Below are 144,179 nucleotides of genomic sequence, written 5' to 3' on the forward strand. Positions count from 1 at the left end.
AGTGCTTGCCAAATGCGCTCTATCTCAATCTTATTCTTCTTGTTATTTCCTTTTCATGGTCCATATCTGCGGTTACTACCTGTCCTAAGTAGACATATTCGCCTACTACTTCCAGTGCTTCGCTACCTAACGCGAGCTGCTGTTCCTTCCCGAGGTTATTGAACATTACTGTAGTCTTCTGCATATTAATGTTCAAGCCTACCTTTCTACTTTTCCTGTCTAGGTCATCAATCATTATTTGCAGTTTATCCCCCGAGTTGCTTAGCAAGGCAATGTCATCAGCAAATCGCAGATTACTGAGGTATTCTCCATCTACCCTTATCCCTAACTGCTCCCATCCCAAGTCTCTGAATACTTCCTCTAAACAAGCTGTGAATAGTACTGGGGAGATCGTGTCTCCTTGCCTAACACCTTTCTTTATGGGAATTTTGTTACTTTCTTTCTGCAGAACTATGGTTGCTGTGCAGCCACTATATATATCTTCCAGCACTTTCACGTACGGCTCGTCTACCTCCTGATTTCGCCATGGCTCCAGAACCGCCGAGGAGATATGGTTGTATACGTGTCTACACTAAGCTTTCTTCATAATACAGAATTTACACACACTGCACCTAAACAGCACAATTAACTGCTTCTCTCTCACTTACTCATGCGCACACGCACACACACACACACACACACACACACACACACACACACACACACACACACACACACACACACACACACACACACACACACACACACACACACACACACACACACACACACACACACACACACACACACACACACACACACACACACACACACACACACACACACACACACACACACACACACACACACACACACACACACACACACACACACACACACACACACACACACACACACACACACACACACACACACACACACACACACACACACAAATCTTACATAAAACAGAGACAGAATTTTTTTCAGGACAGGGCTCCAGGTGTTATTGCGAAGCATTAAAAGGAGGGGGGCTCAATATGGCACATGACAAATAAGACCAATGCCAATAAAATGAGGATGTAGAGGTGGGAGGCAAGGCTGATTTTTGGGGTGACTGGGTCCCTTCACTCAATAAAATATGTGCTTGGCACACTGCCATTATCCTCCTGACTTACAACTATCTTTGTTCACAGATTGTGAAACCATCTTGGCTACCATATGACCTAGTGCAGTCGATAATGGGGAAAACAATTTTATCGGTGCTGTTTGTGCACCTGATTAAACATTTATATTCACTTTCTCTAATATTTTGACATATGTGTGCCATGTCTGGAAGCCGCGCCCTTATATAGTTGGAAATTTCTGTTCACAATATTCCAGATCAAAAATTTTTCAGCTGGGTACGTGGAGCTGGAAATCATCTTAAATATTTTTGCTTCTAGCTGGAGAACCTCTACTTCATTCCAGCTAGCTCCAGCTGGGATATTGCAATTTCCAGCATGGAAATGAAAATCACGCAGACCACAGGTGGACATATTAAGGGAACAGGGTAGGTCCTATAGACCTTTTCACGATCCCGGGAGAAACCGGTTTGACTGGGCTGTGAAGCAGGCGTAGGGGGAGAATCCGCAGCTTTTTCCTGTGCTATGAGCACAGCCCAGTCCCCAGTATGGCAGCGCCCTTTGGCCAGTTTTGAAAAGGTCTATTCTTGCCATGCATTTTAGGCTATGTTCGTGACCCTTTATCTCATGATCTGCTGGGGTTAGAACATTAACATTGGTGGCATTGTAATCAGCAATGTTAGGTAGTGTTACTGAACTAGGATAATTTCTTTTTAAAGGTTACGTTTTTGTTATCTTTTTTTACTGGACCCACCAAATTTTAGAGCCATAATCTGCAGTAAATAGCCTGTAAATAAAAATCGTCTGCAATATTTATTACCCTAGTTCAGTACACCATCTGTAATGTTTGCTCAATGTCTGGAAAATTTTATCTCCCTAGCGCCTGTAGTTTCTTAAAAAAAGGGTCAAATGCAGCAAAATTTGGTATTTTGAGATAATTGGCTTTGAGTGGAAGAAAGAGCTTTATTGCAATATAGGACTATAGATTTCTCACGCATTTTTTCAATAGCCACCAGCCTGGTAGTCCCCTCCATCATAAACACTTCTTTTCTGCGCTAGCTGCCTTGTTTTCCGGGCCTCCTTAGTGACCAGTCGTGTAGCCCCGGCAGCTACACGTAGTCCCGGCAGCTGCTCCTTTTCCTATGCATCGCAATGCATAAACAATCCTCACATTGACTTCGTAAAGGCCCGATGTTGTCCGTCTCGATGTCTCGAACCGGTGCGCTGAGGAGCACTTTACACACTGCAGGGAAAGCGTGCAAGCAACTCCTTTTCGTGCAGCGTCTTCAACAAGCTGAATGTCGCCACCGCATGCTTTACACGCGCAGCTTTCGGCAACGGCACACGAGAGAAGGTCAATGTCAATCAGGCCATAACCGCGGTCACTGTCACTTGCCTTTAGGTTCTTCAAGCGTTCCGCCGAGTGCGAAAACTTCGATGCAGACGCGCACGTGGTGGCCGCGGCGCCCACTCCTGGGTTGTGTTGCGGAGAATTGGCGTCATTGGAGATCGACTTATGCCGGTTTCCGTAGAAGAGACGTTTTTTAAAGCACTTCTTTTGCTTTGTCATTGCATTACCGCTAAATAACCAGCACGAAGGTATAAACAAACTCGTATGTCCGCGAAAACACGCCGAAACACGAGCAAAATGCCGCGCGTTGCTAAAATGAGCTAGAATGGGGTAGTGGGCTCACGGGGGCTCCTTCCCTGACGCAGTCTGTGTCACATGCACTAGGTGGCGCCACCGCAGACTTCAATGTGCGTCGCCTAGCCGCCAGCAGGCAATAATCCTCGGCGACTTCAATGGCCACCTTAGCGAGCTGGACGGCCGCACAGACGTTAATGGGCAACTTCTCTTGCAGCTGGCTGAGGAGTTCGACCTGACGGTCGCCAACCTTCAGCCACGATGTGAGGGGCAGGCAACATGGTGCGCGCGTGGTAGTTCAACAACTATTGACTACGTGTTGGTTTCGTCCAGCCTTATGCTTGCACTGCGGGAGATAGCAGTCGACGAGGGGGGTCTTTTCAGCCTCGGAAGCGACCACAACCGGTTACGACTCGTCTTTGGCAGCTACCGCAAGAACGATGGAACCAGCTTGCGTACCCCCCATCGGGCTGGCGCGTACCTTCCATGCCAGGCGACTGAGCGAGTGGTCGACGAGTTCGAGGCGTCCCCGGGGAAAATGGAGGCGCGGACCTACGACCAGTACATGTCTGCGCTACATGCAACAATTCTGGACCACATGGTTCGTGAAAGCTCACGTCCTCGTAGGAGGAGGTATCCGTGGTGGGACCGCGAGGTGGAAGTGGCGTGGCGGGAGCGGCGTGCGGCAAATCGCAACCACCGGATGACCATTAAGGAAGATGTTCCGGATGTGATAGCGGCCGCTTGGGCAGACTACTTGCACCTAAAGCACAAGGTGCAAACACTGGTGCAGGCGAAACTCGCAGAGCACAACCTTCGGCTCATGAGGTCCCTGCGCGAGGAGGGCAAGACGGCAGCGCAGAAATTTTGGGGCTATGTGCGTTCAATGGACCTGCGGGATCCCCCGCTGCCCCCAATCACCGATGCGACGACAGGGCAGCTGAAAATCAGCAAGAGTACCTGACGGCATACTATGCCACCTTGTATGGACAGACGGTGGCATGTGAGGAGCCCGAAGAGGAGACCGTAACCTCGCCGATAGATGAGGGGACTCCGGAAGAAATGGAGCCGCGGTGGGAGATCTCCAGCAAGACCATGGAGCGCGCCCTCACTCGCATAAGTGCTCGTACAGCCCCGGGACCTGATGAGGTGCCGGCTCGTTTGGTGAAGAGCCTCGGCCCGGAGTCAAGAGAACAGCTCGCTGGCCTCTTGACAGCTGTTATCAAGGGAGCACCAATCCCGGATGAATGGCGGTGGGGGCGAGTCGTTCTCATTCCAAAGAATAGAGAAGTGACGGGAAACCTGCCGGACTTCCGCCCGATTACAGTCACCAGTGTCGTGTACCGACTCTTTGCCAGGGTTCTAAAGGAGTGGCTCAGTGGCTGGGTGGAGGCTCGCGGTGTGCTCACCGAGCTGCAGAATGGCTTCCGGCCAGGCCGCCGGTTAGATGACAATTTATTTGTCATCACGCAGTGCGCAGGCATCGCGCGGCATCTTGTACCTTGTGTATGTGTCAAGCGTGGAGCGGGCCCTGATTGCATCAAGCCCGGGATTTCGCCTGCGGCTCAGCACGAGCGGAGTCGACGAGGGCTGCCGACTGCCAGGACTTGCTTTCACCGACGACCTGGTCGTGATGGCAGAATCGGCGAGGGACCTTCAGCGGCTCGTCGATATCTGCCACGCTGAAATCTCCGTGCTGGGGCTGCGGTTCAGCACTAAGAAAACGGCGGTTGTCCGGCTGGCTGGTGAGCGCGCGGGCAAGGACGAGATCACGCTGGACGGGCACCATCTGACCCCCTGCACAGCGTATAAATACCTCGGAATACACCTCTCCGATGGGGCGCACATGTACTCTGTGCACGAAGCGGCGCTACGCCAGAGTGCTCTCCGGGCTCAGTGCATCCTCCGCCGCCGATGCCTGTGGGGCTGCAGCCGTTATTTGATAGTGCGCGACCTTTGGAAGTTGGTGCACGTGTCGGCACTGTCGTTCGCCAACTCTGTGGTTTGCTGTCGGCTGTTACGCGCGGATGGCTTGAGAGGCGACAACATGAGGTTGGGCGCATTGCCCTTGGCTGCCATGGCCAGGTTGCCATTGAGGCCATCCAGGGCGACGTAGGCTGGTCCACCTTCGAGGCACGGGAGGCGGCCAGCAAGTTGGCCTTTCGCGGCCGACTGCTCTTCCTGCCACGGGAGCGTTGGGCGAGGCGCGTGTTCGAGTATTTGGCTGCCACTTGCATCCGGACGGACTGGGCCAGGCGAGTATATCAACTTGAGAAGAAGCCTGGCTTTTTCACCCACCCTATGGCGGCTGACTCTCCATCCAAATGGGCTGCTGAAGTGCGGCTGCGAGTCGGGGAGGCTGAGGGTGTCAGGTGGGCCAGGGATATGGAAGCAAAGTCCACGTTCGCGCTGTACCTGGAGCACAAGCAGAGCATCGGCCCGGTGCGGTTCTACGACAACAGCATAGGCAGCGGCCTCCTTTTTGAGGCACGGGCTGGTGCCTTGCGGACTTTGCTCTACCGGCGCCGTGTCGATCCTGCTGTGTCGTGTACACTATGTAGGGTGTGCGGCACTGAGGACGAATCGGTGGAGCATTTAGGCTTGCGCTGCCCTCGTCTCTCCATGCCGTCCATAGAGGGCGCCACACTCCCACAGGCGCTCGGTTTCCCCTCAACCCCACCGGCAACAGTGGACGGCGCTGCCGGAGACAGCGCGACCGCTGACAAATCATTGCTTAAATCAACTGCGGCGACGACGAGAAGGCTCGCCGAATGGTGAAGTGCAGTTCGCCAACTGTGATGAAGTTTGGGCCGGGTGTGGGGGTGTGAGTGTGTGTTGAGGGTAGGCGCGGTTGTGGGGTGTGTCCATGCAGGTGAAGTGCTGCGTGTGACCTTCTTAGTTGATATCTCTTTAGACAATTGTGTGTTTGTGTGCGTGTGTGTGTGTGTGTGTGGTTTTTTTTTTATTAGCTGGGACACCAATCTGGTGTCCACCCGTTACAAAGGGACTAGCTAACACTATCATCATCATCATCATGTAGCGCTGTGCTGGTTGAGAGGTTGCGTTCGTGCGAACGCGGCCTTCTTGCTTTAGAAAAACGCACCGTCTTCGTCCACACTTTCTAGATTTGCATGTGGCAGCTATGCAGAGGTTGGATATATTAGCAAGTTGTGCTACTACTGGTGCTATAAGATGAACTAAGAGGTTTCTAACTGCAAACGCGTGTTCGATTTCTCTCCGGAGTCCTTGGCGAAAAGTGAATTAAGGCGCTTGTATGAAAATGACTGCGGCGCTCGATTGCCCAATTTTCTGAGGTTTGTGATTCACGGCCGCGATGACAGAGTACAGAGACACGTAGGTTTACGTGTGTAACGTGTAAAGCTGTATCCGTATTCTTAATAGGCCACAGCTGTGAGCACCTTTTTGTCGCCCCTGCCTTCTGGATCATGAATTTTAATTTACTGTCGACGCTGTTTATGGAAGAAAAGTGCATAAAAATTGCCACAAGTCATTATTGAACGCATCTTAAAAGCTTGCAATTGAGCATCCCCGTCCATTATCAGCAGTTTAATCTGAAAATTTTCAGATAACTGCACAATTGCGAATTAGCTATATTCGTGTAGACAGTGTTCTGATCGATAGGGAAGGACCTGACAGGAGCTCTAGGAGTGTGAAAACAAGGATTTAGTAGGCATCTCGGGCTGATGAGCGGCGGCTCCACTGCTAGCTTCCTTGACAAAAAGTACACCCGTGTTAATCATAAGTTATGAGAGAGGCGAGGCGCGTATATGTTGTAAGCATCCGATTTCTCGCGGGAGCGTGTCTTTTACTGTGTATCAATTAAATTGCTGCCCAAATGCAGTTTATGGCACGAAAAAAAAAAAACTCCGTGAACATATATTTTCGAGAACCACTGCATGTACTATACGGCGCAAATTTAAGAAGACAACACAAGAAAGAAAAGGACAGCACATGCTCACATGGCGTTCTTTTATTTCTTGTGTTGTCGTCTTTGCGCCGTGTACAGTGGTTTTCAAGTCATGAATGATAGCCCCACAGGCCGTCATTTTTCGAGCTTACTCAAGAAGCAAAAGCTGAACTTACAATAGCTGATTTCCCATTGTCGCGGAAGTTTGCGCCGAGTAAGCGGTTAGCAGGCTTTTAGAAGCTTCGCAATTCAATTTCATTAGACTCTATTTAGCAACATATACCCAGTAGTGTGAAATATTAGCCTATAATCACGCACTTCGGCTATAATATGCTGGCTGTGGTCAACAGATATACCAGCGTATTCTTGACGCTTAGTAATGCGTTAAATAAAGTTGTTTCCTAACTACTGGTCCTCCTTTTTGTTCACATTCGTGTCTAGCTTTGTGCTTCCTTGATGCAGCATGTCGACAATCCGGCTAGCTGGCCCTGCTTGCCCTTCCCCTGGCTTATTGTTTCCACAAGGCCATAGAATGAAATACAACTGAAAAACTAGGCTGGTGTACGTGTCATTGATGTGATCAGGTCATCGTGTATTTATATGATTTAGGGAGTATTTATATTCGCCCCCATTATTTTCCAAGTGCCACATATCTTTCGATTCGTGGCGCCTTTCCCGTAAACATGTCCGGCAGCCTAGCACAATGGTTTTGTCATCGGGGTGGCTTCTTCGTATCAGAAGTCACATCGCCCACCGCAAAACAAAACCTCCGCAATGACAAGAATACAGCAGCGAAGGGGAAGGCAAGCAAACGGCGAGCAGCGCGCGGTGCCGCGCGCTGCTACATTGAAGGCGGCGGTGGCGGCCCCCTGCGGAGGCGCGCAGAACTATAATCTGCTGACATAGGCGGCGTCATCGCAATGTATGGCGCCGGCTGAGGAGTGAGCCCACTACCCAATTCTAGCTCACTTTAGCATTGCGAGTAATCCAGCTGCGTCTTAGGATTCGTTTGGCTACAGTGCCTAGAATATACTGGCTAGTGTGCCGAGCGCCCGCGCTTCCCTATGGGCGAGGATGGCGTTGTTTGCAATGAAAGCCAATCGTTAGCGGCAGAGGGCACTGCTTGTCGGGAGGGTACGTCTAGATAGATTTGATCAAGAAAGGGGCAGTTTAGTGTCTCGTGTGGAGGATTTAGAAAATGAAGTACGTTTGCTAAGGACGGAAAATCAGAAACTGCTTGGACAGCTTACTCAGATTGAAAAGAAGGGGCCGACTTTGTCCTTGGAACCAACAAGGACGAACATTCCAATGCGGGCCACGTGGCTAGGGCCAGCACTGGCATGGAAGGCATAAGCAAAGTAGGTCAGGCGGATCCGAACCGTCAGAGTTATTTAGAAGCAGCTAAGACACCGGAAAAAAAGGAAGAAGTAAGGAAGAATGAAAATCCCAGAGATAAGGACAGAGATAACCGTAAGCAGGAGCCAACAGTTGGGAGAGGGAGAGAGAAGGCCCAGGTGCTTATCCCCGGAGATTCTAACATGAACAGGTGCAAGCGAGATATCTTAATTGGAACGTGTAAGGGGTGATAAGAGAGTGTTGGTTGGAGCCTTCCCAGGGAGAACAATGAGGGCTGTACTAAAAGAGAGTAAAAATAGGCTGTTGAAGGATTCCGCAGAGCGCAGTATGGTAATAGTAGCCGCGGGTCTAAACGATGTCCTAAATGGTGACGCTGCAGGAGTGGTGGCAAGTTTAGCTAAGGGAGTTGACGAGATCAGGGAGATAGCACAGCAGACGCAGATAGTTGTATGCACAGTACCAGAGGTGCTAGGATTGAACGGAAAGCTGGAAAAGGACGTGGTGACAGTTAATCAGGACATAAGAAAGTTAAGCCTGGAGAAGCGTTTCGAAGTGATTGAGGTAAACAGGGAGGTACATAAAGCAAGTTTTGGTAGGGCTTTTCAGCGATATGGCATTCATTTTAACAGAAGGGTCGGAGCAGAGATCGGCTGGCGCTTGGCAGGCAGGGCTGTAGCTTTTTTAGGGGGTCCGCGAGGACTTCGTGCACAGAGGTAGTTAGAAGTGAAGCAGAGGAAAGTGTAATAATGGAGGCTGAGCCCCCAAAAATGGCAAAGAGTAGGTCGAGAAAGAAAAGTACAAAAAAGAAATTTAACACTAGGATCAGCTACATAAACATGCAAGGAGATAGAAAAAGAGCGAAATGGCTAGAGATAGAACAGCAGTTGAAGGATGACAAAATAGGCGTGTATGCTCTTTGCGAGACTCATCTCAGGGATCTAGAAGATCCGCCGTTTATAGAAGGCTACGTCTGGGAAGGGTGCAACAGAACGAGAACGGAAAGAAAGGGTGGAGGGGTAGGTATGTTACACCAGGGAACAAATTGGCAAAGAATTAAATCATCCTGTAAAGAACATATCTGGGTTTCAGGAACCATTGCCGGCATAAGAACATGGCTAGGGGTAGTTTATTTAGGAACAGGACATCAATGCAGGCAAGAAAACAGGGATCTTGCTGAATGTCTCAGTGACGATATAAGCCAGTTTGGAAACGGGGCCAATATTATTCTGCTGGGGGACATGAACGGCCACATCGACGATCTGGATGGATACACGGATTGTAACGGGAAGCTAATGCTAGATTTCTGCGAGCGACACGATCTAGTTATAGTAAATAGAGAAACAAAATGTGAAGGTCAAATCACGAGGGAATTCCGCAACAGGCAGACGACCATTGACTATTGTCTAATGTCGCAGGAAATTTATAGCAAGTTCACAAAAATGGAAATAGACGAAGAAGGGGAGTTTAGTCTGGGAAGTGATCATAAACGTATTAGTCTGCAGATGGGGCCCTTGATGAAAAGAGAAGTGGAACTTAGACAAAACGTAAACGCAAAATTAAACGACGATCAAATAGCGCAGATAGCAGCAGACATAGAGGAAGCAATAGAGAAAAGCCCCATGGAAGAGTGGGATTATGAACAGGTAGAACTACTCATAAGGAGTAAAATTCAGGAGGTTAAAGTAGCAAACCGCTGGAATGGAAAGAGGAAGCCACGGAGCTGGTGGAATAAGGAAATCAGGGAAGCTATTGAACAACGACGGGCTGCTTCAAGGGAACACCGAACTGCAAAGAAAGCACAGGCTTCTCAGGAGGAAATCGACCAAAAATGGGAATCATATCGACAAAAGAAACTTCAAGTGCAGGCCCTCGTCCAAAGTAAAATAAGACAGTCCACCGATCGCTGGGTGGCTGATATACACGATGCCTCTAGAGGCGGAGCAAGAGAATTCTGGAACCATATAAGCTGGCTAGGGAAGAAGAATCAAAGAAAGCAAGATCGGATTCAAGATAACGAGGGAAATTGTTTAAAGGGAGACAACGCAGTGAACTATACATTACATCAGTTATAGCCGAGTAATTTAAGAACGACGATAGGGTAATCTCCGCAAATCAGGAAGCAACACTAGGTAGCAGAATACAAAGCACCTTAGAACTGACCAATCTAAACTGGAAAAAGGCAGAAAAAAATATTCCTAAAAACACATCTACAGGAATAGATGGAATTCCGATCAAGCTGATTAATGAACTCGGTCCAAAAAGTAAGGAAACGTTGTTAAAAGCTTTGGAAACAGTCATAGCGAATAAGCAAATTCCGGACAGCTGGCGGCAGAGTAAAATGAATTTGATTTATAAAGGGAAAGGAGAAAGGATGCACATAAAATCCTACAGGCCGATTACCATAACATCTGTAATGTACAGGTTAGCCATGCAGGCGGTGAAATTAAAGGTGCAAGCATGGGTTGAAAGTAACAAGATACTCGGAGAACTTCAGAACGGCTTTAGAAATGGTAGGCGCTTAGATGATTGCCTGTTCGTGCTTACGCCAATGCATCGAAATATCTAGAGTGGAAAATAGACCTTTGTATTTGGCCTTCCTGGACATAAACGGGGCGTACGACAACGTAAGCAGGGAACTCCTGTGGAACATATTAAAAGAAGAAGGTATCGGTTATGAGATAATAGAGTTCCTACAGGAAATATACCGGGATAACAAAGTAGAAATTACGTGGGAAGGGATAAGAAGTACGGAGGATGTCAAAGTATGCAAAGGATTAAGACAAGGCTGTCCTCTATCACCGGTGCTGTTCATGCTTTATATGATAAACCTGGAACGGAGGATACAAGACAGTAACCTAGGTTTTAACCTTTCATACAGATTAGGTGGAAAGGCGGTAGAGCAGCGCCTCCCCGGTTTGATGTATGCAGACGATATTGTGCTGCTAGCTGAGAGTCTGGAAGAATTGCAAACTCTAGTTAAGTATTGCGGAGACGAAGGGGACGCTCTAGGCTTCAGTTTCAGCGCAGTTAAGTCGGGTCTGATGATTTTCAACGGCTCAACTGATCAGGGTCTTAAAATTCAAGGCCTTGAAATACCTAGAGTAGCAGAATATAAATATTTGGGGGTATGGGTAAACGAAGGATTGGCATACATTGGAAAGCATGAGCAATCACTTAAGGCCAAAGGGCAAAGGAATGCCGGGATAATGAAGCATAAGGCATTGTGGGGATACAATAGGTATGAGGTATTGAGGGGTATTTGGAAAGGAATTATGGTGCCCGGACTTACTTTCGGAAATGCGGTTTTGTGCCTAAAATCAGAGGTACAGTCGACATTAGAAACAAATCAGAGATCCGTTGGGCGATTAGCACTAGGTGCCCATGGCAAAACTACAAATGAGGCGGTACAGGGAGATATGGGCTGGGCATCTTTCGATGTACGGGAGGCTCAGAGTAAAATATTATATGAGGAACGCCTGAGGAAACTGGACAGTAACAGATGGGCAGCTAAGGTATTTAAATACCTGTACCTAAAAAGCGTTGACTCACAATGGAGGAAAAGAACTAGGAAACTAACTAGTAAGTATGCTAGTAACAAGGACGGAGAAATAAAGAGCATTAAGCAACAGGTGAAAAACACAGAAGGTAAAAATTGGATAAATTCGATGAAAAAAAAAAACAGAGTGTGGAATTATACCGAAAGTGGAAAATGCAGATCAGGAAGGAAGATTTCTTTGATAACTCAAGAGGCAGTGCCCTACTTTTTGAAGCTAGATCAGGGTGCCTTAGAACACGCAGCTACAAAAAGAAGTTGTAACAATGGAGATGACACATGTGCTGTATGTGGAAACTCCAGTGAAACAATTGACCATATTATACTCGAATGTAATGGTATCCATCCGGAAGTTGATGCAGGCGCAGTTACTGTTCTTGAAGCTCTGGGGTTTAGAGATACCAGTGGCCGGGTGAATAAACCGGCGGTGGAAACTAGCAAAAAACGACTGGAAGATTGGTGGCTTAAAAGCAGAGAAGTGACATAATGTTAGTAATGTAGGAACAAAAATTTAATAAATAGAATGATGGTTTAGTTAACCAATATAAATCAATAATTAAGATATAGGGAGAAAAATGAGCATGATAGCTACTGCTACCACCCCGTTTCAAAGGGGACGCTCCTATATTCCATCCTTCCATCCATCGTACCACCTGAGCAGACGATGCAGTTTTCTCACTTCAGAATACAGCAATCTGTTGGTGTTGTGCGTGCGTGTTAAACCTGCTCTTGCGCGTCTTTTGCTTTCACGAAGGTGCAGCAGTTTGTTTACGGTGTAGGTGTTTGCTCATGCGAGTCGTTCCGCACTTCTACCTGCTCGGCGACGGTTGCATCGGTTTTGTTTTTTTCGCGTTTTGTGCGCGCGTTCTGTGCTCGCCTGTATCCCTTCTTTTTTTTTTTTTTTTTTTTTACTGTGTCGCCCGCCAGTGGTGAAGCACGGTTCCCGATTGTTGTTTCCCCAGTACCTCTCACTAAAGTGCACAGAAAAATGCCAAAGAGAAAGCGGTGGTGCACAGAGAAGACTTGCTTTTTTGGCAAACGGGCTACCGCTAGAACAAGGAGCGTACGTATTACTGCGCTATATCTGATGCGTAAGTACGCATTCTGTACAATGGGAACGAAGCATCGATAGAAATGACGGAAGGTAAACGGCAACTGCTTTTGTTGGCGAGAAACATTTTTTGAGCATGCAGTTATATTACAAGGATGGAAACTTGGGCGAGTCGGTAACGGTGCTCCATGAAAGTGTGTAGCACAAGGAGTGTACACAATCAGGCGCTACAGACAGCACCTGTGTTGTGTATCTTTTCTGTGTCCCTCGATAGTCCTTTTGCGCTGCAGATATGTCATATATATTTTTTTAGTCGATATTTATTGCCTCAGGGCATCAGTAGGTTATGAGATGATGTCATATGGATGGAGTTATATATTAGGCGCATGTTTCACCGTAAGCGCGGCATTACCATGCGAGCTTCCTCGCGATGAACCGGCCGCGTCTCGTGCGTATTGTGTATCTGAGAAAAAAAAAAAACTTCGTCAGCTTCTTCATTCAAAAGATGGTGACTTCGGCAAAACCCTGTGTGCAATCACAGGCCGCGATGTACCTTAGCCGCTGTAAGTAAAGGTCCCTCGTTTGTGCTCTGCTGTTCATGCAATTCTGCCACATGTGCCTGTGTTTGTTATTACATATACATAAGAGAGTGTTGCGTGAATTTGTTTCCTGTGTTGTTCGCGTATACAATATATAAATAAAACTGCGCGTACGTGTTTACTTGTCAGCAAGTGTACAGGGCACAGAAAGAACCATATATGCATGTCAATAAAAATGAAGCATTTCAATTTGTTCCAAAGATTACAAATATATTTTATATCAATAAATGCCTATGCTTTAATTCTTGTTAAAAGAGAAATTCTGGGTTTCCCTTTGTGAGCACGGGATGTCCGGGACTAAGATGCTCAAACTTCGCAGAAGCCTTCGCAAGCAAGAAGCGTTAAATACGTGCGCCGCTTCCAGTCCAAGACAAAACACACACCCTGAAACTTGTAGTCAGCGGCTTCAGTTATAGCTGAGGTCTGTTGCGACTTAATGAGAGCTGAAATGCAGTGCAAGCAGCCCTCTTGCCGAAGATGTGAGAGCGCGGTAGGCAGCAGACAGCGCGGCTGGTACCCACCCAGTTTGCAGCGCTCCTGGCGGCGGCCGCCGGCATTCATCGCTCATGGTGCCACGCGGGAGGCCTCGGTCGGCACACTAGCCAATATATTCTAGGCACTATAGTTTGGGAGGGTATTTTTGCCGGTCGTGAACGCGCAATCACGTGACAGAAAAGTGACGTAGAGCTACTACGTCACTTCTGCGTGCCCTGTCGACGTTTTTTTTTTTATTTTATTCTACTGGGGCAGCGAGAAAAGCGCTTGGCCGTCGGAGCGCGGCCAATCTCTTTCTCTATGACGCGGCTTCGAGTTGGCGGAGGGAGAGCATCTAGTCGTCCGCACGCTTTCTTCTGTATTTTTTTTTTTTCCTATTAGTAGGGAGATGTTGAAAGGAGGGGCTGGTAAAGCCCCTCAATAAAGGGGCTTAGGTGGTGTTGCTTTAGGGGTGGGCAGGCTAGACAACGTAGACAGCAGCGTGGTTTCAAACGAGTGACGGCTTGGAGCTGCCCTCGGTAAAGCAGTATGCACGCTTGCTTCCTTTTTTCTTTTTCGCTAGCTGTGAGGTATGGGCTGGTTTGGCTGGAGAGGCAGCGGAGGGACTGCTGAAGATTTGCTGTCGTTTACCTGGCTCAATCAGCCGCTTTTGCACCTTAAAAGTTACGCCTCAATTATGTACATACAACAACTATATATATATATATATATATATATATATATATATATATATATATATATATATATATATATATATATATATATATATATATATATATATATATATATATAATGTAGTGACGTATCCGTAAGCTAAGTAACATCTTGTATAATTTCACAGCTTAATTTCAAACATCAACGTTTACGCGCCGCAAGATGCTGTAAAAGTATTTGCTTTTTGCCACTAAAAAGCTGCATGTGTGTGGGGGCGCGTGTGTGCAAATAACTGATGCGCAGGTACTCAATATATTTGGGGCCCCACATAAGGTCAGTACTCTTGCACGTTTTAATTGTAGTGAGGAAGCAATCATAATCGTTGCAGCGCGCTGCGAAGAAGCAGACTCGCGACTCGGAAGTCCCTGCGTCGCTTCGAATACCAGCTCTAACCCCGCCAGACCACCGGAAGAAAGAGAACGAAAGCAAAAGACTGCGAACGCACAAAATCTGCGCTCACTCATTCCCCCGGGGGAGGAAAATTCTGTTTACTGCTTGAAGCCATGGGGGAGGGGAGAAGACTGTGTTGGAGGAGGAGCCATGGCGTGGACAAAACTAAAGCCCCTCAACAAAACTGCCGCGAGCGCTTCCTCTTGCAAGGAAAAAAAAAAGAAAAGAAAGACTCCGCGAGATACGCGTACGTGACGTGTAGGCTACGTCACCCATATGTCACGTGATTGCGCACCGTTGATCTGCAAAAACATTCTCCCCTATAGTTTGGCTGCAGTAGTTTGGCTAAGATAAGTGAAGTATTCTAGCTAGGTTTTCACTGTTGTCAGATGAGTGACTGCCATTCCGCTAAACGTGACAAAAAATAGGCGTTGAAATTTTTTTTTTTAGCTTAGAAAAGGCACACATCCCGAGCATGCGTCAAAGGGGGTGTGGCTTGATGCTGCCTAGGTTTCGAAAAATGTTGATTTTGAGGTAAATATTTCGCGTGCGCGCAAATGAAAGACTGGGCTATGTTAAGGAAAGAATAGAGATTTTAAATTACACAAAAGCAAAAAATCAATTTTTTTTTTTTTCGAAAATTTTGCCTACCCTGTTCCCTTAACTATTTTCCAGTTGCAGAATATCCTCAATTTTCAGGTGGAATATATATATACATTGCCAGGATAAAAAAAAAATACAAATACGTACTTTGACAAGTTCAATCAGGTAGGACGTTTTAGAATGCGTCCAGCAGCTGCGCTGGCTGCGCTCATTGTCTCCGCAGTCGCGGTCTACTTCCGGCGGTGTTACAACTCTGGACCCGACTCCTCCAGCATTAGTAGGTGTGGGTTGCGGCGCGGACAGCGGGAGCGCCGATTGAACAGTGCGCAGCCCGGCAGCTTCAGGGGTAACGAGGATCGGCACCCCAGCTGCAATGAATTGACGTACCGTCTGTTGCAGAAGTTTGCGGCCCAACGCGCCGGGCAGAGGAGCAGTATCGCTCCCGAGAGGCGGCGCTGCGCCCGCCGGCGCTGCCTGGTGACGTAGCTATAAAGAGTGAGGAGGCTTGTTCTCTTCCCCTCATCACGCGGTTGATATCGCACATCTTTGCTCTCAGCCGCGGTATGAGGGGAAGAGAACAAGCCTCCTCGCTCTTTATAGCTACGTCACCAGGCAGCGCCGGCGGGCGCAGCGCCGCCTCTCGGGAGCGATACTGCTCCTCTGCCCGGCGCATTGGGCCGCAAACTTCTGCAACAGACGGTACATTACTGCGTGCACCAAAGCGAGCATAAACATGCACAGAATGAATGGCCGCACATATATAACCGATATTCGGAAATGACCGCCCCAAACACTGCACATCGTGCGCAAAAATGCCCTTTCTCCAGCAACAGATACGTACTGTCAGTGACATAGGCAATCTTATCATCGAAAAAGACAAGATTCCCGTTTTACCTGTCCACGGGTGCGCCGCCACTTTGCTGCCGTCCTCGAGTCGGAAACGAATTTCTAGACTCCCAAGGATAATGCCTTCCATGGCACACCAGAAAAATAAAGGGCCTTCAAAATTGCTTAAAAATAACGAACACAGCGGCAGCGGTTCCGCGCCGCTTTGTTGCCGCGCTTGCAAACGGCCGTTAGAAGCGAGCGTTTGGAACTGCCGCCGAAATATTTGTCGTCTGCTTCTCTCGCTTCTCTACACCGGCTACACCCCCAAGGAAAGCGGTGTAGAGAGTGTAGTTCTCCATGCTACACCACAAGAAAAAGAAATGAAATTGTGTAAGTTTGTGTAGATGGGCGGAGCTACACTTTTTCTACACAAAAAAAAAAAATGATGTTGTGCTACACTACCACTACCTACTCTGGTGTAGCTGGTGTAGGTTAAAACATTATCCCTGTAGTGTAGCGAGCGGAGCGACCGGGTGTTGTGAGTTCCACCGTAACTTTAAGAACATGGTTTTAAGATAACAATCAACGTTACTAATAACGTTGATAACAACTGCAGGTTTATATATTTTGTATAATACTTTTATTTACAACATTTTGCCTATCTTTCAGCAATATTATATTTAAGTATTCTTTGTGCCAGAGTAACGTCGCATAGCAACGAAGGACGCCACTCAGATCCGCACAGAACTTAAAGGAGCCGCGAAGCGCGTCGTAATGTGATGTCGGTTACGCCTCAGGTCAATGCTTTATGTCACAGGGATGCTAGCTCAAGAAGAATTACAAGAATCGGTGCACAGGAACGGGAGTTATTCAATGAAGAAATTTAAAAATAGAAGCAAGCAAAAAACTGCCCTCAACTCAAATTTTGCGGGGCTTCCCATTCCCATTTCGCTCTCCCATTGACGTCATTGGGTGCGACCAATCAAAAGAGGCAAACCGATGACGTCGCGGAAGTTATCAGTGCATGGTTGCCTGTTTACTTTAACTCGTTCCTGCCAAGGATGGCAGCGTCGTTCTTATGGTTACAAGGAACACGTGGGCGTAAGTTGACAGCGTCGCTCCCATGGTGATAAACAGGTGGATGGTCAGCGACGCTTCACCATCCGATATCAGCACTGCTAGCACCTTAGGAGTGCATAAGAAGTCACCGTAAATGGACTTGCCAGACTAATCGGAACTCGAACGCGAGATATCGCGACGGAGCGACGATCTGGGCGTTATTCCGTGCGGGGATACGCCGAAAGGGGACGAACAGCAGCCGACCAGCGTCGTCGCATCCACCGCGCGGTGTTGACGACGATCGCCCAGCAACGCTACCAGATCACCACCAAGCTGACGATGCGCACTGGTAAATATTAACCGCAGCACTTTTTTTGCATCCTTTCTTGGGACTGAAACGAATTCTTGTAGAATGCAGTGGCTCGATTAGATCGTTTCCGCCAAGTCGTTCTCGGTACGCAGGCACGCCTCGCGAACTTCGAAAAACAACATACGTGTTATTGACGAAATTTGCCTTGTCCATATCGCGATTAAAAACTTGATGATAGAGCCACTGTGGTAACATTACGTTCAAGTTTAACCCCGAAAGTCACGCGAGCGGAGAGAACACCACACTGATGACTTGAAACTGTTGCTGCGTCCAGGTGTACGGAGCCTCTGTGCTGCCGAGATGTTGAGCCATGTGCAGCCAGGAACCGGGACTGCATATATATATATATATATATATATATATTGTACTCTGCCTGGATACCGAGGTGTTGCAAATCGCATACGGCGACCTCATCGAGAGGGGCCAGCTAGGAGCCTGAAATGGATATCCACAACAAGGCATTTCCGAGGTTGAATCCCCTGAAAAAAGCACTAATAGTGGCTCGCGCGTTGTGCACGTATTGCATTTCGTTTTCTTCTTTGGAATGAGGCCTTTTAAAAGCGTACCGCATGCCCTTCAAAAATGAGAAGGGTGCAGTGCACCAGAAACTGGCAGACTAGGTTTCCACATTAAGGACATTTGAACCTTTCCAACATGTGTGCATGCTGTATTAGCACAGTATTTCATTTATTATCATTGCATATGTGTACAAAGCACTATCAGTAATGTAATGACTAATCTATTGCAGAACTTATTAGAATGTACAACCTTTTCTTTTATATTCTTTTATTCCACGAGGAGAGAGAACATAAAAAAAACAAAAAAAAACACTACATAGGGTATTCTGTCTCAAGGTATGGAGGTGATTTGTGGTGGTACTCTTTTTGCAGTATGCTAGACATTTGAGTCAAACCAATGTGGACTGGAGCTTTGTAAATCCCGAGATTGCTCTTTCACAGATCTCTCTTCTTTTCATTCTAGAAAATATTATGTGGCCTACCACCAGTTTGCAAGATGGATTTGGGGGAGAGACTGAACTGGAGAACAAAGAGTGATCCCTTCAAGTGCGGTGACCATGATTAGGAAGATGTTTCCATCGGAACGCTACACAGGGTTAAATGTCCCAACTGTGAGGGGTGAAAAAAATAAACCAGTTTTTTCAAGCTTCATTTGTTCATACAGTGCACAGCTTGCAGCACGGATTACAGCATGGGTACTGTTAAGCCGAAAAGCAATTAGTATGCCAGGCAGACAGAAAATGGCAACACAGATATACCACTTTTGAAACACTTTTTTTTTTCAGGGCTCTTCATTTTTGGTCTTACACTTTCTGGAACCATGAGGCCAAACTACAACAGCATATTGCAACACCGGGAAGAACCAAGAAAAGCAAATGCTTCCCCTGTGGCCATGTTAATGGCCATTTTTTAAATTCTCCTTAGCAAAATAGTGCACAGGGTGACGGAACAGAGTCATGAAAACACTAACACAGAACTTGCTAGCAACTGAATAAATATACTGCTTGCAGGCAAGAAATACTGCATGCTACTTCACAAAGAGACATGCACCAACTGGCCAAGCTACTTTCAGTGATGCATTTTGGAAAGGCTCTTGTGCCAATGGCACTTAGGATACAAATTTAGGAGTCTGTTCCAAGGCTCAGCCATAACAATACCTATATTCTGATAGTGAGGCAAAAGTTCTGGCATTGCATAACTTTGACCTGCAGCTATGTTGACACATGGAATATTGCAGCAAGGTATGAAGGTATGAAGAAGACGATGTTGAGCTTCCAATGTCGAGAGCATACCAAAAAAGAAAAAAGAGGTTCATATTCTTGATGTGCAAGATTCAACACCTACTCCTTGCTGCCAAGTATATTAACCCAGATAACACTTTTGGAGCCACATAGATGGTAGGCAGCACTAAATGCAAGCAATGGTCACTCCAAATGCAGCAAGGTGCCAGTGACCACTTCACTTGGATGTTGGATGAATGCAGGGGCAGGCCTACAGCAGAAGCTGAAGGATAATAGGAAGCATGGCGTCTATCACTGTCAACAATGTCTGGAAGTTTTCACAAATAGGAATCTGTGTTCTTGTCACCCTGAGAGACAGAAATTTAAATCAACACATGTGATCTGAGGAGATGGGCACCAGTTACAAAGCTACAGTTGAAATTTTCTGTAGAAGCACATACAAAGAAACAACAGAATGAGCTTGTGAGCAGATTTGTATCCTCACAGCCACTGCTTTAATGACGTCCAACCAAAGATTGGTAATGTTATCAAAAGACACATGCGGAATTTCCTGGAGTATGTATAGCAGCGAGACTTATATAAAAAAAAAACAGTTTACGTGGCAGTTTTTATCGGTCATATATCTAGACAGAGATCTTCCTTTTAGCAAAACAGTTTCAGAGAGGGCCACAATCTGGACCACAGGTTTTGTTCAAGAATATTTTCAGTTCAGGTTCGTCCCAGCGCAGCTGCACTGCATTACAACTGGCACATTTCACTGGTTTTGAGTTCTGCAAAGTTCAACAGTGTCATATACAGCACAACAAGCATTGCTTTCTAAGTGCTAATCATTAGCTACAAGAAAAGCACAGCTGTAGGGAGTTGGTTAAGGTTCCAGGTAATATTGCTGGACATATGAACACAGGGCTTCGAACAAAATATAAAGGAAGGAAGGACAGATCTTCATTTCTAAGCTCCGTAATTTGCACACCATAATCCCTCATAACGTCGAAAAAAGAGGCTGACTGGGACACACTGGACCACAGCAGATTGTTTGCATGCCACTTATGACGTCTTGCAGTGGCCTGGTCCCTCAGGAACACGAACATTTTTTTTACGGCAGTTTGAACTTGTTTGCACTTAGGGGACAGTGGAGACTGGATCAAATGCAGTTGGTCAAAAACATGGACACACTTTGCAGATGCAGAAAAACATCCATCTTCAACACACAGGTCATGCACACGGTCGACACGGCACGGTTAGATTTTGGGACTGGCAACAAGGAACTTTCAATGGTGTAGTGGCAGCCAGTATGAGCAGCTGTCGAAACCAGCTGGATGATCACCACAGCTGGCATAAAGTCCATTTTGCAAGTTTTGAAGTCATGGATGAAACCACACAACATGCAGAAATGATTCTTGGTACAAAACTTTGCCTAAGACATTTTGCATCTAAGGCAACGGGAAAGCATTTCAGCAAGCTCGATGGCTGCATGCTCTTTGAACCCGCAGTCAAATTTTTTGTGGCATATGCTGTTATGGCAAATGTCAGGACAACACAGTAGAACAGTGCACGAACACTTTGTAGCAGTCAGTGAGCAAGGTCATTCTTCATGTATCATGTCATAACACCTTGATAACACATCTCCTCTTATGTGGCTTGCAGAAACCAGGCTTTCACTGTGATGTTGGCAATATGGGATGAGAAGAATGCGACTTGCTCTTCTGTACGAACATTCATGTGCGAGCCCTTGCATTGAGAATCAGCTGCGAGTCGGTGCTGATCCCAGTACTAGTACTATGGGCTCATAAGGAACATGATGAAGCTTTGCCTTTTGAAAATGACGCCTTTCTCCGTTGGAATAAGTGTCACCGAAATCCACGCCATTCATTGCTTCAGACTCTTATTGTCCACATTGCTATACCAGCCACTATCTTGTCACTTCTCGTGATCGTTGAGTGATGTGGCCGCGCTGAATTGTTGCTCATTCTCATGGTCTGGCAGCTCCATTAACCCACGGCCGATTCCTCAGCAGTTAAAACATTGAATCCTTGATCATGAACTTCGACAGACTCGCTGACCAAAAACGTGGTCATTGGCACAACTTTCACTGCTCAGTCCGTCACGACACTTACGTCTTCGACTGTTTTTCGCAGAGCGCCTGGCATCGTTGGCACCGCGTTGCTGCGTAGCTGCCGTTGCTTGTAGCCTACGGATGCATAAGCTACCGATGAACACTCGAAGGCGTCTGGAGTGAAGTGCGCCGAGCACACACGCCGATTCGGTTCTTTCTCAATGCCCAGAGCTTCTAACCACATTCTTTTTCGTCCATTATGGGAAGGAAATCTGTGGTATGGCACTTCTCCAACGCCTTCGCTGCTCGAGCAGCCTGGGACTGCGCAGAATTTCTTCATGACAGCACGAAATATAACCAGCCACAAGGCTTCACGAGCGAAGGATACGAGGAACCACCTACAACAAACCACGAGGAATAGGCAAACGGCAAACCACATGTGTGTCACATGAGGCAGGCAAACACAGGGCAAACAGGAGCTACATGTGCAGCTATTTCTACTAGAGGGGCGCAAAATTCTTGGATTCGGGAAAATAGACAGAGCCTCTAGTGCTTTTTTTTGTAACATTTTATTTGAAGTGCTTTAATATAAAATAAATATGTCGGTTTTGCAAGTATATTAGAAAACGCAAGAACGTGACAGAGCGTATCATTAATCAAGAGTTCATTTAGCCGTGAATTTATTGTTCGTCCAATCATCAAATCGGACCCAATGTCGTCATATCCGCTGCCAAAAAATGGCCGCTGTGTGCCGGCACCATCAGTGGTCCGAACTCGCATTCACGAACAAATTAAAATATTAAATACTGGATAATACACAAAACAACCACCGTTAATAGTGTCACTAAAACTCAATCTACGTAACCAAGAGGCAAAACAATGTGCTTAAAAATCGTTTCGGGGCTCCTTTAAACCCCTCTACACAGAACATGCACGAACGACCGAGCAACAGATGGCGGTCCTCGTGGTTTTTATTTTGGCGCGTTCCGTACTGTGGTCAGATGCCCGCGTCTGAAGAAGTTTTCTGACTGGAAACTGGTAAGTTGCATTGGCTGTTTAGTTTGTATTTTGTGTGATTTTTGACTTGCATAACAAACATTCACATCAGCATTCTCGCTGCGCGATTTAAACTATATATGGCACGATTAAGTAGGTCAACTCTTAGGTCAACTTTGTTCTTCTAGAGAGTACAGGGTTCAAAAAAGTGTCATTTAGAAATTAAAACATTACACTGGTTAGCACCAAGCCGACCGAGCTGTGATTGTCGATTGAAAGAGACTGTCGCCTTCATCATGTCGTTTTGTCAATCGCGCCTATCTGCACAATCTCTATCTCCTGTTGATGGCTGAAACAAGGTTAGAACTCGTTGGGTGGCCCCAAATCCTTGCTTTGACTGTCGCACCAATCTGATTTTTTTTTTATAATGAACTGTACCGATCGATTACCGCGATGGTTCTGGGCCAGAGTTCTTGTTTACAAGAAATTTTATTACTGAGCTAAGAAGTCATTCCCTCTTTACAAGCTTGTCCCGTTGTTGTTGTTCAACACATTTATTATTCCGAATGGGTAGGGTGTATGGGTGCAGGCCCGCTGCAGTGGCGCAGTGGTTAGAGCTTTCAACTGCTGTACCCAAGGGATGTGGGATCTAATCCCGACCGCGGCGGGCGCTTTTCGATTGTGACGAAAAGCAAGGCGTTCGTGTGCTGTACAATGTCAGTGCACGTTGAAGAACCCCAGGTGGTCGAAATTTCTGCAGCTCGCCACTACAGAGCCTAGTCGCTTTGGGATGTTAAATTAAACCTGATAAACCAAACCAAACTCTCAAGCTGGCAGCGGTAATCACTATCGCTGAATTTGGAAACGAAAATTATTTCCACCAGCTACTGCAAGATTAAATGCCTTATTATCGTCAAGTTCTATCTTTTAGATTTCACCTAAAATTAGCCATTGTTTCACTTTTCACTGTTTGAAAAGTTAGGTAACACTATTATGAGTATTCTCTAAGCTGTACTCAAAGAGTGTATGCTCTCCTGTTTGGATATCTGTGTGGTGGTGGTAGTGGTTTTATTAATCAAAAGGAAGGAATAATGTGTGGCCGGCTGCGGGAACTATTGTCTAAAAAAATGAAGCACCTGAGCGGCGGCCGGCGAGAAAGACAAGGGGAAAGAGTGAGGATGGCCAGGGGAAGTACCGAGGGGAGCGATAGGAAGAAAGGACAAAGGGAGCTATGTACATATTTACAAAATGCAAAAGCGCAACAAGTTCACGTCGCTCGCGCGCAAGTGTCCGAGCACTGTCCACAAATGCCTGCACGCATGTGGTGACTGCAGTTGTTTAGAATATAGTTACATGGCTCTATATAAATAGCCTCGCACACATAGCATACTAGATATATGTATGTGCCCTTTTCATGGGAAAGATAACATGTTCGTTCTAACTGGTTTGTAAAGAAATTCCCAGTTTATTCTAGCTAGCATGCATCAACTGATTTAGGCTGCAATCTAGTGTAAACTTTTGCATGAACTAGATTGAACCAGTTTGCAACTTTCACCTGTGTTCACCTATAAATTATCGCATTTGTGTTGCAGTTTTGTGATGCCACTGCACAAGACATCGTCCTGCTGTTCCTCGGCACCATCTCTGCCGTCCTGCCGGCTGGCCAGGCTGGTCACATGATGGATGCCTTCATACACCAGCAGCAAGCTGTCGCCTTCTACGATGGTGGCAGCACCAACTTTACCACTCTGCCACCTGCCGAGACCTCTGTGGAAGCAACACAGCACAGTGAGGCAATGACCATGTTTGACACCATAACCATCTTTGAGCGCAACAAAATGATGAGCAAGTTTTTCCTCACTTACGTCATCATTGCTTAACACATACGCGTTTCATTTATTCTTATACCAAAACTTAGTTTTATGCTACAAGTGAATAATTTTTTATACTTGATTTTGCATACATGCCTTTTTTAATCGCCCAGTATTATCAAAGTGTTGTTCATGAAAGATTAGTATGTGACAATGTGAATCTGTATAAACTCCCCATTTTCTGTGTCACTGTAGCCTCCAAATCAGATAAATTATAATGGGATGAGGGGGGGGGGAGGGGGCAACATTGGTAGCCAGTGCTACAGAAAAACAAATGTGCACTTCTTTTTTTTTTTTTTGCTCTTGTTACCTACATATGCCCTGAGACGGTTGACTGCTCACCTGATGCTTTGTTCAAGGATTCTAGTCCACGCACTCAGATTTTGGTTTAGTGTTATTCTCTTGCGCTCTGGTGTTTTGGACTTATGTCTAAAAGCAGTAAGCTAGATGTAGTCCTAAATTATCTACTATTTGGAACTATATGCCTATTGGCATATTACATGTAAGGGGCTCTCATTTTCTTTTTATCTCTCTTTTCATTTTGATGTCACAGGTATAACTGAGAGTGCAGGTTCATTTTCTCAGCAAAGCTGTCAGTGCTTTTAAGATAAGCATTTAATGTTCTTGGTGCAGTTGATTTAAGCTCCGCCCATTTCTTAAGGCTTCTTTCTATCTTTGTAAACAATCTGGAGTTGGGCTAGTTGGTGAAGAGTAAAGATGGCAGAAAATGGCACACAACACCTGATATACGGTATCTGTTCATTTCTGGGATGTGTACTTTTATATTCAGTCATGCAGTGTTGGAGAACGTTTCTTGTTGGGTTAAATTTTTCTTTTTTTTGTGGCATTCATTATTACGAAAGTATATGTGTTCATTGATGACAGGTATGGTGTTCCCTGGGGTGGTGAGCTGTACAGACTGCGGCGGCAAGAGTTGTTCTACTCGCTCTTGCAAGAAAGTGCATCATGGTTCGACAGGCACTGTACTGCTGAATCAAGAATAAATGGGTAAGTTCAGTGGGATCAACATCAATTAACTCTGTTTCCTAGAAACTGCTTTAAAATGGAGTTTCATCGGAACAGAGTGCTGTGTACCATAAGACCTGCTACGTGCATGCTGCCCTGAACGGAACATTTTTATGAAACTGCATCAACGCTATGCGTGAATGCTATTCTAGCATCAGACACTCGTAGCCACTGCTAGGTGGTGGGAGAAAAATACAGGTGAAAAAAGCATGGCTTTGCAATTACTAATTTCCTGAACTTGATGAAAAAGGTGAAGAGCATAACAGACAGAATGCTGCGCTGTTTTTCCTTTGCACAGGTGCAACTTTTCAAGTTCACTGTGCCGCGTGTGTGCATCAAGTCCCTGCCTCAGTGGTGGTGGAGTTGTTCAAGGGGCAGTGCATGTCAAGGAAGATGTAATGGCTGATTGATCACAATATTTGGAGCTGAACGATATCAGTGACTGAAAATATCCAAGCAGAAATTCTGCAAGCTGAAGAGAAAGGGGTGGCAGGTATCTGTCAGAAGTGAATGGAGGCATTGTATTACGCAGGCACATGCAAAGAAAATTCTTTTTTTTTACACACTTGCCTTTCTGCACGTGCACGCAGGGAAAATGGGATTTGTCACAGCACAGATAAGAACGAACAGCATGGAGGTTGTGGGTTTGTATCTCACTGGTAGCATGTGGTTGTTTTCTCTTCTACTTTCTAGTCAGTTATTTGTGCGTTTAACTAATACTTGATACAGTGAAACCTCACTCTAATGAACATAGATATAGCGAATTGTTGGATAAAACAAACTAAAAATCAAAATTTGGTTGGTCTATGCTTTATTTTTATGGGAGTTCTATCTGTATAATAAAACAAAAAATTCAAAATTTGACACTAGATCGGTTATAACGAAGCAGCTTTCTTGCATTCAAACAGAAAAAAATGCGTTAAGGTGGGGGTCCCACTCCAGCAGCGCGAATGTGCCATTTCGGGCAATGTGTGCGTGAGCATTCTGCGCTTTCTTTTTCGAACATCACAATGTAAGCATCATTCGAAAGCTTAATATACGCTCTGTCAAATGATGTGCGCTGCTTTAGTGTGCCAACGTTATTAACTGCATGAGAGGTGGTATTGCAGATGACAAATTCGCTAGCGTCGTTGATATACCCTACTTCGGATTAATTTCCTGAAGAAACTGCTGCACTTAGAACAGTTTCCTTTGGCCTACACATGGAATGGGTATTTATTTTCGGTAAAATAATGCGTAATTAGTTTTAATTTAATCAGTATTTGATCGGCAGGCATTTAAAGATGGTAAAGTTTGGCTATTTTGGGCACGAATATCTGCGCTTTATCAACGTGCACAGCAGTAAAAAGTTTACCACTTCGGGCGCACATTATAATAGTTTAGTGTACAAAGTTTCATCGAAATTTATTCGCTAGTTCGTCTTTAATTACCTTTCCACTTTGAAGATTTCCGTAATACTGCCTCACATCGCATAGCTTGACCAGAACAACCGCTCATTCTACAGCCTAGAAATCATGCATGGTGAAACTAGAATAGTAGTTCTTTGTGAAAATAAGCGCAAATTGCGCTTTAAACAATTAGCACGATTATACTGAGCCTTCAAATATAATCAATTTTTCCTACACGACATTCAATTCAATTCGCCATACTCAACAACGTGAGCTTTGTTTGAGTCGGCTTCCTTTTAATATTGTATTACTGTAAAATAAAGTTAAAATAAGAAGCACACACCATGGCGATAATTAGTATTTACACCAGTATTCGCTCAATAAAGGTTTTTTACTGCTAGCGCCATCTAGGTAAAAGCAGCGAAATTGTGAGTTCATTCAATTACCATGAGAGGCGTGCGTGACTACACTCCTTCAGAGTATTGAAGCTAGTCAAGAAACCTAGAATTCAGCTTCTCTGCAGTGCAAAAACCCCTTCACCATGGCGGCCAAACCTGTTTTAGGGGCAGAAATCAGGTGCAGTGCAGGAGACGTCTATTGTGGCAATAATGGCCACATCCATTTCCTGCACCCCTCTTCTTCTTGTCCCAATTATGGGATTAAGAACCCCTCCATTTGTGAGTGCCATTCTTAACACCTCCCCTGCCCCTACCTCCTACAGGCTCTCAATAGTGAAGGAATTATGCTCAAACGTTTTCGCATGACATCAGGCTGGACATAGAAGTATTCTGCGCTGCACCCAACTTCTGCCCTCAAAACAGGTTTGGCTGCCATGGTGAAGGGGTTTTGCTCTGCTGTCTTCTAGGTTTCTGCAACCCACCTATACAACTCTTGTGCTTTGAAGTGTTTTGCTTGTTGGTATTTGCATTGCTGTTTGTGAGGTGAGTGTCACCCTTTTCAAAAATTCATTGCCTGTCGAAACAACTTCTTTGTGCAGCAGATCCGGTTTCAAACATTCCATAGAGGAAGAATTTCGACAACTCTCTCACCTGATGCAGAGGCTACGATTCATGACCTAGAGGAAAGCAGAGAGTGTCAGTGGAGTGAAAGGAATGAATTGAGGCACCACTCGATCGAGAACGTGGTGCGAGACACCACTGGTTCTTAGCACAAGGAGACGCATCTACTCAAAGTGGAAACACAAACAGTTCATTAGGGAAGGACCGCGGAGTGAAAGTTTTTTTAGGTGACAAGACATGACACGCACACTGCGTGTGTGCACATGTGTTGCGCGCACACACTGTGGTTTATGCGGGGGCTATTCGCACGCACGAAGACCCTGCACATGGTCACCGCATCACCCTTTGCACCCCTGCATTGTTTGCGAACAGTGGAAGCTCGCCTGCAGTGCTAAGCCGCTAACCTTCACGCCCAATCGCTGAGGGGCTTTGCGCTGTTTTGCGCTTTTCTGAATATACTTCTGGCCCTGTACTTTTTCCCTCACGCATTCGTATTTCGCTAGGCGCTTCAGGCTCGGATAGTTATTGACACGGCTAGCAAAAACCAAACAAAATGCGCGGAATCTTCCGGTAAATTTACATGTCTTGGGGTTGCTTTTCGGCTGGCGACAAAAGTGCAAAATTATCAAAATTAAGACATGCCTTGACAGATTGCAGGTTGCTTGGACGAGGTTCTTCATCCGTGCACGAAGTTGGTCCAGTGGTATTCCTCGCAAAATCTAGACATTAAGTGTTTGACAGCGAGTGCTACGGATAAGGTGTGCTGGCAAAATGCTCGCCCGTGACATCACTATACGACAGCTGGCGTACCACGCGTATGATCCACCGTTTAGATGTTATGTGCGTCATGCGACTCAAATATTGGTCGAAAAAGGAATAGGATAGTAGACCAAAAGAAATGGTTTCGGCCAGCGGTATCGAGTGGTTGTCTCCTTCACATCTTCGTTCGTGCGTGCTCTGTTCCCTAGAGCTTTCAGTGGCACACGTGTGCTTAGGTGCAGATGTCCTGTCGGAAAGCACCGTTTTGAATGTAGCTTCGCAGCCGCTACAAGAAATACAACTGCAAAAGGACGACGTCGCCTACGGAGTACAGATGAAAAAAAAAAAAGAAACGAAGGAATTCGACGCTGCTGAACCGAATGTCGAGCGTTAGCTGAAATGTGAATGTACACTGTTTTGGTTCAGTGCTTTTCATGCTTATAAACATTACAAATATGTGCTCATAGATAATCAAAAACCAGACGTCATCACCGATAATCACCGTAATAAAACGATAATGAAACGTAACAGCCGTTGTACGTCTGTCTAATTGTATTTGGTCACTTACAAAGCGTTTATGGACATCTTCACAAAGGTGGGACAGTTGACCGCACTACGCTGCTTGGAAAGAGAGAAGTTTCGACTGCAGACAGCGTAACATAAACAAAGTGACGCTGAGAGGGCAGCTGGGCGCATTTCACTGTGACAAGAGAAAAGTGCTTGCCTACATGTAAACCGAATTACCGGATTCCTTCGGCGCACACGCAGTGGCATTAGTGGGGCCAAGTAGGGCTAATGCGCGTGCGCAGCCGGCACTCTCTACTTCTCTGTGCGTCTACGCTATGCTCAAAATAGTAAGCCTCGAAGCCGCGGATTCATGTTTCAAGGCCAGGGGTCTGTTTTAATATTATTATTATTATTATTATTATTATTATTATTATTATTATTATTATTATTATTATTATTATTATTATTATTATCATTATTATTATTATTATTATTATTATTATTATTATTATTATTATTATTATTATTATTATTATTATTATTATTATTATTATTATTATTATTATTATTATTATTATTATTATTATTATGCAATGCACCGTAAACGCTTCCGCGGACATTTAGTGAATGTGGTGGGTTGACGGAATGAAGCGCGTGTCTGTATCGGGCGGTCGTGCAGAACAGAGTACTGATATCCATCGCGGCACACGCACATCGCCATTGTTTTTAGACTGCCGCAATGAAAAAAATCGAACATATTTAGTAGCATAATGACAGCCTCCCTTTACGAGCGCACATGGTCATCACTGATTAGTCATCGCGGTGAAATTCCAAGCTTTTTGGGTGTTTCTTGAACCTCATTCCGGTTTTGAACCGAAAAAAAAAAGTAAATAAACGTCCCATTTGGTTTTGACATAGGACATCGTTTTCTTCACACCTTCGAACACGTCTGTTGGTTTTAGTAAAGTAAGTAGAGGAGGCTCAGAATTGTAGCCTCCGAATGGCTGAATATCGATTGACACTACCGAAATGAAATATGCGGTGATGTGTGGAGCTGAAATCACATGACAGTCTGATTCGGCGCGCAGTTTTGACGTCGAGGTCACCAGCGGCAATTTTCTTTTTTTACTGAAAGCATTTCGATAACAAACATGCAAAGCAGTAAAAGAAAATAAAACTAAAGACTAACGCTAGTTGTAATCCTTACTGCTTAGCATCAAGGAGCCATGTGGTCTTACTCAAAAAGATTCAGAAATATAAGCGTAGTAGCACGGCTAGCAGTGCGAAAGCAATTCCAAGCAAACACGCAGAAGACACGCGGCAAGACATACCAAGGCAGCAGTTGTTGCTTCCCTCAGGAGATAGGAGCCTGAATCTTGCACGAAGGCACATTCATGAACTGGGCTGAACCTGTTCAATCCGTTTCGAAATGATTTTTGATAACAATACCACGTCAGTTCGATGTAGACTGCTATATGTCGAGACCTTGCGGTGAAACCCACAGTTGACCGCGTCGAGTTATCGCTATAGCTTCGTTCCCACGTGTAGCGAACATCACCCATTTTTGCTGTGCACAGATAACAAATGGCGACCACGCCTTGCAGACTACTTTTCTTTTTTTTAGTGATAAGAAGGCAAATTTCCACTCCTTTGCAATGATAAAATCGGAAATAAATGGGAGAGAATGGAACCATAATGTTCAAAAAACAAAATGACTTGAAGCAGCGTTGCCGCAGAAGAAACTGCATAAATATTCGGAGCATCTGCCATTTTTTTGGTTTAGACAAATTGCTTCAAGGGTATATCAACTTGCATCTTGAACGTTCATGAGCATACTTCAGCCGACTGATTGGAAAGTCATTCTAAGGAGTTCTTGTGTGGACAGAAAAAGCAGGAGGATAAGGGTTAGGTGCAACAAGTGGCCCTGAACCAGCTCTGCCATTGTTCAACTCTAATCCTGCTGAAACGCTGCATGGCATAGTGAAACAACAAAATATTGGGGTGAGGTCAACGAATTGCCACCATGATTGATCTCATGATAGAGGAAGAGAGAAGGACAGGGACTGGTCATTTTGGGCAAGGGCTAAAAATATACAGGCACGAGGGAGAGGCAAAGCGCTTTGTCCCATGTCTCTCGACCATCCCTGCCTCTTTTTTGCGCTTTGTCAAAATGAGCAAACTCCACCAACTAGCCCAAGAAACAGCATTGCAGAGAGACAGTGTGCCTAAAGCTCACAGCCGCTTTTTGTGAGCCTACAAAAGCTAGTAAATTCAGACTAGATTGACCAAAATTGACCACAATAATTTGGGCATGCACTGGGAAAATGTTTTGTCTAGCATGAAAATGAACACATTCCGATGCCTGTGCTGCTTAGCATTCGTCAAGTTTTTTCTCTCAGTGTGGCGATTCAAGAAAGTATAAAGGCATACCACTTCCCCAAAGTACATCCAAAATTGCGTCATGTTGGGGGTAGAAGTGGCGTGGGGTGAAGGAAACTACTGGAATACATAAGCCCCGACTCCAAACACACATGCGTCATGCACTGCCGCGCTAACGTCGTCGCACGCGTCAGCCAAAGCCGGTTTGCGCATGCGCGCAGCGCCTGCGTGCATCGCGAGCTCTGATGCTGTGATCTGTCCCTGCCAGATATCTGGCGCGTGCTACACACGTCGGAAACTAGCGAGGGGTTGGGACCGCGCGGCTTTCCCCTACTCCGTTCTCGTCCTGAAGTCCACTTAGCTCCCCCTGCTTCTTTTCTTCACAGAATAGTTTTCTTCACAGAACAGTTTTCTTCACGGTTTTCAAATTTTCTCAGTCAGCGCGAGAGGGTGAGCGAGCCAGCACCAAGAACATGCAGGTGCATTCCCCTTTTGCGACGCCTGCCGTGACGGCGGCGTTGATGTCGCGGCGCATGGAAAGTGCTTTGGAGTACCCGCTTTATTTATGGCAGTTACGAGGGTTTACCTACAGAAGGAATGTGAGGATTGACAGCCATGTTTGTCAGTTCTTCGATTTTACGACTGTTTCCTCGGGCTGTTTTTCTTTTTTTCATCAATGATGAAACAAACCCTTCACGCATTCGTGGGGACAATGTTTGCAAACAGTGTAGGTTCGCCAGTACCTGTCTAAATGGGGCGACCCCCCCCCCCCCCTTCTTCATTGGAACCGCAGATGAATCAACAAGGGTATCTTATTGTACGATCCCCAGACATGTAAAAAGAATTCTGGGGCTGGTAAACTTTAAATTATGAAATCATTGTCAAGAAACACATGTGCTAGTTGTAAAACGACGCATATTTAGATAACTGCTCGTGATGTCTCACTTTTCTGGTCGTCTTATTGCTCAGAATATGTTTATTTATTTATTTTATTTACATTACCCCTCAGGGAGGCATTACATATATTTTGCATATATTTCAGAAATATCATGTTGCGCTCAAGCTCTCCAGTGCTGCTAGAATGGCAGTCCGCTTTCTCAATGCACCTTATAGCTAAAAATGTCGCAACAAGAGTGCAGACTGACTAGAAACTACAGCTCGCGGTAGTTATTATAGCTGGAGTACCATTACCAATGTACGTTTACTACCAGCGCTGGTGCATTCGTCTTCAGCCCACCTGCTCATGTTGCAGTATATAGCACAAGGAGCTCAATCTAAAACATCATCTATTCGTTGTGTCGTCTTCTGACCTTGTGCTCCCGTCCACGTTCCGCGCTGTTACCTCAAGATGCATAACCAACATGCCCAAGCTGCTATTCTAAATAAAAACAAAAATGGGAGAGGGGGAGGGGCGGCCCCCCCCCCCCCCCCCGCCAGGGAAAAAAGAAAGCGGTCAGCGCGTTATGAAAAGGAAAGTACGCACACCCACATATATCAGCGCGCGCGTTTTTTTTTCCACTTTTATTACAACAGAAAAATTACTGACGATTACGTTACTTCCTAATGCGAAATTTGAGCGTATCTCATTGGCTGTTCCAGCTTTTCGATAGATTGAGGCAGAGATTTCGAGCAAGACATGTATGTACAGTTGCAGACAACTTTTTTATTTTATTTTTCGCACGTATTTCTTCAAGAAACACTCCACTAACAGTTCTTGACTGTCATGAAGGATGCTTTGTGGATCAGGAGTTCGCGTAAGGCAGCGTGTGGACCTGTAGGAGCGTTCCGCAGCGAAGAGATAGCAGCGACTGACTGATGCCGCTGACGCCGCTAGCGAGTCAAGTCAACGTGGCTCTGAATTTCGGCTTAGGATGTATGCACCGTGATCCACTTACACCGGAAAACAGCGTCGCCGCCACAAAGTAAAAAGGTAGGGGGGGGGGGGGGGACACGCAGCGGCGAATGGTGGCAGGAACGTGCGCTGCCCTGGCTGCGGAGCTGGTTACGAGGGACAACGCAGACGGCGACGCGAAACGCAGGAACGGGCGCCAAAGAGCTGGGCTCTAAAACAAAAAAAGAAGTTGTTCAGCACGCCAAATGGCCACATCAGGGCATCGCAAGGAAGTACATGTCCGGAGAAATTCTAGGGGCAGTAAGTAAGCGAAGGGACGTCTTGCATTATTCTTTTGTTGCACATACAACGACAGAAACGAATCCTTTGACTCCAAAGAATGCCTCAGTGGCAGCCAGTTATGCATTTTACCGTGGTTAGCGCGAGTGATTGCCGTTCTATGCTTGTTATGAAAGCAGGTGAGGCTGGTAGTGAATAAATAAATAAGTAAATAAATATATAGAAAGTACACTGGATTTGCAATGCAGCAAAGACTTACCTCTAACCAATGAAGAGTACAGAAGAGATTCAAAGGGGAAGGGTCGAGAAGGAGCGGTCTAACGCGCTTGCGAAACGAACCCGCTTCTACTGGCAACGTTGCCTCATAACTGCCAATTCATTTCCCCCAAAATTTGGCCTGAATGCATTGCGTCAGCTACGTGGTGCTTACCCTTTTGGTAGGTATTTCACACCTATTGCACAATGCCGACTCTCCTCTCTAAGGTAAAATGAAATTCCCCATCGCCCTTTTCTCAGCTCATTAGGTTACCAACGTCAGTTTCTATGGTTAGAAAAGCCCGAACTAAAAAAAAAAAGAAAATGATTACTGTTGATTGAAACTGACTTTATTGCAATTTTATTATTTGCAATAACGTTTGATAAAAGTAGTTCTGCACCAGAGAGCTCGAAAGAATATCCTACTATGAATGCTATAACTTCAAAAGTGATAACAGCTCAAAAGATGGGTATCAAAGGAAAGAAGGTGTCGATTTCAGCCAGAATTCATGACGAAACCACCAAAGATGTATACTTCGTCTCACAAAATGTTTTTAGTACTGCTAAAGGCCGGGGCGCCATTGACCAAGAGCACTTGGACACTTACGCGCGAGCGAGGCAAACGCGTTTCACTTTTTTTTGTACTTTGTAACTAATGTACAAAGTTCCCCCTGTACTTTCTTGCTATAGCTCCCCTCTACACTTCCCCTCGCTTTCCTCTCCCCATCATTTTGCTTTTCCGCCAGCTGCAGCTTGGGCGCTTCAGATTTTTCCTTCCTTTTGTTCGAATAACCACTATCCACACCACCTATAATAGGCAATTGTGCTCCCACTGTCGCCCTTGCCGATTCGATGGGTGCGTCGGAGCACAATTACCTATTACAGTGCACATTTGAATGGGCCAGGGAGCCCCTGCCTTTCGCAGTGGTGCAAATCTCTTGTAAGTCAAAGTATAGTATACAAGGGCCACATAAATATCTTCCATCATATCGCACCTTTCCATTTTTGATATCCACTTGAGCTATCGTGAACATATATCGACGATGTATCATCAACTCGCTCAAGCTTCCACTCTATCCAGAACAGTGAACAACAACAAAATGAGGTGGTACTTTGCATTTACGCTACGCACATTCGGTCATGTCCGAATCGAGCGGCGGCGGTCCACGTCGCCGCTCAAGTTCAGCCGTGGTAAGGCAAGCTAGCACCCCGCAGTCCTGCTATCCGCTGTAGTCAAGCTAAGAACAGGTGAAAGCTTCCCCCTGCGCACGGCGGGGAGAAGAATGGGGCTTTGAAAACCCACCCTCCAACAAAAGAAAGCTTCTCTACAAAGCAAAGGTTGGGTCCCTTGGCCAACTGGGGGCAAGGTGGATAGGCACTTTCTCAGTCCTGAATCAGTGACTTAGCCTGGTGGCAGAATTTGAACTAATTCCAAGATGGCCACCGTGGGAACCCCGCCTTAAGGAGCTGGAAAAAAGATCAAGAAACACAATTTTTGAATTGCCCGCATGTTGGCGTGTCGTGTTATTTTGAGGTTACATCAAAAACTACAGTATTTCCCGCTCAATTTAATCCAAACGCCAGACTATTTAATCATAGCGCCATAGAATTTAATCTAGGCGCCGCAGAAAATAATCCAAGCGCCAAAACATTTAATCTGCCGCCACAGATTTTAATCTGGTCGCACTTCAACAGTTCCTGGACAGCCAAGACCATTAAATCTATTTCATCAACCCTATAATCATGCGTATCAAATAATTGGGCTTTCTGAGCGTATTAATATGAATAATGTTGTCAAGCGATTTTGGTGGGTCATGTGACAGTGTAATGTGATTTGGTGTGACATGTGCGATAATGCGCCCATTTTTCAACTGTATCATCATGGGTGTCAAATGAAAGGGCTTTTCGAGCTTAATACGGCGAATATAGCAGTAAAACGATTTTGCTGAGTCACATGACAGTGTAACATGATTTCCATTGACATGCGCGATAATTTGCTTTTTCTTTAACCTTATAATCATGGGTATCAAATGATCGGGCTTTCTCAGCGTATTAATATGAATAAGGTTGTAAAGCAATTTTGATGAGTCATGTGACAGTGTAACGTGATTTGGTGCGACATGCGCGATAATGTGCCCATTTTTTAACAATATCATCACGGGTATCAAATGAAAGGGCTTTTCGAGCTTAATAACGCTTATTGCAGTAAAACGATTTTGCTGAGTTACATGAGAGTGTAACATGATTTCTCTGGACATGCGCGATAATTTCTTTTTTTTCAACCCTATAATCATGGGCATCAAATGATTGAGCTCTCTGAGCAGATTAAGATGAATAAGGTTGTGAAGCGATTTCAATGAGTCATGTGACAGCGTAACGTGATTTGGTGTGACATGCGCGATAATCCGTCCCTTTTTTAACAGTATCATCACGGGTATCAAATGAAAGCGATTTTCGAGCTTAATAACGCGAATATTGCAGTAGAACCATTTTGCTGAGTTACATGACAGTGTAACGTGATTTCTTTGGACATGCGCAATAATTTGCTTTTTCTTTAACCTTATAATCATGGGTATCAAATGGTCGGACTTTCTCAGCGTATTAATATGAATAAGGTTGTAAAGCGATTTTGATGAGTCATGTGACAGTGTAACGTGATTTGGTGTGACATGCGCGATAATGTGCCCATTTTTCAACAGTATCATCACGGGTATCAAATGAAAGCGCTTTTCGAGTTTAATAAGGCGAATATTGCAGTAACAGGATTTTGCTGAGTTACATGACAGTGTAACATGATTTCTCCGGACATGCGCGATAATTTGCTTTTTCTGTAATCTTATAATCGTGGGTATCAAATAATCGGGCTTTCTGAGCGTATTAAGATGAATAAGGTAGTAAAGCAATTTTGATGAATAACGTGACAGTGTAACGTGATACGTGATATTTTTGCTTTTGGCACCCTATAGTCATGTGTTCCTAATGATTCAGATTTTTTAGAGTAATGGAGCGAATGTTTCAGTAATATAGCTTTGCTGAATTACGAGGTCATGCAGCGTGATATGGTGTGACATCCGCGATTGTTTCCCTCATTTTGAACCGTACAATCACAGGTATCAAATGAGTTGGTGCTTTGAGAGCAGAAAGATGAGTAGTGGAATGAATAAATATTGGTGAAATATGAGACATTTCGACTTGACACGGTTGATATTTTATTAAATAAATACTTTTTTCAACCCTATCAGCACCGGTATCAAATGATGAATAGTCTTTTATAGCACGCCAAGGCAAATACTGCAGTATACCTTTTTTTTCTGAGTGATTTGGCACAGTTGCGCGGTTTGTTTTTAGATACGCGGTAATACATCACGTTCTGAATGTTATCATGATGTTTGCCAGAATCATCCACTGAGTGCAGCAAAACTATTTTGCAGTAAAGCTTTTCTGCTGAGTCATGAGACGATGTTTGGTAATTTGGTTTAACATGCGCGATAATACGCTTTTTGCATCCCTATTGCGCTTGGTGCCGAATAATTCGGCGTAAAAGGCTAAAACTGCAGCAAAATAATTTTGCTAAATTATTGTACGAAGCTACGTGATTCGCTTGGACATAGCCGATAATATGCTAATTTTTCATATATTTGCTAGGGGCATAAGTTTACTCGGCTTCTTGAGCGTTTAGCCGAATGCAGTGAAATAATTTCAGATTTTTCTCAATTTGCCTACTTTTGCTTGACATGCGGTAAATGACCCTCTTATTGCGTTCTCATGATGTTAAAGTAGATCGACTTTATCAGCGTAAGAATGCTATCAATGGAATGCGTTTTAGGACTGTGATGATATTGCCAAATTAATCGGTTATTGTTATTTATAAATGAAGTCAATGGTTCTGCAGCCGTTATTAGTATAATAGCTGATGACATTCCGGCATGAACCTAGCAACGAGAGCTGGAAAAGGAGAGAAAGACAAGCAAGGCAAAAACAGGATTATATTTATGGTAGGAAAACCAAACAAACATACTTCCAGGACTGCCTGCACAATTACACTACAATAGGTCACTGACTCCGGCCTTGAGACTATCAAATTTAATCATAATATAAGCGAAAAGAGTAATACCACTTCAGCATCCTTTTTACATATACGACAATGCTCTGGGTGATCACGTCGGAGCTGCTACAGATAACTGACTCAGAAAATGTTATACTATAAATACGTTTCTCTCGACATGTAGTGGAGGTTGTGAAAAGAAAAAAATAGTTTTCCTGCTATGTGCGGCACTATTTTTTTGGACACCTGCTACGATAGCGACATCTTGAGAAGATTTGGCTTTTGCTTATTTAGGCGTTCTCCAAGTGCAGGAAGTTCAGTGCTGTTGACCGCAGCTGCCTTGAAGATTTGAAGGCAGTAGTATAATACTGCCAAACTTAAATAGAATCGAATAAAAACAGAGAGTGTGATGTGCTGTAAGATAAGCCAGGTAAGTAAGAGGGCGTACTATTGTCAAAGGAATCCCTCTGATGGCTCCTTCGCTAGGTGTTCTATTTTCGTAGCGTATCACGAACTTGCGGAGCGGATACTATGTAGACCGCGATAACTGATGAGTGTGAGGGGATACAACCATGTGGGTAGTTTCTTATATGCATATCAAGGATTCCGGATAACTGAAAGCTATTTCTTTTACATATATTGTCACTGCAGCTTGCCGCACTGCCGCTTAATCTATTTACAACCTTGGCCATACAAGTAATTTCTGAGAAGTAAAACGGTCTTGTCTTACTACGCCATAATCCCGAAATCCCGCGTTCACTAATACGCCCTTGAGAAACACTATATTTAGACGGGCCAGGAAATCGGCGCTGCTGAGAAAATACGGATACTACTGTCAAGTGCAACGCGAATGCGAAATAAAAAAACAGATAAATATTTGCTACTCGAGAAGATATATCTGCGGGAACTATTAACACTCCAAACGGCAGTCTGCTTGCCCTAAAAATTAAAGAAAAAAATACTGCGTTCATGGTCTTTTGCAATAATTAAAATGTATTTTTTTTTCTTGTTCGTCTTTTATATGAAGCCGATAGCAGATTTTGTGACCCTGCGGTATTGAATTATTTCGGAAATTAGTGATTTTCTTAGGCGAGGCGGACATGCCACAAACGAACGTTAACAAATTGCAAGAGTATCAACGCAGAGCTCTCATTACACTGTCATTGGTTGACAAACGAACAGAGGAAAAAGGACGAGAAGCTCATGGTAGTAGGAATTGTTCATGTCTCCTATCTGCTTTGTCTGTTAAGAGAAAAATGTAAATTATCTTGTCAGTGAAAGTATATCTGCACACACATTGTCTATGCCCATCACTGAAGAGCGCACGCAGTTGAACGACGATGGTGGCAGCCTTTTCCTTGTCCGTGCTGCAATTTTTTTTTTGTACACAGGCGAAGAAATGCTAGCGTTGTAAGTTATGCTGTTGGACTCCTTCGATTTCTAATTGGCAATAAAGGAACTATAGATGAATGAGTGCGGCTTCGGTTCCGAAACTCTCGTGCCATCACACCTGGGGAACAGAAGGCACAAAGCATCCGGTTGAAACCGAAATTTGAAACACTCGGCACTTTCCACGACCACACAGTACCCTACTACGTATATGCATGCCTCTGTCTTTCAAAGAACCGTGCTTATAGGTCCTCCGCCACTCATGCTTGTGTGGAAACCCGTAGAAATTATTCGACTTAAAAGGGTCCGCCGTGTTCGCGTAGCCGTCGGTGCAGCCAACAACGCACCAATTTTCGCCAGCCTTGTTTGACCAGACTTCATTTAACCGAACATATTCACACAACTAGCCCAAATTTTTGCTCTCCTGATGATATATGTACGCACAACATCATATAAACAATAGCATTTCCAATTTCCACACAAACCAACGACAACGAGCGCGCTCCAAAGCGCGGGCCCCGCCGGCGCATGCCAGCAATGAGCGCTGCGCCGAGAGGCGGCGGCACCCTTTTAGCTGTCCAGTCCCTAGTATTTACATTTGTGTGGGTATAAAACATAAAATCTTTTTTTTTTACGTGAGGCGGCTGTGCTACAGGCCCTTTGCAAGCGCGTGGTGCTGTTATAGAGACATTTTATATTAACGAGAAAATTTAGCTCCCCAGTCGCCAATGACGGTTCATGTTAGCAAGTAATCTGCACGAGTGGTCCCGCCAATCGCAGTGACAATGTAAAACGTGTCAATAAGATGTTGACTATATTGAAGTTTTATGTTTTGGTGATTGCCAATGCGCTAGATACGGCTCTTGCTTTTAGTCAAAAAAAAAAAAAAAGATGCCTGTGTCAATGCAATGACGCGATTGATCACGAAAGACGTCCGTGCAGAACTTTATAAAAGGAACAAGATATACGAAAGGTTGTTTTGCGTACAAAAACTCTTCTTCTGCCGAGAATTTAGTTCCAGCTTCGGACATGAGTGCACGTTGAACTGTTGTGTCCATTTTACATGTGATCATCATTCAGAGCCGGCTCAACGAAGGAAAAGTTGTGTCTGTCGTATGCTGCGCAATCGGAAGGCTCAATCTGCTGCAAAGACCTCTTCGCGGCGTCGACCAAGAGTGCGCGTCTGTGGGCTTTCTTTGTGACATTTTGTGGGGTTGTCAACAAATCCTGTTGATGCTCGCGCAAGAATGCTTTCACTGAGGATTTAAATTTGGAAAAAATTCTTCTATGGGATTGAAAAATGGGCTGTATGGAGGCAGCCTTCTCACAGAGTGGCATTCTGAGGCCAGCACTGCACTTTCGGCGCGGCTATGTGCTGGCGCGTTGTCGAAAATGAACACTGCCTGCAAATCAGCGTCTTGTTCCAAAATTTTTTGTGAGGCTTCAGTAAGGAATTCATTAAATACGGCCCAGTGAACCCTTTCAATTATCCTGTAGTGAAGCAGTCCATCTAGGGAGATGTAGGCCAAAATGTTCACATTTGCACCTTTCGTGCTAGGCAAGAGTCGCAGAGCTGGCACACCGCGCTTAGATCTTGCGAAGCTTCGCGAACACCACACATTGTAGTTTGTTTCGTCAATATAGTAGCGGGCTACTGTGGTACCGTGGTCCTGAAGCCATTGGGCGTATCCTCGGCGCTCGCGCTTAACATCACAACTGTTCCTTTCGGTTGGCCTTGGTGTGGCAAGCTTCAGAGTGTAGCCATGTCCGTCGAGAAGGCGGTCGATAGTGGATGTACTGATTTGTAATTCCGGAAACGTCTCTATGAGGCAACTCCGAATCTCAACCAGGGTTGACGACGGATTACTGTCAACAATATCGCACAATGCGCCCATGATATTTGCGCCAAACTTCTGGACAGAGCCACCGCGCTTCTTCGCTTCTTTCCTATCAGTGGCTACAATAGACCGAACAGTCTTTATGTTTATGCCAAGTGCAGCAGCAAGCTGATTCAGGTCTCCACCGCGCCTAGCCACATCGATGATTCTTTCGCGGTCGGCTGGGGACACATGCCGGTAAGTGTTTTTGCTCTCACCAGGTAATTTTCTTGGCCGCCCTCGTTTCTTGGAGTTCTCAATCTCTGTCAGCTGTTCAATATGTGCCGTTATTCACTCCCGAAAAAAGCATATTCGCCGATAAATTTCACAAAAGAAGACGGAAGAACCGAACAAACGTTGTGCGCCGCGCGCAGTGCTTTCGGACGTCTGCTCTCTCGGCTCGGAAACGCTTGTGCTGCCGTCTGCATCAACTGAAAAAAAAAAAGGTATTCTCTTCGAAATATAAATATAATAACCAATAACATTAATTTTTCTGCCTCCAGATGATGCTGTAGCTAAGTTCACTTTACGTTTGCTGTCTCATTCACAACTTGCGGGCAACCACTCTGCGCTCGAGTACGTACGTCGTCTGTAAGCTAGAAAGCGACAGAGACATTTACCAGACACCCTTAGCAGACGGCAATATTGTTGTGTACAGGGAGTATTTCTTACACTTCTCTTCTTTTTAACTCAGTTACTTCAGAACGTTTTGGCGTATCTCTACTGAAATAATATATGAATATATTAGCTTCAGCATGATGGCAAGCAGACGACTGTATAGTTTCGTCTGCTAACCCCATATTCTTGCCCCCAAACCTACTGATACGTGAAGCATAACGTGAAGAACTTTTCATCGGCACGTCGTCCTTTAAGACGTTTTCCGGCATGGAATACGCCCGAAGAAACCGAGTGGGGCGCGCTGGCTGCTCCGTTCAGCGTGTCTTGTCTCTTTGCTATTCGCAGTTTTTTGTCACGTTCAGCGCGCTAGGTAAACGAGATAGTTGGAGAGTAAGTGGCAGCAAAGCTGTTGCGTGTGCACCAACAGGCGTCTGAAGGTGCACATTTTTCCAAACCACGTCGCCCCTCCCGTACTCCGAACGCCCATATTCTACTCCTGCGGACGACGCTACGTGCGTGTTCTTAAATGGAGATGTTTTGATTCTAAGAGGCATTAACTCTTCGTATCCACAAGTAGGCTTCTTAAGTTGTGTTTTACGTGTGGCTACAGCTGAAACATGCCAACAACGGAATATTAAGCCTAAAAAAAAAACAAAAAAAACTTTAGGCACCAGCATATAAGCCAGCCGCTGCTGGGCAAGAATATGGGGTTAGCAGACGACCCTATCTATACTGTCGTCTGCTTGCCGGCATGCTGAGGCTAATATATTCATATATTATTTCAGTAGAGATACGCCAAAACATTCTGAAGTAACTGAGTTGAAAAGAAGAGAAGTGTAAGAAATACTCCCTGTACACAACAATATTGCCGTCTGCTAAGGGTGTCTGGTAAATGTCTCTGTCGCTTTCTCGCTTACAGACGACGTACGTACTCGAGCGCAGAGTGGTTGCCCGCAAGTTGTGAATGAGACAGCAAACGTAAAGTGAACTTAGCTACAGCATCATCTGGAGGCAGAAAAATAAATGTTATTAGTTATTATATTTATATTTCGAAGAGAATACCTTTTTTTTTTCAGTTGATGTAGACGGCAGCACAAGCGTTTCCGAGCCGAGAGAGCAGACGTCCGAAAGCACTGCACGCGGCGCACAACGTTTGTTCGGTTCTTCCGTCTTCTTTTGTGAAATTTATCGGCGATTATGCTTTTTTCGGGAGTGAATAACGGCACATATTGAACAGCTGACAAAGATTGAGAACTCCAGGAAACGAGGGCGGCCAAGAAAATTACCTGGTGAGAGCAAAAACACTTACCGGCATGTGTCCCCAGCCGACCGCGAAAGAATCATCGATGTGGCTAGGCGCGGTGGAGACCTGAATCAGCTTGCTGCTGCACTTGGCATAAACATAAAGACTGTTCGGTCTATTGTAGCCACTGATAGGAAAGAAGCGAAGAAGCGCGGTGGCTCTGTCCAGAAGTTTGGCGCAAATATCATGGGCGCATTGTGCGATATTGTTGACAGTAATCCGTCGTCAACCCTGGTTGAGATTCGGAGTTGCCTCATAGAGAAGTTTCCGGAATTACAAATCAGTACATCCACTATCGACCGCCTTCTCGACGGACATGGCTACACTCTGAAGCTTGCCACACCAAGGCCAACCGAAAGGAACAGTTGTGATGTTAAGCGCGAGCGCCGAGGATACGCCCAATGGCTTCAGGACCAGGGTACCACAGTAGCCCGCTACTATATTGACGAAACAAACTACAATGTGTGGTGTTCGCGAAGCTTCGCAAGATCTAAGCGCGGTGTGCCAGCTGTGCGACTCTTGCCTAGCACAAAAGGTGCAAATGTGAACATTTTGGCCTGCATCTCCCTAGATGGACTGCTTCACTACAGGATAATTGAAAAGGTTCACTGGGCCGTATTTAATGAATTCCTTACTGAAGCCTCACAAAAAATTTTGGAACAAGACGCTGATTTGCAGGCAGTGTTCATTTTCGACAACGCGCCAACACATAGCCGCGCCGAAAGTGCAGTGCTGGCCTCAGTATGCCACTCTGTGAGAAGGCTGCCTCCATACAGCCCATTTTTCAATCCCATAGAAGAATTTTTTTCCAAATTTAAATCCTCAGTGAAAGCATTCTTGCGCGAGCATCAACAGGATTTGTTGACAACCCCACAAAATGTCACAAAGAAAGCCCACAGACGCGCACTCTTGGTCGACGCCGCGAAGAGGTCTTTGCAGCAGATTGAGCCTTCCGATTGCGCAGCATACGACAGACACAACTTTTCCTTCGTTGAGCCGGCTCTGAATGATGATCACATGTAAAATGGACACAACAGTTCAACGTGCACTCATGTTCGAAACTGGAACTAAATTCTCGGCAGAAGAAGAGTTTTTGTACGCAAAACAACCTTTCGTATATCTTGTTCCTTTTATAAAATTCTGCACGGATGTTTTCGTGATCACTCGCGTCATTGCATTGACACAGGCATCTTTTTTTTTTTTTTTGCTTAAAAGCAAGAGCCGGATCTAGCGCATTGGCAATCACCAAAACATAAAACTTCAATATAGTCAACATCTTATTGACACGCTTTAAATTGTTACCGCGATTGGCGGGACCACTCGTGCAGATTACTTGCTAACATGAACCGTCATTGGCGACTGGGGAGCTAAATTTTCTCGTTAGTATAAAATGTCTCTATTACAGCACCACGCGCTTGCAAAGGGCCTGTAGCACAGCCGCCTCACGTAAAAAAAAAAGATTTATGTGTTATACCCACACAAATGTAAATACTAGGGACTGGACAGCTAAAAGGGTGCCGCCGCCTCTCGGCGCAGCGCTCATTGCTGGTATGCGCCGGCGGGGCTCGCGCTTTGGAGCGCGCTCGTTGTCGTTGGTTTGTGTGGAAATTGGAAATGCTATTGTTTATATGATGTTGTGCGTGCATATATCATCAGGAGAGCAAAAATTTGGGCTAGTTGTGTGGATATGTTCGGTTAAATGAAGTCTGGTCAAACAAGGCTGGCGAAAATTGGTGCGTTGTTGGCTGCACCGGCGGCTACGCGAACACGGCGGACGCTTTTAAGTCGAATAATTTCTACGGGTTTCCACACAAGCATGAGTGGCGGAGGACCTATAGGCACGGTTCTTTGAAAGACAGAGGCATGCATATACGTAGTAGGGTACTGTGTGGTCGTGGAAAGTGCCGAGTGTTTCAATTTTCGGTTTCAACCGGATGCTTTGTGCCTTCTGTTCCCCAGGTGTGATGGCACGAGAGTTTCGGAACCGAAGCCGCACTCATTCATCTCAGTTCAGTTCAGGCGTTCAGTCGTGTCCGACTCTTCGTGACCCTATGGACCATGTCACCCCACGCTTTCCGGTCTCTCACTATCTTCTTAACATCACATAGCTTCATCTGCAATGCCTCGAGAATGCCATCTAACCATCGCGTTCGCTGCCTACCCCTTCTCCGGCGACCCTCAACCTTTCCCAACATCAAATCTTTCTCCAGCGACTCCTCTCTTCTCATCAGATGACCAAAGTAGCTGAGCTTTAACTTTAGAATTTGACCCTCCAATGAGCAGTCAGGGTTTATGGTCGACAATATCGACTGATTTGATCTTCTGGCAGTCCAAGGAACTCTTAAGAGTCTTCGCCAGCACCACAATTCAAACGCGTCAATTCTTCGGCGGTCAGCCTTTTTCAGTCCAACTCTCGCATCCATACATCACAACTGGAAAGACTATAGCACGGGTTATACGGATCTTGGTTGGCAGACTAATGTCTCTGCTCTTTACTAGGCGGTCAAGGCTAACCATTGCTCTCTTTCCCAGAAGCAGGCGTCTCCTAATTTCATGGCTGCAGTCTCCTTCCGAGGTAATCTTGGCGCCCAAGAACAGAAAATCTGTCACAGCTTCCACTTCTTGTCCATTGATGCTCCAAGACTTGATAGGGCAAGACGCCACGATCTTCGTCTTTTTAATGTTCAGTTTAAGACCAAACTTCTCACTCTCTTCTTGTACGCGCATCAGAAGTCTCTTGAGTTCCACTTCACTTTCTGATCCGCATATCTAAGGTTGTTGATACGTTTTCCAGCAATCTTCACTCCAGCTGAAGACTCGTCCAGACCGGCCTTCCTCATGATGCACTCTGCATATAGGTTAAATAGGCAGGGCGACAGTATGCAGCCTTGCCTCACCCTTTTCTCAATCGGAAACCAATCAGTAAGACCATGCCCAGTTCTGACTGTGGCCTGTTGCCCTTCATAAAGGTTCCTGAGGAGACAGATGAGGTGAATTGGAACTCCCATCTCTTGGAGAGCTTGCCACAATCTGCTGTGATCTACGCAGTCAAACGCTTTCGCATAATCAATAAAGCAGAAGTAAATGGGTTTCTGGAACTCTCTTGCTTTTTCCATGATCATTCATCTATAGTTCCTTTATTGCCAATTAGAAATCGAAGGAGTCCAACAGCGTAACTTACAACGCTAGCATTTCTTCGCCTGTGTACAAAAAAAAAATTGCAGCACGAACAAGGAAAAGGCTGCCACCATCGTCGTTCAACTGCGTGCGCTCTTCAGTGATGGGCATAGACAATGTGTGTGCAGATATACTTTCACTGACAAGATAATTTACATTTTTCTCTTAACAGACAGAGCAGATAGGAGACATGAACAATTCCTACTACCATGAGCTTCTCGTCCTTTTTCCTCTGTTCGTTTGTCAACCAATGACAGTGTAATGAGAGCTCTGCGTTGATACTCTTGCAATTTGTTAACGTTCGTTTGTGGCATGTCCGCCTCGCCTAAGAAAATCACTAATTTCAGAAATAATTCAATACCGCAGGGTCACAAAATCTGCTATCGGCTTCATATAAAAGACGAACAAGAAACAAAAATACATTTTAATTGTTGGAAACGAACATGAACGCAGTAGTTTTTTCTTCTTTAATTTTTAGGGCAAGGAGACTGCCGTTTGGAGTGTTAATAGTTCCCGCAGATATATCTTCTCGAGTAGCAAATATTTATCTGTTTTTTATTTCGCATTCGCGTTGTACTTGACAGTAGTATCCGTATTTTCTCAGCAGCGCCGATTTCCTGGCCCGTCTAAATATAGTGTTTCTCAAAGGCGTATTAGTGAACGCGGGATTTCGGGATTATGGCTTAGTAAGACAAGACCGTTTTACCTCTCAGAAATTACTTGTATGGCCAAGGTTGTAAAGAGATTAAGTGGCAGTGCGGCAAGCTGCAGTGACAATATATGTAAAATATATAGCTTTCAGTTATCCGGAATCCTTGACGTGCATATAGGAAACTACCTACATGGTTGTATCCCCTCACACTCATCAGTTATCGCGGTCTACATAGTATCCGCTCCGCAAGTTCGTGATACGCTACGAAAATAGAACACCTAGCGAAGGAGCCATCAGAGGGATTCCTTTGACAATAGTACGCACTCTTAGTTACCTGGCTTATCTTACAACACATCACACTCTCTGTTTTTATTCGATTCTATTTAACAGTTTGGCAGTATTATACTACTGCCTTCAAATCTTCAAGGCAGCTGCGGTCAACAGCACTGAACTTCCTGCACTTGGAGAACGCCTAAATAAGCAAAAGCCAAATCTTCTCAAGATGTCGCTATCGTAGCAGGTGTCCAAAAAAATAGGGCCGCGCATAGCAGGAAAACTATTTTTTTCTTTTCACAACCTCCACTACATGTCGTGAGAAACGTATTTATAGTATAACATTTTCTGAGTCAGTTATCTGTAGCAGCTCCGACGTGATCACCCAGAGCATTGTCGTATATGTAAAAAGGATGCTGAAGTGGTATTACTCTTTTCGCTTATATTATGATTAAATTTGATAGTCTCAAGGCCGGAGTCAGTGGCCTATTGCAGTGTAATTGTGCAGGCAGTCCTGGAAGTATGTTTATTTGCTTTTCCTACCATAAATATAATCCTATTTTTGCCTTGCTTGTCTTTCTCTCCTTTTCCAGCTCTCGTTGTTAGGTTCAAGCCGGAATGTCATCAGCTATTATACTAATAACGGCTGCAGAACCATTGACTTCATTTATAAATAACAATAACCGATTAATTTGGCAATATCATCACAGTCCTAAAACGCATTCCATTGGTAGTATTCTTACGCTGATAAAGTCGATCTACTTTAACATCATGAGAAGGCAATAAGAGGGTCATTTACCGCATGTCAAGCAAAAGTAGGCAAATTGAGAAAAATCTGAAATTATTTCACTGCATTCGGCTAAACGCTCAAGAAGCCGAGTAAACTTATGCCCCTAACAAATGTATGAAAAATTAGCATATTATCGGCTATGTCCAAGCGAATCACGTAGCTTCGTACAATAATTTAGCAAAATTATTTTGCTGCAGTTTTAGCCTTTTACGCCGAATTATTCGACACCAAGCGCAATAGGGATGCAAAAAGCGTATTATCGCGCATGTTAAACCAAATTACCAAACATCGTCTTATGACTCAGCAGAAAAGCTTTACTGCAAAATAGTTTTGCTGCACTCAGTGGATGATTCTGGCAAACATCATGATAACATTCAGAATGTGATGTATAACCGCGTATCTAAAAACAAACCGCGTAACTGTGCCAAATCACTCAGAAAAAAAAGGTATTCTCCAGTATTTGCCTTGGCGTGCTATAAAAGACTATTCATCATTTGATACCGGTGCTGATAGGGTTGAAAAAAGTGTTTATTTAATGAAATATCAACCGTGTCAAGTCGAAATGTCTCATATTTCACCAATATTTATTCATTCCAGTACTCATCTTTCTGCTCCCAAAGCAACGACTCATTTGATACCTGTGAATGTATGGTTCAAAATGAGGGAAACAATCGCGGATGTCACACCATATCACGCTACATGACCTCGTAATTCAGCAAAGCTATATTACTGAAACATTCGCTCCATTACTCTCAAAAATCTGAATCATTAGGAGCACACGACTATAGGGTGCCAAAAGCTAAAAATATCACGTATCACGTTACACTGTCACGTGATTCATCAAAATCGCTTCACTACCTTATTCATCTGTATACGCTCAGAAAGCCCGATCATTTCATACTCATGATTATAAGGTTAAACAAAAAGCACATTATGGCTCATGTCCAAAAAAATCATGTAACTCAGCAAAATGGTCTTACTGCAATATTCGCGTTATTAAGCTCGAAAAGCCCTTTCATTTGATACCCGTGATGATATTGTTGAAAAATGGGCACTTTATCGCGCATGTCACATCAAATCACGTTACACTGTCACATGACTCATCAAAATCGCTTTACAACCTTATTCATATTAATACGATGAGAAAGCCCGATCATTTGATACCCATGATTATAAGGTTAAAGAAAAAGCAAATTATCGCGCATGTGCAAGGAAATCACGTTACACTGTCATGTACCTCAGCAAAATGGTTCTACTGCAATATTCGCGTTGTTAAGCTCGAAAATCGCTTTCATTTGATAACGTGATGATACTGTTGAAAAAGTAACGGATTATCGCGCATGTCACACCAAATCACGTTACACTGTCACATGACTCATCGAAATCGCTTTACAACCTTATTCATCTTAATATGCTCAGAGAGCTCGATCATTTGATACCCAGGGTTATAAGGTTAAAGAAAAAGCAAATTATGGCGCATGTCCAAAAAAATCATGTTACACAGTCATGTAACTCAGCAAAATGGTCTTACTGCAATATTCGCGTTATTTAGCTCGAAAATCGCTTTCATTTGTTACCCGTGATGATACTGTTGAAAAAGGGACGCATTATCGCGCATGTCACACCAAATCACGTTACACTGTCACATGACTCATCGAAATCGCCTTGCAACCTTTATCATCTTAATAGGCTCAGAAAGCCAGATCATTTGATACCCATGATTATAGGGTTGAAAAAAAAAATTATCGCGCATGTCCAGAGAAATCATGTTACACTGTCATGTAACTCAGCAAAATGGTTCTACTGCAATATTCGCGTTATTAAGCTCGAAAATCGCTTTCATTTGATACCCGTGATGATACTGTTGAAAAAGGGACGGATTATCGCGCATGTCACACCAAATCACGTTACACTCTCACATGACTCATCGAAATCGCTTTACAATCTTATTAATACTAATACGCTAAGAAAGCCCGATCATTTGATACCCAGTATTGTAAGTTTAAAGAAAAAGCAAATTATCGCGCATGTCAACGGAAATCATGTTACACTGTCATGTAACTCAGCAAAATTGTTTTACTGCTATATTCGCCTTATTAAGCTCGAAAAGCCCTTTCATTTGACACCCATGATGATACAGTTGAAAAATGGGCGCATTATCGCACATGTCACACCAAATCACATTACACTGTCACATGACCCACCAAAATCGCTTGACAACATTATTCATATTAATACGCTCAGAAAGCCCAATTATTTGATACGCATGATTTTAGGGTTGATGAAATAGATTTAATGGTCTTGGCTGTCCAGGAACTGTTGAAGTGCGACCAGATTAAAATCAGTGGCGGCAGGATTAAATGTTTTGGCGCTTGGATATTTTTCTGTGGCGCCTAGATTAAATTCTATGGCGCTATGATTAAATAGTCTGGCGTTTGGATTAAATTGAGCGGGAAATACTGTAGCATCAACGGGTTACAGCCTTCGTGATCACACCCCCGCACCATGGCCAGCATAAACTCTATGATGGCCGGCTCCCCCACCACCACCACTCGAGTCTAGCCATGCAACGGCTGACAGACATGTGACTGGCATGTCATCCACCTTGCTTCATCATATCATGAGTCTCTGTTGTCCCTCTGCCACTCCGACTTGGGGAGTGCATGCTGCACTGCCTGAGTCCATTGGCTCCTTCATTTTGCTCTCCAACATGGAACGAAAGGCGAGATTTCGTGTTTAAACCTAGCTTTTATTTTAAAAATTTTGCGTTTTCACTCCTTTATGTTATCCATATTAGTGCGCTTATTGTTTCCTTTTATTAGTAGACTCTTTTGCAGGAATTTGAGCCCACACTTTTAAAACAAATATAGGATATAATGAACAAATTTTTGCACCCCGTACTTCTTTGTTATAGCGAGGTTCAACTGTAACGGTAAACAAAAACGTACTTATGCTTTCCTCTTTTGGCTTCAGTGCCTTAAATTTCCTTTTGTTAGAGGTGGAACTTGGGTGCCGCTCGACGGATCCTCGGCTGCATTGGCGCCCGCTCCACCCAGGAAAGAAGTGCCGCTGAGTGAAGAAGTACGGAGTTGAAGGACAAAGAACACTTTGTTTATTAAAATTTTTGAAGGGTCCATCAAGAACCAAGAATTAAAACTAGAACCGAGAACATGAATGCACAGTCACCCTCAGTTTTATAGTTTTTCTTTTATAGTCTCTCTAGGTGAAGAGCGGGCCCATAGTCTAGGGAGTTTTTTGATCACTTCAGTATCGCACACTTTCATACTCTCTCACTTCTGATGACACCCTTCCAAAGGTTTCGGAATTGGTGGGGAGGAGGAAGTATTTGAGGCAGTGCCAAATGGTTGCACAAGAAGTGCCCCGGTGTCTGCCAGTGGCGTATGCTCTGTGTGCACACCTGCATCAAAGGAACCGACGCATGTCGTCTGCACGTGCATGAAAGGAGAATGCCTGTGTGACTGTCTTGGCGGTACTGGTCAGTGCAGTGCCTTTTGAGCCGTCTTGTTCCCGACGGCCACTTCGTTGACTGCAGTCGATGACTGACCAAACAACACCGCGTTCTTCTTCGGCTCGTCTTTGTTGCTATCTCAAGCTGTGTCTTGCTGTCGCTGTCCTCAATAGCTTTCAGCTTGATGGCTCCAGGCCCATGCCTGCGTGGTGCAAGGTGGTTGCTTTCCTTCTGCTTAACTTGCTGCCGCCATACTTAACACTTTTCTGTGTAATGCACACTGGTGGTGTTCAGGCGTTTCTACTTGTAGGCAGAAGGAATCTGTATTCTGGAAAGTAATAATTCATGCTTGTTTTATTTCTTAGCATCTGATTTCTGCTAGAAAATACTATAAGGATATTTTAGAACCTTTCTTAATGGTTATAGGGACCGGGCGCCCATTGTATGGTGCCACCGTCGCCTCGGCGGAACAGCGCCGCCTGCGGCAGAGTGCCAAAGCAGCGAAGTGTCAAGGCAACTGAGTGGTGCAGTCGTTTCTGTTCTGAGAGGTGTACTCGAGGATGTCCCTACTGAAACGTTTTGCAGTGCGGCTTTGATCTACTTTGAGTAATTGCAAGGAGTATTTTTCTACCTAAAAATCTTGTAGCCAAGGGGCCGTAGTAGTGGTAGTTGTGATGGTCAATGTTCATGTAAAATGAAAAAAATACTGCACCTGTCTTTTTTGGTAATAGGCCTAAATGATTCAGAATAGAATAATAGCAGATGACATTCTGCCTTCAACCTTCCAACAAGAGCTGGAAAAGGAGAAAAATAAACAAGCAAGGCCAAAGTAGGATTATCTTCTTGGTCGGAAAAGCAAACAAACATACTTCCAGGACTTCCTGCAAAATTATGCTACAATAGGTCACTGAACTCGGCCGTACACTATCAAACTTAATCCTAATATAAGCGAAATGAGTAATACCATCTCAGCATCATTTTTACATATACGACAATGCTGTGGTTGAAAATGTCGGAGCTGCTGCAGATAATTGACTTAGAAAATGTTATAAATATGTTTCTATCGACATGCTGCGGAGGTCGCGAAAAGAAAAAAAAAATAACTTCCCTGCTATGAGCAGCTTTATTTTTTCACACACCTGCTAGGAAAGAGGGGTCTTGGGAGTACTTGGCTTTTGCTTATTTAGGCTTTCTCCCAGTGCAGGAAGTTTAATGCGATTGACCGCAGTTGTCTTGATCATTTGAAGGCAGTATTCCAATACTGCCAAACTGTTAAATACAATCTAAAAAAAATCGGAGAGTGTAATGTGTTGCAAAATAAGCCACCAACAACTAAGAAGGCATTCTATTGCTAAAGTATTCCCTCTGATGGCTCGTTGCTAAAGTGTTCTACTTTCTCAGCGTACCATGAGTTTTCGGGGCCGATACCTGTTGAGTGTGAGGAAATTCGACTGTATAGGTGGTTTTCTATTTGCACATCAAGGATTCCTGATAACTGAAAGCCATTCATTTAACATACCTCGTCACTGCAGCTTCTTGGACAGCCGCTATATTTGTTTTTAGTATTGGCCATATAAGAAATTTCTGAGAGATAAAACGGTCTTGTCTTACTGCATCATGATCAGGAAATCTCTTGTTCACTAAAATTCTGATGAGAAACACTGTATTTAGGCAGGCAAGGAAATGGACGCTGCTGAGAAAATACGTAAATCCTGTCAAGTACAATGTGAATGCAAAATAAAAAAAATATTTGCTACTTGAGAAGAAATGTGTGCGGAACCTATTAACACTCTAAACGGCAATCTGCGTGCCTTCGAAATTAAAAAAAAGGAAGCTACACTCATGCTCATTTCCAACAATTAAAATGTATTTTTTTTTCTCGTTCGCCTTTTATATAAAGCTGATAGCAGATTTTGTAACCATGCGGTATTGAATGAGCTCTGAAATAAGTGATTTTATTAGGCGACATGGACATGCCACAAACAAATGTTAACAAATTTTAAGAGGTTGATGAACGAAGAGAGGAAAAAGAACAAGATCATGGTAATAGGAATTGTCCATGTCTGCTATCTGCTCTTTCTGTTAAGAGAATGAGAATTCTCTTAACTATGTCAGCGAAAATAGCTGCACAAGCATTGTCTCTGCCCATCACTAAAGATCGTATTGCGGCCCGAAAGACGATGGTGACCGTCGTTTCCTTTTCCGTGCTGGGGTCTTCTTGCACACAGGCGGAGAAATGCTAGTATTGCAACTTACGCTGTCGAATTCCTTTGATTTCCAATAGTCAATAAAGTGACTAGAGATGAAGGAGTGCTACTTCAACTCTGAGACTCTCGTGCCGTCACTCCTGGGAAAGGATTTAAAGAATCTGGCACTTTCTACGACCACACAGTAACCAAATACGTAGATGCGTACCTCTGTCTTTCAAAGAACAGTGCTTAGGTCACCCGCTACTCATGCTAGTGTGGAAATCCGTAGAAATGAATAGACTTAAAAGCGTCCGACGAGTTCGTGTAGCTGCCAGTGCAGTCACAACGCACAACGTTTCACCAGTCTTGTTTGGCCAGACTTTGTTTTACCGGACATATTCCCACAATTAGCAAACGTTCTGCTCTCCTGAGGATATATTCACACACAACATCATCTAAACATTAGGATTTCCAATGTCCACACAAACCAACGGCAAACAGCGCGCTCCAATGCACTGGCTAGGGCCGGCACATTTCAGCAATGAGCGCTGCACCGAGAGGCGGCGCCACCCGTTCAGCTGTTCGGTCCCTATGGCGATTCCTGCTGTTGAAGGAAGAACAAATGTGAACACTGAACTGAACTTTTCTATGAGCGCCTAAAGCCATGGGTGTCAGAATTAACGTTTTGCATGTAATAGTGCACTGTATTTATCTAACTATTTATGTGGACACTTTGCATTCTGTAGCAAGAGAGGTAGAAGAAAAGGCAATTAATTTGCCACCAAAAATATTACTTCATTGCTGTGCTTTCACGTGGAAAACAAGTCAACTCAGGCAGCTGTAAGGAAACGATTCACTTCCTATGAAGTTTTGTTGTAGGCATCACAACAATGAGAGAGAAGCTCATATTCTCCAGACTGCTTTTTATATCCACAGGTTAAAGTTACTTGCTTTACAGTGCTATTAATAATCTTCGTTTGATTGGTACTATGGGCATGTAAACATCAGCAGACAAAACTATCAAATTTTATGGACCGGGATACTGTTCATTAGGCACAAACTTTTAACACTATTGACTGTTTTCTTCACAAGGTCATTTTTGTTCTTGAGGAGGCTAAATGAAGAGGCGTCCTTGTGCTGTGGAATGTTGGTGCACGTTAAAAATCCCCTGGTGGTTGAAATTACTCCGGAGACCTCCACTGCTTTTTCTCTTGCTCTTTCCACTTTCGTTTCCACCTTCCTTCCCTTACAGCGCGGAGTTAAGGTGTCCTCAGAAACAAGTCTTACCGACACTGTGCCATTCGCTTCCTGTGAATCAATGATATATTATATATATATCTGTCACCTTCCAGGGATAAATTCAAGACATTCATCCTGTAAATTTGTTTTTTTTTTCTGAAGCGGAAGCTTGACTACACCAGTCAGCTTGAGCCTTCAGCAGCGTCAGTGTTGGTAGGTGTTGGTAGGGTCAGTGGTAGCTGGCAGCTGACATTGCGTGCACTTACTTGACTTAAGGTTGCCTGACATTAAGTTTGGCTGGACCTGCAAACTCGGCCTCTCCTTCCATATGGGAAGGTGATATCAGACACAGCCTGCCAGGACCCTGGCATTCACGCTACCCCTAGGCCATGCAGGCATGTTAGTACTACTTGGTTAAAGCAGAGCCTTATATGTGGGCTGGTAGACTAGCCTACACTATGGAGTTGTACGCTTAAAGGCGGAGATTAAGTGTCCCTCATAAATCGGCCACAGGCATAGCCAGGCAAAAGAAGCTTTCTCTTCCATCCAGGTTTAACGAGGGCTAAACCATAGCTAATATTTTGCGTGTGTATGTATGCGGCAGGAAAGAGGGTCGAAGGACATCAATGGGGCTAAGATAGGTTGTTCGTAAGCTAAGGCAGATGACTGATAAGGTCATTAGATTGTTCACACAGATGTCGGCCTCTGAGTCAGGTAATTCTGGACAATTTTTTTTTGGTGTGCACATTATTGTTGGAAGGCCCAGATGACTTTTCTCATCTGTGCAGTGTTACTCTGCTTGTTCATGCGTCGTGATGCACGTGCCGAAACATTTTAATAGCCATGTTTGCAATCTTGAGGATGTTTATCACCTGAGGGCCTAGATGGCAGAGTCCAGTGTCTTCCTGAAATAGGAACTCCCCCCCCCCCTTTCTTATGTTATTTTTCAATTTTCAACAAAAGATTTTATTTTATCTTTTCAGAAACGTGGAGCTTCTACGCGATTGTATTGGAGACAAAGGGGGCCTCTTCATTCACTGCCTGCCACCTTTGGGAGCGGCTTTGCCACTGGGTTCCTCGAGAGCTGGGAGCTCACTCTCACGATCATGTCAGTCACACCACTGCTTGCCTTTGCCTCGGCCATTCTTGAAGTTGTGAGTTTCGTTCAGAATTTTTGATCTTTAATTTTCATTTGTGGGCACAATTTATCTCCGCGCTTTATAGAAGAATCACAGGTGCATGTGGACAACAGGAGGTGTTGCAGGGAAATGTAATTTTTTTTCCTCACTCATCCACTCATCAACTCATCAATGCTTGTCACTCACTATCCTCGCTTTCCCTAATGCACGAGGCACGTTCACAACTGAGATTTCTCATTCAGAGCTGTTTAGAAGTATGAGTTGTGAAACTTCCCATAGGGCCCATGTATCAAAAAATACAGCTTTTGATTAGGCAGAATTTGGGTGTTTACGGCTAGTGCTGATGTCTGGGGCCATTAAAGTAAACTGTGTTTAAGTCGCAAACTTTCAGATTGTTGATAAATGCACAACCACCTGGCAGTTAAAATAAGTTGAAGGGAGCTAGTAGTGAAAATTAATACACTTAAGAGCCATAAAGATAATCATTAGGGAAAAGAGAAAATAAATGAAACGATTTTCCGCTGGCAAATAGCTTTTACTGACCGCTTCTAGATTATGCCAGAGCCTTAGCATCCCAAAAATGCATACTAAAACTAGTCACTTTTTTAAGTAGAGTTTCCCAACTTGTAAAGTCAAAAAGTCCTGGTCGGTTGTAAATTCGCCTTGTGCATTAGAGAAAATGAGTACAGGTACTGAAAGGAAGGAGGTGAAGACTTTGCACCTTGAGGATGCTCTAGAAGCCCCTCGTTGGCATACATCTGCCTGCCAGTTAGGGGACCCCTCGAGATGACATCGCAGCAGAGCGAGGAAGTTTTTCCAAAATGACAGCTCGTGCTTTGCAGCATGCATGTGCTTTGGTTCATTTTTTATGAATACTGCGGTATATATGCATTATGGTGTCTTGTGATGTTTTGACTGTTTTAAATTACGTGGGCTCATTGTGGCATGCCATTCCTGAAGGTAGAAGCAGTGGCATCGCTAGAGTAACCTGCGCCCAGTGAGGAGGCGCAGCGTGGACCCCCCCCCCCCCCCCCCCTTGTGCTCGTCGCAGCCAATAGCACACGCAAATAGAAGATGAGACGGAGAAGAGGATGGGGAAGGAACATGGAGGAAGAAAAAGCAGTGCGGCTCGAGGTATCGACTAACTGGCGACAATGCGGCACTCTCTTCAAAAGCCCGACCAGATGCACCACGGAGTGAAAGTGGGTGGCCGTAGTTGTTTTCCCACGCCTCGTGGCTGGATATCACGTATTCGCACTAGCACCGCATGTACTCGTCCACAGAGGCTCTCTATCATTTTCTACAAAGCTTGTAATACACCCTCACGTTTGTGCTGTCTCAGCTTGAAAAAGAACCTATGTGCTCCTGCTCATGGCGTCGTTCGGGGCTTCTAAGCGATCGTAAGGTCAACTCTTGCAAACACGGATATTACTGCCAGGTGCCACCGCAACAATCCTTTGATCAGTGCCGCGGCTGTTCTAAGCACGCTCCAAAAATGAAGGCGCCTCTGGAATGTTGTAACCGGAATTCGTCATCATGCTGCAGCTAACTGTTTTGGGATATTCGGCTGTATTGGTTAGTACCAAGAGGGTGGTGGTTGTCAGCAAGGTCGCATAATGGGAGTTCGCATGAGAAACACTGCCAGCTCACTCTGTAGCTGAACCTGGTCCTCAAAACTTTCAATGCCATGTGTTGTAGTTAGATCACAAGCAGAGCCTTGCACTTGCCACATGCATAGGTGAAAGCCTTTTACTGAGCAATCTCTACATCTAGCTTTTCTCCTCTCCTTTCCTTCGAAAGGTTGAAGTTGACTTCCGTATCCAGACTGCAAGGTACCAAAGTGCATCAATGCCGTACCAACAGAAAATATTAAGCGTGAAGTAGCCTTTTGAAGCTGGGAGACTGGGCATCTCCAAGGTCATTTTTTTTAACAGTTTCCTTTCTCATTTTAACAATATTTTTGCTTTTTTTCAGAGAGAAAAAGGTAAGAACCGCATGAGCACCTTAGATATTTACTCTCAATTCCCCTTTTAAAGCACCTGGCCTAGCTAAAGGTGCCCTCCTCCTCATTATTTCTTTTTCTAGTCAGCGCGTAGTGATCAGACTTGCTATTCCACATAGCAACAGGCATTGCGTGTCTTCGATGTTTTGAAAGTGTGAGGGGGATGTGTGACTGGTCTGAGGAGCAAGAAAGGCACAGGAGATATACGAACAAGACAAAAGACTGCCTTAGAAGTACTGCCAGCATTCCACGCTAGGGAAAGGAGAGTGAACTGCACCTACACAAAAAGAGGCCGAGCTCCAGCATAGGGGTTTTGTTGGGTATCGGGTAAATGCTGGTGTTTCCAGGGTACACGCATGTACACAGTTCCGGTCCAACGTTAAAATGGCAAGGAGTCTCTGACATAAATTAAGGCATGTGTTTTCAAGCACTCTTCACAACATAATAATTTCGTTCTGCGAGAAGACCACACTTGCCAGTAAGTGGCACCGTGCCCTTTCATGTCTTTATAATTCATTTCATCCCCCACCACTTCCTCCATCTCACTGCCCAGCTACTCTTTTGAGCATTGCACCTGGTGCAGACCGCACCCCCCTCGCGACGCCACTGGGTAGAAGACAAGGGTTAGTGATTGATGGGCTTTTTACGACATACATGCTTATAAAGCCAGTGATCAGTAAAAAAAGGAGAGCACAGGAAAACCGTACTTTTTCTTAATTTGGTCTTGATTGGAGTGAAGCATTGATAGTTTTAAATTTCATAAATAGAAGGTAATTTTACAGGTTGCAGAAGGAAAGAATATGATGTCTGCAGGTAGCACTCATGCTACATGCTGCAATTAACAGTACCGAATTAGCCACAATTTTTTTGCAAATCGTCATTACTTTATTATGTGGCAAGAGCCCCTCTGTGAAGGTGCAGTGGTTAGGGCTTTTTTGACTGCTGAACCTGAGGACATTGGATCAAATTTCGGCCATGGTGGCCACGTCTATAGGGTGGCGAAAAGTAAGTCACCTCTGTACTGTGCAATCTCGGTGCTTGTTAAAAAACCCCAGGGGGTCGAAATTTCTGGAGCCCTCTACCACGGCATCCCTCGTAGCCTCAGTAGCTTAGGAACATTAAATCCTTTAAGGGGGGGCACCCCTCCTAAAACGTATTTCCTTATTTACGGGTGGATCTGATTGAAACTTGCACGGTTAATATATTTTTGCATGCTGATTTCAAATATCTGATTAGTTTCCTTGTAGACGAAATAGTTTTCAAAATATTACCTAATTCATGTTCTTCATTTAGAGTTGAGTTAATTACTAAACACTTTATGACATGATGAGAATAGACCTGCCAGAGTGATCTAGAAGGATCATAGAGTGCCGCTAGCCATGAATTAACGTGCTAGAAGAGTTTGAACCAATGTTACACAAAGTAAAACTTTTATGACTAAAAGCCCAAATTGGCACCTAAAATTGATAATTAGTTCTGTAAATGTTGCCGCATAATAACTACATGTTTTAGTTCTATTGCACTGTCCAAGAGTGTTTCTTTCTAACAAGATAAGAATGAGAGCTGCAGCACAAACAGTTTAAGAGATATCTCTCCTCCAAAATTGCAGCACACTCAAAATTTCAGTTTTGAGAAAATGAGGAAAAACATTCCATGTAGGTGTAAATTATGTCAATGATTGATATGACAACAAGATCAGAAAGAAGTGGAAAGTGATCTAAAGCAAAAATTAATGACCTATGCCAATTTGAACCAAAGTTATGCAATAGGAAACATTTGAAAGGAAAGCTCCATTTGGATGCTCAAGACAAGATAACCTTCTCAGTAAATTTTCCTTTGTGGTCACTGTATTTACCTTGGTTTCATGAGAGTGGCAGGATTCCCTTTCTAAAAAGAAATTATAGAAATAGCAAGAACAGGACCGGAGATACTGATCTCCTCCAAAATTTCAACACCCTCAAAAATGCTGTCTTGAGAACACAAGGAAAAACATATCAGAACATGTAGATTTAAATTATGGCAAGGTCTGACATATCAGTGTATGATTAGAAATGGTTGGAAAGTAAATTAAAACAAAAATTAATGTTCTATCCCAATTGGAGTCAGTCAAAGTTCACCATTAAAAAAAAAACTCAAAGGCAGTCCATTTTGGTGCCAAGACAAACTTTTCAGTAAATTTTCCCCCTACGGTTATTACATTTACCTTGGTGTCAAAAGATACATGAGGCTAGCTTTCTAGCAAACGAAAATAACTGTAGCAAGAGCAGGACCAGAAATAATGATCTGCTGACTATGTCCAAAATTCAATTTTGAGAAATCGGCGAAAAACGTTTTGGGCATATTTTAAATTACTAAGGCTAACAGCAACTTGATAAAATGAGCTATGACTGGTTTTTGGTGTGAATGCACCATTTTCCATCGAGATAATTGCCCCTGCAACTCAGACGCAGGTTTCTTTCGACTAATGTTTGTTATTTCCGCATGCCGTGCGTGATGCCGTTTCGCGATTGCCGCTGCCGCCACGCTACTAACTTTTCCGAGTGTTCGATCTTTTGCGCCCATCAAAACTGCTTAGGTATCACTTTTGCATCTGCATCGTTGTGATTACGATGTCCGCATGCGGCAGGAATCTCCCCGAGGAAATCGTTTGCTCTCTTATCTGTCGTGCCGAGCACCATCGGCCTCGCCCTTATTGGCCTATCGCGGAGCTTCGGTGCTTTGTCACTGATTGCTGATAACAGGATGCCGCGTCACCGGCGCGCCTCTTTTCTCTACCTTTCTTCGGTTTTTAGGCTAGTATGATGCTCGAACCTAAATTTTCCCCGTTTTACGCCGTGGTCGTGATGACGGAACGTCGCTAAACCAGCTAGGCCTAACTACGCGACCTTTTCAAAATGGCGCCAAGCCGCAAGCAGCCGGCGCCGGCAGCCAACCAAAAGTGGTCGTTTGGGTCACGTGCTTTCGGAGCCCAATAGCAGCGCGCGTTTCGCGCAAATTTGTCCCTTGTTTTCCGCTTCCGGTGTTCGCTCGCGGACGCCGATCGTGGCATGAGAATAGCCTGAATCGCGATCTTTCGAACGAGACCAAAATGATGCTGGTGGAGCGCACATTTCTCGATCAGCGCGATTTGACCTGAATTTAAAGAGGCAAACATTCAGATTCGCAACTTTGAAGCGCTGTAACATGCGAAATAGGCGGTATTTTTCAACCTAAATTTGCAGATAGTTGCGGAAACGTCTCGGGACCATGAAAATGAAGAAATAAAAAAATCGATTTTTTAGACCGATTTTCGGCCGCGAAGAGTCGTGTCCCCCCTTAAACCTATTACATCTGGAAAGAATGGGATAGTGTTCCTCATATGATTGAGAGACCTGTTATGCCTAATTTGGCATTCGATACATTGGCCAATTGTGCAAATTCGACAACATTGTCGTAGTACTCACTCTGTCTAGCTTTGTTGCTGCTGTAGTGTCTGTGCTCATATTCACCCTCAAAGTCTACGACTGCAACAGCATCATTTTGTGGGAGTGGAAATCAGTCCACTTGTTTTGTGCAGCAGAAGCAAATGGCAAGGCAGGCTTATATCAACTGTGCCAAACTTATTTATGTCACAATGGTGGGATAGACGCACCAGAGAAATGCTGCATGTGGTCGGTGCCACAGTGGGTTTTTGTTTTTGCTTGATGCCAGTGTTCCTGGACTGCTGAAACGGTGCTGCATGAGTGTATTTAGTTCACCTTGCGCAGGGAGACCTAAAATGTCACCTATTGCAATCCCTGGTACAACGTAAGGATAGGCAGCTGAACTGTGAATGCAAATTATTTACTCGTGATAGCTTCATTACTTTGCTCTTCAGGGTGACCAAAGGTTCATGGGGCTAATCAAACTACTGAACTTCTTTTGTTTGAGGAATAGCGTCAAAGAAATGCAGGCCTAGAAAAGAATCGCCAGACTCGAAGGCAATTACATCAGTGAGCACAAGCATCACCTGGATTTCAACTTAGCAGCCTTCACTGAGCCGCACACCTTTGAAACGCTTTCAGGAAGTCTGCTTTGAGAAGCACCAGGTGAAAGAAGGTTTTAGCTGCAAGCATGGCAAATCTTGTGTGTACGCTGTGTAGTCTTCAGATGGTGTCCCACTCAGCTGCCAAGGAGCAAGAAAAACATGCGCAGGATAGGGCTGTGGCAGTGGAGGGGCTGGACGAGATGCAGCCAGTAGCTGGCTTTTGTGCTTGGTACGATGATATGCAACAGTCAGTCTGTCTTCTCTCTGGTGCCTCCACTGCTCTGTGTCCTTTCCTTGACTTTCTTAGAGCAGTGTGATATATCCAGGCCTCTGAGAAGGCTGTACTTTTTTATTGTATTCATTATTTGTTTATATGCAGCTTTTCTGTTACTCATGATTACAGCCCATTTCATGTGTGCATGAGCGTTTGAGTGCTTTTGTTGAGGTGCAGATGATGAAGCATGCATGCAGGAATGGTGAAATTTGTTTAACTGCCCCTCAAGGCAATGCACTGACTTTTGCACCCTGGCAAGAGTTGATTTCACTTTGAGTAGTTGCACTCTTGTGCATGCTATTATTGCTAGGTCATAATTACAGTCATGCGTTGCTCTTGTATGCGGTTATGGACTGAGGTTTTCCTTTATCGTCAGGAACATGACCGCCCTAGAAGCAGGTAACACTACTGCACAATGCAGCTATGTTCCATAGCATTTGGATTTGGCCTCACATTTGTGGTCCTTATGATACCTGTGCGCTTGTGTTCTGGTAAGCCCAGATGCGACATTTGGATGTGTTGACAGAGTCTTAGAATGCACCTGGTTGTCAAGTGCATGGCTTTTATCGCTTGCACGTTTGGCATTTCATCCTGTGCAGATCTTATGTGCTATGTTTGAAGCATAACGAAGGTATCCAGTTTTTAACCACATATACAAAAATTTGGGCTGCATTATTTATCTGTTTATTTCATCTTAGAACACTGTCAATCCCAGTTGGTATTATTACAGGAGTGGGAACACAATTTTGAAGGCTAGTGTAGTATATTAGCTTATGTTTAACAAATGAAATAGCTGGTACATTCACCATACAAGCAAATAGGGTGCCTTTTGGAGAGGTATCACCCTAACAGTAACATTCCTGAACTGTTCAAGTATTTGAAGACAACATACATGCAGTTCATGATGTCTTGGTACGGAAGCAGAATGTTTACATATATACTGTTTGCATCAGGGATTCTCAGTCATTTCTATTCTTAGCTTTATCCCAGTGGCTTTTACAAGGTGCTGAGGAACCATGCATACATCAGCTTCCATCCCTTCCTGCCTGACATGCATGCAAAAAGGGGCTCGCATGCATGTGGCTTCTCTAAAAATGCCTGGGTTCAATTCATCAGGACTGGGTGTACAGAGCAGCAGTATGATGTGAGCGCTTACAATATGTATATAGCATGATTAGTAATTATGTGGTTACAATTAAGTGGTTTGAAGAAAACTTGGATGGTTTAGGTGTGCATAGGTTTAGCTGCTTCGAGGATGCAGAAAGCTCTCCAAGAAATCCAAGGGTTCTGCAGAATCCACTTTGATAACTCTTACTTTGCTTTATGCCATTATAGTCTTTCATTTTGAAAAAGTACATTATTTGTTTAGACGTAGAAAAAAGCAATAAAAACTTAGAAACCGGTATTCTGTCATGTCATAATTGTATAGTCAGACGTTCATCTTATTTCACTCTTTATACCGTTGAACCCGGATATATCCAACTCTAAGGGGGCAGATAATAGTTAGGATATTCATAGTTAGGATATCGATAATTTGATATGCAAAAATCGGTTTGACACCTCTTCATAACAAATGACACTATTTCCTTGCGTAACCGCCCATTGCAGACCCGCCCATTGTTTTTGCTGCTGAGAATTTGAAAAAACGTCATCAGTTTGTTTGCTGGTCCTTCCGTTTTGCACTGTGATCATCACAGCCTACAGCTCATACCCATGGCAGCCCACCAAGATGCTGGTGGCAGTAACATCCTAAAGTGTTTTGACACCTGCGGGAAGGGGTGCAAACTTGACAAAGTGCCAGCAGCCTTAGTGGCTTCCTAGGCTTGCCCACTAAAAATAAATCAATTTTTACTGGACAAGTCAAGGAAGCTACTAATTGGCATGCAGTCCTTCAAAGGTGCTGGCAGCCCCTCCCCCCCCCCCCTTTCCTCACCATCTCACCACAAGTTAAGTTGCGCAAAACTGGTTTTTGGTATGTTAGCTTTATCGCACCATGATTGGGAGGGGGGACACAACACACACTGGAGAAAGCGTCCCACATTGTCTTCTCCTTACTTGGGGTTAATGATGCACATTACCTGCCGCACATACAGCGGTCAAAACAAACACTGGTGAAAGCATCCAATGTTGTCTTCCTCAGCTTTTCTGTGCATGGTGCACAGTGAGTGCTGCTGGGAACGAAGAAAGGAAAAGTGTAAGGAAAGGGAGAGAGGAGCCTTGGCAGAATTTTTACTTCCTCCATGCTCCCTCAATCCTATGGAGGAAGGAAAGAATGGGCATGCCCTTGCGCCTCGCTCTTTTGCATTGGTTCCCCTTTTCCCAACTCCATGACTACATTGGCTAAGCCTGCTCCTCACTAAGCACCATGAAACTGGATCTCTCTCGTTCTTTCCTTCTGCACATGGCTTGGAAACGTCACGCGGCAAACGACTGATGATGATGCAGTCGTCTTTGGGGAGGGCACACCTTTCTTTGCTCTGTGCACAGTTCATACATCGAACGGCCAGTGAAATTAGAGTGCAATATACAAAGCACCTTCATTTGCTCTTACATAGCATTTTCAAGGGGATATCTGTGAGTTCAATATAACCAAAATTTTAAAAATCCTGGTTTGATATATCCAGGTTTAACTGTGCTCTGCTACACAGGCTCTTTGGGCGATATTTTACCTTATACTTTTAATCCTGGCCTCGGCGGCCACGTTTTGATGGAGGCGAAAAGCTAGGCGGCTGTGTGCTACGCGATGTCAGTACATGTTAAAATAGCCACAGGTGGTCGAAATTTCCAGAGTCCTCCAGTGTGGCGTCTTTCATAGCCTGAGTCGCTTTGGGACGTTAAACCCCAAAAACCAAACCAAACTGAACTTATATTTTTGCAGCTATAAAGTACTTTAAAGTGCTCTGCATTCCTAATCCCTTTATGCTTGCCTTCAGGTACAGTTCTGTTCCTGTGGCAGCATTGAGGTTGGACCCCAGCAGGGCATTCATTGGCTTATTTTTGCTATTGCTTCCCGCCTGCTCAGTGAGGGGTGCTGACTTGTCTTTCATTTGCCTTGTCTGTCATTTGTTTTCTTTGCAGTTGTGGAGGGCTCATTCTCACACTGGCAGTGCTCTTCCTCAGCTGAAAAGCATCACTGTGGCTCCCCTCAGGACCACTGACTACAGAATAAACCCATAGGCTCAGCATTGTCAATTTTAGTGTCAAACTTCCGCAGCCTGTTTCCAAAACAAGATAATTTGCGTTCATATGTCGAAGCATGCTCAGCAGACCTTGCATTGGGCACAGAAACCTGGTTATTGCCCGATATTGCTGGTACTGAACTACCTTTGCCCAACCAGTTTTCACTATTTAGAAAAAATCGCATTACCTCGCACGGCAGTGGGGTATTAATCACTGTAAGAAAAAGCTTGCAAGTGCATGTTGTTGATACAGGATCATGTCCAGAAATCTTGTGGGTTGCGAGGAATTCTCTGAAAAGCTGAATGAATCTCTAACTTACCTGCAGAACAAATTTCAATTAGCCAATTATTGATTGGCAGGCATTTAGGCCTCCCAAAAGCTCAAGAAAGCATGAATGCCAGAATTTTCTGGGTGTTAGCACTTTTCAGTTTGCACCAAATGGTTTCCACTCCTACGTGTGGCGATTCAGTCTTGGATCTTGTGCTGACAATGCAACTGGGCCAAACGTCTGCAAATGTGTTGGATGGCCTCAGTGGCCACAAAGTTTTGCTGAGCGATTCCACAGTAGCCAGAAACAAACCAGAAAAAGCAAATGAAATTATATTTGATTATCCCAGAGCAGGTACTGATATGCTGCTTAATGAACTATATCATTGTTCTCTGTAGATGTTTTCTTTCTGTTCGTGGGATGTGAATGAAAACTGATTTCTTATTGATAAAAAATTAACTTTGCTAGAAGATAAGTACGTACAATGAGGATTTTAGTCTGGGCTAGTTGGTTCATAGTTTTTACAAACTAACACAGCGCAAAGAAACTGGACACTCGAGAAGAAAACACTCAAGATGGGACGGCTGTCCATCCCATTTTGTGTGTTGTCTTCTCTAGTGTCCGGTTTCTTTGTGCTGTGTTTATTTGTAAATAAGTACGTACCTAAAGTCACCATCATCACATCTTCAGAGAGCACATGGTTCATAAGGAGCGTCAAAAGATGTATAAACAAAAAGAAAAGGTTGTACGTGAACGCTAAAAAAGTCAGCATCTGAGTGCGATTGGGATCAATGCCGCACACATATGCAGTTGTGCAAAACTGAAATTGAAATTGCAGAGGACAACTTTTATAACTGACATTTCACATCTGTTAAAGAACAAGCCTAAAAATTTTGTCACGTTAATCCAAAGTATGGTTCAAACTTGTCAGTGTCAATAACTAAAGAAAGAAAGCTCCTTACTTCCCTTGAAGTAGCAGAGGAATTTTGCCAGTTTTTCTGCTCAGTGCTCATTGATACAAATCTTTTACCTACTGACCTGTTATTCCGAAAGCTGGATGAAACCATGCCCGACATACTGTCATGTCAGAAGGTGTGTCCTCTGCCATAAACCGTCTCCCTGCTCGCTCTGCACCTGGCCTCGATGGGATATGTCCTAAATCACTCAAAGTAGCAAAGCCTGCAGTATGCCCCCTCTTAGCTGCTATTTTTCAGCAATCCATTGGTACAGGTTGTGTCCCAAACGACTAGAACATTGCGCGTGTCATACCTGTTTTCAAATCTGGCGATGCCTCTCAGCCATGAAATTACAGACCAATTTGTTTAACCAACGTAAGTTGTAAATTGCTAGAGCAAGTAATCTCTGCCATTTCATGGGTCATCTGGTGAAGCATAACTTCTTTTTCCAATCAGCATGGCTTCCTACTTAGTAGATCTTGTAAAACACAAGTGTTTAAATTCATTTCTGACTATCACTCTGTTCATGCTCGCTCTAAAATAGGCGCCGTATTTATAGATTTCGCTAAAGCAATCGACAAAGTCCCGCACATGCGTCTAATAAAGAAGCTTGAGAATTTAAACAAAAATTGTAATGTTATTTCTTGGATAAGAAGTTTTTTGGCTAATCGCTATGAACCAGTTTTTGTTAATAGCCATTCTTCGTCCCACTCGCCCTTAAATCTCGAGTGCCACAAGGGCCTGTGCTCAGACCTATCTTATTCATAGTTTATATTAATGACATTAGTAACAACCTACATTCCACGGTCAGATTATTTGTGGATGATTGCATGATATACAGACAGATTACTGATATTTTGGGCTGTACTAGTCTGCAATGAGACCTTAATAAGGTTAGCAATTCGCGCACATAATGGCAAATGAAATGAACACCTCAAACACAAAACTTGTCCGATTTAGCACAACATTTAGCACCGAACCATGTCATTACACTTTGAGCAGCGTGCATATTGAATCGGTATCCCTCATAATGTATTTAGGGGTACATTTAGCATCAGATATTTTACTGAATTGCCACATAGATACGGTTATCAACAAGGCTTCTAAAACACTTGGCTTCCTCAGGTACAACCCAAGTTAAGCTAATTTAGACAAAAAGCTATTAGCATACACTACATTTCCAAATTACATTGCACCTCTTTGATTTGGAACCCCCATCAAGCATACCTAGTAACAAAATTGAAATCTTTGTACAATAAAGCCACCCATTTCATGACTAAAAACTATTTGTGATCAACAAGTGTAAGGGAAATAAAAACAGCCCTCAGCTTACCTCTTCTTGAAAAGAGGAAGAATGTTTTCCATACTGTTCTTCTACAAATTATATTATAGTGATTCTTTTGCATCGCTCCATCACATATTGCCACGCATTGACCACTAACTGAAAGTGGAACCTATCTTTGCGTTAACTAATCTTTTCTTTCATTTGCCTCTCCTCCTCGCTATCTATCAATGTAATCTACTTTCTGGCACCATTGCATCTTCCAATGATTCCGAAACGTTTCTAACGAGTCTAAACAGTAATTTCGAGTTGTAACCTTCATCCTTGGATTTATTTTGTATTCCTATTGAGCTGCTGCTCTCCAAAAAACAGGAATGTTTGGTGCCATTGTCTTTATATTTTTTAGTGTTTGAAGCGCTAGCTTTTCAACAATGTGTTCCTGGCTAACGACTATATACTTGTCGCAATGTTGGATTTATTGTTTTTACTATTGTCTCGCCTTCCGCACTGCCCCCCCCCCCCCTCCAAGTAATGCCCGCTCGGGCCTTTAGCGTATTTTAATAAAATAACATAAAAATATGCCTTTCAGTTGCTTTGAGAGCATAGTGGCTGAAAAAGGTCTCCATAAATTTCTTGGCTTCTAGCTCCAAGAGTCTGTTGCAGTGGTCAATGTCCATGCTATGCACACAGCTCAGAATGGGCAGTTGCTACAGCACTTCAACACTCCTATGTACACATAATCCTAGTGGCTTCACGAGGGACGTGCAGGAGCACGTGGTCGACAAAAGTGGTCGACAAATCTCTGAAGATGTATCAGGAGCTTGAGATGTTCCAGACTTGGGTTAGAGAAGGCCATTGCAATCTTGTGGGGCTATGAGTCTGAGGAGGGGAGTGTTGCTCTTGATGTCTGCAGCAGTGCAGTGCAGTCACCGCACGGAATCTTGTTGCTGGCAGCCTTCATAACAAATCCTCCAATCATAGCCATGCTGGCAACGTCAGGATTTAAGTGTGTGGTTGTTCTGATAGATCTCGCTCTACTGTGTTGAAAGCAGCTGCTTGGATACAAAGGAACTTGAGCTTTGTACTGTGGCATCACTAGGGTCAGCAGCATCCCCCCTCTGGCGCCAAGTAACCATTGCATTTGTTCTCACGGCTCAGTTAAACCAAGGTTGTGGAGGTTCTGTGTACCCCACAACCTGTTGCAAGTGGAAGCATTTTTTTTATTTAAGATGTCCACATAAAAAATGTACCCCAGCAAAACATCTCTTATGTGCTGCTTGTAACATATAAATTTAAATATTTGAGAACATAGACATATTTAGTTCTGTAACAAGCTGATGAAGGAGGGCAGGTTGTATTTTTCGTTTTAGAAAGAAGGAAGGTGCATTCATGAAGGCATATAGAGGAAGTGGTTTTCGACAGATGAATTTCTGGATCGCACATAGAGGGGAACATAAAATAACCCACGAGAAATACAAACTTTGATCATCTAAGAACACTTGTACCGATGTGCAAACTGTAGTGAACTACACGAGAATATCACGAAGACGAGGATAAGGACGACGAAGTGCCGCTGCGCTGCTCGTGCTCGCTTGTGGAGACTGAGACTGGCTGTGTTCTTGTGTGGTTCGCCGTGAAACTTCGACAGGGCTATTATCCCTGTTAAAGCACAGTAAAAACCCCCTTTCACTTGGTGGAGGTGAGCATTTCCTGCCGCCCTGGAGCTCCGCAGCCGCACACTCCCGACACAAGCAATGACCGACGCTACTACCCCCAGTCCAACCGGCCCCTCATCCGCGGTGTTCTGCGCTGGAGCTTTGCGCCAGCGTGATCCTCCAATCTTCAGCGGAACCGGCGACCATGACGTGGAAGACTGGCTGGCCTCATATGAGCGGGTCAGTATTCACAACCACTGGGACGACAACCAAAAACTCAATAACGTCATTTTCTACCTAACGGACGTTGCAAACCTATGGTTCCGCAACCACGAGGCCGATATCACATCTTGGTCTACTTTCAAAGCTAGTTTTGCCGATATTTTCGGCCGGCCTGCAGTGCGCAAATTGCGCGCTGAGCAACGCCTGCGCGGCCGTGCACAGCTTCCTGGTGAGAATTTTACCAGCTATATTGAAGATGTCGTAGACCTCTGCAAGCGCGTGGACGCTTCAATGTCAGAGAGCACCAAGATAGATCACATTATGCAAGGCATTGATGATGACGCGTTCCAGATGCTTCTGGCTAAAAATCCAGCCACCGTCGTCGACGTTATCAACGCATGCCACAACTTTGATGAATTACGCAAGCGCCGTAACATCACTCGCTCTTCGCTCTCAAACCCCGCGCCGCTTGCAGCTTTAACACCTGAAGCAGACCAGTCCACCTTGCTGCCACAAATACAGCAGTTCGTTCGAGAAGAAGTTGCCCGTCAACTATCCCTCGTTCGCCAACGTCCTGACGCTCCCACTCCTTTAGTGCCAAAGCTGCAGCAAGTCATCCGCCAACAAGTTGCGGAAGCACTCCCCACGCTTCCTGAAGCTCCTTCTGTTGCTCCTTTGACATACGTCGAAGCACCAGTCCAGTATAGTCAACCTGCTGTTCCAGCCCCTTTGACCTACGCGGCTGTGGCTGCGCGGCCACCGCCTGAGCCGTCACAACCCATGCAGCCTGTTCTACGCCCTGCACCGCTTTCTCAAACGGCCCCGCTTCATCCGCCCACTGCGCGCTATTACAACCCTTGGCGTACTTCGGACAATCGTCCTATTTGCTACTACTGTGGTTTCGCTGGACATGTGGCCCGCCGATGTCGTCGTCGCATGGCCGAGCCTGCGTCTTCTGATTACTCGCCACCGCTGCTTCGTTCTGCCCACTCTCCGCCTGCGTATGCCCCAGAACAGCGTTCATATACAACGCGTCGTTCTCCTTCTCCGCGTCGCCGGTCACTGTCACCAATGCGCCGGCGACCACCACCTGCTGACGAGGGAAACTAAGCTCCGCGGTTCCTGAGGCAAGAACTGCGTACTCTGCGAAAAGCTCAAGGCCTCATATTCCACCCACGAACATTATAATGATTTCTATCGATGGTCTGTCCGTATATGCGCTGGTCGATACGGGTGCTGCAGTGTCAGTGATTCATGAGCAACTCTGCCGACGATTACGAAAAGTTACGACGTCATTTAACGGTTTGTCGCTCCGCACTGCCAGTGAAGAGAGGATTGCACCTTTAGCAGCATGTACAGCGCGTGTCGTCATTGAAGGTATTTTGTACAGTGTCGAGTTCGTAGTTTTGTCATCTTGTTCTCACGACGTGATCCTCGGATGGGACTTCTTGTCTAAAAATAACGCCGTGATCGATTGCGCCCGAGCTGAAGTAGAATTTTCTGCACTGTGCGACGCACTGCCCGACGACAACCGTTCAGTGTGTCCTCAAAAGCTGACCATCGCTGAAGATGTCGACGTAGCACCAGAGGCTTGTTCCCTTGTGCCTCTTTCGTGTCCTGCCGCGTCAGACGTTAGTGTTTTATTTACACCGTCTGCATCCTTCATCCACCGCAAGCACCTGCCGCTGCCATCTGCTGTTCTCGATGTTCACGGTGGCTTCACGAAGCTACTCATCTACAATCCGTCTCCACGCCCGATTACTCTGCTACGTGGGGAATCTCCCGGTTCCATTCAACCAGCCCACCTTCTCTCTGACCTGGATGCCTCCGAGACCTACCGCAGTAACTACATTGATGCTCTGCAGTCCGATCAGACGCCTGATTCGTTGCCAGACGACTTCTTCCGAACCGCCATCGATGACGCTCTTCCTTCCACCTACCGGACTCAGCTCGTGGCCCTTTTACAGACATTTCGCTTTGCTTTCGACGCCGCCCACACACCTCTCGGCCGCACTTCAACAGTCGCGCATTACATTCAGACCGGCTCTAACTCGCCTTTTCGACAGCGCCCCTATCGTGTGTCAGCGGCAGAGCGTCGCGTGATCAATGAACAAGTTGAGGACATGCTACAACGTGGTGTAATTCGTCCATCACAAAGCCCCTGGTCCTCACCAGTGGTGCTAGTGAAAAAGAAAGATGGCTCGTTTCGCTTTTGTATTGATTACCGGCGCCTCAACAAAATTACCCACAAGGACAATTACCCCCTTCCGCGTATAGACGACGCTCTTGATTGCCTCCAAGGTGCCGAGTACTTTTCATCTCTTGATTTACGTTCAGGTTACTGGCAAGTACCAATGGCCGCCTGTGACAGAGAGAAGACCGCATTTGTGACGCCGGATGGCCTCTATGAATTTAATGTGATGCCCTTCGGTCTGTGCAATGCGCCCGCCACATTCGAGAGGATGATGGATAACATCTTGCGGAAGTTCAAGTGGCACATCTGCCTCTGCTACTTGGACGACATTGTTGTCTTTTCCACCGACTTCGCTACGCACCTAGAGCGCTTGCGGCAAGTTTTGGTTTGCCTTACTGACGCCGGCCTGCAGCTGAATCTCAAGAAGTGTCACTTCGGTGCCAGGGAGTTGACTATTTTGGGGCACATCGTCTCTAAGGAAGGTGTTCGCCCTGATCCGGCCAAGCTGCGCGCAGTGGCGGAGTTTCCTAAGCCGGTTTCTCTCAAGCAACTTCGAAGCTTCATAGGTCTATGCTCCTATTTTCGGCGCTTCGTGCAGAATTTTGCTTCGATAATTGCACCCCTGACGAAACTACTCGGAGGAAACAGTGACTTAACTGCGTGGTCGGTCGAGTGCGACGAAGCGTTCAACGCATTGCGCCGTCTTTTGACTTCGCCACCAATCCTTCGCCACTACGACCCGACAGCACCCACCGAGGTCCATACTGATGCGAGTGGCGTTGGCCTCGGAGCTGTCTTGGCACAACGGAAAAACGGTTTTCACGAATACGTCGTCGCGTACGCGAGTCGTATCCTCTCTAAAGCTGAACGCAACTACTCAGTTACAGAAAAGGAGTGTTTGGCAATTGTGCGGGCATTAACAAAATTCCGACCCTACCTTTACGGTCGCCAGTTTGACGTCGTCACGGACCACCACGCGTTATGTTGGCTGTCCTCTCTTAAAGACCCGTCCGGCCGCCTCGCACGATGGGCTCTCCGCCTGCAGGAATTTGACATCCGCGTTATATATCGCTCTGGCCGTAAACACATGGACGCCGACGCACTATCTCGTTCTCCCGTCTCCAACGAACCTGCTTGCTCTACGGCGGCTGATCCCGTCCTCTCCTCTCTAACCATCGCTGACATGCCTGCGGAGCAGCGAAAAGACCCGTGGCTCGCATCTCTTATCGAGATCGTGTCCGCTTCTCCTAACGCTGCTGCGCCTTCTCGGGCTTTACGCCGTCAAGCACCACACTTTGCCCTACGAGACGGTCTTCTCTACCGCCGCAATTATATGACTGATGGTCGACGGTGGCTTCTCGTCATTCCCCGCCATTTACGACATGAAATTTGCACCTCTTTCCATGCCGACCCTCAGTGTGCCCATCCTGGTGTAGTGAAGACGTTTCAAAGGATCTCTCAACGCTACTATTGGCGCGGCATGTACGGGTATATTCGCAAATACGTCCGCTCCTGCATCGCCTGTCAGCGCCGAAAGTCATCCACACCTCGTGCTTCTGGCCCCTTACAACCACTTCCATGCCCGGCCCGCCCTTTTGACCGCATTGGCGTTGACCTTTACGGGCCACTTCCCTGCACGGTTTCTGGGAACCGGTGGATTATCGTCGGCATCGACCACCTCACCCGGTATGCCGAGACCGCCGCTTTACCCGCCGCTACTGCCCGTGAAGTTGCCCTGTTCTTGCTACATTATTTTGTTCTTCGCCACGGCGCGCCGCGAGAGCTGCTGAGTGACCGAGGACGCGTCTTCCTTTCCAACGTCGTTGAATCTCTACTAGCCGAATGTCGCATCATACACCGGACCACAACAGCCTACCACCCTCAAACAAACGGGTTGACTGAGCGCTTCAATCGCACTCTCGGAAATATGCTGACGATGTACGTTGCCGCCGATCAGACTAACTGGGACGCTGTCCTTCCTTTTGTGACATACGCTTATAACACCGCCACGCAGTCAACTACTGGATTTAGCCCTTTCTTCCTCCTTTATGGGCGTGAGGCGTCGTCCACGATGGACACTATTTTACCATATCGTCCCGACTCCTCCGAGTGTACTCTCCTTTCAGACGTTGCCAAACATGCGGAGGAATGTCGCCAGTTGGCCCGGTGTTTTACATCGGAATCTCAAGGCCGCCAAAAGCATCACCGCGACAAAGATCAGACGCCACACGTTTTTCCTGCAGGATCCCTTGTTTGGCTTTGGGTTCCCGGCACCCCACCGGGATTGTCATCAAAATTTCGAACCGAGTATCACGGCCCCTACCGCATTGTCCGTCAAACCTCCCCTGTGAATTACATCGTGGAGCCACTCACTACCTCTTCGGACATGCGTCATCGCGGCCGCGAAACTGTGCACGTGAGCCGCCTCAAAACCTACTACGATCCGCTCCTCTTGCCCTCACCATAGGTCGCCAGGATGGCTCCTCCTCGCTCCGGGGGAAATTGTAGTGAACTACACGAGAATATCACGAAGACGAGGATAAGGACGACGAAGTGCCGCTGCGCTGCTCGTGCTCGCTTGTGGAGACTGAGACTGGCTGTGTTCTTGTGTGGTTCGCCGTGAAACTTCGACAGGGCTATTATCCCTGTTAAAGCACAGTAAAAACCCCCTTTCAAAACAAATAAATAAAAGGAAGTCAGTGGCAGATGCCATCAGGATTATAGCGTGGTGGCAATGTGGGCTATTTCATACACGTGTGACAGTGGAATCACCAAAAACAGCAACTAGTCAATGTTTTGTTTTGTGGTCCCTGTTCTTTTCGCGCGTTCCACAAACTACTTGAAGTTTGAGCATGCACAAAGCAGCTTGCATCCTCAGGAATGACAAAAATTAATGCACAGTGAACCAAACAATGCTAGACCATGTGTTCACGTTCACAAGAATACATATAGAAGTGGCAGTTGAGAACTAAACAGGCTAATAGTCAAACAACTGCTTAGACACAGAAAAGAACGGAAGTGACGAAACAAACGGTCAGACGAGGCCTTCAGTGGCCACACTGCAAAATATGCGGCTTGTAAAAGAGGAAAGCACATAATTAAGTCTGCCTCTCACATGAAATAAGCATGCTCTCTCAATGTATCCAAGCAGTTAAGAAACAGCTGATGTGCACAAAGTGGGAACACACCTTTGTTATGCACGACCTTCATATGTGGTGCGAGGTGTGCATATTGAGGCCTGTGAACGAAAGTAAACTGCTTATGTTAAGGCTGCTGTGTAGGTCTGTTGCCATAATAGTCCAAACAAGACAATAAGCGTGCGTTAAGATTTGTGTCCTGGCAAGGGCTGCCAAACTGCTTCAGCTCCTTGCTAAACGCTGCTGGCTGGTTCTAGACGATGTTCAAAAATGAAAGCCACCCTGACATATCGAAGCTAGAACTCCTCTTCATGCATGCATTTGTTAAGCACAGTCTCATAATGAAGTTCACTGAGATACACTCCTGCAGCCGATGACTCATTCCCCAAACCCATTCAAGTGCTTTCAATCAATCAGTTAGGGCCCTGCTTAGCCTTTCACCGTCCACAAACTGTTGCAGACATATGCAGGAGAAATCCTTTTACTTGGCACTTTAATTTCCAACATCTCCACTCTGCCAACATGGTGCAAGTTGCATCCTGCATCCAGACCGAAAAGTGGCCAATACGTTTTTCTACCATACCAGCAGAATACACCGTATTTTTGTTAATATGAGCAAACCCTCCCCCACCCCTCCCCCCTTGTTCAGGGATTTCTTTTTTATGCAAGCACACTTGCTCCCTCTGTCGTGGAACCAGAGCTGTCAGAGTCCCAGGGTGGCACAGCATTCGTAGGGTATCTTCATGCGTTGCTGTGTTTAGTGCTTGGTTTAGTGTCAGTTAGTTGAGAGCCATAATAGAAGTTGGAATGTGTTCGTAGAGGGCTGCGCACAGCTTGGAAGTTTAAGGCGGGGGTCCCACTCCGGCAGCGCGAATGTGCCATTTTAGGCAATGTTTGCGTAAGCATTCTGCACGTTGTTCTTTTTCAAACATCACAATAGGGGGGGGGGGTAGGCATCATTCGAAAGCTTAATATATACACTCTGTCAAATGATGTGCGCTGCTTTAGTGTGCCAACGTTATCAACTGCATGAGAGATGGTATTGCAGATGACAAATTCGCTAGCGTCGTTGATATACCCTACTTCGGATTAATTTGCTGAAGAAACTGCTGCACTTAGAACAGTTTCCTTTGGCCCACACGTAGAATGGGTATTTATCTTGGGTTAAATAATGCATAATTAGTTTTAATTTAATCAGTATTTGATCGGCAGCCTTTTAAACGTGGTAAAGTTTGGCTATTTTGGGCACGAATATCTGCGCTTTATTAATGTGCACATCAGGAAAATTTTTACCACTTCGGGTACACATTATTATAGTTCAGTGTACGAAATTTCATCGAAATTTATTCCCTAGTTCGTTTTTTGTTACCTTCCCAATTTGAAGATTTCCGTAATACCACCTCACATCGCATAGCTTGACCAGGAAAACCACTCATTCTACAGCCTAGGAATCATGCATGGCGAAACTATAATAGTAGTTCTTGGTCCAAATAAGCGTAAATTGCACTTTATACAATTAGCACGATTATACTGAGCCTTCAAATATAATAAATTTTTCCTACACGGCATTCAATCGAGAAGGCCGCCATACTCAACGTGAGCCTTGTTTGAGTCGGCTTCCTTTTAATATTGTATTACTGTAAAATAAAATTAAAATAAGAAGCACAAACCATGGTGGTAATTATTATTTGTGCCTGTATTCGCTCATTAAAGGTTTTTTTACTGCTAGCGCCATCTAGGTAAAAGCAGCGAAATTGTGAGTTTATTCAATTGCCAGGAGAGGCGCGCGTGACTACACTCCTTCAAAGTATTGAAGCCAGCCAAGAAACCTAAAAGTCAGCTTCTCTGCAGTGCAAAAACCCCTTCACCATGGCGGCCAAACCTGTTTTGGGGGCAGAAATCAGGTGCAGTGCAGGAGACGTCTATTGTGGCAATAATGGCCACGTCCATTTCCTGCACCCCTCTTCTCCCTCTTCTTGTCGCAATTATGAGATTAAGAACCCCTCGGTTTGTGAGTGCCATTCATAACACCTCCCCTGACCCTACCTCCTCCAGGCTTTCAATAGTGAAGGAATTCTGCTCAACACGTTTGGGCATGATATCAGTCTGGACATAGAAGTATTCTGCGCTGCGCCCAACTTCTGCCCTCAAAACAGGTTTGGCTGCCATGGTGAAGGGGTTTTGCTCTGCTGACTTCTAGGTTTCTGCAACCCACCTATTACTACTTTTGTGCTGTGAACTGCTGTGAAGCGTTTTGCTTGTTGCTATTTGCATTGCTGTTTGTGAGGTGAATGTCACACTTTTCAAAAATTCATTGCCTGTCGAAACAGCTTCTTTCGGCAGCAGATCCGGTTTCAAACATTCCATAGAGGAAGGATTTCTACAACTCTCACCTGATGCAGAGGCTATAATTCATGATCTAGAGGAAAGCAGAGAGTGTCAGTGGAGTGAAAGGAATGAATGAATACCTGGATGCACCACTGATTGAGGACGTGGTGCGAGACACCACTGGTTCTTCGCACAAGGAGACACATCTACTCAAAGTGGAAACAGAAACACTTCATTAGGGAAGGACCACGGAGTGAAAGTTTTTTTTAGGTGACAAGACATGACACGCACGCTGCGTGCGTGCACATGTTTTGCACGCATACACTGTGGTTTATGCGGGGGCTATTCGCACGCACGAAGAACCTGCACATGGTCACCGCATCACCCTTTGCACCCCTGCATTGCATGCAAACAGTGGACGCTCGCCTGCAGTGCTAAGCCGCTAACCTTCACGCCCAATCGCTGAGGGGCTTTGCGCTATTTTGTGTTTTTCTGAATATACTTCTGGCCCTGTACTTTTTCCCTCATGCATTCATATTTCGCTACGCGCTTCAGGCTCGGATAGCAAGTGACACGGCTAGCAAAATTCAAACAGAATGCGCAGAATCTTCCGGTAAATTTACATGTCTCGGGCTTGCTTTTCGGCTGGCGACAAAAGTGAAAATTTATCAAAATTAAGACATGCCTTGACAGATTGCAGGTTGCTTGGACGAGGTTCTTCTTCCGTGCACGCAGTTGGTCCAGTGGTATTTCTCGCAAAATCTAGACATGTGTTTGACAGCAAGTGCTACGGATATCGCCACGTTATGCTGCATGGTGTGCTGGCAAGATGCTCGCAAGTGGCATCACGATACACCAGCTGGCGTACCACGCATATGATCCACCGTTTAAATGTTATGTGCGTCATGCGACTCTCAAATATTGGTCAAAAAAGGAATATAGCACAGTGGACCAAAAGAAATAGTTTCGGCTAGCAGTATCGAGCGGTTGTCTCCTTCACATCTTCGTTGGTGCGTGCTCTGTTCCCTAGAGCTTTCAGTGGCACACGTGTGCTTAGGTGCAGCTGTCCTCTCGGAAAGCACCGTTTTGAATGTAGCTTCGCAGCCGCTACAAGAAACACAACTGCAAAAGGACGATGTCGCATACAGAGTACAGATAAAAAAAACAAACAAAGGAATTCGACGCTGCTGAGCCGAATGTCGAGCGTTAGATAAAATGAGAATGTACACTGTTTTGGTTCAGTGCTTTTCATGCTTATAAACATTACAAATATGTGCTCATAGATAATCAAAAACCAGACATCATCACCGATAATCACTATAATGAAACGATAATGAAATGCAAGAGCTGTTGTACATCTGTCTAATTGTATTTGATCACTTACGAAGCGTGTATGGACATCTTCGCAAAGGTGGGACAGTTGACCGCACTACGCTGCATGGAAAGAGAGAAGTTTCGACTGCAGACAGCGTAACATAAACAAAGTGATGCCGAGAGGGCAGCTGGGTGCATTTCACTGTGACAAGAGAAAAGTGCTTGCCTACATGTAAACTGAATTAGCGGATTCCTTCGGCGCACACGCAGTGGCATTAGTGGGGCCAAGTAAGGCTAATGCGCGTGCGCAGCCGGCACTCTCTACTTCTCTGGGTGTCTACGCTATGCACAAAATAGTAAGCCTCGAAGCCGTGGATTCATGTTTCAAGGCCAAGGGTCTGTTTTATTATTATTATTATTATTATTATTATTATTATGCAATGCACCATAAGCGCTTTCGCGGACATTTAGTGCATGTGGTGGGTTGATGGAATAAAGCGCGTGTCTGTATCAGGTGGTCGTGCAGAACAGAGTACTGATATCCATCACGGCACACGCACATCGCCGCTGTTTTTAGACTGCCGCAATGAAAAAATCGAACGTATTTGTTAGCACAATGACAGCCTCCCTTTACGAGCGCACATGGTCATCCCCGATTAGTCCTCGCGGTGAAATTCCAAGCTTTTTGGGTGTTTCTTGCACCTCATTCCGGTTTTGTACCGAAAAAAAAAAATAAACGTTGCGTTTGGTTTTGACATCGCACATCGTTTTCTTCACACCTTCGAACACGTCAGTTGGTTTTAGTAAAGTAGAGAAGGCTCAGAATTTTTGCCTCCGAATGACTGAATGTTGATGTGTGGAGCGGAAATCACATCACAGTCTGATTCGGTGCGCAGTTTTGACGTTGAGGTAACCAGCGGCATTTTCTTTTTTTACTGAAAGCATTTCCGATAACAAACATGCAAAGCAGTAAAAGAAAATAAATCCAAAGACTAACGCTAGTTGTAATCCCACTGCTTAGCATCAAGGACCCCCGTGGTCTTACTCAAAAATATTCAGAAATATAAGCGTAGTGGCACAGCTAGCAGTGCGAAAGCAGTTCCAAGCAAACATGCAGAAGACACGCGGCAAGATCTACCAAGGCAGCAGTTGTTTTGATTTTTGATAACAATACCACGTCAATTAGATGTAGACTGCTATATGTCGAGACCTTGCGGTGAAACCCACAGTTGACCGCATCGAGAGATCGCTATAGCTTCGTTCACACGTGTAGCGAACATCACCTATTTTTGCTGTGCACAGATAACAAACAGCGACCATGTCTTGCAGACTATTTTTTTTAGTGATAGGAAGGCAAATTGTCACTCCTTTGCAACGATAAAATCGGAAATAAATGGAAGAGAATGGAACCATAATGTTCAAAAACAAAATGACTCGAAGCAGCGTCGCCGCAGAAGAAACTGCATAAATATTCGGAGCATCTGCCATTTTTTTGGTTTAGACAAATTGCTTGAAGGGTCTATCAACTTGCATCTTGAACGTTCACGAGCATACTTCAGCCGACTGATTGGAAAGTCATTCTAAGGAGTTCTTGTGTGGACAAAAAAGCAGGAGGATAAGGGTTAGGTGCAACAAGTGGCCCTGAACCAGCTCTGCCATTGTTCAACTCTAATCCTGCTGAAACGCTGCATGGCATACTGAAACAACAAAACATTGGGGTGAGGTCAACGAATTGCCACCATGATTGATCTCATGATAGAGGAAGAGAGAAGGACAGCGCTAAAAATACACATGCACGAGGGACAGGCAAAGCGCTTTGTCCCCTGTCTCTCGACCATCCCTGCCTCTTTTTTGCGCTTTTTCAAAATGAGCAAACTCCACCAACTAGCCCAAGAAACAGCATTGCAGAGAAACAGTGTGCCTAAAGCTCACGGCCGCTTTTTGTAAGCCTACAAAAGCTAGTAAATTCAGACTAGATTGACCAAAATTGACCACAATAATCTGGGCATGCATTGGGAAAATGTTTTGTCTAACATGAAAATGAACACATTCCGATGCCTGTGCTGCTTAGCATTCGTCAAGTTTTTTCTCTCAGTGTGGCGATTGAAGAAAGTATAAAGGATAAGCTCCATAAAACCTCGGCCCTCAGTCACCAGCGGCTGCGGAACAACTGACCACGGCGGCGGTCAGACCTGTGACGCAGCAGGGGGTGCTAAGAAAGCCTGGCTCCGCTGGACAGGCCGCCATTGGAAACTGACCCTGGCAACGTTTAATGCTAGAACCCTAGCTAGTGAAGCTAGTTTAGCAGTGCTGTTAGAGGAACTAGACGGCATGAAATGGGATGTCATAGGGCTTAGTGAGGTTAGGAGGCCGAATGAGGCATATACTGTACTGATGGATGGGCATGTACTGTGTTATCGAGGTTTACCAGAGAGGCGACAACTAGGAGTAGGTTTCCTTGTCAATAAGTATATAGCGGGTAATATAGATGAATTCTATAGTATTAATGAGAGGGTTGCAGGCATCGTAATTAGGCTTAATAAGCGGTATAAACTGAAGGTTGTACAGGCCTATGCACCTACATGTAGTTATGATGACCAGGCAGTTGAAAGCTTCTATGAAGATGTAGAATCGGCAATGCGAAAAGTAAAGACGCAGTATACTGTACTAATGGGCGACTTCAATGCCAAGGTAGGGAAAAAACAGACAGGAGGCAAGGCAGTAGGTGACTATGGCATTGGTTCTAGGAATAGCAGGGGGGAGTTACTAGTTGAGTTTGCAGAGCGCAATAACTTACGAATCATGAATACCTTCTTCAGCAAACGGAAGAACCGAAAATGGACATGGAAAAGTCCTAACGGAGAGACTAAAAATGAAATCGATTTCATAATGTGTTCAACCCCCGCCATTGTGCAGGATGTAGAGGTAATCGGGAAAATTCGATGTAGTGACCACAGGATGGTGAGGTCCCGAATTAGCCTAAATCTGAAGAAGGAACGCAATAGATTAGTAAGAAAGAAACCCATCAACGAATTAGCGGTGAGGGGAAGGGCAGAAGAGTTCAGGATCTCGCTACAGAATAGGTATTCAGCTCTAACTGAGGATGGCGACATTACCCTAGAGGCAAGGAACAATAATTTCAGAGATATCATTACTGAGTGCGCGGTAGAAGTAGGCGGTAGGATAGTTAGAGAGGATACCGGTAAGCTGTCTAAGGAGACGAAAGATTTGATTAAGAAACGGCAGAGTATGAAAGCTTCCAATCCAACAGACCAGATCGAATTGGCCGAGATAACAAAGCTAATCAATAAGCGCAAGGTGGCCGATATAAGGAAGTATAACATGGAGAAAATTGAGAATGCTGTAAAGAACGGGGGAAGCCTTAAAGCGGTAAAGAAGAAATTGGGCATAGGCAAAAACCAGATGTATGCGATAAGGGACAAGGCGGGCAACGTCATCACTAATATGGACAAGATAGTCAAAGTAGCCGAGGAGTTCTATACAGATCTCTACAGTAGCCAAAGTAGTCAGGACCGTAATGAGATTGGCGTCAGGGAAAAACAGTCAGACGTTCCACCAGTGACGAAGGACGAGGTCAAGAAAGCACTAGAAACTATGAAAAGGGGGAAATCAGCTGGAGAGGATCAGATAACTACAGATTTGCTGAAGGACGGGGGGGGGGGATATCGTGCTAGAAAAACTGGCCACCCTGTATACGCAGTGCCTGGTGTCATCGACGGTACCGGAAGCATGGAAGAATGCAAACATTATCCTCATTCACAAGAAAGGGGACTCTAAGGACCTTAAAAATTACAGACCAATCAGCTTACTGTCTGTTACGTATAAGGTATTTACTAAGGTAATCGCTAATAGAATCAGGACAACCTTAGACTGCAATCAAGCAAAGGATCAAGCAGGGTTTCGGAAACGGTACTCTACTATCGATCATATCCATACCATCAATCAGGTGATAGAAAAATGTGCGGAATATAACCAGCCCTTATACATAGCATTCATTGATTACGAAAAAGCATTTGACTCAGTTGAAACCTCGGCGGTGATGCAGGCATTGCGAAATCAGGGGGTAGACGAGCCGTACGTGAAAGTGCTGGAAGATATATATAGGGGCTGCACAGCAACCATAGTTCTGCATAAAGAAAGTAACAAAATTCCCATAAAGAGAGGTGTTAGGCAAGGAGACACAATCTCCCCAGTACTATTCACAGCTTGTTTAGAGGAAGTATTCAGAGACTTGGAATGGGAGCAGTTAGGGATAAGGCTAGATGGAGAATACCTCAGTAATCTGCGATTTGCTGATGACATTGCCTTGCTAAGCAACTCGGGAGATGAACTGCAAATAATGATTGATGACCTAGACAGGAAAAGTAGAAAGGTAGGCTTGAAAATCAATATGCAGAAGACTAAGGTAATGTTCAACAGCCTCGGGAAGGAACAGGAGTTTACATTAGGTAGCGAAATACTGGAAGTAGTAGGCGAATATATCTACTTAGGACAGGTAGTAACCGCAGATCCGGACCATGAAAAGGAAATAACAAGAAGAATAAGATTGGGATGGAGCGCATTTGGCAAGCACTCGCAGATTATGACTAGCAGCTTACCGGTATCGCTCAAGAGGAAAGTATACAACAGTTGCATCTTGCCTGTACTCACCTATGGGGCTGAAACGTGGAGGCTAACCAAGAGAGTTCTACTTAAGTTGAGGACAACCCAGAGGGCTATGGAACGAAAAATGGTAGGGGTAACATTAAGAGATAGAAAGCGTGCAGAGTGGGTCAGAGAAATAACTCAAGTTAACGACATTCTAGTGGAAATTAAGAAGAAGAAATGGACATGGGCAGGACATGTAGTGCGAAGAGAGGATAACCGATGGTCGCTGAGGGTAACAAACTGGATTCCAAGGGAAGGAAAGCGTAGCAGGGGGCGGCAGAAAGTTAGGTGGGCGGATGAGATTAAGAAGTTCGCAGGGGTCAAGTGGATGCAGCTAGCACAGAACCGGGTTAAGTGGAGAGATATGGGAGAGGCCTTCGCCCTACAGTGGGTATAATCAGGCTGATGATGATGATGATAAAGGCATACCACTTCCCAAAGTACATCCAAAATTGCGTCATGCTGGGGGTAGAGTGACGTGGGGTGAAGGGAACTACTGGAATACATAAGCCCCGACTCCAAACACACATGCGTCATGCATTGCCGAGCTAACATCTTCGCACGCGCCAGCCAAAGCCGGTCTGTGCATACGCGCAGCGCCTGCGTGCATCGCAAGCTCTGATGCTGTGATCTGTCTCTGCCAGATATCTGGCGCATGCTACACGCGTCGGAAACTAGCGAGGGGTTGGGACCACGTGGCTGTCCCCTACTCCGTTCTTCTCGTCCTGAAGTCCACTTAGCTCCCCCTGCTTCTTTTCTTCACAGAATAGTTTTCTTCACGGTTTTCAAATTTTCTCAGTCCGCTCGAGAGGGTGAGTGAGGCAGCACCACGATCATGCAGGTGCATTCGCCTTATGCGACGCCTGCCGTGACGGCGGTGTTGACGTCGCGGCGCATGGAAAGTGCTTTGGAGTACCCGCTTTATTTATGGCAGTTACGAGGGTTTACCTACAGAAGGAATGTGAGGATTAGCAGCCATATTTGTCAGTTCTACGATTTTCTGTACTGTTTCCTCGGGCTATTTTTCTTTTTTTTTCAATAATGATGAAACAAACCCTTCACACATTCGTGGGGACAATGTTTGCAAACAGTATAGGTTTGCCAGTACTTGTCTAAATGAAGCGATCCCCCTCCCCCTTCTTCCCCCATCTTCATTGGAACCGCAGATGAATCAACAAGGGTATCTTACTGTACGATCCCCAGTCATGTAAAAAGAATTCCGGGGCTGGTAAATTTCAAATTATGAAATCATTGTCAAGAAACACATGTGCTAGTTGCAAAGCGGCGCATATTTAGATAACTGCTCGTGATGTCTCCCTGTTCTGGTAATCTTATTGCTCAGAATATGTTTATTTATTTATTTTATTTACATTACCCCTCAGGGAGGCATTACATATATTTTTCATATATTTCGGAAAAATCATGTTGCGCTCGCGCTCTGGAGTACTGCTAGTATGGCAGTCCGCTTTCTCAACGCTCAGTTCAGTTCAGGCGTACAGTCGTGTCCGACTCTTCGTGACCCGATGGACCATGTCACGCCACGCTTTCCGGTCTCTCACTATCTTCTTAACATCACATAGCTTCATCTGCAATGCCTCGAGAATGCCATCTAACCATCGCGTTCGCTGCCTACCCCTTCTCCGGCGACCCTCAACCTTTCCCAACATCAAATCTTTCTCCAGCGACTCCTCTCTTCTCATCAGATGACCAAAGTAGCTGAGCTTTAACTTTAGAATTTGACCCTCCAATGAGCAGTCAGGGTTTATGGTCGACAATATCGACTGATTTGATCTTCTGGCAGTCCAAGGAACTCTTAAGAGTCTTCGCCAGCACCACAATTCAAACGCGTCAATTCTTGGCAGGTAATACTGGAGTGGGTTGCCATTACCTTCTCCAGTGAATCACATTTTGTCAGAACTCTCTGCCGTGACCTGTCTATCTTGGGTGGCCCTACACAGCAGAGCTCACGACTTCATCGAGTTTCGCAAGCCCCTCCGCCACGACAAGGCAGTGATCCATGAAGGGGTTTCTCAACGCACCTTATAGCTAAAAATGTCGCAACAAGAGTGCAGACTGACAGGAAACTACAGCTCGCGGTAGTTATTATAGCTGGAGTACCATTACCAATGTACGCTTGCTACCAGCGCTGGTGGATTCGCCTTCAGCCCACCTGCTCATGTTGCTGTATATAGCCCAAGGAGCTCAATCTAAAACATCAATCTATTCGTTGTGTCGTCTTCTGACCTTGTGCTCCCGTCCACGTTCCGCGCTGTTACCTCAAGATGCATAACCAACATGCCCAAGCTGCTATTCTAAATAAAAACAAAAATAGGGGAGGGGCGGTTAGCTTACCGTCAACGCTATATAGCCTCGTGTGTTTCAATGGAAATGCCTCCCCCCCCCCCCCGGGAAAAAAGAAAGCGGTCAGCACATTATGAAAAAAAAAGTACGCACACCCACATATATGAGTCACACGCATTTTTTTTTTACTTTTATTACAACTGAAAAATTACCGACGATTACGTTACTTCCTAATTTGAAATTTGAGCGTATCTCATTGGCTGTTTCAGCTTTTCGATAGATTGAGGCAAAGATTTCGAGCAAGACATGTATGTACAGTTACAGACAACTTTTTATTTTATTTTTCACACATATTTCTTCAAGAAATACTCCACTAACAGTTCTTGACTGTCGTGAAGGAAGCTTTGTGGATCAGGAGTTCGCGGAAGGCAGCGTGTGGACCTGTAGGAGCGTTACGCAGCGAAGAGATAGCAGCGACTGACTGATGCCGCTGACGCAGCTAGCGAGTCAAGTCAACGTGGCTCTGCGTTTCGGCTTAGGATGTATGCACCGTGATCCACTTTCACCGCAGAACACCGTCGCCGCCACAAAGGAAGAAGGTAGCGGAAGGGGGGGGGGGGGGGGGGCACGCAGCAGAGAATGGTGGCAGGAGCTTGCGCTGCCCTGGCTGCGGAGCTGGTTACGAGGGACAACGCAGACGGCGACGCGAAACGCAGGAACGGGCACCAAAGAGCTGGGCTCTAAAACAAAAAACGAAAGCTGTTCAGCATGCCAAATGGCCACATCAGGGCAGCGCGAGGAAGTACATGTCCGGACTTATTCTAGGGGCAGTAAGTAACCGAAGGGACGTCTTGCATTATTCTTTTGTTGCACATACAACGACAGAAACGAATCCTTTCACTCCAAAGAATGCCTCAGTGGCAGCCAGTTATGCATTTTACCGTGGTTAGCGCGAGTGATTGCTGTTCCATGCTTGTTATGAAAGCAGGTGATGCTGGTAGTGAATAAATAAATAAGTAAATAAATATATAAGAAGTACACTGGATTCGCAATGCAGCAAAGACGTACCTCTAACCAATGAAGAGTACAGAGGAGATTCAAAGGGGAAGGGCCGAGAAGGAGCGGTCTAACGCGCTTGCGAAACTAACCCGCTTCTACTGGCGACATTGCCTCATAACTGCCTGCTACCCTCCCCTCTCCACTTCATTTCCCCCAAAATTTAGCCTGAATGCAATGCGGCAGCTGCGTGGTGCTTACCCGTTTCGTAGGTATTTCACACCTATTTCACAATGCCAACTCTCCTCTCTAAGGTAAAATGAAATTGGCCATCGCCCTTTTCTCGGCTCATTAGGTTACCAACGTCAGTTGCTAGGGTTAGAAAAGCCCGAACTAAAAAAAAGAAAATGATTACGGTTGATTGAAACCGCCTTTATTGCAATTTTATTATTTGCAATAACATTTGATAAAAGTAGTTCTGCGCCAGAGAGCTCGCAAGAATATCCTACTATAATTGCTATAACTTCAAAAGTGATAACAGCTCAAATGATGGGTATCAAAGGAAAGACAATACAGGTGTTGATTTCAGCCAGAGTTCATGACGAAACCACCAAAGATGTATACTTCACCTCACAAAATGTTTCTAGTACTGCGAAAGGCCGGGGCGCCGTGGACCAAGAGCACTTGGACAACTTGCGTGCGAGCGAGGCGAAAGCGTTTCCCTTTTTTTTGTACTTTGTAAATAATGTACAAAGCTCCCCCTGTACTTTCTTGCTATAGCTCCCCTCTACACTTCCCCTCGCTTTCCTCTCCCCATCATTTTGCTTTCCCGCCGGCTGCAGCTTTGGCGCTTCAGATTTTAGATAGCAGGTGAAGCGGCCGGCAGCATTCTTTTCCTTCCTTTTGTTTCAATAACCACTATCCACACCACCTATAATAGGCAATTGTGCTCCCACTGTCGCCCTTGCCAATTCGAGGGGTGCGTCGGAGCACAATTACCTATTACAGTGCGCATTTGAACGGGCCAGGGAGCAGTGCAAATCTCCCTTCGCAGTGGTGCAAATATCTTGTGAGTCAAAGTATAGTATACAAGGGCCACATAAATATATTCCATCATATCGCACCTTTCCATTTTTGGTATCCACGTGACGTGAGCTATCGTGAACGTATGTCGACGATTTATCAACTTGCTCAAGCTAGCTTCCAGTCTATCCAGAACAGTGAACAACAACAAAAGGAGATGGTACTTTTCATTTACGTTACGCACATTCGGTCATGGCCTAATCGAGCCGCGGCAGTCCGCGTCGCCGCTCAAGTTCAGCCTTGGTAAGGCAAGCTAGCACCCCGCAGTCCTGCTATCCGCTGTAGTCAAGCTAAGAACAGGTGAACGCTCCCCCCTGCGCATGGCGGGGAGAAGAATGGGGCTTTGAAAACCCACCCTCCAACAAAAGAAAGCCTCTCTACAAAGCAAAAGTTGGGTCCCTCGGCCAACTGGGGGCAAGGCCGGTAGGCACTTTCTCAGTCCTGAATCAGTGGCGTAGCTTGGTGGCAGAATTTGAACTAATACCAAGATGGCCACCGTGGGACCCCCCACCTTAAGCAAACTGTAATGATGTTTGCCAACTTTGCCTTATAGTATTAAACCTCGATATATCAAAGTCCTACTTACAGCTGAAACCAACAAATTTTTACCTGTTGTCAGAGTAATTTCACACGTACAGGGTTGGTGAGAAGTTTCGGGGTTGCAGGGTCTAATTTTAGAGGAGTATAGTCGACCACTTTCAGCATGTATGAAGCTATGAAGACCGTCATAGGGAAGCGAAGATTTTGGTCCTCAGGCATGTCCTGGTTTCTTTGCAGCAAGGCTCAAAAGAAGGCTCTATGGCCTGAGGAACTCTCACGAACTCTGTATATATGGGCTGAACCTTGCCATAATCCTCAAGGATACATTTAGCTTGCAGCCAAGGTAAAAGATTTATAAGAGATGTTTTTATATGAGGCAATTTCTCTATCTAGATCAATAGTATGAGAATCTTGTTAAGAAAATGCAAGAAACAGATTCCAAGATTTTTCACTATTTATAGACCTTTTGGAACCACCGTTCAGCATGCAATAAATGATGAAAAATGCCTCTGGCATGCTGTTAACATTCTGGTACATTTTGGTAGTGTAAACATTCTAGAAAACGTAGTTGGTGGAAGATGGTTCAAGTGGAAAAAAAAGGGGCAAATCCTCACAATTGAAAGAACCTGCATCAATTGCTTCGCACTTCTTTTTTAACACTGAGCAAGTGCTTCCTGCCGTACATACATCAAGAAGGAAGGCTATGTGCCTGATTTGGCAATCTGTAGTACATATTCATTTGCAAGGTTGACTTGGTGCCATCACTGGTGGGTTGGGAAGGGTCTGCTTCACCTAACGCAATATTTTAGTCGCATTCCTCAAAGCTTGCTCTGCTCTTCCACAAATTCATCTTACTTAAGAAGAGGTTCAGATCACTCCCTCTTAGATGCCCATATTTACCCTACAGTGGCAGCCCTCTAGTGGACAGTTCTGCTGACAGTTGAGGTCTCCAAGAGAAGTGTCATTTAACCTGTGTTACTCGACTTCTTTCATTAGAATAAAACACTTCAAAGCAATCATTCCCTCTTTAGATTGGAGGTATCCAGTGCTAAAGGAATTCAAAGGAATCCTGTGGAACTAAACAGCAGGCCAAGAACTGAATAAAATCACTGAAGTCCAAAAGAAATTACAGACTGGCCTAGTATGATATAGATACTACAGAGGACTGCAGTGATTGTTGCTCAATGATCAATTCAGAAATAGTATCAGTTGTACCACCTTCCAGTTGAAGGCCATGGCTCTTAAAAAAGGTCGTTTTGCTGAAAATGTTGAAACAGAGCTGCAATTGTTTTAGATTTCCCATGCTTTTTATTGAATCCTGAAAAGCATTTAGCAAAACAGGTCGTCATAGTTATTTTATTATTCACTCTGCTTGCTCCTGTGACTACCAGGTTCTGTGTGATGTGATCTTGGAAGCCAGTGAGAGCATAGTGGTGGGGCACAGATGTCTCGGGGAAGTCCACTCTGCTCACTCTGGTTGTGCACTTCTGTGATGACCATTGATGTGGACAGGTAAGTCCCCTTGACAGATAACATTGGGCTGGTTGAAATAAAAGCACTCAATGAGCACCAGGTCCAGGATACAATTTCACCTTTTACTGCCATTTGTACATTTATTAACACTTTTCAGTTTATACATACAATGTGAATGTTTAGAGTTTCAGAGGCTTTAATTTATAAGCGTGCTGTTCGTATGTGTATAATGGGGACTTTTGCAGTGACCATCTGAGCCACAAGTTCATGTGAAAGCTGTAGGTAAGATATGACTATAAAAACTAGAGGTATGCAATAACAGGCTGTAGGTAGCTCACTATAGCATTTAGAGGTCCACAAGGCAATGAAGACAGGGGATAAATGTTCTGAATGTTGTGTCCTCAACCGCACTGTAGATATATGTGGCATATGCCTCAGACCACAAGCAGTATATACAGCTTTACCTTGCCATACGGTAGTCCTCACTTTGGGGTGCCAAAGAGGTTTCCTTTGCAACATCTGCCTGTTAAACATTAGGAATACAATACCTTGTTTTCAATGTGTCACCCATGCACCATGTGCCGCAATCAGTTTCAAGGTGAGTTTCGGACGTGTTATTACTATTTTTTGTGGTTCAAAAGCTGGCTTTGTTTCACAAAAGTTGTGTGATACAAAGTCTTGTCGCAACACCCCATATCTGCTGACATTATCTTTCAGTTGTGATTCGGTGAAACATTTCATAAGTCAGGCATGTTGATTACGCATTTTTTTTCTTTGGAAGGGTTATTATGGTGACGCTTGATCAATGCTAAGTAGGAGGCATTTGCAACGGAAGCAGAAATGTCAGTGCTAGGGTTTGCATCAGCAGTTTCAAGATTGGCAGAAACATAGCTAATGCAGGATGAACTCTTTTAGGGTAAGTGTTTGAATGTCTGTTTTAGCAGACCTTCATTAATGGCTGGGAGACCTTCATTTTGTGTTAGCATATACTATGTGGTGTTAAATTTATGCAAAAAGAGCTTGCTCACTCTCAAGCATTTCTTCTTGTTTTGTCAGTGTTGGCTAATCAGTGCATGCTGAGACTGGCTGGTTTAATGCGTGGCTCCTATTTGCAAAATGCCAGTGGCACATGCAATTCCGAGGCCAAGCAGTGTGCTCTTGCATTTGTCTGGTGAAAGAAAAACCAGTGGGAAAAATTCCGGAAGCCAAAAGCAGGTGCTGCAAGAGTTTTACTTTTTCATTATTCTCTTTTGAATGCATATTGCTCTAGACGGTGTGAATTTGCGCTTGCTGAGTGTACGCTGGCTGCATTCGAAAGTGAACCTTTATGAGTGAGCGGCCAACTCTGTTCAACTACTCTGTCGCTGAGAACGTCTAGTTTGGCTAGGAGGACACTACGATGGTGGAAGTAGTCCAGGCAGCCAAACGTGTGCGTGCATGACTTCATCATCAGCCTTCCCAAGGTAAATTTTTTCCTTCACATGCAAGGTGTATGCTCCCTTAAAATATTCACACGATGGTGACAACGCCGAATCCAACAAACGAAGAGACTCACGAGCTTGTTATTGGGCTGTCCTGCACCCACAAAGGAGCTAAGCAACTCGGTGGGGGTGATGGCAACTAGCGTGCTTGATGGTGGTCGGAACATTAAATGCATGTTGCACTCATCAACGCTCAATTTAAAGTCAGCAAAAAAACATCTGGATAAATCCAACAAAGGTGACTACAACCCGGAACAATGTGGAAGAAGATGCGAGTGGGTGCAATCTTTCAAGATAAATCTCTGCTTATCTTGAGCAAGAAAGAAAATGATGAAGCCATGTCCGGTCACTTTGAGCATGCACGAACAGAACAACATGTTCACGGCATTGCCTTGGTTCTCAGCCTTGGATGTGTCAGGGACTCCTTGCAGACAGTGGAAGTGGTGGCTGCCCCCTTGAGACCACAGTGTTGGGGGGGAGGGGGTGATACTATGTGCGGACTGCTTCCGCAGTTTCTGGAGCAGGTTGCAGAATTGGGAATAAGTCAAGGCTAAATTGGCCTCTAAATAAAAAGTGTGCACTTAATAAGCCATCATGCTACGGCCTGCAGAAGACATAGTGAGGAGGTGACATATTGACACTGGTAGGCATTGCGCTGAAAGCAGTATGTGCGCCACTAGAACAGTTTCGACTCTTGCTAACACTAGATCTCTCGCTCATCACACACCCTAGATGCTTTGTGTTGCAACCCCGTCCAGCAATGCAGCCAGAGCTCGAGTTTTAGCAATGCCAGCGTCTACACTCTCACTCACCTTCTCTCTCACGTGTGCCTTTCCATTTCCGCACTGCTTTCGTGTTTCTGTTTAACTAAAGTGAGCTTTGCACCTCCATGCTTTTAACCCTGGAAAAATGTGTCTAGCCAGGCGACAGCTATAGCATGACCTTTCATTTTTAAAGGGGCCATGGGTTTCGCTAACCCAGAAAATCACTTCGTGGACCCCATGTAAGAAGCACTGGCCTAGATAATTCTGCGTGCATTACAAGCAAATTGATAGGGCGGCATGCTTGCAGCTGTGAGCAGCAACAAATATGATTGCAATAGTTTGCAGCAATGTGCAGGGATAATAACAGTCGTGTCCTGTAAGTTTTTATTTCTGTTATACAATATGTGGCAATTTGTTGCAACGCTTGCTCTGACGATACCACTTCCTCTCGTTTTTCTGTGCATAGCCAGGAAAGTGAAAAAGAATTTTTTTCTATAGTATTTTTAACTTCCATGAGGTACTATACAATATACTGACATGCAAATGTTCAGAATGACAAAGCATCCACGGATGGGTGCCCCAACTGGACTGTAATGAAGAGCAGTGAAGATACAACTTGTCTGCAGCATAGGCAGGCAAAAAGAAGCAAATTGTGTTCCTGACAAAGGCATCTCATAAGGCTGCTAAAACCACACACATTGACACCACAGACTAGGCTGATTGATCTCCTTGTGGAGGTTATTATTGCTGAAGGGTTTTGCCATGCATCCCGATTGCTCTGAGGAACCATGACAGAGCTGCAGGTGGTGTAGTGCACTGCGCCTCAAATGGGGTAGAGGAGCTGGGTATTTCACATACGGTGGGGAGGAAACATTGGTGCACGTCCACTAAATCAGACCACTGAGCACGTATTTTGTCACACCAAACAAAGGCACATCATGCAAGACCATGTGAATTGGTGTGTGACGTCAAAGGCAAGCTTTTCGACACCCTGGATAATGCCATATTTCGGCTAGGAAAAGGGGGTCATGGGATTTGATTCCAGCACATCTGAACATTTCTGTGGGAGTGGAAACTGGGTGATCCCAGCCTTTCATCAATGTAAGACTGACCTGAAGTGCAAACTGTTGTGTTGCCCATTTCTTTATAGCAACCCCATACTAGAAAGTTGATGTTAAACACTGTTTTTGCCTCTTCTGTTGGGCGAGTGAATCGTTTTTGGCAAAAGAAAAGAAAAGGGAGATTGTTGAAATGTTTGGCACTGACTGTTTTAAAGTTGCAGTTATGATCTCCAGTCTTAAGGGTTTTTATTCAGAATGGAAAGGTGCAATTTTGCATTCATCCTGTGCTCTCATTTTAACAATATCACAGCATTGTGTTGCATCATATATTGGTTCTAAACATTTATTTCTTGTTTGAGGCGAATTGTATGAAATTAATTGGTACACAGTCGGTAACTCACCTCTGAGGTGGTGCACATAGTGCTTACTCTTTACACGATTACAAGGGGTCTGATGTAATTGTTTTGTTTCCCCTTCATTATCAGGATTTTGACAATGAGGTTGGTGAGCAAGGCTGCCAGCTGAGCAAAGGGCAACGCTAGCAAATAACAATCGCCCGTGCTATGGTGAAGACTCCCAAAGTTCTGCTTCTGGGCAATGCAACGGGTGCGCTGGATTCTGCCTCTGAAGTCTCTCTTTTGAGGGACTCTTGCTGAAGTGAGAACTGCATTTATTTAATTGTTTCAGGCAGTTGTCACCATCATTACAAGAGAGAGAGAGAGAGAGAAAACTTTTAATGAGCATATAATCAGTAAATATTCGCAGGAGGTTTCTTGCTTTGCAGTCACTCACCTTTCTACCTGACATCTGTGATGTACTGAAATGGCTTTTGTGCTTTGAAACATGCGATTGTCATAATGTGTGCATTAAGAGTCCCAATTTCCTCCCAGAGATTCATGCTAGTCTTTTTTAACGTCTTACATATGCACGTTAAAGTATAAGAGCAAATTGTTGGAGACCCTAAATTACCTAATAATTTATCGCATTTGCACTTGGTACAAATTGGATGCAGTAGACTCTCAATAATTTCAACCCAAAGGTATCAAAAATTTACTTGACTTATCTGGAGCTTGAACTGGGGAATAAATGTGACGTATTTGATGCTAATAGAACCAAAATTTCAGTTCAATATATTAACTGAATGTTGTCAAGAGTGCACCGTGTTAACAAAGGTTGCGTGGGGGCAGAAACCCCTAAATCAGAGCCTGATAAAGCTAGGAGGACGTACGAGGAGACAAAGGAGACAAGATGTGAAGGTCTTTCAAATATATGCAGCATTAAAAATGTCAGTTTGTCTTCACGTACAGCCAGAGACATTGACCAATTCACCTCACAATTTACTGTGGGCCCGGGCCGGGTCGGGCTCAGAAAAATGATAAGTTAGGGGGCCTGGGTCCTTGGACTCAGGTGAGGCCTAGGCCACGAAATGCGGTCCATGAGGGGCACTACCATGCAGCACCGTCGTGGCCTAGGAGTTTGCGTAAAGGTGCTTTTTAAATGCCTGTAGGCATTGGAATGAGAAGCTTGGTGTGTTCAATAGAACTAGCTTCAGTAGACCACCGTATTATCACTTTCATTTTGGTAGCCTTGTTATGTCACTGTTTTGTTGAGGAACAAATGAGCACATGGCCTGTGCCCACTGAGAGCACAGAAGCCATACTGGCTGCTTAGATAGTATGCATGACATCTCCCCATACTGGCTGTTTGCTTTCATGTCTAGGAGAGCTTCTCAGACAGTGCTTCTCACAAGTCTAGTACACAGAGCCTGGGCTCATGTTTGAGACGTCAGGCAGACTTCTGAAGATGAAAGAAGACAAACAGCAGGGTTTCTAATTACGCGCCATCTTTGGCATGTACATAAATAATATGGATGCTAGAATTGACGTGAAAAACGACAGTTGATGAACAAATTACTTTTAAAGTTTGGTTGGTTTGTGGGGTTTAACGTCCCAAAGCAACTCAGGCTAACTTTTAAAGTTTGACATGCCATTTCTGTTCCTGTGCACTACCTGGATGGTGTGGATGTTCGTGCAGTGGATGAGGGACACCTGTCCCATTGTGTGGTGGCTGCGAGTCTTTCCGATTGACCTCACCCTCAAGAACGTAGTGTACGCTCTCAACCCATCTTCTGGGGTGCCCACCCATGAAGAGGATGCTGCCCGTGGTGTACGATATTGTCAGCCAACTCCCTATGGTGCATCCGTCTCAGTGCTGGCTCAAAATGAACCACTCTTGGAACATTGGGTGGCCTTCATACCTATGTATAATGCTCCGAGGCTCTTGGTGATGTGCGTTTTTCGCATGAGACTGCGATGGTGGTATGTATGAAAGATGAGAGTGAAGCCTCAGGGGCAGACTAATAATCCGTGCTTGTGCACAGTGCATGGTTGTGTGCTTGTACGGCAGGTTTAGGAGTAAATAGCAGGACCTTGTTAATCGCTGTATGGAATGTGTACATGCTCTGCTTGGGCTAGCAAAAATTTAGGCTAACTTGAGTACCCAAAATATCAGATTGTGCAGGATGTGGCAGGAATAATCCAAGGGGGTGATAAACAGTTGTGAGGAGGAGTAAGCAAGGCAAAAAAATATATTTTAAGAAATCCCATGCAGTGACAACTAAATAATTTCACTGTTCTAACTTGATCTGCAACAATGCTCTTTTTTTCTGCAGGCAGACATTAGCCTGGCATATGCTAAATGTTGCTCATGATCATTGTGTCATTCTTCCACATATGTATTTCTTTTAAAAAACAGCATGTCTATAATTGTATATACAGTGACATTTCGATAAGACTCTCTTATCATAAAGCATATTCACATTATTTCAGCGCCTCCCTCCACTCTCCTGCTTCCTCATCAACCCACTGTGATAACTAAGGCATCAGTTCACGTATGTGTCAAGGAAAACACTATCGTCCAAAGTTCGTGGTTGTCAATGTGGCTAGGTGGGCTTAGCTCAGTGCTGTCAAAACTGATGAAATTAAAATGATTGTAGAGGCAACATATTTTTGTAAGGCTAATGTGGTAATATTTCTATGTGGGTTTGTATAATAAAAAATCACAAAAGCATATTGAAAGCTCGCGTGGTATCTAGTTTCTGCTTGCGTAAATAACCTCTCCCCCATTTGTTGTTGAGGATTTGCTTCCTTTTTTCTATACATTTTAGCAGGTCGCTCAGTTTTTGAACCCTCACTATTACAAGTCTGCAGCGCTGACCTTGATGGCCCACCAAGGTGCTATTTTCAGATATACAGTCGAACCTCAATATAACGAAGTCCTAATTGCAGCCGAAATTTTCGTTAAATCGTGAATTTTGTTACATCAAGGTTGCCATGCTCTAGCTGCTCAAATAAAGTAAAAGATTAGTGGAACACTGCTAGTAGATGGGAACTTGTAAATTACAAATTCAGGAAATAAGAAATTTTAGCAATAATAGCACTGACAAGGGCACCGGATGTTTTGTACACTATGAGGATAATGGATGATAGTGAACGGACACGAACACATTTTTTTTCATGCGAGCAAAAAACGAGCGTACCACCAATGCTAGCACGGTAACCTTTGCGCGGCATTTGTTCAGGCCTTACATACACGTACCGTATTTACACGTAATTAACTTGCCTTCCACTTTTGCCACCAAAAAATTTTAAAAAAATTTGAGGGTTTCAACGCTGCTGAACCAAATGTGGAGTGAAAGTTTTGGCTGCCGGCGACCGAGCATTGCATCGAGCTCAACCAGCGTTCCGTTGAACGCATCAAAGTTCACCAGCATTCTAGGCTGAGTACCTGGGCTCAAACCCAATTGCCGGCAGCTGCTTTTCGATGGGGGCAAAACGTTGAAGCATCTGTGTGCTGTGCGATGTCTGTGCACATTAAAGATCCCCAGATGGTCGAAATTATTCCGTAGCTCTCCACTACGGTAGGGTGGCTAGAAGGAGAGTGGTCTCGGCGCGCCAGCTGTGCACCGTGTGACGTCACACTCTCCTGGCACATGTGCAGCTGGCGCAGCGACAGCAGCGCCTCTTAGTCACCCGCACAGCAGAGGAGTTGGCAGCAGTTCCGACGCAGCTCTCGAGCTGTGCTCCTTATGACATCACTCGCGCACGCGCAGTTGGGGCTCTCCGGGGCTCTGTGAAATCACTCAGACCTAACGTAGTGTTGCTTTCGCAGCAAAAATCTCATCGTTAGCTTGTCCCTTCCTTGCGCGCCGTCGCAGTGCAGTATATTTCTTAGCATGGTGCCAAGATTAGGCACAGTGAAGACTTCACTGTGTATGTTTTATGTGCGTTAGCTCCAGTGATGAGGTGGATGGGGGTTGAACTTGGCAAAGTGCCAGCGGCTTAGACAGGAGTGCAGGTGGTGGCCGGCTCGGCTGGTGCGGTTGCTCAGTGACTTCCAAGAGTGGGCCTTGCCTCCCCTTTATCACACAGCGATTCAGGTGGGCGCTGCAGAGTGCCATAAAATTATTGGTACATGTGTAGCAGTAAACCCCTTATGAAGCGAACCATGCCAAAAGCTCGCGTCTTGACTGCGACTAACTGCATGCTTTTTTGACGACTGATGGGTGGAAGGATGGACAATTCTCGTAAAAAAAGTCTACTTCTCGTCTATTGAACCCTCCCCTCAAATTGATGTCGATGTCAGGGAAATGCATAATGTGGTGGGTTGCGGCTAAAATTCTCATGCCATTGTCAATTAAGGTGGCTGTTGATACATGCATGCGATGTGCGAGGGCTATGTGAAATTGTAAGTGCAGCATTAAATTACTTCGTTAAATCGCGAACAAAAAAACCAAAAATACACATGGTTTTCAATAGGGCAGAGATTGGGAAATTAAAAAAATGCGTTACATCGCGAGTTTCGTTACAGTGAGGTTTGTTATATCAAGGGTCGATTGCACTAACATCTACACATGTTTATCCTTTTCTAAGATCTGCTGGCTGAACCCTCGTGGCAACTTTAGCAGAGCACCAAGCAGGCACATTAGCCAGGATTTTTTTTTCGGAAGAAGGAGGCAGTCGAAGACAAAGACAATTTTCTTTATTACTGAGTGAGGGGGGAGCCGACTTTGCTCCTTCCTCAGGCTGACGCAAGGGTTTTGAATAGCGATGAGAGAATGATAGATGAGGGGAAAGAGGGGAAGAGTGTGTGTTCAGGAGGGTGCGAAAGGAGTATCCCAGGGAGGGGGCTTAAAGCCTATGTTGAGCCGCGGTATCAACACGTGTGGAGGTACGTTGCTGGAGCTTTTTTGTCTTTCCTTTGTGAGTTGGCCAGTGACAATCAAATGCCCTCTAGGTACACAGGATAAAGGTTGCCTCTTGTGCAGCTGGCATTTTTCAGTATCATTACCAAATCCAATGAGACAGGCTCTCAGATGTTTAGCTTTCAAAGAGGAGAATGCATAGCTCTACCTGTGGACAGAGGCAATAAAGCGCCATCTTCGCTGCACTGGCCTTGCGTTCGCGGCACACCATTGTTGAGTCATTCTTGTTAATATTCCACAGACGCTGCGTGCACTTTCCCTCGCTGGCCTGATATTGCCAACTGCAGCATTCCGCATTGTCGTCTCAAAGCACTGCCTCTGCAACAACTGCTGCATGCTACTTCCGCACGCTTTATGCATTTTTTCTGTCAACATGGCAGAAAGCAATGTATAGAAGGAGGACAAAAAAGAGATGGCACATGAAGGTCGCTGACTGAGAGCTTAAAAAATTTTCAGGGAAGAAGACTCAGCGGTCAATGGCACAACAGGCCAGACAAACAGACTGCGAGATATCGTGCCGAAGGCATAAAGGGCATAAAAGAACAGGCGAGGTTATAAAAGGAGCACTAATTACAAATAATGCCTTGTACTGGCGGACCGGATAGAGGAACGAAACTGAAGCAGTAGAAAACAGAAGAAACTGAAATAAACACTCGAAAATGATGCAGCGGCCGGGAGCGATGTCAACAACTGCGGAATAAATTAAACAAACACTGCAGATATCTCAGCTCATTTTATAAAAACCCTCATAGAAAGGGCACTACAGGATTCCTAAGGAACTAACCGCGCCACGCGGTCCTTGTAGCCTGTTTGTATGGAGACTTTCTGAAACAAAGAAACGAACTTGCATGAGGCATGTGAAGTTTTCTTCTCTTAACTTCAAAAAGGGTAGAGCTCATGCTGCCCCTGCAGTAGCACAGTGACTTTATGAGCATTTAAAAGGCCCTCATCAAAACCAGGTTTGAGTTATTGTGACCTGCGATAGTTGTAAAGGCTGTTTTTATTTCAACGACTCTAGTAGAACCATGGTATTTGCTAGCAACATCAATAATGAGAACTCTTAATTAGTGACGATCTCTGGTGGACAGGGACGTGTTAGTCACTGTACTACACATAAGATTACATGCAAAAATTGCGAGATCCACAAGCTAAATTTTTTTTGTGGATGGACTGTGAAACGTATATATGTAGTTGAAAAGGTCACGCGAGGATTTTCCAACAGTAATTGCACAATATTTCAAGACAATGAAGTAATCAGAGGCAAAAATATTGAGCCATTGTTTAGATGAGAGTATCATCCTCTTTCGCGCCTCCAGTTCTGTTTCATTTCCCTTCAAAAATCCGGTTTTCGTCTCTTTTTCCCGCTAGCTGCACTGTACGCATGTACTGCTGTTTTTCTGGGAGCTTGCGGCCTGATTAGCGATCGCTTCCAAGCCTTGGCAAATAGCTATAAAGTGAAATGAGTGCTTTATAAATCTGTGTGAGGATAGGGGGGTCTGAAAAATATGAGACACTCTTTGACTCGGCTTAGCAACACAGCAATGTGTGAATGCATCAAAATCTTGACTTTCCATCCATATTTAAGATTTTCCGACCTTGTATTGGGGTGGACCACTGAAATTTCGAGTGTGAGCCAAGTCAGTTATGACTCATCCCATGGACCGCCCGTTCATGTCACCTGCCACTTGCAAGAGGCATGTTTTGATTTCATTGTTTATTTCCTTTCCATTTGAAAGGGAGGAGCAGGGACTGAAAGCTGTAACTACAGCTGGACAGTGGTCCCTGCCCCTTACAAATTGGCAGTACAGTGTTACGGATGACTACGTAAACACAACAGATGCAGTATGATCAGTTTACAATTAAAGATACATATACAGACCACAGTACATCACACACATTCATTGAAGATACAATAGCTGTGGTGTGAGGATATTTTGCGCACCGTGTACAATTCTCCATAACAAACAAAACAAAAAGTACAAGCGAGCAATAGTCATTTGACTGTAGGAAACATTGTATATGTAATGTATGAGAAACATTTTTTTTTCATTGTATTATATTTGCGATGATATACAGACACTTATGACTGTTTTACCAGGCAGAACAAACTAACAGACTGTTTTGATTTACGTGTTGGATCAAAGTTAATGAATTTATTGTATTTAGTAATGTGGAAAGAGTATAACTTAAGGACGGCGTGTTATAAGATGTACAAGGTGTAGGAACTAGCTATTTTTATTTGTGTCTCATAAGTGGGGGTCGCATGTTTTCTTGTAGCTGAGCTAAAGAAATTATAAAATTGTGTTCCTCTTTCGCAAAATATTTATAGCTAAGCAATAACTTATAAATATATAGGCAAAAGACTGGGAGGATATTATATTTCATGAACAGAGGTGCTGAGAGATGCTGAAAGAGCACATTTGCAATATATCGGACCTTTTTCTGAAGTAAGTGTAGTTTTGTCAATTCCTTTGTATTTGTCATATTGTGGACAGTATTACAATACTGAATAAGAGGTGGTACTGGGGGATCATAAAGAAGAATTTTAACCTTGGTCAGCAAATTTCTGTCTCGCAATAACACCAATCGCTCTAGATACCTTCAACTCCAGCTACTGTGCATGCTTGCTCCATGTTAAATGCTCAGAAAAGTATACACCAAGAATTTTCACTGAATCCACTGTCTCTATGCGATGTCTTTCTAACTACAGATTCAATGCCATAAGCTGACGAGCCCGCTGGGGTGGCGCAGTGGTTACGGCGCTCGACTACTGTTCCCAAGGCCGTGGGATCGAATCCCGGTCTCGGCGGCCGCTTTTCGATGAAGGTGAAAAGTTAGGCGCCCGTGTGCTGTGCGATGTCAGTGCCTGTTAAAGAACCCCAGGTGGTCGAAATTTTCGGAGTCCTCCACTACAGCATCTCTCATAGCCTGAGTCGCTTTGGGATGTTAAACCCAACAAACAAACCAACAAACCATAAGCTGACGTTTTCCTTTGGGTAAATATAAAACCACTTGTGTTTTATTTAGGTTTATCTTTAAGCAATTTGCCTTTACCCATTGGTGTAAAGCAGTAAGTACTTTATTTGATTGCCTTTCTATCTAGTGTCTTTCCTGGTACAAAAAGGGTCATGTCACCTGCGTACGAGACAATTTTTGCCCAGTCGGTGCAGTGAACATTGTCATTGATGTAAATTGTAAATAACAGCGGTCCCAGAATTCTGCCTTCAGGAACACCAGTAGAGATCGTCAATAAGGATTATTTATTGCCATTTATGTCAACATACTATCTTCTATTTTCTACATATGATTTAAGTCGCGTATGAGCAATGCCGTGCACTCTGGATGCATGCAACTCAGAAGAATTAAATGATTTATAAGATCAAATGCTTCTGAAAAATCAATGTAGATCCCTGCAATATTGTCCTTCATGTGGAAAGCTTCTAGTATGATTTCTTTTTGTGTGATAAGAGCTGTCTTTGTTGATCGGTATCATCTGAAGCCATGTTGAAAGCCAGAAAATAAATTGTGTTGTGTGAAGAATGTTGAAATTCGATTGTGTAATATTTTTTCGATTCCTTTCGAGAAAATAGGCAGTATGGAGATTGGACAATAATTTCTGAGTGTACTTAGATCTCCATGTTTAAATTCAGGTTTTGCATGAGCCACCTGCATTTCTTTAGGAAATGCGCCTGTGGAGAGAATCAGGTTATAAATGTGAGTGATAACGACATATTAGATCAAGAACGAATTTTACCGCGATTGCTTGCATGTCATTTGCATCCTGAGCTTTACTGTTTTTATTGTAATTATGGAAGAAAAAACTTCAGAGCTGTTTGTGGGAGCAAGAAAGAGTGATTGACTGCTGTTAGGTTCTGACATATACCGATCAAATACAATCATTGCCATCATTAAACTGATTAGACTCTTGAATAAAAAAATTCTTAAATGCGTTTACTAGTTTGCTACCAGAAATGTACTCTCCCTCGTGTTGCAAATCTGTAGGAATAGCTTCTGGAACACCCATAGAGAGTAATGGTTTCAGTTTACATCAGACAATATGCGATTTCAGTGTAGTCTCAGAAAAAGAAGACAAACATTTATTCTGAGCAGGTGTGCAATATTCGCCCTAGGTGGGCAGCCTCAGTCCAGGAAGCCGTGGACCCAAGCCATGTCCTGAGTCCGGTCGACCAGACTAAGCTGATCATCTAGGCTGGGGCTTGACAGCTGGCTCCCACTGCTCTTTGGTTAAGTCCTTGGTGGTTATGGCACCATGCGGTCCCTTGCATCCCCACACCATATGTTGTAGGGTGTTTGGTACGTTACAAAATGCACATTCATATTTGTAGCTGGTGGGCGAGATCCTACCTGTAGTAAGGTGCCATGGATGTGGCTGTTTGTTTGGGTTTTTCAGAAGGTGACCGCTTTTTCTCTGGTTAGTTTCATGTGGGGTGGGGAATATTTTCTTCTGTGAAGCCTGTAATGCAGGAGGATGTCAGTATATTTCTTGGGTGAATCCTGCGTTCTCCGAAATCCCTCTGGAAGTGGTGCCCGGTTATCATATCCTCGGGCTGAGACCTTGGCGGCCTCGTTTCCTTCCTAGTGGTTGTGTCCCGGAGTTCATATGATGTGGATGTCTGGGAGGTGGTGAGCTGTGGTGCGGCAGAGAATTTGAAGTGCTATGCTGGGAATTCTTCCCTTTTGGTAATTTCTGCATGCAGACTGTGAAAATGCTAAGAAAATATGAATTTCTGGCTACCCTCAACTGTCAGCCAAGATTATTTTTATATGCGTTAAAAACAGAAAAATCTTTGATATCATTAGTTCTCACGAATTCGGCATATAAAGCTTTCTTATATCTACTCATGCTCAATAGCTCATATGTATGCCAAGGCTTCCGCGCCCTGCATGAGTTTTTTACATGGCTCAACGGGAAATGTGTGTGATGAATGGATTTGGAAACTTTTATAAAATTAGAATATGCGAAAAAACTATTGTTTCGTAAACAGTATTGCAGTTTTTCTTATTAATGGCAGAGCAGAAACATTCAAGGTTAGTCGGAGGGATAAGCTGAAGAAAATGTTATTTTCTTGAGTTTTTCTTTTACATTTGGTTAGTTTTATCGGTGAGCATAAATATGCCTAAACAGTTGCTGACACCAGTGTATACCGTGTTAGCGGTTATTGCCTCAAGAGTTGTGTTCGTAATAAACACATCGAGCAAAAAATTGCTCTCTGGAGTGATGCGTGTCGGTTCAGTTATAACGTTTGTGAAATCATCTGACTGAATTAAGAACTCAAGCTCTTTGTTGTATTGTGTAAGGACAAAGATATTTATATTAAGGTCTCACCTAAATAAGATCCAGATTATTTGTTAATAGAGGTTCAAAAAGTTGGTAAGGAAAGACAGAAAATAATAAAATCATCAGAAAGTGACCGGTAAATCACCACGAAAATCTTTTTTCATAGATCATTGTTAGCACCTCATGATCAGAAATCATCTCACAGAAATCGTCCAAAGTTCTGACAACGATATCATTTACTAAAAGGCTGATTCCACCACCCCACTTATCTTTTCAGTAGTGCTAAAAGTGGCAATAGCCGGGCAAACGAAACCACATTTGACTACAGTGTACCAAGTTTCAGTCAGCATTATTAATGTGAGCGATACGTCAATCATCTGGAACAAACATGTCAGTTTGTGAAAAAGTGATATGCCGGACTTTTGTCTTTCTACCACGGATTTTATTTCAGATGGTTGAAGGCCCATATTGTAAAAGTTTCAACTGCACTTGTACAGTTCTGCCTAAGTCATCAACGTTGTTAATAGGAATAATAGGTGCACCATCCAGCTACCGGATGAAAATTTTGCCATTCCTTATTCATGCATAATATATCTGCGTTCTTTCGTCTTGGATTTGGTCGCAATGATCTATTTCATTGAAGGGCAAAGGTGTTCATTTACAAAGATCTGAGCTGCGGGTTCCAATTCCATTTGCACATCTTCTGTCGACAACCTCTGCTTTCTGGCTTCCTCTAAAAACGAGTCTCGTTTGTCCCTCTGTACGAACTGGATGACAGTGTTGGGAGCAGTTTCATTGTTAGCTGTGCGGACACCGTAGCATGCCTGAATTTCCATGTTTTTAGGGGGTGCGCCAATTGCAGTTCCAAGTTTCTTTGTGGGCTCAAGAATGCTCTCATTTGCCGTAAGGGCAGCTCTTTCACTTGAACATAGGTGCATCTTGAGTGTTGCTCAGTTTGTAGTATTCTTGTGCCATGTCCCTTCAGCTTCTGAAATAAGGTGTCACGCTCTGCTTGCAAAGCTACCACTGCTCTCAAAGTGTTTTGTTTTCCTCATCCACACGATTTACGGACTTCTTCATACCTTCGTAGTCATTATTAATGTGTGCTAGAGTGTTCTTAATTTCTCTAATTTCCTTCCATAGGTCACGGTCAAGGGTTTCCTTCAAATCTTTTAATTCTTGTTTCAGTTCATGTTTGAGCTTCTCAAACATCTTTACAACTTCCTTAACCCTGTTAGTATTAAAACGACAAAAACAAAAGAAAACTGATGAAGAAAAGCAGGTAATGCACATATAAAAAAAGACTACATATCATAGAAAATAGTTGCAATGTCCAAAAAATGGTGGGCAGCAGTTTGATAGCAGACTTCAAGTAAAAGGAAATTCGAAGATAGCGGGCTTCAAAGATAGCGGGCTTCAAATGACCAATCTGGAAAAATGCAGGGACGAATTTTAGATGTCTGTTGTCCCCCACCACTACTGCTGTCAATGTGCCAAGGTTTCAATGGTCTGAGACATGTAGCTGCTGTGCCGCTGACATCACTTGAAAAGTTTGCCTAGCACAAAATGCCATATTGGCCGCACAAGAATACGGGGCCAAAAACCAGCGCGGATCCATCAGCTAGGTTTGAAAGCAATAGCCAGGGACAGCGTCTGGAAACATACGGCGAAAATTTTTAGACATCTGTTGTCCCCGCCACCGTGATATTTGGTATTCAAGCTGGCAGGAATGAGGAAGATATAAAGCGCTGTTTAGAACCAAGCAGCACGAATGTTCCTGCATAGGATTAGCAGCTGTGATTGAAATTTGGTAGCGCAAGTTTACAGCTTCTGCTGACTCGGTTACCTAGTGGCGATGCACAACTTCATAAACCTGGTTAGACCTGGCGAAGGAGTGCTTTTGCATATGAAAAGGGGGAACAGTGCAGCGCAAGAACAGAACGAAGAGAGGAACAAACAACACAGGTGCTGCTGTGTTTGTCTCCCCTGGCTACGTGCCTGGCGCCAACCAAGTTTTAGATGCTCTTAGCGCTTTTGTCATGAGTGTGGAGTGAAGCAATGAAACTGACTTGTTTCTATTAGTTTGAGAAAAGCTTGCTTCTAGATACTGAAAAACACAAAAAGATTATTTCAGAATAAGGTAATAAAAGTAAGTGCTATGCCAAGTATACTTCATTGCTACTTTTTGGGACCTGTTTTGAATAATACGATTTTCAGCTACGGATTAATTTACAATTCCTTTGAGAATTGTATCATTGAGATTCCTCTGTAATGTCTGTAGAAATACAGTAGACTCCCTTTAGGACGAACTCCAAGAGACCATGAAAATTGTTCGTCTTATCAGAAGTTCGTCTAATCAAGAGTGCTTCCAAATATGACGTTTGAGCATGCAGAGTGTTTCTGAATACCTCGTATATGAGAACAAATGAATAAAATGGCCTTTCAGGAAAATAAACTGCAATACAAGCATTTATTGGACTAATGATTGTCTACTACACTTTGCAGTAGTAAGGCATCAGGCATTGTTGACTGTTACCCAGTCTGTTATTTTTTTTTGTGTCCGTCGTGAAAATCGACGGCCTGCTACAAAAGCAGACATCTCGCTTAACTTTTGAAGGTACCCTTCAGTGCCCTCACACTGTTCAAAAAACTGCACTAAAGTGTCTAGGCAGGCATCAGCTGCATCACAGGTAACTTGTGCAGATTCAGGCATAACATTCAAGCTGTCATCTTCAGCAGCAGTTTTCGATGGTAGGTCAAGCACTTCTTCAATCAGTGTCCAGTGCGTCAGCCCTACACGTTTCCACACTTTCGTCAATGCTGACATACGCACTGATGTCAATGAACATACCCTTACTGCTCAGTGCAGAAACAATACTTCTATCCTCCAAGTTCGCAGTGTGGTCCTCATTCGTAGTATCGCAGTCATTCTGCACTGAGCAATCACTAAGCGCCACAAATCCTGCATGGCGGAAGGCGGCAATAGTGGCTTGAGTAACCTGCTCCCAGGCGCTCGTCAGTAAGTGGACAGCACTTAACAGGTTAGCTGTGTACTCCTTACTGCTCTCCATGCAAATCAGCATCCTTTGCAGCAGAAAGCGACGATAGTGCCTCTTCAAGCTACATATTACTTCCTGGTCCATAGGCTGCAGCTTCGTCGTTGTATTCGCTGGTAGAAACTCCAGTCGGATGGCATGAAGTCCGGCGACGTGGCCGTGTCCAGGACAGTTGTCAACAACAATGAGAACTTTTCTGTCTCTGGAAGTGGCGATCCATGTCTTGAAGCCACTGCTCGAAAAGTGCCTGCGTCATCCACGCTTTTGAATTAGCCATGTACGTGACCGGCAGCGTTTTTATGTTTTTAAAGCAGTGTGGTGCTTTAGATTTGCCAATCACCAGCAACTTTAGTTTGTCAGTCCCAGTCATATTTGCACCCGCGAGGACCGTTACTCGAAGCTTGCTCCGTTTGCCTGCCACGCAGTCATCACCAGCAAATGCGAGCGTTTTATTTGGGAGTTCAGCTCAGTTCAGTCGTTCAGTCGTGTGCGACTCTTCATGACCCTATAGACCATGTCACGCCACGCTTTCCGGTCTCTCACTATCTTCCTAACATCACATAACTTCAACTGCAGTGCTTCGAGGATGCCATCTAACCATCGCGTTCGCTGCCTGCCCCTTCTCCGGCGACCCTCAACCTTTCCCAACATCAAATCTTTCTCCAGCGACTCCTCTCTTCTCATCAGATGACCAAAGTAGCTGAGCTTTAACTTTAGAATTTGACCCTCCAATGAGCAGTCAGGGTTTATGGTCGATAATATCGACTGATTTGATCTTCTTATTTGGGAGTAGCTGGTAGAAAAGCGCAGTTTCGTCCACATTGTTATGTCTTGAGGGTCATATTTGTCCATGAGTTCATTCATCTTGTTCTGCCTCCAATCGCTGCAGACCGCTTCATCCACTGCAGTGGCCTCGCCGACAACACAACGAAAGGCCAGTCCATGCCTTTTCCGAAAACGGTCGAGCCACCCATCGCTGCATGCAAACTCGACATTCAGTCGCAGGGCAATTTCTTCCGCCTTAGCTTTCAACAGCACTCCATTCACTGGCAAATTCGCACTGTGTGCTCTCTTCACCCAGGCAAGCACAACGTCTTCAAGGTCTTAGTGCATAGCTGTGCGCATCCTCTTCCGCTTCGGTGCAAACTCACCATCTTCCAAAGCACTGGTAATCCTCACTTCGTCCTTCACGATACCGCTCACGCTACTTTTCGCGATGCCGAACTTGCACGCTATTTCAGTCTTCGAAAACCGGCCGGCGCGAACTTCGGTCAAAACTTCGGCCTTCTCACAAAGCTCAAGCGGCTTTTTTCGAGTTGTTGGCCGACTAGCCATAGTAGCAACACGGCGAACACAGCGCACACGAAAACAAACAGCGCACACCACAGGTGACAGCATCCAGCCTGGCGTACTGCGGGGACAAAAGGAGTGAGTGGGGGAACAGTGGGAGAGGACGAGCAGCGGCACTCTTCCGCCTTCGTAGAATCGCATTTCCGACGCCAACGTGCTTGGGTCTGCGTGCGTCGGCGGCACGGATGGTCGTAGCACTGAAAAGCCTTTTTTTTTTCTTTCCGCTGAAGCGCTGCTCGGACGGTCGAGTAAGCTGCGCGGGTGGGGTTCGGCCGGCCGTGAAGATTCATCTTAACCAATTAGCGATTGCAAAGTGTTCATCTTAAGCGGATTTTTTTTGCATTGACTCTATGGGAAACCAAACAAACGACCTCCACTGTTCATCTTAACCGAGGGTTCATCTTAAGCGAGTTCGTCTTAACGAGAGTGTACTGTAGGATTATTGCAGTAGATGTTTGTATGCATAACGTAATGTCTTTGCAGGGCTATGGTGCTCCCATGGTGCGACTCTTGGGAGGGGCAGAGGCAGTGTATGGCCCTCGCAGAGGCACTCGTGCGTACACCTGCCACTCTGGTTGTGAATGAGGCCACTGCTGCTCTGGAGACTGAAGTGGTACGTCAGGCCATCTTTACACCTTATCTCAAACACAGAAAGGTGTCTCTGGGAGCACACTGCACGTCTTATGGTTGCAAAGGACTACAACGAGACGTGATGACAGAGGGCTGCACAACAGTGTGGTCCTGGCAGCTGGACTCTGCACTTCCAAATAACGTGCCATGTTGTGGCAGGCGTATGAGGATCACGTGCAGTGTGCCAGGGTGTACCATGTGCCAGAATAAATGCGCTCTTCAAGCAAGCGGTGGCTCAGTGGATTGCTGTTTGGCAACTGAGCCGGAGAGAGAGAGAGAGAAAGAGAGAAAATTTTTTTGTCCACTGGTGTAGGCCGCAAGCCTGGGCCAGGCACGGCCTCACTACACTAGATGCGTGACAGTCCATGTCGCTGCAGCACATCCGCGGTCTGCGTGATGGTGGCCTTATGCCGATGCAGGTTCGTTGCGTGCAGTAAGGCCTCCCATTTCTCCCAGGTGGAGAGCTCTGAGCCTGGCAGGGGAAGATCAGCAGGGCATTCCATCATAATATGTGTTAGGGCAGAGTTGGAATGGAAGCACAAGGAACAAGATGGGGTGAAGGCATCCGGGTGCATGCGGGATAGTAGGTGGTATAGTGAACTAGAATACTTTCTACCAGCGCCAACGGAAGGAAAATGGCGCGAACGGAAGGAAAATGGGCACCTCTTGCACGCCGGACGCCACTAACCGCCGCTGGTGGCGCTGCAGTTACGTTTACTAGTACCGCGTGCGCGTCCGCAAAGGGAAGTCAAGGCTTGGCGCACCATGCAGTCTGCTCATTCTTGCGATTTTGCCCTCGAACTTTCAGTTCTGCCTTCCATCACAGCAACTAAGACATCTCAGCTCTTCAAAAGCACCATGCGATGTTCGAAATGGCCAGGAAAAAGACCAACTTGCACTGTTTTGTTCCGAGATGCCGAAGCGCGGCTATCCGGATGCTCCAGTCACCTTTGTTTGCTGCTCCGAGGGACAACAAACATCGCACAAAGTGGAAACGAAGCTTCTGAAGGCAGGAAAAGCTTCTCACAGAACCATTGACAGTGTGTGAGCATCATTTCGAGCCGCAGCTCATCCTGCTGCGTGACTACTAGTAAAAGCTCGTTAATTCGAACTTCACGGGACCGGGAAAAAAGTTCGAATTATGCGATGTTCGAATTATCGAATCGCCTCGAAAAAACTGACCAAAACCATTTGTACCGTATTTAGTCGCGTAACGAACTCGCTTGCATAATGAACCCACCCAGCCCTGATTTGTGCCTACGAATCTGAAAAAAAAAATAATAATAAAGGCGTCAGTCGTCAGCGCGTCCTTCCGTTTCGCGCCTTCACCGTCCACAACGCATTTCTTGGCAGTGCGCCAAGATGTTGCGCGGAGATAACGGCGTGTTTATCTTTTGACTTTAGCTCGGGTAGGGAGGAGGAAAGCGAACTTGGCAAAGTGCCAGCGCTTGTCCGGTTGTGCAAGCCTCCTTTTCAGTATGTTCGCTTTACCATGCTATGAGCGACTTGGGCGGGCGGTGCCGTCTACTGCCACTCCAATCACCGGAATGAACGGTGCTAAAAGCCGGCGTCATGATCGCGGCTGACTCGCGAGCTTCCGTTGACGACTGATGACTGATGAGTGGAAGGAGGGATGGCTACCGAAAAAAAAATTAACCCATAGTGTCCGTCCAAAATCATAGCCTTTTATGGGCATTGGCTGGGACCGCGCCGACAGTACTTATCCCTATTTCCAAATTAAAAGGGTTGAAATTAACGAGTATTTAATTGCGAGCTACGGAGGTTGCGCAGAAGAGAGAGCAGGCAGCCGCCGCCGCACGGCCATGCACTGACCTTACCGCGGCCGCATCCCCTCCCTTCAATGCCGCCGGCCGCCACGCCGGTCATGGCGCCATTTAAGTTTTACCCACTACTCCATAGTTTTACCTGGTTCCTTATTCTGTCCCCGTTTTGGACGTGCGCAGCCTCTAATTATGCCTACCGATCGCGGAGGTGTTTTTTTACTTTTTTTTCCCGCGTGATGTGCGCCAAGCCGCCCAGACGCGGCGGCGCGTAGTTCGAATTATCCATAGCGGAACCGACTCGCGTTCGAATTAACGGGCTTTTTTATACACAGATCTCTATGGAGCTTGGCCGGACCAAGTAGTGTAGTTCGAATTATCCGAAAATTCGAATTATCGAGGTTCGAATTAACGAGCTTTCACGTACATATATGATCAACGGCAGAAGTGAGGATATACCGTGTGAAAAGCCATCACTGGCACCTGATGCAGTGCCTATACACTCTTGCCGGGTTGTCCGGCATATATTACCGTCAAACTCGTGAAGCCAAGGCTGGATGTGGGCAATATTGATGTTGCAGAAAGTTGTGCTCAGTGCAGATCCTTGCTATTAAGCCTGTGGCACCAAACGATAGCCGACATATTTTATACCGCGTGTCCAAGCTAACTTCAGCCAAGGGTTAAAAATAAACCATTTGAGATAGGCCAGAAAAACCACTTGCTGACAGCCACCTGGCGCACCAGGTCTGAACAAAAGGAAGGCTTCGGGGAAGAAAGCTTCGACTGTTTGTGTGATCTCGAATACTACCACTGGCTCAATAAAGCAGACAGCTCAGATTAAATTAAATTCAATTCCGCGTAGTCATGGTATATCCTTGGATTTCTAGCTGGCACATTTATTTAATCATTTATTCATTCTTCATATCATACCCTACTGATGCCCTAAGACAATAAATATTGATAAAAAAAAACGGTGCAGGCAATTTTTCATTTTGCAATTCTAATTTACTAAGTATTGTGTTCAAATAAATGTGATTTGCAAAGTTGGGGAGGACCTTCTGAAACCCCCATTTCATTTATTCCGGATAAAGAAAACCTCACGTGCATAGTTTTCCCACCTCTATAGAAAGCCCGCTAAATAAAAAAAAATCACGTGACTGACGCATTCATGCACTACGATATTGTTGTGCTCCCAACCGTGCATGGGTTGAGTGACAGAAATTAGCTGCGGCCGTGACTCAACAGCCCAGTCTCAGCGCTATACAGGCTGATAATATTTTTATTTTGCGGGCTTTCTTTAGAGCTTGGAAAAACGATGAGGCTTTCTTTATCGGAAATAAATGGAATGGAAGTTTTAGAAGGCGATCTCAAATTCTGCAAACCCAGTTATTGTCTAAAGGCAATAGTTAGTCAATTAGAAAAAATAATTACTAATTACTTAACTTCGAAATAAAAAATTGCCTGGGGTGAGCCAGTTGGCTGGCCGCTGTATACAATTGTGGCCTCTCTATCCTACCTCTAATCCTACTTCAAACTAACTGTGAGAAAGGCTTTATACTTTTTTTGAAAAGAAAAAGATAAGTCACATGTAATAAACTTGGCTAATTTTACTAATTTTAAGGACAACAGAGGCCTTTTGTACCCTTGAAGTGATACCAGTTTGTGGCTGACCTTGAGAAAGTGTTTACAACCTGCTTCAGCCTAAATTCAAGCAGACAGCTTGTACTGAGTGCATGCTACTGGCCAAGCAAACCTGCTAACTTGGGTGCTCTGACCACTGTCAAATTGGTGCAGCTGAAATCACTGCTTAACTACCCGCATGCACTTTTTCACAAAATGCATTAACCAGCGCAATGTCAAGCTTCAAAGCACCTGAAGATGAGCAGATGGATGCTCTTAGGACTGTTTGTGTAGTCAATAATTTCACAAAACAACTCATTGTTAGGACTGTTTACGTAGTCAATAATTTCACAAAATAACTCATTGTTGATGGCTTTTGTCCCATTCACTCAAATAAAATTAAACAGCAGTGCAGAAGCCTTGTGAAGTGCCTAAACAAAACTGCTCTGCCCTCATGTATGTATTTTTGGCATATATGTTATGCATATGAGATGATGAAAGGGTTTTAATGAGCACCTGGCTTACAGCGATGATTTATAATAGATATTGTGTCTTTGAACAAAGAATAATGGTGACGCCACAGAATATCGCCAGATGATTCGTTTCAAAGCGTCAGATTTTTTTTGTCATGACCACATTGTCAAATAAAAAAAATGTAACAGCTTGAAGCTGCTCCTCACTTTACCAGTTCGCAAATTTCCTAACGCTTAGCAGATATCAAGCTAAAATGAGCATTTCTGATTACCAGTGGATACCGAATAGTGTAGGGTAATATAATCATCATTATTGGCTAAAGGAAAGTTACTGTGGCGTGGTTGGAGAGATGCGAGAACCCGTGCGTGCGCACGATGCCTGGCCACTCTGCTACCAGTCTGCTGCTGACAGTTGCGTTGGCTCTGTAATAAAGCGGGCTCTGCAGGGCTCAGAAAAATACCTGTCCTGTACAAATGAATGTGCCGTAACGATTTACAGGGCGCAATAACTCGCCCCGCATGAGCTGTAGCAGACGCCAGCGAAATAAGAGCGCTTTCACCCTAGTGCAACGGCGAAAACCCGAATAATGTCGAATGAAACGCCTTCTATCATGAGTGGAGGTCCACATACGTCGGCATAGGGAAAAAAATCATCACTTTTATTGAATAGGCGCACAAAAGCATTGGTACTATGTTGCACTACTGCAAGAAAGCATTGAAAAGTCGACTAGTAGATGTTGCAGTGGCGCCGTCTGGCGGCGTCACTGAAAATCGGCGTGCCCGAGTGTCGTCGTTCGCGCCACTTGAAAGTATTCTAGTTCACTATAGTAGGTAGGGTGTGGGGAATTTTAGGGCCTGCAGGCGGCGCCATAGGATTTGGTGGTGGATGGTAAGGTATGGGTGGGGTGGGGGCCAGAGCTGACGCTCGGCTTGATAGGCCTGCGTCAGCTCGCTGGAGGTATGCATGCGCTCTAGCGAGTCATCCAGGCCCTAGTGAGCCGCCCCCTGGTTAATAAGTCCTCGGGCGAGGACATTGGCAGCCTCGTTGCCAGGATTTCTCGAGTGAGCAGGCACCCAGATCAGCTCCACTTGGCCAGATGGTTCAGGAGAAATGGATTCTAGCATGCTGTATGTGGTTTCATGGATCCTACCTCTGGCAAAATTAATTTAGCAATGCAGTTTTGGAATTTGAAAGAATGTACCGATGGTCGCTGAGGGTAACAAACTGGATTCCAAGGGAAGGAAAGCGTAGCAGGGGGCGGCAGAAAGTTAGGTGGGCGGATGAGATTAAGAAGTTCGCAGGGGTCAAGTGGATGCAGCTAGCTCAGAACCGGGTTAAGTGGAGAAATATGGGAGAGGCCTTCGCCCTGCAGTGTGTATAATCAGGCTGATGATGATGATGATGACCGAGCTTCAGTGTGGGCAATGGCAGCAGCTATTGCAGCCTCCTCTGCTGGTTCTGGAGGGAAGGGGGGGGGAGATAGAGATTAGTGGGCACCCCGTGTTGTTCACAATCGCCACTGCAGAGCACGTGCCTGCACAAGCCGCGTGCGCGGGCCACTCTGCGTGCGGTGTGGTGTGGTAATCGGGGTGTGTGATTTGACTAGGAGGTTGTGGAGTATGGGTTTAGGGAGGGGGAGAAGCTGAGGGTGGTTGGCGAGTTTTCGGATATGCAGTCTATCAAGTATGTGTCTACCTGTAGCAGTTTTAGTGAGCCATAAGTATTGAGCTTGTCTGTGAGCTTCAACGAGCTCATGCATAGTGTTATGGAGTCCTAGTTGGAGTTTTGAGGTTTGTGTATGATGGTAAAGATGGAGAGTGGTTTTGTATGCGTCCCTGAGGAGGGCTTCTAAGGTGTCATTTCCCAATGGTATAGTTTTAGATATGGAACAGTATACAAAAACGGCTCAATAAGAAGGTGTAGATGAGGCAGCAGATGTCATCTTGATCATAGTGTTTTATTGAGACGTGCCAAATGTGACGTGCCAGTGCAGTTGTGCTTTTAAGTGTTTTGATAATGAAACTATTGTATCCGGTGTTTTGCAAGTGGAGCCTAAGGATACATATGGTGTTTACCTCTGGTATAGGCTGGCCCTCCAGAGTTATGTTGATGGATGTTGTAGGGAGGGTGCGAGGTTTTGGGTGTATGATTAGGAGTTCTGATTTGATTGGGGAGCAAGTGAGGCCAATAGTGCGAGCGTATTGTTGTATGTGGGTGGCTGCCTGCTGGAGAGTGTCTTCTATTTGCCCATCGTTCCCCATGGTGGTCCATAGGGTGATGTTATGGGCATATAGTGCATGTCGGAGGTGCGGTATGAGGTTGAGAGAACATTTTTTCTGCAATACTCACCATATTGGCTGCATGTCAATGAAGGCAAAATGCAAAAGGCACAGTGTGCGATGTCAGCACACGCTGAAAACTCAAGGTGGTCTAAAATAACCCGTACCTTTCACTATGATGTCCCTCATAGGGACGTTAGGCACCACAGTTGACAATTTTTCAGTTATCACTGTCAAACTTCTTTATTCTGTGGCCTGCTTTGGAAGAGTTAGTGCCTCAATTAGCATTTTTAAGTACTCTGTATTGTCAATTGTGAAACCTGACATATTGCACTAGCCGTGTGCAGTAAGGCTCCAAACTTTGTGTGACATTTTGGGAATTGAGAACAAAGAATCTGCAAAATTTTAAGGAAGGCTTAAAATAATGCTTTAGAATGTGCCTTGCATCCTATTCAGAAACAGAGTATGAAATCAATATGAGTTCTTTCCTTTTTCCCACTGTGCTTCAAGGTAGCTAAACTGAACTTCGCTGCTAGAATTGGAGGTGCTAGGAGAAGCCAGCTTTTCAATGACCTCGGGCAAAGCACGCAGCGAGCAGGTTCAAAGGAGTAGATGGCTAGAGATGTGGACTGATGTAGGGAAAGGAAAAGAAGAGCTAACGGGTGCAGAACTGGAAAGGTCGAAACTCCGAGTAGAAGCGGCAACTGCTGCTATGTGGGAGGCTGCGTGCATTACCATACTGGAGGCTTTGCTTCGCTCTATTGTTGTACGCAAGTGTGAAGCATTACCTTGCTTCCTAAATAACGCCGTCATTTCCACTGTTCTCATATCTTAGTGTACCATCTGCATTGACATTATTTTTTTCCTGAGGAGAAGGTAGGTGGGAGTGTTTCAGCTAAGGTTGGCCTGGAAGTTTGAGGTTAATTGTATTAATAATACTATTTATTTTAAAGTTCTCCTCAAAATCCTTTCTTGCCCCTTTATTTTTACAAAAACAGGTATATTAGTAATTTTTCAATCGTTCTGTCATTCCTGCTGACGTTTGTAAAGAGAGTAGCATATAAAAAATGGGTATATGGCTGCTGGCACACAGTTTCACAAAAAATTTCTAATTCTGCAGTTGTTTGTGGGATTGCAGAATTTCAGGAGATTTAGGCTTTACCCATGGCCACATTCAGCCACTCTTGGTGGTAGAAGTCCTGCCTGTGGGCAGTGCTCTCAGCAAAAAATCTGCAGCATAGTTACTACTGGCTAATGGGATATTCAGCAATGCCGGCGAGGTGCTTTTTTATGACCTTCCTGTGATTGCTGAAGCACGCATTTGTGTCTTCAGTCGCCCACATATGTTCTGCATTCCAACGAAGACGCTACATCTTGGCTGCATGTGCAACTGCCCCAAGAGTTTTGCTCTCAATGTCCCTAAAGTGCAGTCATCAAAAGTCCTACAGAATTCATTTTAAAGCATTGGGTGGTTATAAGATGCATTTACCCACCAATGGTTCACAGTTGCTGCCTACCATGCATAGCTAGTTTCCACTGTTATCTTTTGTGCTGCCCATTTCTCTGCCATTGAGTGGGAAGCACGGTCATTGGATCCGGCCAAATATTTCGATAAGTGCAGTTTTTTTAAGCTGTCAGCTTTTGGCCATCATATGTTGATTTGTGCAGCCTTAAGGTTTAGTTTCTCATGGTGTCTTTTTATATAATTTTTAGCTTCCGTCCTTGTGGTTCAATGTGCACAAATTTTGTTCCAGTTTTTCGCAACGCTGATGTTGTTATTGCACTATCTGCAGGCTAACCATTCCATGAGCAGGCATCCTTTCTTTACTACGTGCATATCAGGTGAATGCTTAAAATTTTGAGGTGTCTGTCTTTGCAACTGTCACTTGTAATTACTGCAATGAACCTATAGACAAGCATCAGCCCATGACGTCAGTGGAGATGCTGCAGCGCTGGAGACAGCAGTGACTTTCGTGGTGTAGGCAAAAGCCCGAGCCGTCTGCATTGGATGCGCTGCAAAAGCCCGAGCCGTCTGCATTGGATGCGCTGCGCTTGCTGCTTTTTCGGGCATGATTTTCGATATTTCTGCAAGCTTTGGTGCGGTTGATTGCACTACGAGGCACAAAAAACTAAATGGTACTTGTTTTAAAGAGGCCCACAAACACCTCCCGAGCATTGCTCGCAAACTATCTATGTCGCTAGGTTATGCTGCGATACACATCTGAACGTAATAAAACACGTCTACGCGTAGCACAGGTCCCGCAATCCTATTCGAAAGTTGGCGCTCTCTTTCCTTCCACTTTTGTGCTCCCTCGTCTCCTCTGTGCAACGCGTCTACGTACAGTCATGGACAATATTTTGCGAGACGCCGGAGCCCCGTTTCAAAGCTGCCTCTGGGCCACTAGGCGGCGTGGTGCGCGCGTCGAGGTTGCGCGGGCCGATGACAGGCGCATGCCCGTCCTATATGCGTCCGCTGGCCTTTCTCCTCGCTCGTTTTGTTTGAAGCGCTGCTTATTCCGCACTTGGGCGCGGCTGGCGCTGTTTACTGCTCGCGCCGCTCGAGCTATGCGGCCGTCGTGCTCGGCGTGCAGCCAGTCGAAAGCGATAACAGCGCTCGTGCACGGGGCCCGCCACCTTTATACCGAATCATTTAGATCTGTTTCTTTTTTTCTTTCAATAATAACATAACTTCTGGCATGCGATAAAGGTCTCGTTTCTGCAAACTGCCCACTGCGATGAAAACATCTCGATAAAGACACTCGGTCCTTATGCTTCAACTGCGAGCGTTAGCGTGCATCGCAACTCATTCATAGTTATTGTGCCGACCAAAAGCGTAAAAGAGAGAAATAATCCTTAAGCAACAAGTTTATTGTCATAAAACAAAAAATAAAACAATGCAGACATCACTGGCAAACGAAAAATTCCTAATACTTGGTGAAACCGCCATCAGCAGCGATGACGCTTGCCAACCGGCGTGGCATCGATTCGTAAAGGGAACGAACCACATCTGTGTCCGCACGAAGCCTTTCCCATTCACCTCTGATCGCTTCCCAGAGTGTGTCTGCGTTGGCATTCCCAATGTGAGACCTCATCAGGTGAGCTTTCAATAGGCCCCACACATTTTCAATGGGACTCATGTCGGCTCCCTTCGGAGGCCATGGCAGCTGCCGCACGCCACGAGCGTCGAGAATAGCGCTCACTTTTCGAGACGTGTGTACAGGACTCCTATCTTGTTGAAAAAGGTAGAATCCATCTGGGAATGGTCCGTCAAGGACATATGGCGTTAACACACTCTCAATGATGTCGACGTAGGCGTCCGAGGTGAAGGATCCATCGACTCTCACCAGAGGCCCCAGTCCATTTCTTGACATGGCGCCCCATACAGCCACGGAACAGCGACCACTGGAGAACACATTTTGCACGTATGGCGGGTCGTATCTATATAGGAGAAGAAAATCAGTACAAAGTTATAATCTGCGTCTTATGCATCAGGTTGAGCGCGAGTGAAAACTAACTTTTCCGTGTAAAAAGGTTTGATTAGCAACTGTAAATCGTTTCTAAATAGTTAGTACTTGAACCACGCTACTAAATGACAAGAGTTGTTTTGGAAGAGCAATTACTTTAGAGTACTCTTCGGAAGGGCGCTTCTATCAACATCGTGCACCTCCGAGATATTGCATGCTGAGGAGGAGTATTCGGCATTGTTTACGACGTATATTTCATTTGGGAACACGAAGACAGCATTTTGCCGCTATATCCTACTTTATTCGTATTCTTCATATAAAATATTCAGGATTTACTTAGACGCAAAAAAAAGGGCATCCATACCTGCAATTCACTGGCCTCCAAACTCGGCACTTCTGGTCCCAGCGGGTGGAAAAAGAAGACTCGTCCGAGAATATAACTTCGGACCAGTCGTCCACAGTCCACCCTTTCAGAGAGTTGGCGAACTCGAGCCGTTCCTTGCGCTGTTTAGTTGTCAGATGCGGCTTCTGGGCAGCCATGCACGATCGGAGACCAATTTCTTTGAGCCGCCGCCTGATAGTTTTAGCAGATATATTCAGTGCAAGTTCCTTGCGGATTTCTTCTGCAGTCATGAAGGGGTCGGCCACCGATGCCGCTATGATCAGGAGGTCATCTTCTTCTGTTGAAGCTCTCGGTCGACCTGGGCGCTTGGAATCTGCCAGGCTGCCTCCATTGCGGAAAACGCGAATGGTTCGGGCTACTGCAGATTTGGAACGACCGGTACGGCGAGCAATTTCTCGCTGGGGAACACCTTCCACGAAGAGACATGCAATCAGTCTCCTGTCGTCGATCGGCACTCTTGGAGGCATTTTGCAACTGGCAGGATTTGCGATGAAATTATATAGGTTTTCCTGGATATCGCTAACCAATCATAAATCAAGTAACGTCGATGGCTGAGCAGAAAATATAGGCGTTATGTGGGAAGAGTGCTTGCGCTATCTCGCCTTTCTACGATCAGACGATGCAAGCATGTGCTCATCAGCCTTATCACGTCAGAGTGACTTTTAAACAACTATAGTTCGAAAATTACGGTATTACATCACATAAAATGACAGTACATTTTACGGCCTTACGTCCCCGACGTGATAAGGCTGATGAGCACATGCTTGCATCGTCTGATCGTAGAAAGGCGAGATAGCGCAAGCACTCTTCCCACATAACGCCTATATTTTCTGCTCAGCCATCGACGTTATTTGATTTATGATTGGTTAGCGATATCCAGGAAAACCTATATAATTTCATCGCAAATCCTGCCAGTTGCAAAATGCCTCCAAGAGTGCCGATCGACGACAGGAGACTGATTGCATGTCTCTTCGTGGAAGGTGTTCCCCAGCGAGAAATTGCTCGCCGTACCGGTCGTTCCAAATCTGCAGTATCCCGAACCATTCGCGTTTTCCGCAATGGAGGCAGCCTGGCAGATTCCAAGCGCCCAGGTCGACCGAGAGCTTCAACAGAAGAAGATGACCTCCTGATCATAGCGGCATCGGTGGCCGACCCCTTCATGACTGCAGAAGAAATCCGCAAGGAACTTGCACTGAATATATCTGCTAAAACTATCAGGCGGCGGCTCAAAGAAATTGGTCTCCGATCGTGCATGGCTGCCCAGAAGCCGCATCTGACAACTAAACAGCGCAAGGAACGGCTCGAGTTCGCCAACTCTCTGAAAGGGTGGACTGTGGACGACTGGTCCGAAGTTATATTCTCGGACGAGTCTTCTTTTTCCACCCGCTGGGACCAGAAGTGCCGAGTTTGGAGGCCAGTGAATTGCAGGTATGGATGCCCTTTTTTTTGCGTCTAAGTAAATCCTGAATATTTTATATGAAGAATACGAATAAAGTAGGATATAGCGGCAAACTGCTGTCTTCGTGTTCCCAAATGAAATATACGTCGTAAACAATGCCGAATACTCCTCCTCAGCATGCAATATCTCGGAGGTGCACGATGTTGATAGAAGCGCCCTTCCGAAGAGTACTCTAAAGTAATTGCTCTTCCAAAACAACTCTTGTCATTTAGTAGCGTGGTTCAAGTACTAACTATTTAGAAACGATTCACAGTTGCTAATCAAACCTTTTTACACGGAAAAGTTAGTTCTCACTCGCGCTCAACCTGATGCATAAGACGCAAATTATAACTTTGTACTGATTTTCTTCTCCTATATAGATACGACCCGCCATACGTGCAAAATGTGTTCTCCAGTGGTCGCTGTTCCGTGGCTGTATGGGGCGCCATGTCAAGAAATGGACTGGGGCCTCTGGTGAGAGTCGATGGATCCTTCACCTCGGACGCCTACGTCGACATCATTGAGAGTGTGTTAACGCCATATGTCCTTGACGGACCATTCCCAGATGGATTCTACCTTTTTCAACAAGATAGGAGTCCTGTACACACGTCTCGAAAAGTGAGCGCTATTCTCGACGCTCGTGGCGTGCGGCAGCTGCCATGGCCTCCGAAGGGAGCCGACATGAGTCCCATTGAAAATGTGTGGGGCCTATTGAAAGCTCACCTGATGAGGTCTCACATTGGGAATGCCAACGCAGACACACTCTGGGAAGCGATCAGAGGTGAATGGGAAAGGCTTCGTGCGGACACAGATGTGGTTTGTTCCCTTTACGAATCGATGCCACGCCGGTTGGCAAGCGTCATCGCTGCTGATGGCGGTTTCACCAAGTATTAGGAATTTTTCGTTTGCCAGTGATGTCTGCATTGTTTTATTTTTTGTTCTATGACAATAAACTTGTTGCTTAAGGATTATTTCTCTCTTTTACGCTTTTGGTCGGCACAATAACTATGAATGAGTTGCGATGCACGCTAACGCTCGCAGTTGAAGCATAAGGACCGAGTGTCTTTATCGAGATGTTTTCATCGCAGTGGGCAGTTTGCAGAAACGAGACCTTTATCGCATGCCAGAAGTTATGTTATTATTGAAAGAAAAAAAGAAACAGATCTAAATGATTCGGTATAAAGGTGGCGGGCCCCGTGCACGAGCGCTGTTATCGCTTTCGACTGGCTGCACGCCGAGCACGACGGCCGCATAGCTCGAGCGGCGCGAGCAGTAAACAGCGCCAGCCGCGCCCAAGTGCGGAATAAGCAGCGCTTCAAACAAAACGAGCGAGGAGAAAGGCCAGCGGACGCATATAGGACGGGCATGCGCCTAGTCATCGGCCCGCGCAACCTCGACGCGCGCACCACGCCGCCTAGTGGCCCAGAGGCAGCTTTGAAACGGGGCTCTGGCGTCTCGCAAAATATTGTCCATGACTGTAAACGCGTTTTCGAATGACTATTGGTCTGCTTCTTTGCAACGTCACGCATCCATAAAACTACCACTCATGCCAAAATAATTGTAATACGCTTAACTTTTAGTTATCAGGAAAGAAAATTAGAATGTTTTGTAGACAGAAACACTTTTTGAAAGTTTTTTCCCTTGCACTTCTGGTGTCACGTGGGCACCGCGGTAACCACGGCGCGGTTGCGCGGCGACCTCGTTTCAGTTCCCTGCGGGCCGCTTTCCACCATGTATGTTCTCGTTTCTTGTGTCTCCTATGCGAAATGGATTTCGAAATCGGCTTACCGGTCTCCAGCATTAGGTCGGTGCCTTAAATGCCGTGCCCCAGTGCACCGCGCCGTACGTAGTACAGCAAAATTTCGGAGGCAACCACTCCATTCTCGTGTCCACCAAATCAAAATACGCACCTCGGATCGAGTCAAGGCGACAACATACGCTGGTAAGTAGTGTGTTTACTAGCCTGAATATAGCGCACAGATAAACGACGGTTTCACGGGTGCAATGAGTTAGTCATTGTTGTGAAGTATCAATACTGTGGCGGCTTTTAAAATCCTACCGCTTCAACTGTTGACTTGATTGCATCAAACTTGTTTTGTCACGTAGTAAGTTTGTAGCGTATGAACTTTTGTCGTATAGTAAATTAGCTAAGACAACTGTACCTACCTGGCTCGGCCGTGCGCGATGTGCGAACATGTGGTATCATGTGCTGGTGTTGGCAGCTTTCGGCCCCTGATACTGGCGCAGATTGCGGGTTCGCATTGTACGCAGCAGCAACGAATTAAGCACCCTTACCTAACTTACTGCGAGCAAATAAAAGTTACCGCATTATCAAAGCTCCGTGTGCAGTTTCACCACAAACTACTGAGCGGCTAGGCCGGATAGATACAAGACGCCGCGGTAAACACGTATTAGGATTCGCATGCTGTATCTGCCCCTTACAAGGTTTCACATGACGTGCAGTGATAAGGAGGCACCGAAGAAACAAAGAAAACAACTTTATTTCGAGAGAAGGCCTACAGCATTTCTCTAGATAAGTCCTAGAGCATATTTCATTATGTCCTGAGGCAGTAAATAATTGATGTTATTAAAAAACAAATTCTATCTGCGGCGAAGCGCTGTGCTTTCTTAGTCGCTCAGCAGTATAAATTACTGCTAAGAACACAGTATTATTTCGCGCACATAATAATAATCAGCGCATTTACACTCTTGTCTTGTAAACTGTGCAGCTTAACGGATGGGGAACAGCGAGCCCGTGAAAAGAGAGATGTGACATGGTTGCTTGTGAAGTCGGCTAACTTTAATTACTTCCATTTACTTCCAGCTTGACCTCATGAAGCTGAACAACTCTGATCGGCATAATTATTCACTATCTAGCTGTACACTCACCTTGAACCCACAATTGCTCTGTCTTTCCTCTTTTTGTTTCAAGCGCCAGCTTTGATGCAATACTTGAAGGCCTGCGAGCGATCGCACACCATGTGCAGTTGCCGCGATAAGCAAACAGCAACATGTTTTGTGTGCACGTTTGCTTGGCCGCAGCCAGATGCGAAGCACAGAGACATGGGTACAAGACTGCACTCACTACGACAAAAAAGTCATATGAAACTGCGCTCATATTGTTAATCGCTGAAAACATATTGAAACAATTGTTTTGGCTCCAGCGGCCAATGCTGTGCCTCGCTGATGCCATTCTGTTGAGCATTTGGGTTAAGTATACTGACAGTTCTGCTGTGCAATTGAATAGTCATGATGAAGCACAAATCTGTGCCTGTGTGCAGCAATTAGTTCTTCTTTTGACGGTCTTTCATAGGCATCAGTCATAAGGTGGCGCTCTGAAGCTATGCTTGCATCTGTGTCTCTGTGTGAACAGCCCTGAGACCGTTTCTTCGCATCCTGGAGGAGCCTCTGGATGTACGCTGCGTGAAATAGTCATCGTGATTACAACAGTTCACTTAGTTTTTTTGTGTAATAATATAAGTAGAACAAAGTTTTAACTTACAAAACGTATGCTCCATTTTCACTGGAGTAGCACTGAAATGTCCTTTTCTTGATTTTGCCATTTTCACTTTCCAGCCGTCCTCTCCCTTCTTTTTCTGTGCCTGGAGCTTAGAAGAATTTTCATTGAAGTGAATAACAGCCAGATGCGACCTAAAAAGAAGGTAAATATGAATGAATTTCTCATACTTTGGAAAAAAATGTGTTTCTTGTTGCCTACTAGCAAAATGATGCCAAGTAGAGGCTTCTGTAAGAAACCACTATGCATTATATTCACATCACTACAGCAGAGTATGCTTCTGTTTTAGCTTCTATATCCAGCGCTTTAATATCAAATTAAGAATGTGATGCAATGATCTTCAAGCAGCAAAATGAATGTATGACATGGGCTATACAACTACATATCGTGGATCACCTGTGTTCTCCCTGCTGTTGTATTCTAGCGATCATCATTAGTCCAAGTGATCAAGTGAACCTTGAGCATTCTTTCAGTTTCAATACATTAGCTTCGGGACATTCGAGAAGGTTCTAGAGGGTTCGGAAAGTTGCGTTGATAACTTCCAGTTCTTTAAAAACTACCTTTGTCTTGGGACTGCACTAAGATGAGGAGCACAAAAGAGAGACGAGGTGTTTTTCCAGCCAGCCCTTCGTGCTTGCCCTCAACGTTGTGTCATTGCAGTGTCTCAGCTCATGTCATTTCTGTCTGTATGTATTCCTGGTGCACTGCTCTTTATTTCATCCCATCTGCCTATTCTAATGTAACAGCAATGACTTTCAATGAGGACCCTTGGTGGCCTGTGCAGTACGTCTATAGCCTCCTGTCTCACTTTTTCCATGGAAGGGGATTACAGAATGGCTAGCACTACTATTCTACCAAATATGTTTTTACCATATTATATGAAGCATCCTTGAATGTCAGAAGTGTGCATTGCAGTCTCCTCCAAATGTATGATAACTACCTTTGACATGGAAGTGTTCCAAGTTTCGAAAAGAAAGACACAAGATGAGTTCAGCTAATTTTACAGCAGTGTATTTACTATCAGGATGGAAGGATTGTGGCAGCTGGCTCATAAGGTGCATTGAGTGCCTACTTTATGCAGAAGTTGGGATTGAGTTACGTGGTGGGCACTTTTTTTTGGCAGATGTCAGGGTCGACTCCTGTGAATCGCAATTGTAGGGTCTCGTTTTACCTGGCCTGATAACATGAGAGCTCCAGATCCAGCCCTGCATTAAGGAAACTAAAGTCAAGCCCAACTTCCATAAAAAGAAGGCGCCAAATGCGTCCAGTAACACAGCAGCTTCCCCCTCCTCACATTAAACCCCACCCCCCCCCCAAAAAAAAAAAAAAAAAAAAAACCTTTGAACTTTTTTCTCAAAACCTCAGCACTAGACCACGAGAAAGACTGTTTTGAAGTGCTTGAAATTGGTCACAAAGCAATTTTTCAGCCCTCCAGGGCTATTCCATAGCACGAACTAAAAGCGATCTGCTTAGTTGCAAGTTCCAATGGGCTGCTTAGCAAGTTGAAGAATCAAAAGGAGCAAAAGGAAATGAAGCAAATGATATGAACTTCTGTTTTTCTTTTTCGCACTGTGTTCTATTTCCTTCGGTCTCTGTTCCTTTTATAATGACAATATTATGTACATACATTAAAAGCTTCATTCAAGGACTTATTGTTTGCACATGCCATGCAAAAAAGTTGGACTACATTGGTCACACTGGAGTGAAAAATAATGTCTTAGTCTTCTCTTTCATTCAACAAACCTTACTTGCATCCCACCATCTGAGTATGCAATTGATTTGGGAGCAAACCTGATGACAAAGTTGTGAAAATATTCGGGGGAAGATGTTTGGGCTTTGGGAGACAGTTGTCGAGTGTCAATCAAAAACCGGGAGTTCTTCAGAATGGAGTTCAACTTCTTGAAAGCACATGAATGTGTTAAAAATATATGCATAAAAATATATATATATATAAAATTTGGCTGATGAGTTGCAGTGTTGATGTGTGTTCTAGTCAATCGTAGATGTTGAATCTGCTTACAGCTGCTGCATTGCAGCTGAAAACAGTTTTAGCATCATATTCATAAAAAGACTCCAGGTCTTGTACTACTATATTACGGTGAAAAGAAATCTAAGAGATGTTGTCGAGCAAACATGCCCCACTTTGTCTTCTTTAAAATTGTCAGTATAGGACAGTATCGAAAATCTTATTGTATTTGTGTTCCATACTGGCATGTATAACCAAACTGCCTCAGTATTAAAATATCTTGCAGTCTCAGCACTCACATTTACATTATTTTGTTTCTTCACTTCATTAGGGGTTTCTTTCTAGGCTATGTCATATGTGAACTTGCTGTTATGTGCGGATGTGTACAATGTTTTTTCCGTGAAGTTCTATTTGCATTACCTATCTCTTAAATTTATCATTGGTTGACAAACGCCACAAGTGTGAGCCGTGCACCTTCCAAACAACATCAAAGTGAAAACTTTACAAAAAAAAAACCTATACAAAACAGATTACCTCTGCTCATCCATTGCCTGTTTGCAAGGAGCTAATGCAGGCATTTGCTGTATGGTCTATCATGGCCATCACGCTTATCGCATATGTGGTTCAACAGGCTGCACTACATGCTGATGATCAGTTCACCATTGCCCTGGCCCAGGGCAGCAACATAGACTTGTGATTGTCTGGATCCATGGTTCTATTGCTTCACAGCCCTTTGACCTGCTCACAGCTTCCAACTTCTTAAACGCGAATAATGTTATTACCATGTATTCGCCCTTATTATTAAAGCAAACAACTGCATGCATCTTTAGTAATGCGCCAAGCATCAAAGTAGTGCTGTATGGGCGATTTGCTGCTCTTGCAATATGTCCAGATAGCTGGGTGGCGGTCTGTAGATAGATGAAATTAAAAACTCATTACATAATAATATATGTCAGCAAATGTATCTCTTCCCCAATAGTTTGCAACGATGAAACATTTTGTAATTCAATTGTTTGTATTATATAATGATTAATTTGATTCTTTTTATGTATAGACATGCAAGCAGCACTTGCCAAGGGCACTCTTCGGGAGGCTGCAAATAATTTCTCCTAATAATATGCAGAAATTGTCGCCTTTTGTTAAAGACTGCACCGAGACTCGTTAAGTTGAGGCCAGGCCCCATGCTCGCACTATTGGGCACTGCAGCTGACTTCACACAGTTAATATGAATTGCAGCTTGCCAATTTACGAATCATAGCATTGCCTTACCTCTCCTATTCTTACCTGTTCCCATTGTAGAATATGGTCAGTCTGAATGATAATAACGTTGTACGTGCAGTACTTGGCGCTGTAGCCCGGGGAGTTGCAACGCCCATCTCCTGCAAGGTCCACTTCCATTCCATCCAGCTGGCTGATGATCTGCACCCGCTGTTCCTGGAAAAGCTGGGACAAAAATAAATTTGCATTTGTGAGCCACTTGTAACATTGTGCCGAACTGTGTCACTCGATCGTTGCACTACTGCATGCGCACGCTGTTTTTTCTTTTTTTATTGCGCAAGCTTGCCATAAGGCATATTATAAGAACCCGTGCAAATTATTTTCTGTTAGGAACCGGAGAAGGCTCCTGCTCTTATTGCTGTCGGTGAGCCATTTGGAGAAGTCCTCTTCCCTTGTTGCGGTTTATCTCACCCCCCCTTTCCACAGGAAAAATCTAGTTGTGTATAACTCCTGTCTATGCTCCTGTCAAAACCAACTCTTACACTTCCGATCGACAGCTGATCGCTTAGGGATAAAGAGGCACAATTTTGAGCGACTAAGACAGTTCACGCGAGTGATGATGTTCCATTCACGACACCCCCCCCCCCCCCCCTTCCCTCCTGCTGAAGGGTAAAACCTCTTGGCACTTTTTTTTTCTGTTTCCATCTCTTCATTCCTGGCAGTGTCCCTCCGTTCTTCTCTCTCTTCTTATCAATGCCCATCTCGGTTTTCACGTGTTTCTAATTCCTGGCCGCCTCGGTTGGTGAACTTGGACGCGGCTCCATCTGCGCGACATTTCAGGGTGTGCTCTGTACAAACACCACACGGAGTAAAAAAAAACAAAGGCTACAGGGCGGGAGTCATGCTGCGATAATAATCGGGCACCGAACAGAGTTTGTTTACTTCCTGTCGAGGCGCGCATTTGCCGTTGCAGTCAGCTGACGCCGAACCTCGGCTGACAAACTACACCACAGCGCACAACTACGCAGTCCCCTTCTCCTCATCCCCTTCCATTTTTTTCCGTTACAATCGATCGTTATCTTTCACGAAAGGGCATCATATAGTCAAAAGCAAGAGGAGCCTAAACACGAAGGCTTCAAGGTTCGGGCAAGGTGCACGAGACAGTTTCCCTCCGCAACGCCCGGAAGACCGCTCTCAGCGATCTCGATTCTGAATTTCTAGTCTTTTGCTAACATCTCATGCCCTTGCTGCGGTACGGATATTATGGACCCCGAGCTCGAAAAGCGACTACGGCGAATGAATACCGAGATGGGACTCGACCCCCTTAAGTACACGCCGTTGAAGAATCCGCTGCTGAACCCCGACGATGATAGTATATGGCTTATATGGGTGCATTGGTGTGTGGGGTCGACTAGCATAACATTAAAAAATAATAACATCCCATCGTAAGCTCGCCACTCGTTTATTTTGAGCAGCTGTGTAGTTCACAGTGATCATGACAAATCTTGCTATATGCATGCCACAATGCCGCAAGATTGCCTGAGTTAAAAAAAAAAAAAAACCATCCACACTGTACTGTGATAACGCGTCTAAAGCTAATATTATCACAACCTTTTCATTTTACACTTACCGGCAGGGTTGAAAGAAACCGCGTTTTTACCGCTCCTTCACGCAGACTCAGTCTTGTTCGGATCCCCAAATAGCGAACAACAGATCCGGGTAAAGCAAACGTAGATAAACGCTTTCTTCACCGATGCTGGCTATCCAATGAGCTGTAGCCACTGTTTCCGGAGGTTGGCGTTTTGAAGCACTTGATGCAGAATGTTTTTCCTGCCGTCACTAGCAATACCTTCGCAGCCAGGGACTGCACACTGTAACAACCTCCCGCCCATGTCCCGTCAACAACAACAATTCAGCGCTTCGATAACTGCCTTCGCGAACTCAAGAGGGTGGCCAGTCTAGCCCAGAACTGCCCTGCACCCGTCGCACACACGACGTAATACAAAATCGAAGGTGAGGTCAACGCCAGGGATGTATAGCGTGGCAACAAAACTTGTGAGTTGTGCCGAAGGGCGATGACGATGAAGCAGACGACAAGAGGCTCCCGGCGGCGCATCGGCAAGCAAGCGCGACAAAGTGGAAGTTGCGGCGTGCGGCGCTAAGCAAAAAAAAGTAAGAGCACAGATGCGTCAGTTGTGACGAGTCAGTGGGCGAGGCCTTGGAGGAGGGCCAGCCTTTGCGCGCGCTAAAAAGTTGAAAAGAGGAGGAAAGCCGCGAGGCGCAGATATTCAAAATTTGATTGCAAATAACTCTGCTTCCAAATGCCGCATTTAAGAATTTTTTGCAGGAAGGTTATCTTACATCGACATTCTTTCACATACTAGGCATAGGGAAACTGTATCGCTAAGGCTGTTTTGGGCCCCTTTAACATGTTTCTTGCGGTCAGATAAAGATGAGAGCGAAGGGCAGCGGCGTTGAGCATGACAAGTAGCCTCTTCGGTGATGAATTGCCTTCGCGACTAATGTTCGTTGCATTTCTGCACTGCAACTAGATGAGTTGTGATTGTCGTGATTCTTTTCAGCGGCACGATGAATAGCGGAAAAACAAATGCCTGTAGCTCGTGCCTGTTTTGATATACCACCAAGTCATAAGAAGTTTAGATGCATATTCCATGTGCGTATGATTCTGCAGGGAAGCTGCACTGTGAGTTCCATTCACCTGTAGTATTGCTCGTGCATATGTTCGCACAAAAAAGGATACAAAAGCTACTGCGAAGGTAACTGCAATTACCTTGATCGGTCACTCCAGCTCGATATTGCCGAAATAACAGGCCCACAGACTTGTAAAGTAGCGAGTTTCAACGAGTCACTTTTCATCACCGGTTCTATAGTAACATCGTTATGATCCAGGCAGTTCCGTAGCGTTATTTCTCATATTCTTAAATTTTCTTTTTGGAGGTTATTAAGATTCTGACGAACGAATTAAATATTCATGTACAACCTAGTTCTGATTCAGCAGAATATTTAAGTATATATGGTACATGGAGTTTAATGTCTCAAAGTGGAATTGGCTATGAGAGGTGTAAAATAAGCATAATAAAATGACGCACATTCGAATAAAAAATCTCCAGCTTTATTACAAACCTCAGTAGATCGTGCAAATTCATGGAGAACGTTAATTTGCATCTGCACTCATGCGTCTCTCCTAGAGAACAAAGAGAACAAAATGAGAGCATTCTTAGGGGCCTTCGTGCAAATTAACCTGTGAATGACCTTGGCTACGTCTAAGATGAGACAGACGTCAAACGCCTTTTTTATCGAGCAGGAAAAAACAAGTTGAAAGCGCACTGTAGGCAAACATGTTACAAAGAACTAAAAGATTGAGTTTTTATTAAATGTTAAATTTATGACTTAAGTTGCCGGTAAAGATAGCTAGAAATGCAATTTCTAGTTCACTATATATAGTTGCCGATAATACTGTTTCTCAGAGTGAAAGTGCTTGAAGCAGCAGAAAGTCAGTCAGAAGAGTCGCCATATGAAAAACACACTTCCAGCCAGTCATATTGTCCTCCTCGCATGCGCTGGGAATAGGCCCGGGAGTTGAGCAGTGTTGACTATTGGTCTTTCTGGTACATTGCACTTTTTCGTTTTTGTTTTAATCACTCACTGCAGTCGCCTACATACCGCAGCCACGTGCTGTTGAGGCCATGGCAAAGGAAGCCAATGCAGCGTTATTCGCCAGGTAATTCCAGCAGTAACCGGCTAGTAAAGTGCTGAAGTACTCTCCAGGCATAACCCAAACTATTTCTACGCACAAGCGAAGCTTACACTTTAGAATATTCGCACGTGTGAACTGATTTCGAAGGCAGCGTCGCTTGGCGCAGAGTAGGTGCGCTGCGCTTTTGCCTACACCTAATGTCACTGCCGATTGCAGTACCTTCTTTGTTTAGAAATATGACGCTTGTGTATTCTTCCATTTTTGAGGGGATACTCAATGCCGGTGTTCCACTGTCGGTCCACTGGTCTCATGCCAGCAGCGCATATGCTACCCTACCAGTCTCCCATTTCATCAAGTAGTATTCCTATTATAGCTATGCAGTAACAGGAGAAAAACATTGAAACGAACTGAAAGCTCTATTCAAACAATCACAAAATGCACTGGAAGCTCGGTGGACAACCGAAATTTCCAGACTTGGTTTAACTGAAGAGAACCATGAGTAATGAGGTTTTAAATTCTTAAGAGGTCAGCTTCACCTGCTGGTTCTCGTTTTAGGCTGTGATCTGCATGTATTGTTAACAGTTCTACTTTCAGTTCGTGGTATTTCTTGTTACAGGCTGTCCTGGAGGCAGTGAAAAATGGCCTGGGAGAGAACGCATGTCTTTTTGAGAGCCACCGACAGTGTGCCATCAAGATGGCCCACCACATAGCACTCATGGTGCCATTGTACACCTCATTAAAAGAAAACTGGTAATACATCCTTCATGATTGTTAGGAAGGCAGGAGCGAAGTTCAGAATATAAAAATGGATGGTAAATGTGGTTTGTAGTGGATTGAACGCTTCTTATCTAACTGCACATAATTTGTAACTGTTAACGGCCATAGCTCACATTTTTGTAATCTGACCTCTTGCCTTCCACAAGGATCACTGCTAGGACAGTTGCTCTTTCTTACAGATTAACAACTTCCCTAATAGCTTATCTTTCATAAAACTTTTTTCCGATGATCGCATTATTTATTGCAGAATAACAAGTCCTGCAGACCTCATCACCTTGCAGTCCAGCCTTAAGATTTGTTCATGGTGTAATAATTGACTAATAATGCTTAATGTCGCTAAATGCAAGCCTATGAGGGTTTCCCATCATGCATTAAATTAACCACACTGTGACTTACTATCCACAAACACATTACCTTTTACAAATGCCTTGGTGTGCGTATCTCTAGTAACCTTGCCTGGCAAACACATGTGTACTGCAGTGAAAGCTTGTTAATTTGCACTTCGTTAATTCGAACTTTTCAATAATTCGAACTGACCGTTACGGTCTGGCCAAGCTGCATAGGCGTCTATGGGTAATCAACTCATTATTTCACGTGCACATCGGCACCTCCATCGAGAATTCGAACTGCGTGCCGCCACGGCGGTGGTATTTCAGACTGCACTACAAGCTTCCTTGGTGTAATAATAAGTGGTGTGAACGCTCCGATCCAATCCAGTGCACTCACTGTCATCACCATCAGCGTAGTGCCCGGATGAGCGGGCTGAGGTCAGCGAGGCATCGCGGCTGTTCTTTCACGTGTAGAGCGCCGCGAGATATGTTGCTCTTTGTGCCGTGTCGCTAGGTTGGCTCGACCGTTGTACCTAATTTTTGTTGTGATTCGCAATGTGCTGTCGCGGCAAAGGATACAGCGCAAAAATGCTGAAGGAAAAGGTGGAAATCCTTCGTGAAGTATATGCCGGGAAGGCAAGCAAATTGGAAATTGCTAAGAAGCATTGCATCCCTAAAAGCACGCTCCCAACTTACATAAAAAATAAGAGAGCGATTGAGGATGTGTACAAAAATGAAGTTTTTGCCAGCAGTCGCAAGAGACTTAGGCCCACGAAGCACCTGGAATTAGAGCACGCGATGGTCAGCTGGATCAAGTAAATGAGAAGCCATGACATTCCACTGAATGGCCCGATGGTCATGGCGAAAGCGGCAGACTTCGTACTTCGCCTTCACATCGAAGATTTCAATGCTTCAGAAGGTTGGCGTCATCCTTTTCGGGACAGGCATAACATCGTGTTTCGCACTTTGTCAGGCGAAAGCAAAGATGTGAACAGTGAGACGTGCACGACATGGCAAATGGGTGCTTTGCAGGAGTACCTCGAAGCCTTTTCGCCAAATGATATTTTCAACACGAACAAAACCGCAGTATTTTACAGGCTGCTACCAGGCAAGACGATGACTTATTAGGGAGGCAGCTGTGCAGGCGGGAGGCGTAGTAAGGAGCGTGTAACCGTCTTGGTCGCAGCAAATATGACCGGGACAGAGAAACTTTCCCTTCTTGTCATAGGAAAGGCTCTGAAGCCTCGCTGCTTCAAGAATATCCGCACACTGCCAGTGGAATACACCGCTAATCGCAAAGCGTGGATGACGAGAGAAATATTCAGGCAGTGGCTGATCAAGCTCGACCGTAAGTTTGAAATGAGCGGAAGAATGGTTCTTTTGATTGTGGGCAACTGTTCTGCGCATACGGTTGATGTGGACCTCAAGGCTATAAAGCTCGTCTTTCTCTGAACACAACTGCAGCCCTGCAACTGATGAACTAGGGCATCATTAAGAATGTAAAGTCATTCTTCAAGCGCCACATGTTGGAATGCATGGCTCTGTGCACGGGCATGAAGGATTACACTGTGACGCTGCTCACAGCCTTGCATATGTTGGTGCATGCCTGGGATCAGGCCACAGCAGCAACAGTTTCTGTTTCCGGCACTGTGGCTTCAGTGTGGCTGATGAGGGCCCAAGCACGGAAGCAGCTTATGAGCTCAGTCAGCAGGAAGTCATCCCCCCAGGTTTGCTTGATACGCTAGAAGACGTAAGCTTCGACGACTACATCGAAGCAGACAGCAGTGCAGTGGTGTGTGGTGCTTTGAGCAATGAGGACATCATCGTGCAGGTAACAGGTGAAGAACCTGCCGTCGATGATGAAAAGGAAGAAGAGGCGCCAGTGCGACCCTCTGCTTCGCAAGTGATCGAGGCGATCGGTGTCGCGCGCCTATATTTTAGTTTGAAGGAGGGCGAAGATGATGCTCTGCATTACTTTTGCACTTTGGAAAGCAAAGTGATGAACATTGCTTTCAAAGAAAAAAAAGCAAAAAGTGATCACCGATTATTTTCGTCAATAAATGAAGTGAGTTGCAAGTGCTTTCTATGTTCAGAACTGCTCTTTATGATAGTACAGTGGAAGGTACAAGCGCACTGCCAGTTCACCAGCCTGCATTTCTGGCTCATGACCGCATGCGCAGAGCACGCTTGTGGAGGCTGGCGGCTCGCGCTCATACCTTCCGCTGCATTGCCATAAAGGGTGTCCTTAACTATAGCAACCGAGTCTCAATTCTGGCTGTTTTTCTATGCCTCTCGTTATTTCGAATTTGGCTTAATTCAAACTTGTTAAGCGTCCCCGTGAAATTTGAATTAACGAGCTTTAACTGTACATAAATAACACAAACTGAACACTTGCATATTTATGACGAAACTTTTCGACAATATCCACGAACTTGAAACTTCTACTCTTCAAAACTCGGATATTCATCGTCAGTATGGCACCTATACCTGAAGTCACTGACTGTACAGACTGAATCCTTACAAAGTCGTGCCATCCATTTTATTCTTTCTAACTATACTTGAACTGTAAATGTAACGAAATTAAATCTGAAATTGCCTTTTGGTGCATCTCATACTTTTGCATATATAGCTCTTCCATGGAATGCATATTTCTGATTCTCATCTTAGAGATCTGCTAGTTGTGTTGCATCATACATTACATCTGCAGAGACCAGCAGTTCAAAGTTCATGTGCCCAGCAGCCACACCAACTTATATTTTGGTACATTCATCCCAAAGATATCCAAGAAATGGAACCACCTTTCTGCCTCTGTCAAAATGCCAGCTTGTTTAAAGCATGTTCCTGATCATATTTTGTAACCCTGCTATACACCCTCTGCATTGTGCTTTATTATTTTAACTCATTCCTCTGTAAAGCTTGAACCCCAAGAGTAAATAAACAAATAAATAAGCAAGTCATTTTGTCATGAACAGTCACACATCTTGCTTCATTCTTTGCAGAGTAATCTTCAAAAAGAATACACACATGCTCTGAACCTCCTGTACAGTTTCGTGCCTTATGTGGCCACCTCATTGCATGTGCACCAGGTGCCCAAGATTCTGCCTGGCAACCTTCCATGATCGTATGGAACACTGACGTTTCGGATAGTTTGATGAACAGCAGCATAGGGACCCCTTAACACTATCACATCCTGCCCCTTAGAAGTGAAGCCTAGGTGTCCCCGTCCCTGTTATATTGCAAGTTCACGCGAATATCGAGCATAGCAACAAAAAACAGGAAGAGAGCAAGTGGACTGGAACTATACTTTTACATTTCAAAAAGTAGTGGAAAAAAACTATGCCACTGAACAATCGAGAAGTAGCACCTCTGATTTCTCTGTCATTCATCTTCATGACATTTCTCCCATTTGCTGCTAGCTGTCACTGCTCAGAGAAGAGCACTACGGGCTGTGGGATTGTACCACTGACAAAATGGACGCATGCTTGTTCATACTGCTGACAACAAAGGTGCCAAGTTATCGATGATGCCACCAGATGGACTCAAATATCACATTACAGAGTATCCTAACAGTCTACTCATCTTTTTTTTTTTTTTTTCAAGTCTTTGTACCCTTCGGGTGGTGTAGATGATAGACATGCAAGCAAAGCACCTGGGGTAAGAGAAAATAACTACCTTGAATTATTTGTTTCACATGCATTTTCCACAGACCTTTCCTCTCTTGTTCAACTCGTGCCAGAAGCTTCCCATGATGCTTGCTTGATTCTTTATGCAACTTTGTGTCTACGGGTGCCATGTTTTACATAAAGCTAGCATTCAATATTGTAGGGTCTCTAATTCTTGCACCTTTTTTCTAAATAATGTAATTTTTTTATCCTACTCTGCAGCTAATATCTGCTGCTCCTTTGTAAATGGGTCCAAGGCCTGAATTGCTCTTTGAAACATTTAGTTTAGGTCTCAAGACTATCTAATATGCTCGAATTGAAATCATTGACTCCAGACTAGACTTTGAAATCAGTTGCAAAATTTTTAGTTGCAAAGCCTATTGAAATTTAATATGTTTGTGTCAATTTTTACCAGGGAACCAAATGCAGCTAAGGAGTATTATGATCACCAGCTTCTTTTAATATCTTAGCCAGCATACACACAATGCATCATTAAATTGCAGTTTGAATTCCAGTTTCACTATGCATAACTGTCCATTCAAGTTGGATGCTCATTAGGAATAACAATTTTAACCAGTAAGATAACCACTTAGCAACCCATAATAGAATTAAATTGCTTGTTTACAAAGAGTCAAAAACTATGCAGTTGGGACTAAGTACTTGTTCCATCTGGGAGGTCATTGGAAACTGGAAGGCATTTGATTATGGAAATTCTATTGGGACGGAAAATTCTAATTAGAATAAAAATTGGAATATGAAAAGATGCTTAATGGAATGAGGTCTTCAAGAGAAAACCTAAATTCTGACTGGAAACTCAATTGGAAAGTGCAAGACTCTAGCAGGATCTCAAACACTTTTTAGATGTGAGCCCTTGAAACTTAAAAAGCACTGGCTAGTACTAGAGTGGCCAAATGAAGTGGCCGACTAGGCTGAAAAATTAAAGTCAATTGATTTCATGCTTTTACATTTTTCCCCATTCAGACCAGCTGGAAAACTCAATTGGCCACAACTTGGCTCCCTTGCATTTTTTAAATAAATGCATCACATCTTTAAAGTCACCGCCGCAGCTATGAGAATAACTGACAGCATGGGCAAAACTACAATAGGTGTTAGTGCAGTATTGTTGTCCCTGCCAAGTGAAGAGCCACAAAGCAGAGGACTGCCATCCTTACTACTGCCAATATAAAAGTCTTTCTCAGAGCCACCTTACTGTTTCCTGGCAGATCACGGGCCTTTAGCTTCATCGCCATGCTTTCTCATTTTTAGTCCTTTGTAGGATGTATCGGTCCTTCAGCAGTCTGTCATGCAGCACTGCATGACTAATCCACTGATTGCAAAGCCATTAACCAACGAGATACCTTTTCACTTCGTGTGTGGCACAAAAACATCATGCATAAAAGAGGCTACCATCTTTCTTTACACTTTCTTTCTTTAGCACACTCTGAAAACATTCCTGCAAAAAAGCTATACCTTCTTTTATGCAAAGTGACATGGAAATTGTAGCTTGAAATGTTTTCAAAACCGGAAAAATAAATGCATGTGGCGGCTCACTACCATTGTTTTTTGTAGTGTTGCTTCATAGGCAGTACTTGAACAAAACTGACAATATGTCTACATTACTTTAAAACAACATTCATGCGTATAAGGTACCTGTTGCATGTGAGCCTCACTACCTGTTGATGGTTTATAACTCAGAAAGAACACAAAAACGAGGGCACAAGCGCTGATAATGCACATGTTTGCAGTCCCCGTGACCGGTTGTGTTCATTCCTCTGTATTCCATGAAAGCACTCCATTTCTAACCCCCAATGGCGTCACTAGGGTCTGCGACACCCGGTGCAAAGACACGCCCCCCCCCCCCTTTCAGACACACACCTGAGTGCAATACCACCACCTACTTTGTCCTCAAGGCTTTCTTTGATGGGGGAAGTTTGTTTTTCATATCACACAACATGTTGCAAGCCAAGGCATTTTTTTCCTTCATTTCTTAAGACTTCAATGTAACAAGCATGCCCCATAACCGATAATATTTGCATATATAAACAAGCTATGTTATGAGGTTAATGTCATATTTTTTCTTTTCTTAAGAAAGGTGCATTTGTGAAGAACTAAACAGAGGTTTTTGACAGATGAATTTCTAGATTAGGACCACAAAATTAAAAGGGCACATAAAAACCACGAGAATTACAAACTTTGAGTGTCTAGAAATACTTGGTGTGATGCACGTACAGCAACTAAAAAATGGCAAAATGGCAGATGCCACCAGAATTATAACTTTGTGCCATTGTGGGCTATTTCGTTTACGTCAGGCATAGCAGTGCCAGCAAAAACCTCGAGAATTGGGAGATGTGCCGTATTGCAGTACATATTTTTTATGCTTCCACAAACTCTTCATAAGGGCTATTGAAAGCTTTGAATGTGAACAAGGCAACTGCTCTTACATTGGCAACAGTGACAAAGAATAAACTAATAGCAAACCAGCTAGAATGTTAGACTGAGTGCTCACGTGCAAAGATAGGGATAGAAATGCTATTTGAGAAGAAAGCTTGCTAATAGCAAAGGGACAACCCGAACACGCAGAAAAGAATTGAAGTTACAAAAACAAAGTCATAATTGAGGCCTTCAATGACTACGCTGTAAAATAGAAAGTTTGCAAAGGGACAAGTGCATAATCAAGTCTGTCGCACATACGAAATAAGCATACCCCTCGATCGATCTATTAAACAAGAAATGGCTTGTGTACAGAGAGTGGGAAACATTGAAGCCATCTTACTGTGAGCAACTAATTCCAGATATTATTAATTTTGTTTTGAAAATGGGTATTGATCCAAAGAGCATAAAGCAAAAAAAAAAAAGAAACAACCCCAAATACCAAACTTTTCATTTTCCGGTCGTTAAGGCTTCAAAGCTGCTACTCGCTTTGTCAAAATCGATGCTTTTTTCCAGCTCACCTTCGAGAGGCGATAATTCAAGATCTGAAAGCTTGTACTGACCCATCATAGGTCTAAAGCATTTTTTGATAAGCTTCAGTTTGAAAAACCTCCTCTCACAGGATACAATAGATACTCGTATATTAGGAATAGCTGCAGGCTTGGGAGAGACTAAAAAATCACATCCCAGGGAAGTCCAATGCTGCTCAACTGTTGGTCTCTTCGAGTCCAATACCAGCCACATACCAGCCACTTTGAGGTGTCTCCTCAGCAAACGAATTTCTATGAAATGTGCTCTATCAGACAGCTGTCATAGAAGGATGTGGGTTTGGAATACATACTTTGAGGCTTGAGCGGTTTCTCAGTAGAATAAAGAAATCTTTTCACTTCAAGAGAACCAGATATGTTCTGCAGCTTCTAAAATTGCTTTTGATTTAATGCAGAGCTCGGCATAAAACCTACCAGTGCAGTCCAGCATCAAAAACCCTGAACCACAGACACGTTCCCCTACCATACTCTTGTTTAACTTCTGGGACCTATCTACTGATATTCCGAGCTCATTTGATTTTACGAGTTTCTGCTCAATAGCGTTACATACTGTGGCCACACTCATCTTTGATAAAGAGTTTTAAAGCCTCCAACTTTACCACCGCTTTGTCAAGGTATAGGTGCTTTGTCTGCAAATGAAGGTATGCAGCATTTACTATTTCAGGCACCACATATGCTATAGGTGCAAGCAACATATAAAAGCAAAGTCACAGACTGCTGCACCCTACATACTAATAAAAAATTACCAATGATCAGTGATGCCTAGCTAACAGAATACATTTAGTCTCAAAGTGGTCTTCAGAAGCGGAGTGACAATGGAGGTTGTCAGGTTTGATTTCATGGTGGATTGACTTGTATCTCATTTTAACAATCACCTCTTTCAGCAGCAAAATTGAGAAAGCCTTCTCTTGGGAAGAAAAGAACTTGGGGCCCACAGTAATGCAGCATATGAATCGTCTTGCATATATTTCTCTAACTGCACATTGTAAAAAAAGCATCCGCGCCTACTCATTTGTCTTTGTATTCTCACAGAGTAATTTAGACTTCAATGAGTAATAAGTTGCTACTTCTCATCGAACCCCCCCCCCAATCTCCAGCCACGCTCTCCTGAGCACTGCACGTGGTGCAGTCCACACTTCCCTATAGGGACAGCAGTGTTTATAACGCCTGCTTTATGCTAAAAAAACCTTTTTATATCCTGAAAAGCAATCCCACAGCATCTGGACCAAATTCAGCAAATACTCGTTTTACTCGTCTCCACACCTTACTAATGTGTAAGAAAGTTTTCTTTCCACGGTTGGGGCATATTAGTTGCATAAAAGATGGCATATGGCCCAGAAAACTGATGTTAAAAATAAGCTATAGTGCATGCTACCTTTCTCTTTCATAAGTCTTGCAAACTGAAGTGGTGGAACACATTAACTTATTCTTCATTGCATTATGCCATCATTGTGCAATTAAAAATGTGTCCACTTGGATATATTCACAAGTGCTGTTTGATAATTGTCTTTAAACTCTGAGGTTGTATGAAAAGGATACGAAATGGAAGCAAAAATAGTTTAGCACATGTAACTATATATGTGTTTGTAAGTGTAAGGTAGCCAAATAAAAACAAGAATTTCTGGTCTGCTAGCAATTAATGTAACGAATGACAAACATTCACTCAAGGCAATGAAAGTTATTAAAGCATTTCAATGTTTTTATGGAAACAAATAAATGCAGTTTGTTGAATATATAATAAACAAATTTGTGATGGGAGTCAGAGTCTGTTTCAGGCTACAGGTCCAGTTAAAAATCACTTGACGCATATGATGGATGCAAAACTTGTTGCCATGAAAGAAATGCAGAAGACACAAAGCATCCTTCGCTGACGTTCGGAAAATGGTCGGCAGCCGACTTAGTCGGCTAGTGAACCATGGCAAGTGGTCAGCCCGGAGGTGGCCGCCAGCCATTTCGGCAAGTAGTTCTCAGCGGGTTTTGGCCCGATTTCGCGGGTGGTATAAATGCCGGGCACGGCGCCAGGTTCATGGCAAGAGTGCGGCAATGCGTCGGCTTGACTGTTGGTGGTACATTGAAAAAAGTTATGAAGAGCACGACTGCTACTTTTTTTTTAATTTGCCTGTTACTTGGCTTTGGTTTTTCGCGATGTTATGTAATTTGCGGTTAGTATGGAACAAAATGATACATGCTGTTTGGTGCAAATGTTTTGTTACAATAATTAATGCTATTGTTTATTTAACTTGTAGCTCACATTTTTAGTGAACCCTAGCTGTTAGTAAAATGTTTTTACCGAGCTCTCTTGATAAACAGCAAGCCACGAGGTGACCGCGATTTCATGTGTAGATCATATATGTCATTATACTGTTTGCTTGTTACGAAGCGCAGCAGCAGAGTGATGTAACTTCAATTATATTCTGGCGCACACGCGCCCGTACACCCCATTTAACCCGTATCACTCACTGAAATTCGTCCGCTATTAGGCAGGGCACTTGAGTAGACGCAACTTCACTTTGTAAGGGAAGAAAAGGCCATTGTGTAAAATAAAAGAAGCGGACAGAAGAGAAAAAGTACGGGGGCAGACATTATGCGTAGGGTACTGGCAAGCCTTGGCCGCGGCGAACGCTCCGACAGGCAACCAAAGAGACAAACTAAAAACACGGCGTCGCAGCTGGAGGAGAGAAATGCATACACGGAGGGAGACCCGGACGAAACAAACCGACCGCGCACACGGACGTTTCGAGGGAAGGGCGGAAAAGAAGGAGGAAATGGTGGGAAGTGCAGGGCAACTGTGTCACCCTTGCAGCTCGAAAGTTGGTGGCGAGTGTTCCTGACTGGGCGAGAAAAGAGATGTGTACACGCCGACTTTAAAGAAAGCATGCAGTTTTGTGGTATTTGTATACTATTTTTTGGGGAGCTCTTTTCGAACAAAGTTGTCTTATGATCAAATACATGAAAAAAATGAAGGAAAATGATTATTGACCAGGTTATTAATCGCATACTTTTTTCTCAAAACTGTCTGGTAAATCTAAGAGCCGTGAGAAAACGGGCCAGCGTCCTTAGCCTTGTATACATGAGCCCGACGCAAGCGGGTCGGGCGGGGGGGGGGAGCCGGTTGTTGAGCTGAGCCAGCCCTACCCGTCCGGGTTTACATGAGTACGTTTCTGTCGGGTAAAGATCGCTGCTACACCGTGCGTCGAGCAAGTGAACCATGCAGCGCAGGCGGGAGAGGAGGCAGAGGAGGAATGCTCAGACGAACAGCTCACGGTCCCATCCCCGACCAGCAAGGAGGCACGAGAGGAGGCATCGGCCCGACGTGTCAGCGTATACATGCCCCTCGCCGATCGGGTAGGGTCGAGCAAACCCACCGCCTGCACTCGGGCTGGCGGGACCCGACCCGACGGTCCTAATTAGCTCGACCCCCTAGCATATACATGAGCCCGTTAGCCGGTTTTCAACCCAACAGGTCTCCCCGACCCGACTTTGTCGGTCTCATGTAAACCCCCTGCTTGTAATTTGGTTTATTTCTTTGTGTGTGTGGCCCATTCATCCTCTTTTACGACCTGCCGGGGGGGGGGGGGGCGGCTCTTTTCATTTTTTTTTTCGGAAGTCGAAAGGGCGCATTTTCGCAGCAAGCGGTCCGATTTTACAATGGACCGGAAACTACCCCCCTCTCCTCCCCCGCTTCTTGTCAACAGTTCTTGGAAGACTAGGCAGCTTGTGGGTGCTCGTGGGTGCGTGCTTTCAAGTTCGTTGCAAAAGCGTAGAGCGCGAACCATGCAAGAGACTATCTCGAGCGCGCGAGGATGCTGTACGTGCGAACGAAATGTTGGGAATGTAAGCGCGTTTTCCAAAGCTGCGCGTTACTAGTGAAAATTACGAGATAGTCAACTTTGTTACCTTCAATAACTATAGGCGCTGGACAACCAGACCTCTTTTTCATTCGCATTTATATATTGTCAGGACAAGTGACTGGTAGTTTTCAACCGCTGTATCCTTTCCGTAACTGCGCCAAGCATCCTGAAGTATGTAATGCGCTCCTCCGGAGCATTTGGACACAAAAATTGAAGATGCTCCACTTTTCCTGTTTTTTTTTTTTCTCAAATAATGGGAGTGTGGTTTCATAGGAACGAAGCAGTCGATTTTTATTTATTTTATTAGTATTTTGCTTTTGTTTTACAGATTGTTTTAATTTATGTGTTCTATCTTGTTTTCCTTGTTATTGTTCACTCCATGGTCCGCGAGACACATTTTCTCAATGCATCCTGCATATCAATATGAGTTTGAGACCCCGATGATGTACAGTGATTGAAAATTAAGAATATTTATTGAGAGCTGCATGAGGTACGCGCAAGTAAAAAAAAGCTTATTGAAAAGACTTCTTTCTTGAAACAGCTGCCGCAATTTCGAGTTTTTGTTGTGGCTTGCAGACTAATAATATGGAGAGCTTTTAGTTAGTTTTAAGGCGTGAACATATACCAAACATATAAGGTAGCACCAAAAAATATATGACGCAGTGGGCGTCTGGTCACACGTTGTATATCAATAATGAAGCTACAACAGGACTCCTTCAGGAGCTCTGACCACCTAACAAATTTCCAGGCAGTCTATTGCTCGATTCTTTGGGCTCACACATATCTTTGCTATATCGTGGTGAGACGCACTAGCATATGGGGAAAAGTAGATGACGGGGTCGCCGAAAGAATATTACGATCGACCGCATTCCTATTCTGCCAAATGATCAATCCCACGGCTTCACTAAATGTTGTTCAAACGCTTCGCGCGGCCTTCCTCTTTGCGACGAAAATAAAAAGCTCACGGCGCTAGGCAGCGGAATGTCCAAGCTGCGACACAGTCCTTAAGGACACATGTGTGTGAGACTCAACCTGACCAAAGTTGATACAGTGGGGATCAATATGCCAGCTGTAAAGCCTGTCGTAATTTGGTGGGGATCGAGTACGCCCCACTCAGTGCGCCACCGAATGTCTCTTAACATGCGGGAGATTGGGTGCAACAGGCGTCTCTCACTTCGCATACCTTTGGCACATATGTCTAGGGCGCAGAATAGCAGAGTGCTTCGCAGCGATTAGATACGGCTATGGCTATCCATGCTCCGTCTACAAACATCTCCTCTAACTATGCGAACACGTGCTCCTGTCCTTCCCCTGACCATGCACTACAAACATCTGCCTTCTACTTCTAAGCCAGTATGAAAGTTAAGGCCGCCCAACGTAACCTATGTGATCCACTAACTCGGATACCCATTAGCGCACAACAAAGGGCACAATGAAGACAAGGCGGAACCCAAATAGGCGCCACCACCTAGCTATAGTGAAAATATAATCAAAGTACATTGACTTTGCAAGAGGAATACACAAGAAAACATGTGCTAAGCCATGCAGGGTCATATCATTGGGAGGCTGGATCAATAAACAATCAAGGAACATAGATGTGGGAAAGTTGGCACCGGCTGTGTGCACTTGGCTTTATCAGAAGTTTCGCACATACTTTAATTAGCTATAACTTTAGGATGAACAAGATGTCCGAGATTATTTAGTTAATAGTCTATCCCGACATCAGCATGAAGCCGCGTGCGACATATGCACGTACGCACGCACGCACTAATTACACACGTATGCACTCGCACAGAGTATATTGTTTCACGACCTTACACAGTGATACGATGGAATAGTTATTAATTTAAAGAAGGAAATAAAATTAGGGAGACGCTCAAGCTTCCCCTTAACGTTCGACGGGATACAACGCCTTCTCATTCTT

The 144,179-nt window shown here is 44.8% G+C and overlaps 1 pseudogene; it reads left to right on the plus strand.

Annotated features, from left to right (window-relative positions):
• Window positions 1–24,181: 24,181 nt before the first annotated feature.
• LOC146184863 (phosphatidylcholine translocator ABCB4-like) lies at window positions 24,182–102,654 on the plus strand (annotated as a pseudogene).
• Window positions 102,655–144,179: the final 41,525 nt, after the last annotated feature.

Source organism: Amblyomma maculatum, chromosome 7, assembly GCF_055883805.1.
Source record: "Amblyomma maculatum isolate TAMU_Amacu chromosome 7, ASM5588380v1, whole genome shotgun sequence".
Lineage (NCBI taxonomy): Eukaryota > Metazoa > Arthropoda > Arachnida > Ixodida > Ixodidae > Amblyomma > Amblyomma maculatum.